Source organism: Rhineura floridana, chromosome 2 (assembly GCF_030035675.1).
Source record: "Rhineura floridana isolate rRhiFlo1 chromosome 2, rRhiFlo1.hap2, whole genome shotgun sequence".
Taxonomy (NCBI): domain Eukaryota; kingdom Metazoa; phylum Chordata; class Lepidosauria; order Squamata; family Rhineuridae; genus Rhineura; species Rhineura floridana.
In genome coordinates, this window is record NC_084481.1 from 229,638,664 (window position 1) to 229,782,842 (window position 144,179).

Consider the following 144,179-nt stretch of genomic DNA (forward strand, 5'->3'; position numbering starts at 1 on the left):
AAACAGAAGAGAGTAGAAAAAGAGGAAGGCCAAACAAAAGATGGATTGATTCCATAAAGGAAGTCACAGACCTGAACTTGCAAGATCTGAATGGGGTGGTTCATGACAGATGCTATTGGAGGTCACTGATTCATAGGGTCACCATAAGTCGTCTGTTTGAAGGCACATAACAACAACAAGAACAAATTAAACCAGAACTATCACTACAAGCTAAAATGATGAAACTGAGGTTATCATACTTTGGACACATAATGAGAAGACATGATTCACTAGAAAAGACCATAATGCTGGGAAAAACAGAAGGGAGTAGAAAAAGAGGAAGGCCAAACAAGAGATGGATTGATTCCATCAAGGAAGCCACAGACCTGAACTTACAAGAGCTGAACAGGGTGGTTCATGACAGATGCTCTTGGAGGTCGTATGAGATAAAGCTTGACCAAATGGCATAAAATTTGTTTCTAGCTTGTTCATTCCCCCTTAAGCATAACATAGGGGTCAATTTTTCCACAACTGTTATATTCCATATTTGTGTGGTCCATTCCTTCATTAAATTAGCATCCGGGGACCTCCAATGTTTAGTGTTAGTCAGTCTAGCAACTTCAATCTTTAAAAGACAGTGTTTCAGTTTCAGAGTCAAAAATAGAAAGAAGAGCAATTTTGGGGTGAGGTGACAGTGTCTGGTTAATGATTAGTTCAATTTCTTGAAGTATAAAGTGGTATACAAGTTAAATAAAGAAATGATCCCTCCATACAAAAACAAATCCCTCCTCACAGAAAACTAGTATGTGAGGGAGAAGGATTCTGCCCTAGCTTTGTTCCTGTGATGTTACTACTCTACCTGGAAGGATTTCCCCCTCCAAATATAGAATAGCATTTAATTATGTACACCATAGACACAGTTTAGAGTGCTGCTGCATCCCAGACCTAGGTTTACCCTCCTCAATGAGAACAAGGCCCTGCTGACGTCACACCCCTGGCTTTGCAGTGCCAAAGAATGCTTTTGAAGCCACCTTGAGTTAGAGAGAGAATATCTGTGGAAAAAACTGCCTTGAGCAGTTCTTTAAGTTAATTATCACTTCTTTGGGTACCCTGAATGGCTGTTCAATGACAGTGTCAGCGAGTGGAAAGAAGCAAATTACTTTAATTATGGAGTAATTGCACAGAGTGATGGTAATTAAATCTTGATCAGTTTAAGTGAGTGAATTAATTGCTCCAACTTGGAATGCAAATCACAGCGAGAGGAGTTGTTTTGTAGTTTAATTAACACCAGCCACTAAATTCTTATCATATCTAAAATGCAGCCTATTAATGAGTTTGAATCTGGGCTCACCTTGATAGGAGCTAGGGACAAGTTTCGTGCTGTGAAAGGTAGGCGGGCTGGGTGAAAGCGATGAGAATTTAATATTCTTGTCAGTGGTGGAGATATTCGTTGCCCGCTCCACTTTGCCTTGCGGTGGAATGTGCAAACAGAAGCATTTTCATACAATTAGCTTCTGGACCCCTTTCTGTTCATCATCCCCTGATATGCTACACAGTACCCACTTTCAATTTTGTCAATTTCCCACCCCTGTTTTTTTTTTTAATAATGTTATTTAATTTTTGTAAATTGTATTGCCTTCACTGATGCATTTTTATACTTGTAATAATAATAATAATAATAATAATAATAATAATAATAATAATAATAATAATAATAATAATAAAATAAATTTTATGTTTGCAACATGATTCCCTTCCCCCCTTTTAACACACCTCCGTAACCAAAGCCGACCCCATTTTCTGATTTGTGTCTTTCAATTCCTGGAACTTTATGCCATCACAATAAGGACAACAAATTAGATGTTGGTGGCGGGAACTCCTGTTAAGGTTGAGGATCATAGGATGTTGCTTTACGCTGAGACAAGACTGCTGGCCCATTTAGCTCAGTATTGTCTACACTGACTGGCAGTGGCTATAAGGAGTTTCAGACAAGGGTCCTTCCCAGCCCTACTTGGGGATTGAATCTGGGAGCTTTTGCATACATTTTTGCAATTTGCATACAGTGTGGTGTAGTGGTTAAGGTGTTCGACTAGGGCCTGGGAGACCAGGGTTCGAATCCTCACACAGCCATGAAGCTCACTGGGTGACCTTGGGCCAGTCACTGCCTCTCAGCCTCAGAGGAAGGCAATGGTAAACTCCCTCTGAATACTTTAAGCTTCAATCTCTCTTGAAAACCCTATTCATAGGGTAGCCATAAGCCGGGATCGACTTGAAGGCAGTCCATTTCCATTTTCTGCCACTGATCTATGGCCCTTTCCCTAAATTTGTGGTTTCTATGCAAATATTCTTTGCCAGGCTGCTCTAGGACTCCCCAAAGGTGGAGTAAAATGGGGGAGCAATTTAAAGGGGAGCAATGAAAATGGAGAGTTTTTAAAACAATTCTCACACCTGTTAATCTGCTCCAGCTTTAATAACTTATGTCATTGCAAGTTTTATGCTGCTTTGATATATTTTACCATTGCTCTGTTTTATCAGTTGCACCTTTAATTTGTTTTTATTCTCATGGAAACTGCCCTTCAGAACCTGGTTACAGAGAAGGATATTAAGGTGGGTTTTAGTGGCAAGACACTGCTTCTACTGGGGCAGCCAAAGCTGCTGAATGACTTTTTATGGAGTCAGGCCAATGGGTCATCTAGCCCTGCTGTGAGGAACCTCTGGCCCTCCAGATGTTGCTGAACTACAAGTCCCATCATCCTTGGTTATTGGCTACGCTCACGAGGACTGATGGGAGTCAGGGCTGGCACCAGATTGCAGCTGGTCCTTGAGGGCGGCGGCGGCAAGGCGTCAGCATGTTAATGTGCTGTGTGCGCATGCCTGCCATCACCCAAGATGGTAAGCATGTGCACATAGCGCGCTGACACAACAAAGTGGGAAGTGGTGTGGCCAGTCCGCACCAGCGGTGGGAGGGGATGTTGCCTGGAGCTACACCTGCCCAGCCCCAGCAGCAGGGCCCCCTATCAGCTGCAGGGGCCCTCAAACAGTGCCCATCCTGGCCACCTGCTGGCCCCGGGCCTGATGGGAGTTGTAGTTCAGCAACATCTGGAGGGTCAAAGGTTCCCTGCCCCTGATCTAGTTCACCACTGTCTGTGCCAGATTTCTCCAGCCTGTTGCCCTCCAAATGTTTTGGACAACTCCCATCAGCCAGCAGGTTGAGGTTTACTTGGACTGACAGCAGCTCTCCAGGGTCCCTGGCAGACTTCCCTTTCAATGAGAACAATGGTCAAGCATTTTGTTTCCACCGGGGGACAGCCAATTGCCTTTGGAAGCCCACAAACAGGGCATGTTTCCCCTCCCCTGCAGCAACTGGTATTCAGAGGCAGACTGACATTCCTTTTAGTTTAGAATCCAGAGGTTTTAAAGCATGTGTCCTACTTAGTGTGCCATGCGTCCTCCCCCCCCCAGAACTAAATTGGACAGAAATAGTTAAAATGCAACTTTTAAAGATACAGAAGACCTCTTGGTTGCCAAGAGGTCTTCTGTATCTTTAAATCGGGGGAAGGGGGAATTCCACCTTGTGGTTTTTCCCATTACAGAGTTGCAAGAACACCTGCACTTGGCTGACTTTCTCTTCTCCTAAAGATACAGGATCAGTCTCAGGCCCTGAACCTGGCAACCCTAGTTGGGACAGCTGGGTTTGCTATAAAACTCCTCACACAGAGCAAGAGCGCTGTGAGGAAGGATTTCACTTACCGAGGGGGGGGGCTGTTTGCCATCAGGGGATGGCTGTGTCTCTCCGCCTGTCTTGCGCCACCCTCCAGCCTTCATTATTTATTTATTATTCCATTTAAATCCCACCTTTCCTCCAAGGAGCTCAATGTACCATGCATGGTTCTCTTCCCTTTCCATTATGTCTTCCCAACAACCCTGTGAGGTAGGTTAGGGAGCTGCTTCCAGAAGAAGAAGAGAGCCAGTGTGGAGTAGTGGTTAGAGTGTCGGCGGACTGGGATCTGAGCCAAAGTTCAAACGCCTGCTTGGCCATGAAGCTCACTGGGTGACCTTGGGCCAGTCGCTATCTCTCAGCCTAACCTACCTCACAGGGTTGTTGTGAGGATAAAAGCGGGAGGGCAAGAACCATGGTTGTATGCCACCTTGAGCTCCTTGGAGGAACAAAAATGTAATAAATAAATAAATAAGAACTCTGAGGGAGCTTTCTGGCCTTTGTGGTCGAAGCATAAAAGGTTTAGGGTAGGGGACAGTTGATAGGTACTAATGTCATCACTTCGGGGTTACTTTTGGATGTGAAGTTCTTGGAAATTTTCACTTGACCTATTGGTGAGTTTTATGCTCACCTAGAAGTTTGATGTACGTTAAATGAGCTGTTAATTGTTGATATATATTTTTTTCAGTTTTGTTGATCCAGCTCTGGACAGGTGCCCTGCTGATCTAGGCCTCTCACTGCACAGCCCCCCCCCCGGCCTCTGATTTAGTTTGTGCAGTGGCCTCTGGTGATGCCCCCCTCTCCATCCCCTGCCCACTCAGGGTTGGCAGAAGAAGATGGCATAGGAGGGCCATAGCTGAGGGGTAGAACATCTGTTTTGCATGCTGAACCAGGTTCAGTCCCCAACATTTCAAGATAGGACTGGGAAAGATTCTCTCTCTGACTCTGGAGAGTCACTCCCAGTCTCTCTAAGCTGGGGGTTCCCACACTGTGGACCACCCATGGTCTGTGAGCTTCATTCAGGTGCCCCGTGACATATCCACATTAGAGATTCATATTGATGTTTCATTGTATTTTTAATTGCTCCTTGTGTTTCTTATATTGCACCATATTGTATTGCAATCGCAATTCTGTGGAATTATATATCAGAACTAAAAGAAGCAATGAAAACACAGTCATACAGCATCTAGCACCGCACGTTACAGTTGCTACTGCAGGCAGACAAATGATTGCCCGCCGAGACCCTCAGCAAAACCCGTCCGTTGGCAAAAATGTTTGGGAAGCACTGCTCTAGGCAGCATTGAGCTGGATGGTCCAATGGTCTGAGCAATATAAGGCAGCTTCCGTTAAGGGGGGGCTGGGTCAGTGGTAGAGTACCTGCTTTGCATGCAGAAGGTCCCAAGTCTGGCGTCTCCAGTCAGGGCTGGAGAGAACCCTCCCTGAAACCCCAGAGAGTTGCTGCTAGTCAGTGTGGACAATACTGAGCTACAGAGACCAATGGTACGATTCGGCATAAGGCAGGTGGCTTCCTGTGTTCAGGGGAGATGCAAAGACTGATGAGTACCAGTTCCCATTCAAAAGAAGACAACGGATGCACCCATATATTCATAGCACAAAACTGGCCAAGACGTCAACCTGCACCGGAACAGATTTCATCCTCCTGAGAGTGCCCGTGTTTGGGGGTGGACGAGTGGGGGCAAGCATCTGGACACTCACAGAGCCCCTTTCCTTTTTTATCTCTCCATCTTTGGGAGATTTGGGTAGCTTACTTTTTATTTTAGTCTCTTCCGACACATTTCTGCAAAGCGGCTTTGGCCTGAGTGCTTCTTAGTCTCCTTTTCTGTTTCTATTTAAACATATAAAAATGTTTTTAAAAGCACACTGAGATGGAGGAGGGGGTGGGGGCTGTCTAAGAGCAAATATGAGACATGCCACATTCACTTCTTGTTTACCCCGCAGCTCAGCGGCACCATAAATGTGGTAGATTAAGATTTCCACTAAACTGTGTGTGTGTGTGTGTGGGGGGGGTGTTATTCTTTTTTTAAAAAAATCTTCTCAAAGTGCAGACTCTATTAGTTCACAACCTTATGTTTTAGTCAGGAGAAAGTGGCTTTGCACCCCATGAAATGTGTTAATGCACAGATAGAAGCCCTTTTATCTTTTTGCTTTTGCCGGTTCCAATCAGTAGAATGGATTATGTTTTTAATAATCTGACATTAGTATTAAAAGTGATATTTAAAGCATTAGTTTCTGTAACTGGCACAGGGCGTAGAGGGCTGTGATTTTCCTTCTCCTATTTGGTGACAAAACATGTGTTTACGAAACAGTGCATTAGCAAGAAGTAGCCAAATGCATGTGGAGATCAGCAGAGACTAGATTACGCTCTGAACATCGCTTCCCTTCCACCCCCACCCCCCAATTAGTGGCGGAAGAAAGATTTGAGAGCCATTATGAAACTAATGATGGGAAAATGGGTTAAAGAGCATGTGTGTAACTGGTGGCCAGGGTAATGCCAGCTGTTGGGATGCTGAGGATGTCAAGAATGCCTGATTTCTAAAATGGCTTTGAGGCAAAGAATTGTGGGGGAAGACATCTTGTCTGAGATGGGACCTCTGAGAGGCATGACTTTGCAGTTCTCACAGCTGAAGGTAGTTAATTAGACCCAAGCAAGAACACCTGCTTATCAGTGGAGACTGGTATTCAAGGCCGCCTAGCCTGGGAAGGTTGGGGAGTGTGTGACTGTTAGGCACAAAAACTCCAGAAATATTTCATCGGCTGAGAGCCTCCTGATTGGCTAATTAATTCCTGGCTTTTGCTGGGCATTTTCCATAAGAATAGGATTCAGAGCTTAGGTCAGCCTTTCCCAACTTTTGGGTCCTCAGATGTGGCTGGACTACAACTCCCATCAACACCAGCCTGCATGACCAATGATCAGGAATTATGGGAACTGTAGTCCAGCCACATCTTGGGACCCAAAGGCTGGGAAATGCTGCCTTAGGTCTTTGTTCCTCAATGTACCCTATGGTTGCTGATGCTACCTGGGTGGGGGTTCCATCTTCCATCCTCTATCCAGGCTACACATCTCTGGGGAAATGTGGAACCATGAAGGTATTTTTCTGTTTACTTCTTTGTATGTATAGACTAGGCTAGACAGTTTCGTTATTTTGTTTTGTGACTGTAACTCTCCTAGCCCTCAGGGGTGTGGGTTTTAAGGAACCATTTTGCTGCTGTAATTGTGCACTTATATTTCATTTAATAAAGCTACTTTTTCTTTATCAGTGTTCATTGCAGGAGGGGGTTTGGCTCTGAATCCAGTACCTTGGCCAATTAACCACGGACTACCACCATATATTTGGATATTTTGCCTAAGGCTCCAAGACAAGGAGTGCACCTTTGGCTCTTGTCAATTGGAATCCTTGGCAGGTCTATTTCTGGCACTTTGGGTTTCCCCCCGGCCCAGAGTGGGTGACCAGATTAAGGGGTGGTGGCAGTCTGCCTACCTTACAGGGTTGTTGTTGGTTTACTCAGCCCTAGTAAGGGGAGGCATGGGTTTGTGCCTTGCCAGGATCAATCGCCATGGGGCTGGGAATTGAGTCCTGGGACTGAACCAGGAGCAGTTCATGACAGAGGAGAGCTGAACTTTGGCTCAGGTACAGGACACTTCAGGGCCAGGACCTAAATGTGGCCCTCCAGTGTGTGTGTGTGTGCGTGTGTGTGGAAACTAGGGATGGGCGAGAAATTTGATTCAGTTCACATTCAAAGCTGAATCTATCATATTCACACTTTCTGAAACAACATGAGACACGAAGCACAGCCATCCTTCGAAATTCGCACGCGTCCACATTTCGCAATGCAGTTCCCCAACCAAATAATGTTTGCAAAAATACATAGATTAGGGGAAAGTGTGCATAAAAATGAATATATTAGTGAACATACAAAATGCATTATATTAGGATAATTATGTTAGGTATGGAAGCTGCAGCTGGTGCAAAATGTGGTGGCGAGACTGCTCACTGGGGCAGGGTATCGCCAACATGTCACCCCACTGCTGAAAGAATTGCACTGGCTACCTATTAGCTTCCAGACGAAGTTCAAGGTTCTAGTTTTGGTGTACAAAGCCCTGTACAGCTTGGGACCAGGATACCTGAAAGACCGTCTTACCCCTTACATACCCAGTCGATCACTGTGCTCTGCAGGTGAGGGCCTCCTGCAGATACCATCTTATCAGGAGGTCCGTTCTGCACAACATAGGAAACAGACCTTTAGTGTGGCAGCACCAACCCTGTGGAATTCCCTCCCCTTAAATATTAGACAGGCGCCATCTCTGTTATCTTTTCAGCGCCTACGGAAGACTTTCCTCTTTCAACAAGCCTTTTAAGTTGAGACCTTATCCCAGTCTGTGTCTGTGCTGGAATTGCTCTCTAAGAGGTTTCTTAACCTTTTTTTTAAAAGGTGTTTTTAAAGCTTTTTTTTAAAAAAAAGCTTTTAAAGATGTTTTGTTTTAATATATTTTAAAATCTGCTTTTATGATGTTTAAAAGTGTTTTTAGTGCTTTTGTCTGCCATGCTGGGAGGAAGGGCAGGATAGAAATCAAATAATAATAAATAAATAAATAATTGACAAAATTGTGTACATTAGTCAAAACTGCATATAAAAATGTGTTTATTAGAAGAAATTCACACTGAAATGCTGAAGAATTTCCATGAGGATTTTTTTTTTAATCCCACACACAAATTGCTGCAGAAATGTGGAGAATTGAATTGAAGATTGGAAAAATAAGAAACTGAGAGAACTGAAATTGACAGGTTCTTCCATCCCTAGCAGAAACTAGCCTACTGTGCAAAGATAAAATTCACATTAATTGCATCGCCCACTTTTACCGCTGCCCCAGCCCACCTGTGTCCCCCAAAAGGATCTCCAGAAGGGGCAAGTGGCCCTTGAGCTGAAAAAGGTTTCTCAGCCCTGCTTTAGCTGCTAAAGGTAAACAGCGTTTATCTAGCTGGAATTCCAGCAAAAAATGACCTGTACAGAGATGATCCCACCATTAGCAGTGTGACATGACCTGATTTGGGGGGAGATGGCAGGGGAGCCATTAGAGGGCAGGAGGTTGTCAATTACTGAGTTAATGTTATATTTTTAACCACCATGGAAGGTGCCATTTGGATCTTCTGCTTGTGACACCAAAATATCTTGGGTCATCTAATGGGGAATTTTATATATACATAAATGTATAGCTAATGGGGAATTCTTTATATATAAACAATAAGCAAAATATATTCTTTTATAAAGCTACAAAGGTTTATAATATTTTAATAGTTTAGCAGCAAGCCGGAAAAAAACCCTTTTCTCTTAGGAACTGACTTCCCTGACTATGCTGGTTGTTTGGAACTACTTGTACTCAAAACAATTGATAACACTGTGCTGAATATCTCGGTACCTCTAAGACATAGAAAGAATTGCAGAATAGCTAAAATGCTTAGCTCATTAGCTGGAGTGCTTAGCTCACTGTGAAAATGTACTTTCATGTGAAGTACTGAACATTGCCAAATTCATTAGAACACCAAATTCACTAGAACATGATGCAGAAAGTACAAAGTACCTGTGCAAATGCCTGTGTAATACTGTCATGTCTATGTCATTCTGATGTGTTAAATCCTGATTGGTAGATGCTAAAGTCTTTGTCCTGAAATGTATAAAAACCCCAGGCAAACAGTGCCATAGTGCAGTTCTCCACTCACTCAGAGGGAGACTGACCAAGTGTACACTTGTCATCCAATAAAGGCCTACCTTTTTGCTGCAAGCCTGTGTCTTCAAACTTTTTATTCAAGGACCCCCAGCAAAAGATCCCAATGAAGAAATACAAAATTCTCCAACAATCTTTGGTTTTGTTGTGCTGAAAAGATGTTATTATTTAGAATACTTATATTCCCTCTGTTTCATGTTTTCCAAGCTTAATCATAGCTGATATAAATCAACTGCTCACAGGGTCAGAACATTGCCATGATGTTACTCTGCTGCTGGAAAGATTGCACTCGCAGCCCACTAGCTGCCAGTCTGAGGCCACATCAGCACCATACATTTAAAGCGCTATTATGCCACTTTAAACAGTCATGGAAAGTGCAAATTTGATGGGCTTGCCTTTGAATTTGTACTGAATTGGATTTGTCACACTTGTTACCCCTAGGGGTGGAAAAATCTGTCAATTTCGGATCTCTCAGTTCCTCGCTTTTCCAATGTTAAATTCATTCCTCTACATTTCTGCAGCCATCTGCGATTTTTTTTAAAAAATCCTCATGAAAATTCTCCACCATTTTAGTGCAAATTTCTCAAAATAAACACATTTTTGCAAACAATTTCTCATCATATCGTGCTTTTTGCATGTTATTTTCACTCATATGTTCATTTTTTTGCACACTTTCCCCTAATATATGCATTTTTGTAAATATTGGTTAGTTGGCGAACTGCATTCCAAAATTCTAATACATGCGAATTTTGAAGGATGTTTTGGTTCTCATATTGTTTTGGAAAGTGCGAATTTGATAAATTCTGTTTGAAATGTGAACTGAATTGAAATTCTCACCCATCCCTAATCACCCGCCACAGAAATAATTACTACAATTCAAACAGATATACGGTAACTCTCACCAGGGTCGAGGGAAGACTGTGACCTGTGTGCCTTCGTAACCCCTATGGGTTATTGGTTTGGTCCAGTGGGTGGAGAAACCTTAAGGAAGGATCGTACTTGGGAGTTTGAGACTAGCAAACATGAGGGCTGAAGACAAAAGGAGCTGTTATTGCCAGGGAGTAAGGATTAGGCCCTTGTCACCTTGAATTAGGTAATGGGGTAATTTTAAATTATGTGTGTAAAAGGGAATGGAAGAGTAAATTCTTTCTTTTTTTTGGTGGCTTTATGTATTTGAATTCATTTCATGTTTTATTTAGGGCTTTAAGATTGTGTATGGGAAACTTCTGAACTTTCTCTCCTGGACCTTCTACAAGCAACTTCTTCATTGATACCTTGCTGGATGCATAGGACTTTGGGGATTATTATGTTATGAAGACATATGATATATTCTGTTGGCATATACTGTGTTATGTTCTTTTCAATTATTACTTAATATAAAAAAAACCATTTTGTAATTGTGTTTGCAGTATTCATTTCAAAGAGCCCCATAGGACCCAAGAAAGAGGTACACCTTCACTGTCCGCTCTCCAAGTGATGCAAACTTCAAAGCCCCTACAGCAGGTGTGGGGAACCTTTGGCCCTCCAGATGTTGCTGAACTACAGTCCCCATCAGCCCCAGCAAGCATGGCCAATGGCTAGGGAAGATGGGAGTTGCAGCTGTGCAATGTCTGAAGGCCCACAGGTTTGCTATACCTCTCCTGCAGATTCCCTTCTGAAGGTTCTTTATCTTTAGACTGGGCAACTCTTCAAACAGAGGACACCTTCAAATGTGTCCTCTGTAAAGCAGGACACATGGCTGTTAATATCTTTTTGTCTTACGATCAGCCTGTTAGTTGTCTTAATGGCTGCCTGCCTCTCCCCTCACCCCCACACCCCACTTCCAAAGTACAGCCTTTTGAGTGTTTTCCTATTAACCTTATCACCTGATGGGCAAAAGAAAAGGTTTAACGGAAGCTTAGGCCTAATTGGATGGCATTTCTGTGTTTTCTTATGTAAAACTGGTTCTGGTCCACTGTTTTTATTTATTTGCAATAACTGTGCTCATTGGAGTTTGTAATGACAATGCCATGGGTGACGAGAATTTGCTCTAAGTATTATTCTCTCTCCTTTATCTCTTGCCTCTCCTCTAAACTACGCCTCTCAGGAGAAAAGCTGCAACAGAGCCCAGCAGGAAAGACACCTTGCTGAGAACACACAGCTTCGGCTGGTTTTGGAGATTCCTGCTCCAGCTGTGTTTGAAATTGCTTTACAAATATCTTGTTTATTCCCCCCCCCATCTCTCTCTTTCCACCTTGTGTTCTTGCTAACATGGTGCAAGAAAAAAGACTGAAGAAGAGAGAGTTTGGCATCATACGGTGGCAAAGACAGATGCCATGAATTGGGAGGTCCATCATTTGAGTCTTGCTGGTGTTGCTAATATTTATTTATTTAAATTTAAATCCCACCCTTCCTCTCGAAGGAGCCCAGGGAGGCGAGGATAACAAAACAATTTAACAACAAAAAGAAAAGCATTCTGAAAGACAGTTTAAAGCACGCTAAAACACAGTTACAGTCTAAAAACATTTTTACATCTGCTGATCTCCAGGTTGCTAGGAACAGTCCTCTGCTATCTTTCTAACTTTCTAAGGGCTAAGCTAGACTTCACATCCAGCACCCAGTATCAACATTCCCATATTATAGCTTAAGAGGTACAATAGACGATAGTTTGGATCCAGATTGCTAGGATTGCATCTAGGGATGGGTGGATCTGTCACATTTGGTCTCTCTTCGTTTCTCCTTTTTCCAGTTTTAAATTCAGTTCACCACATTTCCATATCAGTTTGTGATTTTTTCCTAGCAAAAAGTCCTAGCAAAAATTTATTTCAGTATGTGTTTCTCCAAATATACACAGTCTGCATGCAATTTTCCCTAATATACTTCATTTTTGCAAGCGGTTTTTCCTAACAATGTATTTCTTGTATGTTATTTTCACGTCTGTGCTTGAATTTCTTTTAAACATGTTTTTAGTTTTAATATGTTTTAAAGTTTGTTTTTTAGATGTTTTACTGTTTTTGTTTGCTGCCCTGGGCTCTTTCTGGGAGGAAGAGCTGGATAACAACAACAACAACAAACAATAATAAAAAAGTCTGGTATGTTTCAAGATTTATTCTTTTTCAAGAGATACATGTTTATAGTTCAGTCTAGGCAGCTGCAGAAATCCCCAACTCCATTTCAATACAAATAACAGAGTCTTGTGCCATCTTAAAGACTAACAAATTTAGTATGGCCTAAACTTTCGTCGACCACATTCCATTTTATCAAATGCACGATGCGTTATCCCGATGTGCTGCAAATACAGGTACACGTGGTTTGGTGCAAGGGGAGAGGAGTGGATTGCAATCCGCAAAAGCTTAGGCCATACTAAACTTGTTCGTCTTTAAGGTGCCAGACGACTCTGCATTCATTTTGCTGCAAGAGATTAACGTAGCTTCCCCTCTGGGAAGCATTTCAAGATAATGACTGAAAATATTTGTACAGTGAGGGGAGAGGCATTAGAACCAATTTCCTGGGGGTTGTTTATAAGGACTGCATGGTTTGAAAAAGAGTCAGCCTTCAAACATGTCACAAATACAAAATTGATTATGATGACTTTAGTATTATTAATATTTTCCTTCAGGAGAAGCAAAAGGCCTGACCTTCCCCTAAACCAAGGATGGGTGAATCGATCAATTTTGGTCTGTCAGTTTCTCGTTTTACCAGTCTTATATCCATTTTACATTTCCACATCAATTTGCTAAAAAAAAAAAGTTCTCGTGAAAATTCATCAGCATTTCAGTGTGATCGCCCCCCAATAAACACGTTTGTATGCAATTTTGCTTTATATACACATTGTTGAAAAGGAATTTCTTCAAATTTCAAAGAAAGGTGTTGTTTCAGTTCTTGTGCTGATTTGGAAAGTGTGAATTAGGAAAGTTTATCTTTAAACATGAACTGAACTGAACTGAACTTCTTTTCCAACCCTACCCTAGAGAAGGGATGTTTTTCATCAGCAATCTCCAGTTCCATTTCACTGACTCTCCACTAGAGTATGCTCAAGTGCCACATGTTCTAGAATTACAGTGCAAGGTGAGTTTAGTAACTTAAAGGCTAATCTCAGGACCAATGGTTGACACAGGGGGGAAAAGTCGCTTCCAGTTTTGTCTTAGTCTTTTTTTAAAAAAAGATACCTCTATTTAATTATAGAAAATTACCAAAAACATTAATCCATACCTAAAAAGTAAAATATTTTAATTGAATCAAATAAAAATAATTCTTAAAACAAAATAAAGTTATCAGTACATCCCATTTTTAAAATCTATTAAATGAAGAAGCAGCCTTCACTGGTTTGGTACCCTCCAGTTGTTTTGGACTACAACTCCCATCAGCCCCAACCAGCATGACTGTATGATGCTGTGGCTGATGGGAGTTGTAGTTCAAAAACGTCTGGATGGCACCAGGTTGCTGAAGGCTGATGTAGTGCAATACACATTTACAAACCCAATTCCAACAGACAGTAATACAATATCTTCATAACATTGTCAAACTTTGATCACAAATAATGTCCTATGGGAACTTTCCCTTCCAATTCATCGTAAACAAGGACAAATCTTTTCTGAACCAGCTGAATTGCATTTATGCTACCCATTTTAATTTGAATCATTACTAACATCTCATTCAAGACCAGGCAAGGTGAGGCAAGGTGGTGCGGTAGCAGCAGTAGCTGCCTGGGCAAATGGCAAGCCAGTAAGCTGTCTAGATGGGGCAGTGAGGAGCATTCTGGGAGTTGCCTGGGGGTTGGGGGCATTCTGTGAGTTGTCTAGAGTGGGGATGGGTGTTTTGTGAGTTGCTTGGGGATTGCAGGGCCTATTGGGAGTTGTCTGGGGGTGAGGGCGATTTTAGGATTGCCTGGGGGTTGAGGGATTATTTGGGGCATTGCCTGTGCATTGGGGGGCATTTTGTGAGTTGGTTGCCAGGTCCAGCCTCCAAAAGGTCTTCTGTATCTTTAAAAGTTGTGCAGGGCGGAGAATTCTACCTTGTGGTTTTTCCCATTACAGTGTTGCAAGAACACCTGCACTTGGCTGATTTTCTCTTCTCCTAAAGATTCAGGATCAGTCTCAGGCCATGAACCTGGCAACCCTACTAAGGGTGGAGGGCGTTTGAGAGTTGCCTGTATATATGTGTTTGCAAGTCAGTCAGTCAGTCAGTCAGTCAGTCAGTTTCTCTCTCTCTCTCTCTCTCTCTCTCTCTCTGTGTGTGTGTGTGTGTGTGTGTGTGTGTGTGTTTGGAGAGTTGGAGAGTGGGGTTGGCGTGCAAAGCGAGCAGGGGTAAATCCCCTAGTTTTGGTATATTTTTAATAGGTGCATTTTAAATTTGATTTAACGTGTGTTTAAAATTGCAGAAGCCATCCTGGGAATTATATTGAGGAGCCACACATAAATCCCTGAAATAAATAAAAATAAAACAAAACAAGGACCCATTTAGTATCATCTTTAGCCATGCCTCCTTTCTCTCTTTTTTTTTTTTAAAAAAAAATTGGATTGTTTTAATTAAATTATAACTCCAAATCTAGGACAAATGTTACTATGGCTATGTACACACCACCATACATTTAAAGCACATTATCTTCCCTGAAGAATCCTGGGAACCGTAGTTTGTTAAGGGTGCTGGGAATTGTAGCTATGTGAGAGGTAAGCTACAGTTCCCAGGATTCTTTGAGGGAAATTATGAGCTTTAAATGTATTGTGTATATGTACCCTGTACTTTAACCAGATCAGTGATGTAGATTTTCTGGAAAATTTTCCTATGAGTAGTAGAACTAGGCTAATTTGCATAGGGTAATCTGCATAAGAAAATTTTCTGAGGCTGTACAGAGTGATCTAATGTAGCATATTTATTTTACTTGTGTTTTGTAAACAAAGCTAAAAACTTTGGGTTGTACTCAACTAAGTCCTACTCAGAGTAGACCCAGTATAATTAACGAACCTAAGTCAATTAAGTCTATTAATTTTAATGGAACTACTCTGAGTAGAAGTAGCATTGAATACTATCCTTTAAGACAGCCAATCTTGCCTGATATTGTATTTGCAATTGGCATGCATTCATTGTTACTAATAAACTTATGGAGACAGAAACATTTTGGCGGAAAAACAAAGCGCTAGGGCTAGAAAATGTTCCATTTTGAAAAACATTCTGCTCCACAACACTGCCCCAGACCACAAAGAAAATGGTACCCAAACAATGGCAAACAATTTTTTGTGGAAAACTTCTAATGTTGACAGCTTATGGAGGAACATCAGCACCTCTAACAGTAGTTTGACCTGCAAACGTTAGCAGACAACCACATTCATCCCCAGGCCATCCTATTCATTCCTATATTAAAGGCACAGCTAAAAGAGGTGGTTGAAAAGTTGGCAACCTTATGTCACTTCTGTGCAACTGCTAATCCTTACACCAGAGTGCCTTAGCTGACCTGCTCACTTTCACAGCACCACCGTATGTTAGGGCATGTACGTACAGATCGTGTGATAAAGTGCATGCGGTGCTTGATGCAAGCACCATTTTGCACTTGCACATTACGCCATCCCCCTGTCATCCCTGTGCCACACTATTTGTTGATCCAAAGTGCATTCTGCTGGGATGACTATAACTGGTTTTGCGCCAAAATGCACTTCTCAAGTGCTTGCTGAATACACGTGTACACAAAGAGCACTTTCTCTTTCCAGTCGCGGGTGGCCTACTGGCATTACAGGGCTGTGCCACTCCCCCTCCCCATGTTTCACTTGTCTAGGAGTGAAATAGACAAAACAGGAAGCAGTACAGCAATTTAGCCGCCTCTCTGCACCGAACTATATACCCGTATATTATATCAACACACCAGTTTCCAGCCCCTCTCTTTTGAAAGACTGTGAAAGATAAATAAATAAAGTTTGTGAAAACGCTAATTGAGGGAAGGGGAGTTTGACAACACACCCACCTGTGTGAACATGGATAGTAGGTGCTACTTTAGATGACATTATCGTACAAAGGTGTGTATAACTGTAAATCTCTATGTACACAAGTGCACTGTGCATTTCAACGCCTATGTGTGTGCAGCCTTTGTGAAATTGGGTGCACATTTGCATGAGGAGTTCAGATCTCTTGGAACAGGGATCTGTGTTTTACTTTTGCTGTCCTAAGCACCCTGTGCACCCCTGGCGTTATATAAATAATCACACACCCAGACCTCTTGACCGGAGGGAGGAGGGGCTGCTGCCTTAGAGGATCCATCTTTGTCCACCTGCTCAGAATTTGATACACAACATTTCAATCAGGCCACCCCTTAATCTCTCACTCCCCCGCCGCTTTAAAATTAAATGAATGCAAGCCTAATTTCCCAAACATCTCTGCTTAGATTTTAATCCACATGACTGTTTTATCATCCCAGTTACGCTCAGCTATCTCCCCCCCTCCGCCATTTGTATTAAAAACCCTTTCTTTAATCTCCTCCAGTACTCCAGGTACAGCGTCATGAGTCTTTCCTTGCAATCCCATGATGATTTCTACAGATTTGTGCTCTGTTCTTCTATCACTACTTCCCTGTACTCACAATTGTTTTCTTAACTACTATCACATGGAATCATAGAATAGTAAAGTTGGAAGGGACCTATAAGGCCATCAAGTCCAACCCCCAGCTCAATTCAGGAATCCAAATCAAAGCATTCCCGACAGGTGACTGTCCAGCTGCCTTGTGAATGCCTCCAGTGTTGGAGAGCCCACTATCTCTCTAGGTCATTGGTTCCATTGTTGTATGGCTCTAACAGTTATGAAGTTTTTCTTGATGTTCAGTTGAAATCTGGCTTCCTGCAACTTGAGCCCATTATTCTGTGTCCTGCACTCTGGGACGATTGAGAAGAGATCCCGGCCCTCCTCTGTGTGACAACCTTTCATGCACTTGAAAAGTGCTATCCTATCTCCCCTCAGTCTTCTCTTCTCCAGGCTAAACATGCCCAGTTCTTCCAGTCTCTCCTCATAGGGCTTTGTTTCCAGTCCCCTGATCATCCTCACTGCCCTTGTCTGAACCTGTTCCAGTGTGTCTGCATCCTTCTCGAAGTGTGGAGACCAGAACTGGATGCAGTACTCAAGATGAGGCCTAACCAGTGCTGAATAGAGGGGAACTAATACTTCACACATATGTCAAACTACTGTTTTAAAACATTCTTTACTGCAATCTTCAATTGTGTGTGTGTGTGTTTTCCTGGACATCTCTTCTTTGGTATATAAGCTTCTCCACAATGGAGATTCATAGCTCAAATGTTGGTGGAGCAGTGAATCCTCTCCCGGTTTTAGTATGAACTTTCAAGGAGCTGTCAAGGATGCTCTGAACTTTGGACAGCTCCTTGAAAGTTCAGACTAAAACCGGAGAGGATTCTGGGCTTGTTCACACGGCGACTTACTGTGAGATTGGTGCTACTTACATCCCCGTTTAATTTGCCTGGTTCACATGACGTTGCAGGCAATTAGCAGCTATCACACAGTTTTCCCGTATCAACCCAATCCAATTTTAATGCGAAAAGGAAAGGAAAAAAAGTCTCAAGTTTGCTGTGCTCCTCCATGTAGGTTCTTTGCCTCAATGCCCCATTGCGAGCTCCGTCTCTCTCTGCCCCCCGCAAAAGCTGCCTTTCGCTCACTCCCCCCTCTATTCAGCTTCATACAGTTTCGTATCAATTGCACCCCCATGCTCTCAGGCTTCAGCTGGAGAGGCCTGCAATTGACAAGAAACAATGAAAATGACAAAAAGCCCCTTCCCCTTCTCCATTAGCAATATCCCTACTCTGGAGGGAGAAAGCATGTAAAATTAGGGGCGGGGCCACAAGGAAACAGTGATACTAAACCTTTCCAGAGGAACGCCTACTTGTGTGAATGGAAAACAGTAAATTTGAAGGTAGGAAGTGTGAACCTTGCAAATTTGTCGCAATGGCAAAAGCTGTGTCTTTACAGTGAAGTTCAACTCCTGTGTGAATGAGCCCTTCCTGTCCCACTGACATCAGAGCCACCAATTTTCACTGCCTGCCCCCCCGTCACCTATGTAGTCTTATGTCTGAAGACATAGGAATTTAGGTTAGACACACTCGGGCTGTGTAGACACCCTACATTGAAAGCACATCCCCCCCTCTAGAATCCTGGGAAAGGTAGTTTGCTAAGGATGCTGGTAATTTTAGTTTGGTGAGGAGGTAAACTACGGTTCACAGAATTCCTTGGGAGAAGCAATGTGCTCTAAATGTATGGTGTGCATGCAGACACACACACTCACACACAGAGTCCCCCCTCAAATTCTACATATTTCTCACATGTATATATGGGCTTTCTTCTGAGGAAAGAGCAGGCGTTTAACTGCACAACAACCTTGTAAGGCAGGTCAAAAAGGTGACTTGGTTAAGGACATGCAGCAGAATATGGACTTCTACCTGCATTCCTCACATTTAAAGCTGTGGCCCTGATCCAGTTATAGTTAGCTGCAAGGCTATACTCACCCACTCAGGAGTAAGCCCCATTAAACTCAATGGGCCTTACTTCCAATTAAATACGCATACGATTCAGCAGAAGCTGGTCCATTAGGGTGAATGGGACACTGCCCCACTAACTTCAGTTTGTCCTCAACCAGCTCCCACCTGCCTGACCAGTCCAGGGGGTGGGTAGCCCTGGCTGTCAGCCACCTCCTCCTCCTAAGACTCAATGATTCCCTCATAGAACTCAGCAGGGAAAACTAGAATTTGTTGGCTCCGCCTACTGTTGGCCTCCCTCCCTTTATTTGTTTATTTATTTATAATAGGATTTATAACGTGCTTTTCCGCTCCAAAGGGGGGGGATGTGCAAAGCAGCTATCCAGCATAAAAAATAAGCCAGTAATATGAACACCAAAAAAAGCACCAAAGAGCTATGAAACAACTGGAGAGCCAGGCTGACAAAGGCAGGGGGTTGGGAAACCAAAGTAGCAGTAAAGCCAAACTCTTGCTAGAAAAGTTTTCACTCACAAAGAGGGAGACAACCTAATTGTAACCATAATAAACAGAGGAGATGAACTGATTTAAGTGAAGACATGCTATTCTACTGCAATTACAGTAGGGCCCTGCTTTTTGGTGTTCCGCTAATATGGCACCAGCGGGGCGATCAGCTGTAGTGCGGGGAGCTTCAGGGGCCAAGCGCTGCCAAGCGGCTGGAGCTCCCCATGCTACAGCTGATCACTGTCAGCTGGAGCGCAGTGGCTGGAGCTCCCCGTGCTATAACTGATCACGTACTCCAGCTGAGTGGGGAGCTCCAAGCACTGCACTCCAGCCGACAGATATCAGTTGTAGCGTGCCATCAGCTGTCCTGTACAGCTGATTGTGCCGGAGCAGCAGCAGGCTTTGGGCTATGTCCCACTTTCCGGCAATTTTCGCTTTTTGGTGGGGGTCTGGAATGTTACCTGCCGTATGAGTGGAGCCCTGTGTGGTTTTTTTCCTTTATACATTTCTTCTGTATTGTGATGGCTATTTTGGCTATAAATAAGACTGACTGATAAAAGCAGGGAGGGAAGGAAAAGAAGGGGACAGTGGGTGTGCACTTTCAAAGCTTGTTAATTCTCTCTGAAGATGTCCTAACTGTATTTAAAAGACACCCCCTCTCCAAGCAAACATTCACAGGTCAGAGGTTGTTTGCGCTGAGAAGTCCCATTAGATCTGCTCGTGGGTGCATCCAGCCTTGATGAATGTGCACCAAATTCAGTGTTCCACATTCTGATGTAGCATAGTTGCAAAAAGTGCAATTCCCTATTTCAAATTGCGACTCTGCCATGAATTCTAAGATGGCCTCAGGCAGGCCGCTCTCTTGGCCTAATTCCTCCCATCTGCGAAATGGGTATAATAATACTGACTTAATTTTTGCAGACCTGGTGAAAGGATTACAACTACTCCAACCAGACCAGAAGTAGCCAATGTGGTGCCCTCCAGATGTTGTTGGACTTAATTCCCATCAGCCCCAGCCAGCATGGCCGATAGTCAGCAAGGATGGGAGTTGTAGTTCAGCAACACCTGGAGGGCAACACATGGGTTATCTCTAAACTAGATAGCACATCGGAAGTGCTTTGAGAAATTTGAAATGCTCAGTAATATTACTTGGGGAGGAGAGTATTTTCTTTATTTGGGAGCAATCTAACTTACATTTACCCTGGGCTTAGGGGAGCTGGATGCAACAGTTCTCTACCTGAGCCAGCTCAGCTGGGCTATGCTGGCGACCGGTGTAAGTGAAGCTGGCATAAGCCAATGTAAGTCCCCAAAAAGGGGCGTTCCAGGGTGTGTGTTGGGGGAGGGGTCAAGGTGAGGGGACTTGGGCCATATCCATCTCATGTTCGGAGTGCTTCTGCAGGTCCCAATTCAGGCAAAAGTTACACCAGGAAAAAGGTCGGTCTAAGAAAATTATTATTATTATTATTATTATTATTATTATTATTATTATTATTATTATATCCCGCCCTTCCTCGCAGCAAGTCAACAGAGAGGGCTTACTCCTGGTAGGGGTATTTGGGACAGCAAGCTTTTACTTTCTGGTCCCTGCGTGCAGCTCCCGGCTGAGCCCATGTTCAGCCAACCAAGAGGCTCCTGAACGGCAATAGGAGATGGCAGAACTTTACACCGGCTTCTCTTGCTCTGGCACAACTTACGCCAGCTTCCCTTGAGTTGGACTGCTCTGCCCCTTTCCTTCTCGTGCAACTCACTCCGGCCAATTGAGGAAGCTGATACGCAGTAGGTTCAGGGCAAGAAAAGTAAATGCTGCCAGGGGCAGTAATGTTGTATCACATTCAGAAGTGCAGGCTCTCTTCATGTTAGTCACAGCTACACCACACCCTTTTTGCTGCTGGGTTGAGAATGACATCCTTGTTAATGTCTTTTCCCACAACACCCTAAGTCCCTTGGAGCCAATAAGCAGGAAAGGGAAGAGTGTTGGCTACTGAGAAGAGTCTTCTCAGTGGCTGACTTACCTCCTTTCACTCTGAAGTTTTCAGATGTCAAACAGGGCTTTTTTTGGGGGGGGGTTGCTGCAAGAGAGGAACAGGGCGATCCCTCTGGAAATGCCATCATCCAGGCACACTTACCAGGAGACTGTGATTGGCCGCAGCAGGAATTGGGCCAAAGAGACCAGCTGTTCTGGGTGGGCACAGAAGGGGCAAAGTGAGTTCCTAGGTGGGCTCCTGGGTTTTGGGGGGGTGATTTCCCCCCCCCCTTGGTGCTGCCCCTGGCACGTACACGGGTGTTGATGCATGTACACGCATTTACAGTTTTTTTCTGCAGGAATCCCCGGGGTAATACCTGTCCACAGTCCATGAGGTCCGGGTTGTTGCCTAATTAAAGTGTTCTCAGTGGAAGGTGCAGAGAGGAAAGACTGCCCTCCTTCCAGGGATCCGGCTTCACAAAATGGGACCTCAAGAAATCTGCATGAAAACAAACACGGCTTTTCGTCTTTGTCCCGCAAGAAACGTTCTCTTAGCGATCTTATCTCTCTCCAATTTCCAGAGTCCACTTGTGCCTGTAGTACCGACGCCCACCAGGCGGGGGAGCGCAGCGCCGTAGCCGGGCGTAACCTTCGCGGCACTCCGGCTTCCCTCTCCCCCTCCCTTGAGAAGTGGAACACGCCGGCGTTACCCCCGCCCAGAACCCGGAAGCAGGGGCTGCAGCGGTGTGCGCATGCGTGCTGATGATCCATGGGGGCACTGAGCGGGGCTGGCGCGGTGGGCGCGGCGGTGGCGGCTTTGTACGTGGCGGGCCTGCCCCACTCCGCGCCCGGGGGAGATTCCGGTAATGTACCACGCCCCCTCCTTTCCGCGCGCAAGTGGCTCGCTCCCATGATGCAGTGCGGGCGCCCCCCCCAAATCTCCATGTATTTGCATATTCTAATTTATGTTAATATTGAGCCTCCATGGCACATGTGTGGGTCTTTTCCCTCGCCTGGCATCGCCAACTGGAGATTTGCTTTGTCTGGACAAAAGTGGATTTAATTCTTTTAAAAAAAATAAGTTAATTCTTGTGATGGTGCAAAGTTGCTATTATTATTACTACTACTACTATTAATAATAATTTTAAAAATATGTTTTGTTTTTTAATATATTTTAAAGTCTGTTTTTAAGTTTTAGAGTGCTTTTAGTTTTTGTTTGCTGCCCTGGGCTCCTACTGGGAGGAAGGGAAGGATATAATAATAATAATAATAATAGTAATAATAATAATAATAATAATAATAAATAAATAAATAAATAATGTGGATCAAGTATTGGATATGGATTTGGGAGACCCTGGCAGTTCAAATTCCCATGTAGCGCTTTTCTCTTTTTTTCTCAGCCTAGCCTACGTCACAGGGTTGTTAGGACGCAAATTGAATGACCCCATATAGTTGCCCTGAGGTTGGACTTAGAAACACACCTGTATCCCATTTCTCGGCAGTTGGCAGGCGTGAAAGAATTACTCCATTAAACAGCCTTGTTTTGAGCTGAGATGAACTGCACAGGGTGTAATGTGTGTCCCATTCCCATGATCATGCATATCATCGTTTGATGTTGCAGTTGTCATGTGTTGAACAGGCACGTGTGAAACGGATTTATTGTGCTGCCAAAGACTATAATAAGTTGACTCCCCTTTTTTGACTCTCCCCTTTTTGGGCAAGGTGATTGAGAGGGTAGTGGCTGATCAGCTCCAAGTTTTTCTGGATGAATCGGATTATCTAGACCCTTTTCAATTGGGATTCAGGCCCAGTCATGGGACAGAGACTGCCTTGGTCACCCTGCTTGATGACCTACGCCGGGCATCAGACAGGGGGAGTGCATCCCTGTTGGTGCCGCTGGACCTCTCAGTGGCCTTTGATACAATCGACCATGGTATCCTTCTGGGCCGTCTAGCTGGGATGCGATTGGGAGGCACTGTTTTACGGTGGCTCCAGTCCTACTTGATAGACAAGACCTAGAAAGTGGTGCTAGGAGACTACTGATCGTCCCCCTGGTCATTGGCCTATGGGGTACTGCAGGGTTCCATTCTGTCTCCCATGCTCTTTAACATTTATATGAAACCGCTGGGAGAGGTCATCCGGAGATTTGGAGTACAATGACATCAATATGCTGATGACACTTACCTCTGTATCTCCCTACCACCTGATTGCAGGGAGGGAGCGCTCATTCTAAACTGGTGCCTGGAGGCTGTGAAGGGCTGGATGTGGGCTAAGAAATGGAAACTTAATCCAGACAAAATGGAAGTGTTGCTAGTCAAGGGGAAAACTGCACCAGGGATAGGGTTGCAACCTATTCTGGATGTGGTTGCACTTCCCTTGAAGGAGCAGGTCTGCAGTTTGGGAGTCCTCCTGGATCCTGCCCTGCTGCTTGAATATCAGGTGGCTGGGGTAGCCAGGAGTGCTTTTGGCCAACTCAAACTGGTCTACCGGCTGCGCCCGTTCCTGGAAAGATGCAGGGAGCTGTAGTGCGCTCTGGGCTTGAAGTAACATCTGGGGGACCAGAAGTGTCCCCCCACGATGCAGAGGTATACTGCCTCTGCTCATGGAAGTTCAACACTCTTAACTACTATACCACACTGCTCCTTATTGATTTCAGTTGAAACAGATATCCATTTTCTCCCGACGTATGGCAGCAGTTGTTGCCTGGACCTGATTTAATATACTTTTTAATATGTTTTTAAAGCTTTTTTTTTTAATTTAAGATCTTCTTAAAACTTTTTAAAAAAATGTTTTTAAAAATGCTTTGTTTTAATATGTTCTTAAGGATGCTTTGTTTTAATATATTTTAAAGTCTGTTTTTATGATGTTTTAAAGCGTTTGTAGTGTTTTCGTTTGCTGCCCTGGGCTCCTACTGGGAGAAAGGGCGGGATATATATATAAATATATATATAAATATATATAAATGAAAGAAAGAAAGCCAGAAAGAAAGGAAGCCTAATTGTGGATCATGCTGTCAGACTGAACCTATTTCTGTGAAGGACTTCCGAAGGTTTTACTTTGGCCCCTAAATCTAACCATTGTTGCTAGTTGATGTGGAGCCTTGAAATTATGAAAATTCTAGTTTTGGGGATCTAGTAGTTCATGGACCACTTAGGGTCAGGCGGCAGCAGAAATACAGATTTGTGGTTCTAAATGAAAAAACCACACAAAAAACTTTGTGGTAGAAAAATGCTCTTTATGTAACAAGCATATCTGTTATGATTAATTTTACATATTTTAATTGTTTTTCAGTGTTTTAAATATGGTTTTATTTCATTTTTAATGGCGTTTTATCACTTTGTATTTCTTGCTCTGGACTCGTTTGGGAGAAAGGGTGGATTGTAAATCAAATTCGATTTCTTACCTGCCCTTCACCATAAGGTCTCATGGTGGGTTACAGCAATTTAAAAATAGATCATTAAAATCATATAAGACAAGTGACAATCAAGAGAATAAAGTGGGTCTTAATATTCCTTTTGGGAGGAAGGGTGGGATATAAATCTAATAAATAATACACACACATGCTCTCTCTCTCTCTCTCTCTCTCTCTCTCTCTCTCTCTCTCTCTCTCCACAGAGTAAAGAGATGTGTCTTTAGCATTGTTGCAGAGTAGTGAAATTAGGTATTTGAGCGTCTGAGTGAGCTTTGTGTATTTGAATCTTTGTTAAAGATGACACATTCCCTGGAATTAGTCAGACAGAGACTTTAAGCTTTAAAATAAGAAATAACTACTTTATTCTGGAAGTACATACTTGATAGGAAAGAGTTCTACATCTAGCTAATTAGCTAAGTTGGAGATGCAAACACTAAGCCTAGTGTTTGCCCTCATGCTTGGAGGAGAGGGAGAGACAGAGAGAATATGTCTGCTCTCCCTCTCAAGAGAAAGAAGGAAGAGGAAGGAGATGTGGTCAACATCCTCTGCATATCAGTCTAGCTGGAAGGGAGAGTCAGCAGGAGATCAAAGGATAGGTATTAGCCTAGCAATCAGGAGGTCTCCTCTCTAGGTACCCTTTTTAACCCCATGCAGCCCCAACCCACCAGTTGAACCACATATCCCAACAAGCATAGGATGAAAACTGCATAATGAAAATGCCAGTTGCATGTACTAATACTCCTGGGTGTCGGGCACTGGAGCCAATGGGGTGCCTTGTTTTTGAGGCTAGTGCTTAATTCAGATTTCCTAAAAGGCCCTGTCCTTTCCTAAGTAGTGTAAATAGATATGCCTAATACCATTTGATGTATCTGGAAGTATATCCTATCGATGTACTTTGAAGATGCAGCATGCCACCAAGTGATATATATTTGGGACGCAATACATTATTCCACTGCTGCATTTCCTGTTTTTTGTTTCCAAAAAGTGCAAAACTGATGAAAAATTCAAAACAGGGCTACTGATACATAATAAAATGAGGTCCAACATAATCATAACCCAGCATAGAAATCAAAAGGCTCTTGGGAATAGACAGCCACAGGTGGGTCTGGGTTAGGAGGGTACTCCTGTTTCAAAATGTTACTGTGGGGAGATGGAACAGGATTAGTAAATCAGTGATAGAAAGGCTGAGCTGCTGTTGAAATTATTGTTTCATTTCCTCCCCTCCCACGTACCATTCCCATGCCATACCAGTTTCAATCTAAAACATTATTATTATTATTATTATTATTATTATTATTATTACAACAAACACCTTCACTTATTTACTGGTAGAAATGTCGAAGGAAAAAACCACATATAACAAAAATATTTTGTGCAGCGACATCAGAGAGGAAAGAAAATATTCTTGGAAAATTCCATGCTGTTAAATCTCTATAGATTTACACTTTTATCCAGTCAAATTAATGCAAACCCCCCAATGCAAGAGTTTGGATTTTAAAAACTTGGGAGGAGTGTCATTCCCTAATAGTAATTATTGGTTTTACATTATTTTTTCACAGGGGAGCTGATCACAGCCGCCTATGAGCTTGGAGTAAGTATTAGTTTTATTGTTTAATCAATGCTCTCATTAACAGTTTTAGGAATTAAGGAAGTTTAATTAAGCATGGAGTCAAAGTAGATTAATTTATTTTCAAACCACAGTTTTTGCTAACTTATAAGTATGGCACGCGACAATTTACTCCCAAGTTTTAAATCCAATTACTAAATTATAAAGCAAGGGCTTTACTGTATATACAGTAGCTGGCTTATTATCATCCCAAATTTTGTATAAGCTGGGGAGAATAAAATAAATCGGGTTAACAATTTTAATAAGTTTTATTATTTAATAAAGTTTATTACAGCGTGTGATCCCGTTTAGGCGAGACCTTAGGACTGTCATTGCAGTGGTAATCCGACAGCAGTGTGGTCTTTCAACTCTCTAACCAATAAAACTGGTCAGAATCTGTTGTCTCTTTTTGTCATTATGTGCTTGTGTGTGTGTGTGTGTGTGTGTGTAGTATATGGCATATACATGGTATATATTATATGGTGTATATAATATATATATTATATGGCATATATATGGTATATATTATATGGTAATATGAGGGTTGCTCAAAGGCCAGGCTTCCATATATATATGTTAGCAGCTGATAAAGGTGGAAGCTGAAACGTTTTGTTAATACAATAAAAACCTCTGTTTGGTTAATCACAATTACGTTCATATATCTATATCTATCTATATCTATATCTATCTATCTATCTATCTATCTATCTATCTATCTATCTATCTATCTATCTATCTATCTATCTATCTATCTATCTATCTATCTATATGTGTGTGCGTGTGTGTGTGTGTGTGTGTGTGTTTATATAATAAAACATTACATATGTGCCTGGCCTTTTGAGTGACCCTAATATGTGTGTGGGGTAGTGGTTAAGGTTTTGGACTACAACCTGGGAGACCAGAGTTCGAATCCCCACACAGCCATGAAACTCCCTGGGTGACCTTGGGCCAGTCACTGCCTCTCAGCCTCATGCAAACCCTATTCATAGGGTCGCCATAAGTCGGAATCGACTTGAAGGCAGTACATTTACATTTAATATATGGTGAACCCAAACATCAGCTCTTTAAAGGACAATTATGAGGAGTGTCACTGCTTTTCTAAGTGCTGCATGATGTCTGGAACCAATCCACGAAGGCAAATATTTTTGCACACGAGGGAGGGAGGGGGAGAGAGAGAGAGAGAGAGAAGCTGCTTTGTAAGGGAGTGTTCTCCCACCTGGGTGGTTCATTAGCTGACTAATAAGGGAGTTATTTCTCAATTAGACAGCCATTGTGTGACATTTTAATGCAAATGCCTCCTCTGTTTGTTTGTTCCTAGGTTGCTCACCCCCCAGGCTACCCTCTATTCACTCTTTTGGCTAAACTGGCAATTGAGCTGTTCCCCTTCGGTTCCGTTGCTTTCCGAGTGAATCTCCTCTGCGCTTTGCTTGGAGCCGCAGCAGCCCCGTTGTTCTTTTACACCGTTGTCAGGTAAAGTGGACAATGCTGGTCTTTTCTTACCTTTTCCACCCGGGAGATCTCCAGCTGCCTGGTAGGATCTTCAACTTTGGAAGGAGCCTCTTCCTAACACAAAGGCTTTGGCGGCATCAGTGGCCACTGCCCGGCCCAGGCTGTGCATACAAAACGTAACTAAGGCCACCTTTCGAATACCATGACAGTAGTTCTGTGTGAGCCTGATTGGAGGCTTCCCCCGCTCCCCCCCCCCCGCATTCCTGTTACAGCAATGGAAGCTTCCTTGTGGAATATCCCTAGGTTCCCTGCTTGGGGTTGTGGAACAAACCAGGGAGCTTGGGAAATGTTTTCAGAAACGGGAAGGATCTTCTCAGCATGGTAAAATGTGGCATGCAGATAGCACAGCTTTGCACTGGTCTCTTTTGTCACTCCCATCAGCTGTAAAACACAGCGTGGACCAGCATAGGTAGTAGACCCATTGCCTGGATTTGTTCAACCGATGGCATTGAGATGCACAAGGGGCGCTCCAGCACTGGGACCATTTCTGTATTTGTTTCATGGCAGCAGTAGCTCCAGATGGCAGATGTTCCTTTTGCAGGAGCAGAGCTGACTCTTCCTTTGGTATGAATGGGAGGAGCCTTTGCTGGCCAGTGGAGCTCCATAAGCAGCCTGAAACTAACTGCGGGATTGGGCTTTGCCAAGATTGTGTGTGTGTACTGGATGTGCATTGCCCCCTCCCCTCAATAAAACATAAAACGTTTCTATGTAAATATGCCTGAGGATTAAAGAATGAACATACTGTCTGGACAGAATGTCTGGGAGCACCAGCAATGATCTTAGGGACATGCAGCAGATGCAGTTATTATTCCTGTATCTCTTAATTTTCCCTATGAGTCCGGCCATCGCAGCGGGTTTTAGCTCCACCTATCGTGCGAAGGCAAGAATGTCTTTGAAGTCAAGACTAGGGGCGTCAGGCCCCTCCCACTCTCCAGTTCATTCTTGCCTTTCGTACGAACAAGATTGAGATCTATATAGCGTAGCGATTAGCTAAGTTCTTTTGGTGTTTGTTTGTGTGTTTGTTTGACAGGGCGCGGAGGTATTGTCTCTTGTGTGTCTCCAAGTGTCCTCCTTCCCTCCGTATTGTGTTTAACTGCGTTTAACTGTATCCGAAATTTGGGGAATTCTCTTGGGGAGCCTTTTTCCCTTGCCCGGGCAGTTTGTTTCCCCTTTTGGATTACTCCCCACCCCTAGGAGAGACCGCGGCTGCGGATCCTTCTCGTCCCTTCGCTTTTCCCTTTCTCTTGGGCTCTGCGCTTCCCCTGGGAACTTGCGGCTGCAATTCCCTTCTAGCGGCTTGTCTTGCTGGGCTGCCTTTTCTCCGCGCTCCGTGACGCTCTCGGAAGACCGCGGCTGCGGTTCTTCTGATCTCAGCGGGAGCTTGCGGCTGTGGCTCCCGCCGTTACCCCGTCACCCGTTTTAGCCTGCCCGGGTCCGTTCTCGCCCCACTGAAACCTGTGGCTGCGGCTATTTCATTAGTGCCTTTACCTGAGCTCTCCCTTTTACCTCAGCTCACCCTCACTACGTGGCTTTAATTTCCCACCGTGAAGGGCTTTGCAGACGGCGACGGCGGCTCCCTCTGCGGTGGCTGCCGCATTTCCCCTACTGCCTGTTCCCTCCTGGGGGTTTTTTAGAGCCGCTAGTGCGGTTTTCGGCCCCGCGGTTCCTCCTGCGAGACTGTGCTGGGCAGCCCTTCCCCAGTTCGCTTCCAGACGGCCGCCATTGCTCCTTCTCTCTCCGCCATTTTTTCCCGCTCTTTTTTCCGGGCGCCATTTTTTGAATTCAAATTTCCCGCCTTTTTTGTTACCCTTATTAACCATCGGATACCTCCCCTGCAGGCTATCTATCCGTATGTGTGTTGTATACGTGCTGCAGACAGACTTACACAGGGCTGACTTACACACAATTTTACTGTGGCTGTAATCCTAGTGGCTGGATTATATTATCAAGGCTGGAGCTCCAATCCTAGTGGGCTGGATTGTATTATCAAGGCTGGAGCTTTAATCCTAGTGGCTGGATTGTATTATCAAGGCTGGAGCTTTACTCTTAGTGGCTGACTTGTACTAAATCTGATTTATATTGGTATATCCTGCCCCCTCTGGGGCCGTGAACCAAGCCTGAAACCCAGCCTACAGCACTAATCTGAGTGTGCCAACTCTAAAACAGCCTATATTATATTAACGCTGATACCTCAGTGCATTCTGCCCCCTCTGTGGCAGTGCACTTCACCATCTGCCAGTGTATTCTACCCCCTCCGTGGTCGTACGCTGTGCCAGTTCGGGTCTTTACATCCTGCCCCCTCCGTGGCAGTGTACTGCACCCAAGTTAATATAAGATGGCAGAACAGCCAGCCATGTCGCCATCAACCCATATGGTGCCAGATCAGCCAGGCATGCCACAATCAGCCAAGCCACAACATCCTTACACGACTAAGACCAGACATGCCAAAGCACTGGCTAAGACAAAACATCTTTCCAGCCATAGTAAACCAAAGCGCCCACGTTATGTCTCTGTGCCAACCACCACCACAGCACAGGCACACATAAGCGATATTCTCCATTCCCCTGCTGCTGCCTCTGACGAGGAAGAGTTTGTTGGCTTTCCCGCTCAGTGTTCGCCTAACGAACCTCCCTCCGTTTTACCACCCCAAACATCTGTTCCAATAGTTCCTCAGGCACATACATCTGCCACATCCGGTCTGCAGCTGTCTCCTGATTTCCTCTCCCAACTTCAAGCCATGCTGGCATTTTTCACCCAAATGCAGTCACTACCACAAGTTCCTGCCATACCTCCACTCAACATGGACCAACGTGCGTGCCATGAAGCTCATTCTTCCTGTTCACCAGATCCCTTTGATGTAGCCAGAGGCAGATGTACGGACGAAGCCTCGTATGCGGAGGAGTCAACTTTCACTGACCATGTTGAAGGAGACGACTGGAGCGACTATTCAGATCATGAGGAGGATACATCGTATCGCTTGTTTAATACCTCAGACTATCAGCCGCTAGCACGCAGGGTAGTTAATACCCTTGGTCTCCAGACTGCGCCTTCAACTTCGTCCGCCCCAGCTATCAAAGGGGCCAAGGTCCTCAAATCCCCTGCACCTACTGAACACTACATCCCGGTGCCGGACCCAATTGCCAAATTAGCCTCTGAAGAATGGGCTCATCCACTCCAAGCTCGACGCTTCAAGAACCTGGCTGACAGGCTTTACGCCCTAGCTCCAGACTTTGCCACCAAGTTAGACGTCCCTGGCATAGATGAACCAATCGCTCGCCTCGTTTCACGATCTCTATTGCCCAGGGAAGGGGAATCCCACCTAAAGGACACTACCGAGTGACGAATAGACTTCGCCCTCCACAAGAACCACGAGGCCACTGCCCTATCCATGCATGCCTCCGCTTCTGCCTCCATTTTCTCCAGAGCATCTATGATGTGGCTGGATGACCTTCTAGAGGACGCTAACCCTGATCCTGTCGCCCTCAGAAGAGCGCTATTGAAATTGCGTAAAACAGCAGTTTTTGTGGCCGATGCCACTCTGGATGCTACTCAATCTGGGGCACGAGCCATGACGGCTCAAATAGTCGCTCGACGCACCCTCTGGCTTCGCCACTGGCAAGCTGATTCAGTGGCCAGATTGAACCTGTCCAGGGCTCCTTACTCCAGATCTCTACTCTTCGGCGAGGAAGCTCTAAAGGCAGCGCTGGTTGATCCAAAAGACGCCCACAAACCGGTTCTGGCCACAGTCAAGAACATCGACCACAGGCCTTTCAGGCGATTTCCTTCCTTCTGTTCTAACCAGCCCTTTTGAGGAACGCGGCCAGGAGGACGAGGCCGCGACTTCAGATCCTATGACCCCAACGCATTCAGGGGCTCCTGGAACCGACGATTCCAGGGCAGAGGTCAGTACCAAGGGCGCAGGGGCAACTCATCGTCCTCATATAAGGGAGGCCCTCGCCTACGCAAGTAGTATTAACGCCCTCCCCATAGGTGGCAGATTACTTAATTTTGAAGATCGATGGCTGCGCCTTACTACGGTCTCCTGGATCAGGGACCTTTTCAGTTATGGCTATACCATAGAGTTCTGGGCAACCCCATCAGACAGATTCCACCCGTCTCCTTGCCCAAGGGCACCAGCCAGGCACAACATCATGCAGACAGCTATACACCACCTCTTGGACATAGCGGCGATAGAGCCAGTTCCCACAACTGAGAGGTCGGAAGGAGTGTACTCCCTCCTATTTGCTGTGCCAAAACGAGATTTATCATGGAGGGCGGTATTGGACCTCAAGTTTGTCAACCGTTTTGTAACATATCGCAGGTTCAAAATGGAATCACTCCATTCCATTACGGAGAGTCTGCATGAAGGAGACTTCCTGGCTTCTATCGACCTTAAGGAAGCATATCTCCATGTGCCCATTTGCATAGCCCACAGAAAGTTTCTTCGGTTTGCTTTTGGCCACCAGCACTTTCAATATAGAGCGATGCCATTCGGCCTCTCCTCTGCTCCAAGAGTGTTTACCAAGGTGCTACTCATCCTAGTGGCTTACCTCCGGACCCAAGGGGTTCATCTCTACCCATATTTGGATGATTTACTAATACGGGCCAAGTCGGAGGAACTGGCTCATCATCATTTACTGATCACCCTCGATGTTTTGCAGGCCTACGGCTGGCTTGTCAACTTCGACAAAAGCCATCTCCAACCAACCCAACGCCTACTACATCTTGGGGCAATGTTGGACACCCTGCAGGCAATGGTCTTCTTGGCTCCAGATCGCATCACTGCCATCACAAGCATCACAAGGTCCCTGATGCAACAAACATCCGCAGACGTCATGCTTCTCGCCAGAGCGCTCGGGATGTTTATCTCTACAATCCACATTGTGCCCTGGGCTCGGGCTCACACTCGGCCCCTTCAGTGGACTCTGTTGCCTTTTCAAAAAGACATTGCCAGCTCCAACCATCGCAAAGTTCGTTTGAGCCCCGCTCTGCGCCTCTCCTTCCGCTGGTGGACCAAGGTTCAACACCTCTCCAAGGGCACGTCGTTCAGAGAACCCCGCAGAACCGTCGTGACCACAGACGCCAGCCTCATAGGTTGGGGAGCCCACTGCAACTCCCAGTATGTTCAGGGGGTTTGGCCCAACGCAGAGCGAGCTCGAAGCATCAACTGGCTGGAACTAAAGGCTGTCCACTTGGCTCTATGTCATTTTCAGTCTCTGTTCCCTTTGCATCATGTGCTCATTCGAACAGACAACACGTGTGTAAAATCACATTTGAACAGACAGGGGGGCACCAGGTCTCGTCCTCTGCAGGACTTAGCCTCCCTCATCTTTGTCTGGGCAGAACAACATCTACAATCCCTGAAAGCAGAACATCTCAGAGGGATTTGGAATGTGACAGCAGACTGGCTCAGCAGACAACAGGTCTTTCTGGGAGAATAGAAACTTCATCCAGCCATTTTCCATCGTCTCCAGTGTCGGTTCGGCGCCCTCTCAGTCGACCTGTTTGCTTCCAGTCGCAATTGCCAGCTTCCCAGGTACTTTGCCAGATACCTGGACTCAACAGCAGAAGCAGTGGATGCTCTGACAACACCGTGGCCAGACGGTCTATTGTACGCCTTTCCTCCCATACCATTGTTAGCCAAAACCTAGAGGAAGGCGCGAACCGAAAGGGCACAGCTGGTTCTGATAGCACCATTTTGGCCATGCCGACCGTGGTTCTCAGATCTTCTGGCAATGTCAATGATGGATCCTTGGACACTTCCAGTAAGGCCAGACCTTCTATCCCAGGGTCCAGTACTGCACCAGGACCCTACTTGGCTCAATCTCACAGCGTGGCGTTTGAACGGGGACATTTGAGGTCAGCTGGACTGTCTGACGCTGTGATTGATATTATTTTGGCCTCGAGAAGACCATCTACCACTCGTATTTATCAACATACCTGGGTGGCTTTCTCCAAGTGGTGTCAGTCCCACCACCATGATCCATCCCAGGCCAGTGTGCATCAGGTGCTCCAATTTCTCCATAGCGGCTTTATGATGGGACTTCAACCCAACACTCTACGTCGACATGCGTCCACTCTGTCGTCCATTCTCTCAGTGTCCTCTCCTGGAGATCATATTTCCTCACATCCGTTCATCAAACGTTTTTTGAGGGGAGTCGCCCTACGCTCTCCGGCTGTTGTCCATCGGTTCCCCTCATGGAGTTTGCCAAAAGTTCTGCAGGCTTTGCAACGCCCTCCGTTTGAACCCATCAGGACTGTGCCCCTACGTATGCTGTCCTTCAAGGTCTTGTTTCTGATCGCAATCACATCTGCCAGACGCGTTTCGGAGTTGGGCGCATTGTCTTCTGCTCGACACCTCTGCGTCTTCCATAAGGACTCTGTTGTGCTGAAGACTGATCCTTCCTTCCGTCCCAAGGTCGATTCAGTTTTTCATTGCAACCAGGACATTGCTTTGCCTTCCTTTTGCCCGAATCCTACCCATCCTCTCGAAAAGGCTTGGCATTCGTTAGATGTCCAGAGGGCTCTCAAGACCTACCTGTCTAGGACCCAAGAGATTCGACGAACGGAGTCTCTGTTTGTATCCTTTCATCCAAGGTCTATGGGGCATAAAGTTTCCAATCCTACTTTATCCCGTTGGTTAAGGGCATGTATTACTTTAGCATATGAGTCTCTGAAGCTGTCAGTTCCAGCTAGTATAACGGCTCATTCTACCAGGTCAGCTGCCACTTCGGCTGCTTTTGCCACTAATGCTCCTGTTGCCGATATTTGTAGGGCTGCAGTCTGGTCTACCCCACACTCGTTTATAAGGCATTATAAAATTGATCGTTATGCCTCTGCTGACGCATCTTTCGGCAGACGAGTGTTGCAACAGGTTCTTAATGAGGATTAACACGTGGGTGGTCCCTCCCTGTATGGGCTGCTGTGGTACATCCCGCTGTGATGGCCGGACTCATAGGGAAAATGGACCATTGGTCTCACCTGAAGGGTGATTTTCCTATGAGTACGGACATCACGACCCTCCCAGTTGGAGGATGACTATATATTTTCTAATGTATTATATGTTACTGTTACGCTATTATATTTAAATTTAAGAGTGAAGTCAAGACTTCTAGTTCTGTTATACCGCTATGTTGGAGTCATGTTACTATGCATGGTACTATTGTGTTATTTTCCTGCTGCCAGGCCGGTTGGCCTTGTTCTTGTATTTTTAGATATTTCTCCTTAGATTCGCCGCGAATGAACTGGAGAGTGGGAGGGGCCTGACGCCCCTAGTCTTGACTTCAAAGACATTCTTGCCTTCGCACGATAGGTGGAGCTAAAACCCGCTGTGATGTCTGTACTCATAGGAAAATCACCCTTCAGGTGAGACCAATGGTCCATTTTCAGTTTGTTTTCTGCCTCTTTTTCTCTTAAACATACCTCTTTCTCCTAGCCTTTTTGTGCATTGTAGACAACGTATCCTTAGTTGGAAAATGCCATTCATAAAATGCCTTCTAAAATAATATCTGCGACCAATGTAAATTAATTTTGATATATTCTGTGATTTGTTTTTTGAAAAGTAAAAACAACACCATATGCACAAGGAAATATCTCCATGATATACTAAAAGGCCTTCCCTTCCTTGGTTTAATATTGGAACTCTGCTTAAATGTTAATAACAATATAGAGACATTTGCACTCAGTGGGGCTGCTAAATTGTCAGTTCCTTCCCTGTGCTTGCTGCAAACTGTTAATTTATTCATCTGGCTACAGTTTATATAATTTCAATTTGTATTTGACCTTGGACTCTTTGTAAAAGTTAAAAAAAAACACTTGTACACACACAAACACCCTCCTTTAGTCTTTCAAAAGAGTGGCAACATTGTTCAGTCTCATTAACACACATTACTGATCAGGTTTATCTAACCAGAAGTAACAAAGTTTGTCATTATAGAAAGATGCGGATGGCTTTTTTTTTTTTTAAAGTTAACAATACATGCATCAACTGCACTGGCAAACTTTTGTTGTTGTTGTTATGTGCCTTCAAGTCGATTACGACGTATGGTGACCCTATGAATCAACGACCTCCAACAGCATCTGTCGTGAACCACCCTGTTCAGATCTTGTAAGTTCAGGTCTGTGGCTTCCTTGATGGAATCAATCCATCTCTTATTTGACCTTCCTCTTTTCTACTCCCTTCTGTTTTTCCCAGCATTATTGTCTTCTCTAGTGAATCATGTCTTCTCATGATGTGTCCAAAGTATGATAACCTCAGTTTCATCATTTTAGCTTCTAATGACAGTTCTGGTTTAATTTGTTCTAACACCCAATTATTTGTCTTTTTGCAGTCCATGGTATGCACAAAGCTCTCCAACACCACATTTCAAATGAGTTTATTTTTCTCCTATCCCCTTTTTTCACTGTCCAACTTTCACATCCATACATAGAGATCGGGAATACCATGGTCTGAATGATCCTGACTTTAGTGTTCAATGATACTTTTAATTTTAACTTTTAATTGCTAGCATTACAAAGGCAAGGCTTGTTGATGGGTTTTCTACCCTTGTATTTTTCTCCCGGCGTCCAGCAACCTGAAAAGTGTGCTGGCCAAAGAGATAGAGTTTAGATTTGCAGAAGTCGCAGTGCAAACAGGAGATCATCAGTTCTAAAGCGCTTGCTGCGTTTTGGGACATTTTCAAAGGTACCAGCTTGCAGGAACATGTGAGCAGCCCCCCCCCCTTTTTGCATTGCATTGCAAAATTCTCTGCTTTTGTGAAAAGAGGACCCAAGTGGGATGGCTTGATACTGCATTCGCTTTCCCTGCCTTTCATTATCCTGACACACATGTAGGATTGTAAGGAGGCAGCCATTTCTGTGTCATCCTGTGTTTGTCACAGTCAACGCTGTTTCCGTTCCTCTACAGCTTGGCTTCTGCTAAAACTTACCTTACTTGTCTTGCTGTCCACTATGTAATTAATTGTGTAATTAATTTCAGTGCAGTTCAATGGCAGGGAAACATAAAAAAGAATGTAGAAAATGAATGTAATAATTTATGTCACATTTGTGGACTGAAAAGAACAAACAATGGCAAACACCACTCATATTTGCTTGTGCGATTTCCGTTCCTCTTCTCAGACGAACATGCAAATTGTGGCCATTTCTGCTCCCATTTTCATTATCTGTGAGAATTCTCCAAAATCTCTACACGAATGTGAGAAAGCTATTTTGAATGATTCAGACCATCTTTTAGGCCAGCTTCTGCCAGCCTGGTGATGTCAAGATATTCTGGCTATTCTGGCTAGGGCTGATGGAAGTTACTGTTATTTCATTTATTACTGGCTATATTAAGAAAAAGAATCAAAGCAACTTAAGATAAAATACAAAGAGATAAAATCAATTAAAAACCAAAAATGTAACAGTGTACAATACAAAATTCCTAAATGCTCATCCAACGATAAGAGAGACAGGTCCTGCCTCACCCCACTAAAAGATGACCACTACAGTGGGGGTTCACTGAGCTGCCAAAGGTTTGGTTAAACAACAGTGCCTTTGCCTGGTGCTCAAACCTGGCAGTGATGATGGCAGGCGTATTTCCCTAGGGAGAGGACTCCAGAAATTGGAAGGAGGGGCGGAACCATTGAAAAGGCTTGTTCTCGCTATAGCCCAAAACATCTGGAGGACACAAAGTTGATGATGGCTATCTTAGGCCCTATTTTCCCACACATGTGGCAGTGTCGGAGACCGTGATTCTATGCAGCTGTGGTCCTTGCATATGGTCTGAAGGCACATGAGGCCACCACCTTGCTCAAGTTAAGCAGGTCTGGGTCTGGTCAGTGCCTGGAGAGGAGACTGCCTGGGAACCACATGTATGCCGCCTCAGGTTTCTATGATGAAAGAAAGGTGGGGTATAGATGTAAGAAATTAAATTAAATATTTAGGAACACCAACCATGTGGGTCTTTCCCAACTGATGGTCCTAAGGCTGGGAGTGGCCCTGTAAGATACACATTACCATGAGATAGGCTGGGTTGAGAGGGTGATAATAATAATGACAAGTGGGCCCTGCAGTAAAATGTTGCAGTGTGGTGTGCTCCCATTCAGAATACTTCATTCCATTCCCCTTCCTATTTATTTTCCTGTTTTTATTTTGTTTTTTATTATCAAATTGTGTTATAATTGACAATACAGTATTTTCAAGTGTTTGCAAAGTTGACTTTGCTTTTATCGTATTTTTAATGGTTTTACTATTAGTTTGTTTTTTGCTTATTGTAAACTCCTTTGATGTTTTTAAATGAAATATCGGTATACAAATATATGTATAAGTAAATAAACAAACAAAATTTAGTTGTAAGTTTGCCAACAGTCCGATAAGGTGAGTCAGTATCATCCTTATTGCAGATGGAGGGGCAAAGAGGGAGAGCTGAGTAGGGTGGGGGAGGTGCTTGGCTAAGCCCACCTATTGAGTTATGGCAGCAGTGGGATTCAAACTTGGGACTTCTTGATTTGTAGCTGCAGCATGTGTGTGAATATTGGGCCACAGTGGTAGAGTCCAAGGTCAGTCATATTGGTCATAACTATCTCCCCTCCTATCGTCAGCTGGGTGGGAAAACCCATTCGACTGGCCCCACCCACATGGTTTTGGCATTTGCATGTGCAATGTAGACATAGGATTGTACCACAGGGGGAGCAGCGCCCATATCTCTGTGGGTGCACGTGGAAAGAAAATTCTGTTTGATATGGGTAAAAAAAAATAGGGCTTATTTAATAATATAGAGAGGGCATTCTGCTTATAAGTAAGAGTAGCCTGGTTTGCACGTAACCTTAAGCCGTGGTTTATTAAGCTATGGTTTATTATTAAACCATGGCTTAATGTTATGTGTGAACCCTGCCCAGAGCTTAACTATGGTATGTTTACTGCTGACAAACCACAATGTGAAGCCATGTCTTGTTGTTGAATTATGACTTGGCCATTATGTGGAACCCAACCCCCTTCTTTAACCATGGTTTGTTTGGCCACATCACTCCTCACCAAGCTATACAAGGCAAGAGCAGCTGGTAAAGAAACCAAGCTTTGGAAAAGCAAGCCATAGTTTGTTTGATCGCCTTTTGGACAACTCGTGGTGAACTCGTGTTTTGTTAAACAAGCCATAGCGTAGCATTATGTGAGAAACAGCATCAAGGCAATTTTTAGGAAACCGTGTCATAGGGTTGTACCAAATTGATAAAGACAATTTCTCAGCTGTTTCACCCAGTCCCAAATCAGCTTTTTGTTTTGACTATAACTAGTCGCACTCTGGCAAGAGAATTTTCTGGGACTGGGGATTTGGTACATATTTTCTGTTTGGGTTAATTATCCTTGTTTTAATAGATAAACCAATTATTTTTCCAATTGAAACAAAATGTTAAAGTGTGTTCCTGTACAGGGGCTATTTTGAGGCTGTTTTAAATAAAGTGAGTTTTTTCCTCCACAACTCAGTACAGCTGGCAAATTATTTACTCTGATTGTACTTAACTGATGGCACCATCCCCATGGGCAGACTTTCAAAGGTGGCTCTTATTTAAAAACCCAACTAATTGTTATTAATCATTTCTATATTGCTTTTTAACGCTTAGGAGTGCTTTGACAATCCATATTTCATTCATCTTTGCAAAAACGCCCCTGTGAGTCGGGTCATTAATAATCCCGTTTTATGGATGTGGGACTGAGGCTGACTGATACCAGCTTGCCCCAGGATATTCAGTGAAAAATTTCATGGCTGGATAAGGCGTTGGGACCCAAGTCGTCTACGTCAAATGCCAACACTATAGCTTACCCATATTTATGGCTTTTCAGGACTTTTTTGGTTTGGGGGATGATATAAAACAGCACCACTTCCTTTGGGCAAATATTTTGAGACGAAACAGCAGGCTCCTTAATTTAATCAGGCACCTTTTATTTACTTTAAGTAAGATTTTAAGGAAAAGGAATGGTACAGGCGTTAAACCTCTCGTGTGTGAATACCGTCTGCAAATAGCGCGGTGGAGCAGGGGGACAGCCTGCAGCTTTTGATGCCCCTTATTACACACTTTCTTTTCTATCAAATAAGAATTAGCGTTCCTGGTGAATGTTAATTTGAAATCCAGACCTGTTCGGTGCTCCACCCAGCACTCCTGCCAAGCCTCGTTGAAACAGATGAAGCCTGATGTGGGAGAGAGAGTCTCGGTGGATGGCATTCGCTCCCTCTTAGGCTGTGATAAACGTTTTACATACTGAGTGCCTGTGGGGAGAACTGCCTTCAGTGCCTTATTTGCTTAAGTACACCTCTTTAATATTTTATGAATAGGGACTTTCCCTATCAGATAATTCATCCTTAACTAATTTTCAGTGTCGTTAAAGGAATAGGGTTCATAATGATACTAATAATAAAAAGGCCGAAAGCTTTTTGAAGGGAAATATATAAAAGCATAAACTCTCAGGGCAAAGAGTGCTCTTGTCATATCGGTTAGGAACAGCATTGAGCATGATGTTAGAGAAGAATAAATAATAAATGCTCCCAAGTACCATTAGTGGGGGCAGGGGGAAATCCCCTGTTCTATACATTTTATTTTAAATTAATCTCTAATGCGTTCCTGGTAATAGTGCTCTTTGTATGGATGGTCTGTTTATTCTAAACGTCACCAGATGGAAGCTTATGAAGGAATTACATTTGTGGGCAGGGATTTTTGTTGTCCTACAGCAGAAAGGGTGGGGGGAAATAAACAGGTAAATTGAAAATAAAATTACAATGGCAAGCTAATTTTGGAAGGCTTTTAAACATTTTTTTTTAGGGCATTGTTTCATGTCGCGGATGCCAAGCATTTGAAACTCTCTCTGTATTGGATGGAAAAGAGCAAAGTTGCCAAATGCGTCAGTCAGACATCTTAAGACCTTTTAAAAAATAGTCTTACAGGAACTTGCCAATAAAGGCGCCCCAGGTATCATGATGATTTCTGCTCATTTTGTTATTGAAGCTGTTACATGCAATCTGACTTTCAGCGCTCTTTTAACTTGCAAACGTTTTGGGGCAGGCATACTGCTTCGTTTCCAATCAGTGCATTTCCCTGCCAAGATCATATTATCCCACAAATGTTCTGAGGGTTTTCTTGGTCCTACTTTTGTTGCATTACAGTGCAAAAGTACCCTTTCAGATAGCAGTGCCATTGGAAAGCATCGCAGGACAGCTAATAAAGTGGAATGATGTGTGGACGGTCCAGTATAAATTCACCACTAATACAGTATTAGTAGGCCTTTTCAGTTGTGGCTCCCCATCTGTGGAATACGCTCCCCAGTGATGTCCACCTGGCACCTTCATTGACATGTTTTCAGTGCCAGGTAGAGACTTACGTTTTTCCCCAGGCATTTGATAGACTGAGATAATAGAATCATAGTATCGTGGAGTTGGAAGGGGCCTACAAGGCCATCGAGTCCAACCCCTGCTCAATGCAGGAATTAAGATTAGGTTGTTTGTTATTCGTATGCTGCTAAAGCTTCCTGTGGTTGTATGGGGGTGTTGCTGTTTTATTGTTATGTTCTGTAATATTATATATTTGTTTTTGTTTTTAACATTATTATATGTCACTTGGAGACCTTTGGGTATTTTGTTGTTATGTGCCTTCAAGTCGATTACGACTTATGGCGACCCTATGAATCAGTGACCTCCAAGAGCATCTGTCATGAGACACCCTGTTCAGGTCTTGTAAGTTCAGCTCTGTGGCTTCCTTTATGGAATCCATCCATCTCTTCTTTGGCCTTCCTCTTTTTCTACTCCCTTCTGTTTTCCCCAGCATTATTATCTTTTCTAGTGAATCATGTCTTCTCATGATGTGTCCAAAGTATAACCTCAGTTTCATCATTTTAGCTTCTAGTGACAGTTCTGGTTTAATTTGTTCTAACACCCAATTATTTGTCTTTTTTGCTGTCCATGGTATGTGCAAAGCTCTCCTCCAACTCCACATTTAAAACTAGTTGATTTTTCTCTTACCCGCTTTTTTGACTATCCAACTTTCACATCCATACATAGAGATCGGGAATACCACGGTCTGAATGATCCTGACTTTGGTGTTCAGTGATACATCTTTGCATTTGAGGACCTTTTCTAGTTCTCTCATAGCTGCCCTCCCCAGTCCTAGCCTTCTTCTGACTTCTTGAGTCTCCATTTTGGTTAATGACTGTGCCGAGGTATTGATAATCCGTGACAAGTTCAATGTCCTCATTGTCAACTTTAAAGTTACATAAATCTTCTGTTGCCATTACTTCAGTCTTTTTGATGTTGAGCTGTAGTTCCGCTTTTGTGCTTTTCTCTTTATCTTAACAAGCAACTAATAATAATAATAAATTCTGTCAATGACATGCTGCAAAATAGACCCACATAATAAAACAACCCCTCACCAGTCTGGAGGGGCCCTGTGGCAGTTTTAAAATGTGTCTCATACTTTGTCCCAAGCTCACTGTATCCAGAGGCCACCTCTGTAGTTTTGTAAATTGAGGACACCACTTTCTCCCCACGTTAAAGGTCTTGTGTTGTATACAAGAGAGAGGCATAGACTGAAACCTCCAGTGCTAAACATTTGTGTGGGCAGTTCTTACTAAAAGTGACAGAGGTGCACCATCCCAGCACTGTTTTCATGGAGTTGTCCTCTGTGATGTTATGCTGTCATGCAGTAGTTTTAGGCTATGCCCACCCTAAAGCACTGCCCCGGAGCTTTGTATGTTAACGTCACAAATGCTTAAATCTTTCTAATGTATTTTGAGACTTGGCTGTCAAATCTACCTTCACTTTTGCACGCATATTTTGATAAACTCTCTTAAAAAAAAAAAAAACCTTAAGGACACTCTAGAGAACATCCACAGGAATTATGAAAGTTCATTTGGGACAGCCCTTCATATTTTTTTTAAAAAAAGGGTCTGAAGAGGTTGCCTTCTTTTATTCTACTTGAATAGTAGTTAGATCATTTTAGACAGGTGGTCGTTAGAATTACAGAGTTCTAGATATGTCTCCAAACATGATATCAATCCCCTGTATTTACGTAGAGTAGAACAAACTTTTTAAAAGTCTTTTGGGTGGTGGGGTTCAGGGGGAAAAAAACCCTTCCATATTCCAACAGGCACTTACGAATGTATTCCTAATGCAAAAAGGCCATCTTTTTCTTTTCTTTTTTAAGATGGCAAATAATTAATGAAGTGCAAACCCTTTGGGAACAACACGGTTCAAGTGGCAAATCTGTTTTCTCGTCAAACAATGGGCACCCTTCAGAAAGGAGCAGACCATCTCTATGGTAATTTGGAGCCGAGAGCAGCCTATTGATTTGGTAGAAGAAGACATTATACAGTGTCAGTTGGGGTTGTTACAATTTCATTTGTTGTGTGACCCGAACTTAACCTTCTAAAAACCTTTTTCTTCCGTGTACATAAGCCCACCAGCCGGGTGCATTTTCAGTGCTGACAGCTGAGTACAGTAAAGAATTGCAGCTTGACTTGTTGTTGGTATTTTTGCCTGTAAGGTTTTGTGCGTGTTTTGTTTTTTAAACCAACCATCTATCTATCCCCCTCCCTTTCCTCTGTGTATACGCTATGTAAATCAATTCTTGTAACAGATTTTGATCCTTTGTCTAGCGTGTGTTTTGAGACATCTCCCAAGTTTTATGTTCGTATACAGGTCAAGATAGTTTCATTTTAATGCTTAATTTTTGATTCGTACAATAGCTTCATTCATTCCCACTTAAGAGGACATTGTTCTACATGCCGGATTAGTGTTAACTGAATTCTGACACTTTGTTCTTATAATCAGGGTTTGAATTCTGCCAGGTAGTTAGGACTCCCCCTATCCTTTTTTTCTTAAATGTATGAACAAAAAACCCCAGACACTGTCCAGTTTTTATCTATATTTCTTGCCTGAAATAGGTATTTTACACAAAAAAGCTTACCCTCTCCTCCATTTTTCTCACTTCAATTTCTGTGCAAGCACACTTGATATCAAAAGGGCACTTTTTAATTCTTGCAGTTGCTTAGTCTTAAAATGATCTGGCTCTTGAAGTCAGTTATTTGCTGTCCTTTAATGTTTTGGGTTTTTTTTAAAGCCAGTTTTGTTTTTTTGTTGTTGAAAAAATGCCCTTTATACAGAATTTGTTTTATGGATGGGTTGATCCTTCACTGCCATTTTTTTCTTTTGAGAAAAGGGATACATTTTCAGCACTTCCGAAATTACGTTGAAATGGTTGCTTATTAGAATCCGTACTTCATTCTCTTGCATATGATTTCTTCTAAGACACTTTTTTGCATGCTTTTTGTTAAGTAAGAATGGAGGTATGGGGCATTTGGTGGTATATATTTTAACAGTTGTGGAAACTGCACCATATTGCACATAGAGGAATAAAGGGGGGAACCCCCCTCAGCAATTTGCAGAGTTAGGATCTCATTCTTTCATAAATGCCCCTTCCTAAGGTTTTGCATCTACACTGGAATATTTGGCATTCTTTAAGGTGGGTGAAAAGAAAGACTATCTCATTGCTGCATTTTAGTATTAACTGCATGCAGGTTTAAAGCGGCATGATAGGGTGTGAGACTTTCAGCTTTGTTTTGTGCTTTTATTTAAAATAATGTAGGAGATGAGCATAAATGTATAGCGAAAATTAAATTTTTGCTTGTGTATGTGTGGGAAATTACTGTGAAATTCTATTTGTTACATTGAACAGACTTTTTGCTAGATGACAGTATATGGTGATAGGAAGGCTTTCCTGATCACCCCTAATTTTTAGTTTTTACTCCTGGCATGAGGAAATGCTTGAAGCGAAGCCCTATTGTGCTGCTCATTTAAAACAAAACAGAATCACAGGACAGTGAGAAGCCAAATTGATTCTCATATCTGTTCGTACCCACAGCTGAAGTCAGAGAGCAGCACTGATTTTTTTTTGCCGGAGTGAAAGGAATCTTAAATATGCCGTAGTGGGCAGATATGTGTGTGAGGGGTGATAGAAGGGGAAGGAACGACTCTCTCTCCAAAGTTAAACCGCAACTGTAGAAGTCATAAGGCAAATTTGGTTTTGAGGCACTGCCCTCCACAGTGTCCTTGGCTAGTAAAGGTTCTGCTCTGGTTGTGAATTTGCAATGCAAGTTCACTTCCAGACATTCGGTTTTCGAGTTTAAATGGGACGAGCTGACTCCCAGCTCGGTTAAGAGATTGGATTTATCCCCTCTCTCCCCATCCATTTCTTGATCTTTTATAAACTTGTGGCTAATTGAGGCATTATTTAGCTTTCTCGGTGATCCTTTTCAAAGGTTTGCAGGGTGTGTGTGTGTGTCTTTGTTGAACCATCCTGTTGTGACCCCTTCCATATCATGTGTTTGTGTCACTATATGGCCTGTTGAGGCTACTGTATCAAGCCCCCCCCCTCCAATCCTTACCTACCTACCATCAGGCAAATTAATTGATCAGATTTTCCACCTGCCTGGATGCCTTCTGTGTTTTCATATACAGTGCCCATCAGGAACAAATGGGAATCTTCTACTCTAAGCGCAGAGCTTACTCTTTTCAAACACTGTGTCTTTGACCATCATCCAATTCAGCAACGAGCAGAAAATTAAAACGCTGTACTGGGGAAAAAAAAAAGAGTATAGAATCTTCCAATTTAAAGTATATTTGGATACATTTCTTCCAGATTAGATTGTTGCCTTTGTCTGGCATTCTGAGAGGGCTCTTTATAATTTCAGAAGCAGCTAATACAGGTACTTAAGTAACAAGTAGCTTCTAAGTTTTAGCAAAGCAGGTATGTGGAATAAAAGACTATAGGAGGAAGCTCTTGTATTAATTTCCCTTTTAGGAGACTATCTACCATGACCCCTTGGCTAATTGAACTCTCTCTGTCTCTCTCTCACTCTCTCTCTCTCTCTCTCTCTCTCTCTCTCTCACACACACACACACACACACACACACACACAGATTTTTTTCTCATTTGCAGCAAAGTTGTATTGAATTAGACTTCATAGGGGCCTTAACCATTTTCTGTCATTTGCATTTGCTTAAAAAAGCCAGATAGTTTTTTAGGTTAGGCTCAAGGATCTGCGCTTCATTTTGGGAGGGGGATGGAAACGGAAAAATCAGGCCAACTCACCCCCTCCCATCCTTAATTTTTTTTAGAAAAATTTAAATGAAAGACTGAGGAGTCTTTCGTGACAGCTAGCCAGAGTTAAAATTAGTTCAAGGAAATGTTAATAAAGCGCTGCTAGCCTAATCCTCTTGATATCGCCAGGTATCCTCCTGTTCATGGGTTAATTGCTTTAAAAGCGAAGGCAGTATTCTGAACGGTGGGCAGCTTCACCTTTTCACAGCCATTCCCATTGAGTGACAACTAAATCCCATGTGTAAGATGAGGAAGAGCTCAATCTCCAATTGGGAGAAAATTTATGTAAACCGCAATCCCTTCAGAATGTGCGGAAGTCATAGACTTTCTTGATTTACTCTGCTTTTCCAAGAAAGCTCCATTGTTCCCATCCCTAAGTCCCATCAACCCTTTGTAGCAGAATATCACAGCCGCGGCAGATAGCTTGAAATATATAAATGCTATCATAGCTCTGATTAATAGCACCGCTTATGAGTCAGGTCTGATAACGGAGCTGCACTCCACTCAATTTCAGATACCGCTAATGGAATCTGTCTTTTGCAATTGTAATGTTAGAAGGTCTAATTTGCTATGGAGCTTGGATCTGTCACCAGTAGGGGATTGTGGGGTCAGAAGAGAGCTGGCAGGTTTTTGCCCTGAAGCTTGTATCTCTCACTTTGAAAGGAGCAGGCCCCTGCCTGTTAGTGAGCTGATAGGCCCCTCTGTGGGGTTTATGCCACTTCACACAATAGGCAAGGGCTTCCTAGCCGGGTTCCATAATTGTGAAGTGAACTCATATTTCCATAGCCCTCTGCTGTATAATTTCTAATAAGTGGGGTTTTTTTTAACAAACGTCAGATTATGAAAAGTTTCCTCAATTAAAAAAAACAAAACCTTATAAAACATTTACATTGCTAAATCTGTTTCCTGCTGAGTTTCTTCTTTTTTGTACCCTCTCCAACCCCACCCCACACCCTTAACTTTCCAATGCATCACGGGCATCCGGGCCCGACTTAAACTTCACCAGTTGAAGCCATAAAAAGTGCACTTTTCAAAAAAGTGGGTATATACAGATTTTTGAAAATGCATGACTCAGAAGGATAGATTGGGCCATAACGTCACCCTGGCCGTCTTAGTGGAGTGCCACCCCCTGCAGAGTTAGGAGAAACTTCAGATGACGTAGTTTTTATAACTTCTAGGGGAGTTTTTGAAATGGATTTCACTGTGAAGGGCTTTTTGATGGCACTGCTTTTATTTCATACCAGTGGCAGTTGGTGGCTCTGTGTCAGTGGGGCAGGGGGATCTGCTCTGGGTTTTAAACTGAACTCTCAAGGAGCTTTCCAAGCTGCTGAAGCCACTGTTAATGCCTGCCAGGGATGTCCCACAAGAGAGAAATCAAGGAAAAGTTACCTTCTTCAAGCAATACGACATGTGAGAAGGATCTTGGAATTGTTGTTGATCACAAGTTGAATATGAGCCAGCAGTGTGATTTGGCTTCCAAAAAAGCAAATGCTATATTAGGCTGCATTAACAGAAGTATAGTTTCCAAATCACCTGAAGTACTAGTTCCCCTCTATTCAGCTCTGGTTAGGCCTCATCTTGAATACTACGTCCAGTTCTGGTCTCCGCACTGCAAGAAGGATGCAGACAAACTGGAACAGGTTGAGAGGAGGGCAACAAGGATGATCAGGGGACTAGAAACCAAGCCCTATGAGGAGAGACTGAAAGAACTGGGCATGTTTAGCCTGGAGAAGAGAAGACTGAGGTGAGATATGATAGCACTCTTCAAGTACATGAAAGGTTGTCACACAGAGGAGGGCCGGGATCTCTTCTTGATCGTCCAAGAGTGCAGGACACGGAATAATGGGCTCAAGTTGCAGGAAGCCAGATTTCAACTGGACATCAGGAAAAACTTCCTAACTGTTAGAGCCCTACGACAGTGGAACCAATTACCTAGAGAGGTAGTGGGCTCTCCAACACTGGAGGCCTTCAAGAGGCAGCTGGACAGCCATCTGTCGGGAATGCTTTGATTTGGATTCCTGCATTGAGCAGGGGGTTGGACTTGATGGCCTTATAGGCCCCTTCCAACTCTACTGTGATTCTATTCTATTCATTCTGTACAACTATTTATTCCAAAACAAGGATGGTTCTTACCCTGCAAAATTTTGTCAGGTTATGTTGATAGAATTGTTGTTAGAGGGAGAGCCTGATCTGTTCTGAGTAGGGCTGGGACTCTGATTGGGTCTCCAGACATTCTCCTGCGTAACCCACCCACCTTCTTCCCAATTAAATGAATGGGACCTTGGCAACACCAGAGGTTCACAATTCCAATTCTTACCAGGTTTTGCTAGGACAAGTCGCTGGATCGTGTCCTTGTTCAGGTAAGCCATTGTCAGATAATGCATTAATTTATTAGGACCGCGACACACATCCACACTAAATTGCAAAAACACAGGGGTCACAATCCAGCACCAGGTTAAGCCCACTTAAGCCCACTGACTTCAACAGGCAGGTCTCTTCAGTATTGGATCACGGCCCAAGTTAGTAAACTTGTTGCTTTTGAAGGATGGGAGAATGCAATTGAATTCTAAACAGCTGTAATGTATTGCTATTTATAATGCTATTTATAATAATCTGACTTTTATCTGGGAAGTCTAGGGCCAGCCAAAATATTTTTTTTTAAAGGAATAAAACTAAACATTTTGAAGAACCAGCGTCCTATGTTCCTTTCCAGCCCTGGACCTGGGAATAATCATAGAATCATAGAGTTGGAAGGGGCCTTGTAGGCCATCGAGTCCAACCCCCTGCTCACAGCAGGAAATCCACAGCTAGAGCATCTCCCGCAGATAGCTGTCCAGCCTCTGCTTGAAGACATCCAGCGAAGGGGATCCCACCACCTCCCTAGGCAGTCGGTTCCATTGCCGAACTGCCCTTACTGTCAAGAAGTTCCTTCTAATGTCCAATCTGAATCTATGCTCCTGCAACTTAAAGCCATTAGACCTAGTCCTACCCTCTGGGGCAGCAGAGAACAAATCTGTACCCTCCTCTATGTGACAGCCCTTCAGGTACTTAAAGAGTGCAATCATGTCACCCCTCAGCCTTCTCTTCACCAGACTGAACATGCCAAGTTCCTTCAACCTTTCCTCATAAGACTTGTTCTCCATACCGGCTATCATCCTCGTCACCCTCTTCTGAACCCGCTCTAACTTGTCTATATCTTTCTTAAAATGAGGCGCCCAGAACTGAACGCAGTATTCCAGATGAGGCCTGACCAATGCAGAATATAGTGGGACTATTACTTCCCTCGACCTGGAAACTATAGCTCTGTTTATGCAGCCCAAAAATGCGTTTGCCTTTTTTGCCGCAGCATCACACTGCTGGGTCATGACTGCTAATGTCACTGGTCCCCCATACAGGGTTGTTGTAAGGATGCCTGACATATTTATTTTCTTACCTATATATCTTGCTTTTTCCCCCATCATGGAAACCAAGGTGGTGTACGTGTGGTTCTCATGCAACCTATTCAGGGACTGATCTGACTCAAACCTGTTTAGCTTCAGCAAGATGGCAGCCTCATGTGCCTTCATGCCATGCCCTGGGATTTAAAATGAGTGGGGCTGTTTTAGTGCAGGAATGGCCATCTGTTAGCCCAGGTGTGGGTATCTTGCGGCCCTCCGGATGTTGCTGAATTGCAGCTCCCATCATCCCTGGCCCTTGGCCAAGCATGCTAGGACTGATGTGTGTTGTAGTTCAGCATCATCTTTCCCAGTCTGCATCTGTATTTGAATTGTTTTTAGATGTTTTTATTATTTTATCACTTGTTTGCCACCCTGGGATCCTTTTGGGACAAAGAATGGAATATAAATTTGTTGTTGTTGTTGTAAAATAATTATGGACATGCATACTTTAATATTCGAATGGGATTGTTTTACAGTAATACCTCAGTTTACAAAGGAGATATGTCCCTGGACATTGCTTCTTTCACAGAGACTTTGGTACCAGAGGTAGGAATAACATGGAAAGAAAAGGGATAGGTTCTTACACCTGCTTATAGATGGTGGGGGCAGCTTCAATGGGGGCTTTAAAGGGTGCCTACCTAGCCCCCTCCTTCTCTGAATCATATTGGATCCTTCCCTCCCCAGCCCTGGGAGAAATCTCTTTAATGCAGAGCAAACATTCAGGCATGTCAGTTTCACCCTAGCAAAAAAGCAAAGACACAGGCTTGAAAGTTTATCCATAGCAAAGCAAAGGAAAGGTAGTAAGTTTCACTTTAAAAAAAAGCCTTCCTCAAAAGGAGCTTCCTTCCTGCAGGATTTGTTAATGCATTGCATATTTTAATTGTGCATTTTAATTATGGATGTTCTGTTTTAATGCTTGTGATTTTTATTTTTATACTTTTAAAGCACTTTTGGCATTAGGCATATGTATATATGTATTTGTGTGTATATAAAAATACAATACAATTAAAAAGCAAGCATGCCCCTGTATTTCCCATCCCAAATATGGAGATTGGCTAGCATCTGAGCATGCGCCAAAGTCCGTGACATTGAGCTTCCCCATCAGGTTTTTGTTGCACCTCTAGCGCTCGCTGTTGTGTAGACCAAGTCTTGCAGTGCTGTTGTAAGGAGGTGGGGGGAGGGACAGTATGATCCCGCAGCTGACTCTTAATTGGTTAAGTGAATGGCCTGGGCCAAATTTTGGCTGGTATATGGGGGCAGGGTTGTGGCGAAAAAGGACAGGCCATGGTTCAGTGGTAGAGGATCTATTTTACATCATCATCCACACTGTTTATTTGCATGCCGCCTTTCCATAACAATTTATGCACAAGGCGGCTCACAACGTGAGCAGAAAAAAAGTTACACAACTCACTGTAAGAAATAAATTCAAATGGTCAGTAAGATAACAAAAACATCATAAAAACATACAATAAATGGATACAGAAGCATAATCCCAATAACAGCAAAACAAAAAAAAGAACATCAGAAATTAAACTCTGAATGCTGAAGGTTCCAGGTTCAATCCCCAGCATCTCCAGATAGGAATGGGAGAAACCCTTGAGTCTGAAATCCTGGAGAGCCGCTGCCAATTAGTGCAGGCAGTACTGACTTAGATGGACCAATGGCCTGAATCGGTATAAGGTAGCTTGCTAAGTTCCATCTAAACGATGTTTCTAAAATGCAACCTTTATGAACACAACAATATAAGATGTCTGAACATCAAGCTACAATTCCCAGAGTGGCTTAACAGTCAACCCCTCTTCCCAGAGAACTCTGGGAATTGTCACTGTGAGGGGAACAGGGGTCTCCTAACAACTCTGAGCACCCTTGACAAACTACACATCTTGTGCATCTTGGGGTGAAACTCCTTTCTTTTCAGTCACATTTTTGGGAGTCAAGACAAAAACTCACCAGCGTTTCTCCTAGCTGGTGGCTGCCGTTCCAGAATGTTCCAGCATGCTGCCTGCTATATCTTTTCCTCATCAACAACAAGTCTCCTGAGTGGACTTTTTTTAATCCCAGTTAGTATCTGAATTGGATTTGAAATTCTTTTTATGTATGTGATTGTGTTAACTGTTTTTCAAACATCTGATGGTTTTGAATTGTTTTTATATGTGCAATTTATGTATGTTTTCACTATGTTTTGCTTTGAGATGCTTCATAGGAAGCGATTCATAAATGGGATCAATAACAATACTACTACCATCGTCTGGGTGAAGTTGAGGATGGTGCACACCGGTATACTATGAGCCTGCAGTGGTTAGAGTGTCAGGCTATGGTGTTGCTGGGGTTTCCCCAGGGCTTAATGCTTCACTGGAAAGCCAGTGTGGTGCAGTGGTTAGAGTGTTGGACTACAACCTGGGAGACCAGGGTTCGAATCCCCACACAGCCATGAAGCTCACTGGGTGACCTTGGGCCAGTCACTGCCTTTCAGCCTCAGAGGAAGGCAATGGTAAACCACCTTTGTATACCGCTTACCGTGAAAACCCTATTCATAGGGTCACCATAAGGCGGGATCAACTTGAAGGCAGTCCATTTCCATTTTTCCATGCGTCGCTACCCTCACCCCAAATCTTTAATAACTGACAAACTGCAAATGTTAATTGATATTTCATAGCGCATGGAAGGAGTTCCCTCACATGCCGCGCAAGAATGTATTGTGAGGGCAAAATTAGGTGAAACGTTAGTCAGTGCATGGGAAGGGCTTGAGCCAGATCGGGACTGCGGTTAGAGGACGTAAACCCTTTGCCCCCTCTGCAGACTTAATCCAAATCAAAGCTCTTGCACTGACGGTCCTGGTCCCTCTTCCAGGCCAGCTAGGAATTATTTTTTTAAAAATCACACAAGATATGAACAGCCATGGGTAGTATTCAGGCAGAGCTTGGAAAAGTTACTTTTTTGAACTACAACTCCCATCAGCCCCAGCCAACATGGCCACTGGATTGGGCTGATGGGAGTTGTAGTTCAAAAAAAGTAACTTTTCCAAGCTCTGCATTCAGGGTAGACTCATTGAAATTAATGAGCCTAAGTTAGCTGTGTCTGTTAACCTCACTGGGTCTGCTCTGAGTAGGACTACTATTGAATACCACCATTTTGCTTAGTTTGGCCCTCAGTCAGATTTTTGCTGAAAGTGGAGCTCCTTGGAAACTGACAAGAAAGTGATTTCCACATGTGTGAGAGAGAGCACCTCTGTGCAGGTACAGAGTCCTCGCTGTCTCTCTGAACTCTGACCTACGCATTCTCCTTTTCCCAAGCATTCCAGAGGTGAGCGACTGCAATGAAAAGCAGATTCAGAAGTTCATTTTAAGGCTTTCTTTCTTTCTGTTTAGCTTCCTTGTCTTGCACTGTGTGTGTGAGCAGAAAAGTGTATTTTGCTGGTGCTGTCGTTATGGGTTTCAGGGTGCTGGCACGGAAAGACAATGAAGGCGGCTTCTCTGTGTTGCGGGGGCAGCGTTGTTGGAGAAGAAGATACATTTTCTTGTTATCTGTATTCGCAGGCTTTCTGGCAAGCATGCTGCAGGAATCTTTGCTGTGGGGATGTTTTCGTTTTCTCGCCTAACATGGCAGTGGTCCATCACGGCAGAGGTTTTCAGCTTAAACAACCTTTTCGTGGGGCTCTTGATGGCTCTCTCCGTTCGCTTCCAGGAGGTGATGACCGCCAAAGAGAGATCAAAGGTAGCCCACTGGGGATCAAAAGGCATCGTCGCTATAAGTCCTCTCCCCACACACCCCAATTAACAGAGGCAACTTGTAGCTATGAGATCAGCCTTCTCCAACACGGTGCCATCCGGGTGTTTTGGACTACAATTCCCACCGGCACACGGCTATGCTAGAGGGCATCGGGTTGTGGAAGGTTGATCTTAGGCCGCAGGGCACGTGATAGTTTTAAGGTACTTGTGTGCTTAAACTTGGATCTGTCCCTGTAGAACGCAAGAAACTGTCTTGTACCAGGTCAGGCTCCTTGTTCATCTGGTCCAGTGCAATCTACTCTTGATAGGCAGTAGCTCATAAGAACCTCAGAGGAGCCCTGGTGGATCAGGCCAAAGGCCCATCTAGTCCAGCATCCTGTCGTCACAACGACCAGCCCCTGGGAAACCCACAAGGAGGACCTGAGTGCAACAGCTCTCTCCCTACTTGTGAGAACAGTCTTTCACCACACTTGCTACCTAACACTTTTACCAAAGCTGGAGATGGCCGAGAGACCTTTCACATTCACATGCTACATCCGTGACATGCCCTCTCCCTCTCCCTCTCTTTTTAAGGGGAAGAGCTACTTTGCATGCAGAAGGCAGAGCCGCCTCCAGAGGGTGGCCAGGTTGGGCCCCGGCCAAGAGCCTCTGCAGCCCAGAGGGGCCCCTGAAGGCTCCCTCTTTAGAGTAGGAGGGTGGCACTCCTGTTCTGTGATCTGAGGTGCTTCAAGTCCTGCAACGTGACCCTGCCGTGGATCGTGCAGAGGGAGCTCCCAGCCCCCCCAGAACAGACAGCGTGCACGTCAATAAGCCCACCCGTGCACCCCAGCTACCTCTCCCATCAGTGTGAATACTGTGCATGCGTGCCTGCCATCACCCAAGATGGTGGCGGGGACTTCTTTGAAGGGCTGATGCACCCCCCCCCCCCGGTTGATGGCAGGCATGCGTACTATGCGCACACATCGTTCACATAACATGAGAGGTAGGAGGGACATGTGGGCGGGCTTATTAGCCCCACACCGTGTGTATGGGTGTGTGTGTTGGGCTACTGAGCTATGGGCCTGGGGCGGGCTGGTGCCAAGGGCTCAGTCATGCTTGGTGTTGGCCCTGGTAGAAGTTCCCAGGTTCAGTCTCAGGCATCTACAGGTAGGCTTGGGAGAGACTCTCTGCCTGAAACCCAGGAGAGCCGCTGCCAGTCAGTGTAAACAATACAGAGTTAATGGACCAACAGTCTGATTCAGTATTAAGGCAGCTTCCTGAATTGGGCAGGGGGTTGAACTTGATGGCCTTGTAAGCCCCTTCCAACTCTACTATTCTATGGTTCTATGATTCTATGTTTAAATAACAAATGTGGTGCAAGAGTTGAGACACCAAACCCGCAGCCAGCAGTTGACCTCCCTGCGGTCTGAGAGAAGGGCACTTGAGGACATAAGAAGAACCCTGTTGGTTCAGACCAAAAGGGCCATATAGACTAGAATCGTATTTCCCATGATTTCCCAGGGAAAGCAGCAGTCCTCTTCCCATTTAACCTCATTCACTGGTTATTGAAAGCTGCCAGGACTAGATTTCTGAGATCCTACAGATCTTTATAGAGAGCCAGTGTGGTATAGTGGTTACAGTGTTGGACTACGACCTGGGAGACCAGAGTTTGAATCCCCACACAACCACAAAGCTCACTGGGTGACCTTGGGCCAGTCACTGCCTCTTGGCTTCAGAGGAAGGCAATGGTAAAACCACCTCTGAATACCACTTACCATGAAAACCCTATTCATAGCGTCTCCATAAGTTGGAATCGACTTGAAGGCAGTCCATTTCCATTTTACAGATCTTTATGCTGCTGCCCAGTTTCTTTAAGATCTGGATGCTTTTTCCATCCCCACTGCAGTCTTGCCTGTGAATTCAGTGCAGGATCTCACCCCTCCCAAAGTGAGAATCATGTCATTATGCCAGGGTGGACCTTTGTATGGAAAATATTTTGGTTTTTAATGGTCCCCAGGGCGATCTACAAAAAAGTTAAAATTTCAATGCAACAAAATAATAACATGAAACTACAGAATCAAAATTTGTGCCTCAGCTTAAAACCCCACTCTAAAAGCACAAGAGCATAAAACAGCAAAGGCCTAGCGTCTTCAAGTGGCACTGAAAAGACCATAGAGAAAGCACGAGGTGAGGCTGTCTGGGGAGGCTTTTCTGTGACCAAGATGCCACCACTGAGAAGGCCCTCTCGTTTGGCGATGGTAGTGCACAGGTCAGGGTCTCCAAAGAGGATCTTAATGTTGTATGCCACTTAAGGTAGGGTTCTGGGGGAAGTGGCTTTTGAGTGATGTTATTAATGAAATAAATAAGTAATCTGTTGTTAGCGTATCGGTTCCCATGAGGTTTCAGGGAGATCAGTGCCTTCCTCAGCTTCACTCCTAAGCTGCAAAATGGGAATTGTGCGTGAAAATTAGATTCTAAATGTCAAATTAGTGAATCCAGTCCGGGTCCATGCATAACATGCCAATTCTGGCCCGTGCATCAACCTTCATTTGATACCTCGCTCTGGTTCTGTTTGCTCAGTAGCAACCCAGTGGAACAAAGACAAATTCCAAATTATAACTGAAACGAATACACCGCTTTATTAAAGGTGTGAAGTTCATAAGAATTAGATTTTGTAATGGAAAAACCATGATACAGTCATAAATGATGGGACAAAATTAAACAACTGAAAGTTACACTTGCAACGTTTTCATGAAGTTCATGGTACTTTAGGAGTCATAGAAAGCAAAATGAAGAAAATGCTTTGACATTATAGCAACTTAAGGCAACTTGGAAAATATATTAAAGTGATGTGATATATATTTGTGTACAAGCTAATTAATTAAAACAATACAAATGTGAACTAGCGGAACTCATTTCCTCCTAAACTCGCTCCAGCTGCTTGTATATTTTTACTCTTAGGTTTCCTAGAGCGTTAGAATAAAGACACGGTTACCTATGAGTGGGTAGGCCTGAAGCCTTCACCTTGGCAAAGCATGCGAAAGCAGGCCAGAGTAGAGCAGACTGCAGCAAGAAAAGAAGAAAAAGTAATCCAATATGCAGACCATGAATTTCCATAATCTGTCTGGGAGGGGGATGAAATGAGTACCTGAGACCCTTGCATCAGTGATTCTCCATGCAGCGTTCTTTCGCATAGTGTCAGCTCAACACACGTACCTTATATTTTCACTTAGATATTGTTTTGGCTATCCAGCAGCTTCGTACCAGCTTCTTAACAGAAGCTGTCTCTGGCTGCTGAAAGTGCAACGTTAACACAAAATTGCAAGCAGCCTTCAGCCCAAAATGACACACAGCACATGCCCTCCTCCGGGTACCGACTCATAGAGAGGCTCGGAGGATGACGACAAGATCTAGGGCCTTCTCAGTGGTGGCCCCTGAACTATGGAATAGTCTCCCTGACGAGGTGTGCCTGGCGCCAACATTGCTTTCTTTTCGGCGCCAGGTTAAAACTTACCTCTTTTCACAGGCATTTTAATACATTTTAATATATTTTAGTATATTTATAACACTCTGGTATACTAAATTAATTGTGTAATATGTTTTAGCTTTTGGGTATTTCTGTTATGTGTGCGGTAGTGATTACGTGGTTTTATCATATTGTATTTTATATTCATGTTGTTCACCGCCCAGAGAGCCGTTGGCTGTGGGCGGTATAGAAACTGAATAAAATAAATAAATAAAATTGGCCTCCATCTTAATTCGTCATGGCTTCACTCTGGCTGCTCTATTCTGTGCATCTACTTCTAACCTATAATGCCATAAGTAAATGGATAGGGCCCAGCAATGACCTGGTTAACAGTGTGAACTACCTCACAGGGTTGTTGTGCGAGAGCAAAACAAATGATAAAAGCTAATTTAAGAGAGCCACTGTTTGAAGTTCATTACCCCTCCTCTTTGCAGATCTGTAAAGTAGGCGCCTTCTGCTGTGGACTGAGCTTGTGCAACCAACACACTATTGTGGTCTACGTGGTCTGCATCGTGCTGTGGGTTTTCTCTCGCTTGTTCAGGGAGGGGGTGAGTATCTGCGAATACCGTTTGAAAAGGACACTCGGCAGCTGGGAGAGTCCAGAGCTGAGTATAGCCAGGCCCTTGTAAGCCGCCTGCCCTGCTCCACTCCTAAAATGGAATGATTAATTAATTTATTATTTATTTATTTAAATTATTTCCATCCCGCCCTCTACCCTACAAGAGGGCACTCAGGGAGGCTACAATAAAATCTCACACATATGTAATAAAATACACAGTAAAAACACAAAACATTACAGTAAATTAAAATGCATAAAGTACTATTAAAATACATAAAATGCATTATGATAGCACTTAGGCATGCAGAAAGGGGCAAGCAGAGAGTAGGAATAAATGGACAGTTCTCCCAATGGAGGGCTGTAGAAAGTGGAGTCCCTCAAGGATCGGTATTGGGACCTGTACTTTTCAACTTGTTCATTAATGACCTAGAATTAGGAGTGAGCAGTGAAGTAGCCAAGTTTGCTGATGACACTAAATTGTTCAGGGTTGTTAAAACAAAAAGGGATTGCGAAGAGCTCCAAAATGACCTCTCCAAACTGAGTGAATGGGCAGAAAAATGGCAAATGCAATTCAATATAAACAAGTGTAAAATTATGCATATTGGAGCAAAAAATCTTAATTTCACATATACGCTCATGGGGTCTGAACGGGCGGTGACCGACCAGGAGAGAGACCTCGGGGTTGTAGTGGACAGCACGATGAAAATGTCGACCCAGTGTGCGGCAGCTGTGAAAAAGGCAAATTCCATGCTAGCGATAATTAGGAAAGGTATTGAAAATAAAACAGCCAATATCATAATGCCATTGTATAAATCTATGGTGCGGCCGCATTTGGAATACTGTGTACAGTTCTGGTCGCCTCATCTCAAAAAGGATATTATAGAATTGGAAAAGGTTCAGAAGAGGGCAACCAGAATGATCAAGGGGATGGAGCGACTCCCTTACGAGGAAAGGTTGCAGCATTTGGGGCTTTTTAGTTTAGAGAAAAGGCGGGTCAGAGGAGACATGATAGAAGTGTATAAAATTATGCATGGCATTGAGAAAGTGGATATAGAAAAGTTCTTCTCCCTCTCTCATAATACTAGAACTCGTGGACATTCAAAGAAGCTGAATGTTGGAAGATTCAGGACAGACAAAAGGAAGTACTTCTTTACTCAGCGCATAGTTAAACTATGGAATTTGCTCCCACAAGATGCAGTAATCGCCACCAGCTTGGACGGCTTTAAAAGAAGATTAGACAAATTCATGGAGGACAGGGCTATCAATGGCTACTAGCCATGATGGCTGTGCTCTGCCACCCTAGTCAGAGGCAGCATGCTTCTGAAAACCAGTTGCCAGAAGCCTCAGGAGGGGAGAGTGTTCTTGCACTCGGGTCCTGCTTGCGGGCTTCCCCCAGGCACCTGGTTGGCCACTGTGAGAACAGGATGCTGGACTAGATGGGCCACTGGCCTGATCCAGCAGGCTCTTCTTATGTTCTTATGTTCTTAAGGCTAGCCACCCAAAGTAGGGGGAGATTTTAATAGCTCATGGGGGGTGGGCAGCTTGGAGGGCCGAGTATTTCAGGCCTGCCTTTAGGTCTGCAGAGCCCTCCAGAGAGTTTCATGAGCAAAAAATAGATAGGTCTCAGCTTCCAAGGAGTTTACAATCTATTTATTATTATTTATTAAATTTATATCCCACCCTTCCTCCCAGAAGGAGCCCAGGGTAGCAAGCAAAACACACTGATACCATCTTATCAGGAGGTTCGTTCTGCACAATATAGGAAACGGACCTTTAGTGTGGCAGCACCTACCCTGTGGAATTCCCTCCCTTTGAATATTGCATCTCTGCTATCTTTTTGGCACCTACTAAAGACCTTCCTCTATCAACAAGCCTTTTAGGTAGAGACCTTATCCTTGTCTGCATCTTTGCTGGAATTGCTTTTTAAGATGTTTTTAAATATTTTTTTAAAAATATGTTGTTAAAGATGTTTTGTTTTAATATATTTTAAAGTTTGTTTTTATGATGTTTTAAAGTGTTTCTAGTGCTTTTGTTTGCCACCCTGGGCTCCTACTGGAAGGAAGGGCGGGATATAAATCAATCAATCAAACAAACAAACTACAGTTCCCAGGATTCTTTGGGAGAAGCCATGACTGTTTAAAGTGGCACGATGCAGCTTTAAATGTATATTGCAGATGGGCCCAAGGCAGTTTGCTGCAGCTTTCAGGTCCTTCCTATATATGTATTTTGTTCACATCAGTCTGCTAAAAGCAGTGGCGGCTGGTGGCTCCTTGGACAGCTCCTTGGACTAAAACCTGGAGTAGATTCCACTGCCCCACTGACATGGAGGCACCAGCCGCCAGTGCCTGAAAGTCCAGAAATGTGTGTGTGTGTTTATTTAAGGAAAAATAATATACTGTTCATTGATGCTACTCCACAACCAAGACCCAGGTAACTTGGATTCCCAGAATCCAGGGACAGCAGGGGAGAATTATTAACCCTAAAACCCACGTATGTCTCATATCATAGTATCGTGTCTAATTAGAAATAGCACATCTACTGGAACATTGTAGGAATCATCCAGTCCAGATTTGAGGTATACTTCCCACTTTAGACACTGTCCTCTCTGTCAGAATTCGCTCCCACAAGAGGTGGTGATGGACACTAACTTGGGTGGCTTTCAAAGAAAATTAGACAGATTGTGGCAGATAAGGCTAGCAATGGCTGGTAGCCACAGTGGCTATGTTGGAGACAACTGATGATGAGTATGCCCCTGAATGCCAGCTGCTGGGCATTGCTGGTGGGATGACTGCTCTTGTGCTCAGGTCCTGCTTGCACCTTTTGAAGACTTTCCTCTTTCAACAAGCCTTTTAGGTTGAGACCTATCTCAGTCTGCGTCTGTGTTAGAATTGCTTTTAATATGTTTTCTTTAATAATATGTTTGTAACCCTTTTTTTAAAAAAAAGATGTTTTTAAAGCTTTAAAAAATGTTTTTAATGTTGTTTTAATGTATTTTAAGGTCTTTTTATGATGTTTTAAAGTGTTTTTAGCATATCTGTTTGCCGCCCTGGGCTCCTGCTGGGAGGAAGGGCGGGATATAAATCAAATAATAAATAAATAAATAAATAAAGCTCTCTCAAACATATTAAAACAGACTTTAAAATATATTGAAACAAAGCATCTTTTTAAAAAAAAAAAAGCGTTAAAACATCTTGAAAAGCAATTCCAGCGCACAGACTGTAGAATCTAGAATGGGATGCTTGCTATGTAGGCTGCATACACACTAATCCTATTTACATTTACAAAAACGTAAATTTAAGAACGTCTAGTCCAGCATCCGGTTCTCATAGTTGCCAACCAGATGCCCCAATGGGAAATCCACATGCAGGACCTGAGCGCAAAGAGCACCTCTCCCCTCCTGCAGTTTCCAGCAACTGGCATTTGGAAGCACACTGGCCTGTGGAGGCAGAGCATAGCCATCATGGCTAGTAGCCATTGATAGTCTTGCCCTCCATGAAGTTTTTCTCAGCCCGGAATCATTCTTGCTTGTCCTCAACATGCTGATTTCAATCTAGATTGATAGTAGATCCTGCCATTCACAAGGGTGAGAGTGGTTACTTGATGTGCATTTGAAAAGCCTCGCTTTAAGTTACCCACAACTTTCCCTCCCTGCGCACCTGCCCCAGGTGAACAAAGAAAGGTGATTGTGATCTTAGTATACACCCATCCACAACGTCATTGGACAGGTATGGATACACCCCTGCCCCATTGCCAGGACCGCCTACATCTGTTTTCATCTTCTTTCCAGTGAACACACTGTGGGGTAATGCAGAGTCAATCTGCAATGAACTTTTATTTTTGGAATGAAAGCAGTTTCTCAAGGAGCATTCTTCATGGGCGAAAAATAATGCGGTAGGTCTAGATTATGTGTGGACTACATAGAAAAGTACTCAGGTCTGCATGGATTCTAAAATAAAAGGCCATGTGTGCTCAGGCATCGTTAAGGTGCAATTTTTAAAAACCAGAAGGAGAGCCAATGACATTGCTGTGCGCCTTCTCTCTTTTCATGTCTAAAAACTCCACCTTAAATATAGTGGGCTTTGTGCCTCAGTTGCGGCTTCGTTTGCCCTGCCAGTTCGCTTTGTTTGATCTCGCTCTTAACCACTTTTCATTTTACAGCCCTTCTTGTGGTTGCCCTTGTAACAAATTCTGTTTCGGGAGGGTGCTGTTGCTCCCTTTTCTAAATAGGCAATTGAGGCTAAGAGAAGGTGGTTAATGAGTCCATGTGCAAAGGAAGGATGGGAACCAGCTCCCAAGTCTCAGCCTCTCCCTTCCCCAAAGTTGTGTTTTCGATGCAACTAGTGTTGGTTGTTTTGTGGTTTGGCCACAATAGCAGCAGTAATTTACCCTTTTGCTCAGGCTTTTAGCTTTCAGTGGCCCTTTCATATTAGCAGATCCTGCACAGGATCATAAGAACATAAGAAGAGCCTGCTGGATCAGGCCAGTGGCCCATCTAGTCCAGCATCCTGTTCTCACAGTGGCCAACCAGGTGCCTGGGGGAAGCCCGCAAGCAGGACCCGAGTGCAAGAACACTCTCCCCTCCTGAGGCTTCCGGCAACTGGTTTTCAGAAGCATGCTGCCTCTGACTAGGGTGGCAGAGCACAGCCATCACGGCTAGTAGCCATTGATAGCCCTGTCCTCCATGAATTTGTCTAATCTTCTTTTAAAGCCGTCCAAGCTGGTGGCCATTACTGCATCTTGTGGGAGCAAATTCCATAGTTTAACTATGCCTTGAGTAAAGAAGTACTTCCTTTTGTCTGTCCTGAATCTTCCAACAGAAGACTACAGGCTGGATAATGGGTGTGGTGACTTTCCACTGTTTGCAAATGGGAGAAGATAGCTACTTTTGTTTTCTTTCCCTGCAGGGATGCAAGCCAGATTCCTCTGGTTATGCGCAAACTGAGCTGGAATGTGGGTGTGAAGAAGTTGCTCTTTGGGGATGTGTCTTTTTTATTTTTTTGAAGCTCCAAATGATGACAGTACAAATTCTGCTGCAAATTATTATTATTATTATTATTATTATTATTATTATTATTATTATTTCCAGAAGGGTAGGTGTGTTAGTGCGTTGCACCAAAAGCAACAAAGACTCTTAAAGCCTAACCATTTTTTTTACTACAGCATAAGCTTTCATGGACTAGAGCTCACTTCATTGGCTGTACGGAGTGTGATCCTCAGTTGTCAAACAAACAAATGAAGAGATAAATACACACACACAAATGTAAAGGCTTTTTTTTAAGCTTGGAGTGAATGAAGGAATTTCCAAGGGAAATTTATTTATTTATCTATAAAAGCATTTACGTACTGCCCTCTCGCAAAACATCAGGGCGGTATACAGCAACGTGAAAAAGTTTGAAAGCAATACAAAAGAATCATTAAAAATGACTGGCTACCCAAGAGACATTTTAAACAGCTGCATAGGCCACTCAGCATAAAAAAAGTCAAAAGTGAGGATACCTGCCAAATCCCTGCAGGAAGAGTGTTCCACAGCGTAGGACAGACAACACTAAACGCACGACTTCTGGTTGAAGCCAGTCAGGCCTCTCTGTAACTTCAGCATAAAATTGTGGAATTGCAAATCATCAAAAAGTTCAATTCTGTTCATTTAGGCCTGGACTGAGACTATGGTTTCCTGCCCACTACAGGTGTTTTATTTCATTTCATTTATTTATTTATAAAATTTATATCCTGCCCTTCATCACAAGCAATCTGAGGGCAGGCCGCATTCAAATAAAAGCGATATAAACATATAGTCCAACTTCAATAAAATAATAAAACCATCTCATACCTAATTTTCTCATCAATTTTCTAACCAATCATTTTGTATACATCTCAGCTCTAATTGAATTGCTGCAGGCTTTTACTTTTTTTGCATTCCATTGCTATTTAGCTCCTACCTTTACATTTCCCCCCCTTTACGCCCATGTAAAGTCACACTTCATGCATCTGGTGAACTGGGCTGTATTCTCCAAAACCCTATGCCATGATCAACCAGGTTTGGGAAACTTTTGGCCCTCCAGATATTGCTGAACTACAACTCCCATTATCCCTGTGCACATCTGCTTTAAGGCATCGCAAAACATTGTTAATAACAAAAGATCAGCTAGACCAGATCGTGAGCCCATCTTTTTCAGCATTCTGTTCCCAACAGTCAGCCAGATGCTTCTAAGATGACAAGCTGAGAGTGAAGACAGTAGTCCTCCCTTTTGTTTCCTCCTAGCAACTGGTTTTCAGAGGTACATTGCCTCTGAACGTGGAGGTTCTGATTGCTAATAGCTGTTAAGTATCTTCCTTCATGAACTTGTCTAACTCCCTCCACCCCACCCCACCCTGGGAATATAAGAATCCTTCACATTTTGTCTTTCAGTTGTCCTAGTGGCTGCATTTGCCTGTCACAGTAAGCCACAGTTTACCAAGCTTTGGCTTAGCGGGATGTCTGAACCAGAGATTGTGGTTTGTTTTGCGCCAAACAAACCATGATCTCAAATGAAGGTTTGTTCTTTGTTTACTTATTGTAGTTTGAGCAAAAGAAATGACGATCCATGGGTCAGACGAAGCGCTAAGCCTTGGACTGTTCTTTGTTGCTTCCTCTTCCTAGTGGCAACGATCTATGCATTCATGGTGAATCATAGAATAGTAGAGTTGGAAGGGGCCTATAAGGCCTGCTCAATGCAGGAATCCAAACCAAAGCATTCCTGTCAGAATGCCTCTTGAATCCCTCCAGTGTCAGAGAGCCCACTACCTCTCTAGGTGACTGGTTCCATTGTTGTATGGCTCTAACAGTTGGGAAGTTTTTCCTGATGTCCAGTTGAAATCTGGCTTCTTGCAACTTGAGCCCATTATCCCGTGTCCTGCACTCTGGGACGATCGATAAGAGATCCTGGCCCTCCTCTATGTGGCAACCTTTCATGTACTTGAAGAGTGCTATCATATCTCCCCCTCAGTCTTCTTTTCTCCAGACTAAACATGTCCAAATCACTAACCACGGTTTACTGTAACATGAGAACAAAGCCATTGTCTTTGACTTTTAAACATATGCCTAGTTGCTTTTGAATCCCTCCATGCAGATGGGTCCTGACACTCCAAAGCTATGAAGATAAATATATGGGATCAGGCTACTGAATGAAGAACATATTTAAAAAACAAGCCTTACCTTTCTTTTTAAATTTTAATTTAATTACTGGGGAAGGGGGTTGCTGATGGAAAACCAGCCAACTTTTATCATTGCAAAGTGGTTTATCTCTGCTTTGCAGCATTCCCACCATCCAGGCCTGTCATGGCACAGTTTCAATGGCAAAAGATGCCACAAACATGATCTTTTGGGAACCTCTAATATTTTCTTCATGTTAAAAAAAATCATCCTGCCATGCAAAAGAGATCAGAGCCATGTCGTCTCCCCAAGTAATCCAAGGAAATTGTGTCGTTTTTAACATCGCCTTTTACAGGGGCTTAAAGCGCAAATTGAGAGATCACTTCTGTGTGTCAACATATATGCATATTTCTCCCCCACCCCCGATGTCTGATCATGAAGTTCCAGCACGATTCAACTGAAATAATCACTGTTGCATGATGTGACATGTTTTTGGTGCAGGAATTGACCCCAGGCTACATGCTGAAGTTGAGTTTCTGCTTCTTGGCTGGCTGCCTGCCTTATCTCTACCTGCCTGCCTCTTCCTACCTAAGCAAAGCGCGCTGGACCTGGGGAGACCAGACGACCCTTAAAGGATTTATGAGCCATCTTCTTAGGGAGGAATACGGAACGTTCAGTCTGGTAAACTGGACTCTCTCCTTAGAACAAGTTTTGTCTTATGTATTGAGTCTGTGTGGCAGTGAATCCTTTGGACATCCAGGTCGACATCCTAAAGGCAGACGAGGTTTAAAATTTGTATTTGTCCCTTGTGCTTCTTCTTTAGGATAGCTAAATCACTCGCTAGCCAGAGAAATAATTTAATCTCCTGTGTGCTGCTTAATCGCAGAGTTATTTTGTTGTGAAGGAAAAATGAGCAGGGAGATGTGTGTGTGGCACAGTTGTGTTCAGATGCTCTGCCCGGCTTATGTCAGCAGAACGGGCAGCCTGACTATATATCCCAGTCTGTGCCCAGGTTGAAATGTATGGGGGCATCATTGTAGTATGGCCAACTGGTATTCAGTATTACCAGTTTCAGAAAAGGTAGTGCATTAAGTTCAATAAATGAACAGCACCAACGGAAATGGCAAGGAGGAAAGGTTACAATAGGTGGGACATTTTAGCTTAGAGGTGAGTAAAGGGGCGTGGCGTGATAGAGGTGTATAAAGTTATGCATGGCATAACTTTCTCATAATTTGGGGATATCCAACGAAGCTGAATGTTGGAAGATTCAGGACAGACAAAAGAACGGACTTCTTCATGTAGGGCACAGTTCAGCTGTGGACTCCCACAAGAGGCAGGGAAAGGCCACCAACCTGGATGGCTTTGGTAGACAAATTCATGGAGGGTAAGGTCTCAGAGGTTACTAGCTGTATCGGCTGTGTTTTGCCTCTACATTAAGAGGCTGCTTGCCTCTGAAAACAAGTTGCTAGGAATCACAGCTGAGGAGCGAGCTCTGGCAGGCAGGTCTTGCTTGCAGGCTTCCCAGAAGAGGCGTTTGGTTGGCCACTGTGAGAACAGGATGCTGGACTAGATGGGCCACTAGCGTGAGCCAGCGGCAGGACTCTTCTTAGGTTCTTTGTGCAAACATTTTGCCCCGCTGTCATTCTGTCTGACTTAGCACTTTCCTGTTTTTCGGGAATGATGGCGCTTGACGATGTGCCGAGCAAAGTGTTTGTCTCTATTACTGTATGCAATTTATGGTGGATATGAAGCATGGTTGTCATGAACAACACTGGAGAAAAAAAATTAATCCATCTTAGTTGTCTTTATTGGATTTGGAGGGCTGTCAACCAAGTAAACATAACGTAGCTGATTGGTGGGAGTTTGCAAAAGTTTTATTGTAATAAACCTGTGGTGTATTGACAGTAATGAAATGCATTGTTACAAACTGTCCTTGTAGACCAGGGGTTCCCAAACTGTGGTCCATGGATCACTGGTGGTCCATGAGTTCCATTCAAGTGGGCCATTGCATGCCTGTAAAATACGGTTGAATATCATCTGGGACCTAGCACAGTGCATTCATAGAATCGTAGAGTTGGAAGGGGCCTGTAAGGCCATTGAGTCCAACCCTCTGCTTGATTCAGGAATCCAACTTAAAGCAAACCTGACAGGTGGTTGTCCAGCTGCCTCTTGAATGCCTCCAGTGTTGGGGAGCCCAACACCTCCCCAGGTCATTGGTTCCATTGTCATACTGCTCTAACAGGAAGTTTTTCTTAATGTTCAGTTGAAATCTGGCTTTCTGCAACTTGAGCACATTATTCTGGCCCTCCTCTGCGTGACAACCTTTCAAGTACTCGGTCTTCTTTTCTCCAGGCTAAATATGCCCAGTTCTTTCAGTCTCTCCTCATAAGGCCTTGTTTCCAGTTCCCTGATCATCCTCGTTGCCCTCCTCTGAACCCGTTCCAGTCTGTCTGCATCCTTCCTAAAGTGTGGTGTCCAGAAGTGGACACCTAACTAGTGCTGAATAGAGGGGAACCAATACGTCACGCGATTTGGAAACTATACTTCTGTTAATGCAGCCTAAAATAGCACTTGCCTTTTTTGCAGCCACATTGCACTGTTGCCTCATATTCAGCTTCTGATTAACAACAATCCCAAGATCTTTCTCGCATGTAGTATTGCTGAGCCAGGTATCCCCCATCTTATAACTGTGCATTTGGTTTCTTTTTCCTAGGTGTAGAACTTTGCACTTATCCCTGTTAAATTTCATTCTCTTGTTTTCAGCCCAATGCTCCAGCCTGTCAAGAATTATGTACTGCATTACAGACAGAAAAATCATGAAGTGGTCTGCCAAGGTCCTTAGGAATTTTCAAGTGGTCCATGGGGACAAAAACTTTGGGGAGCACCACTGTAGACTAACAGCAAACTCATTCTATGAGTGCAACTCTTTATGTAGGGGAAGGGCCTTAGCTCAGCTGCAGGGCGCCTGCTTTGTGTGCAGAAGGTCTCAGATGCAATCCCCAGAGTCGCCAAGTAAAATGGAAATGGCCTGCCTTCAAGTCGATCCCGACTTACGGCGACACTGTGAATAGGGATTTCATGGAAAGCCTTATTCAGAGGGGGTTTCCCATTGCCTCCCTCTGAGGCTAGTCCTCCCCAGCTGACTAGGGCCTGCTCAGCTTGCCCCAGCTGCACAAGCCAGCCCCTTCCTTGTCCACAACTGCCAGCTGGGGGCAACTGGGCTCCTTGGGACTCTGCAGCTTGCCCACGGCTGCACAGGTGGCAGGGCACGTAACCCCTGAGCCACTCCCTGTGGGGGTGATCTTTAGCTGGCCCTTGACACCCAGGAGACACGAGCGGGGATTTGAACTCACAGACTGTAGACTCCCAGCCAGGCTCTCCTCCCCACTGTGCTATACCACCTAGGGCTGCCTAAAATCCTGGAGAGTCTCTACCAGAGGACTCAGATTGCTCAGTGCTCAGAGGATGCTGAGTTGAATGTCGAGGGGAAATGGACTGGAACACTCTGCAAAACAGTTTGTCTGGCTGGATCCCTGAACAGGGCTGTAGCTCAGTGGCAGAGCGCCTGCCTTGCGTGCAGAAGGTCCCCGGTTCAATCCCCAGCATCTCCAGGTAGGGATGGGAAGGACTTCTGCCTGAAACCCTGGATAGCTGCTGCCAGTCAGTGTGGACGGTACTGAGCTAGATGGGCTGAGTGCCTATCTCTGTGTAAGGCAGCTTCCTGTGTTCATGCTGCAGCTTTCTGTTGCAGGTCGCACGGTTGCACTGGAGTATAACACAAGTCCTTGCTTAAGAACTACAGTTAATGCTGCAAACACTGCTTTCAGACATTATATTGTGGCAGAGGGACAGAGAACTGCTGCCTGCTGTTCTTTAGAAGCAAAGTAATGACCAAAGCCAATAAAAAGAAAATATCCCAGAGTTGCTTGTTCATGGGAATATGGGTAGTTATTGAAGGGTAAAAATCCTGGGGTGACCTCTGCAAGAAGAGGGCAGGAGCCAGTTGTGTTATTTATACAGTATAAACAACATTGAGTTTCTTCTTTTCTGTGCAGGTGAATTCAGAAAATGGATCCAGTATGACTGATGTATTGCTGTAAGTTAATGCAAGTTGTATCATATAATTTCTTTGTTGGTCAGGATAGGAGTGGGTTAGGGGTCTTGACAAAATCAGCGCCATCCTGTGTTGGCGTCCCCCTGTGATGGATATATCTGCTGGTAGCGGGCACCACCATTTTGATTTCCCATAATGCCCCCCGATGTAACATCACTCCAAGGCAGGGATGCTTGAGGATTTTGATCTTTGTAAATTCCGGTACAGCTGACCAGATCCGCACCTTTTATGCTTCCTGAATGTTCTGACATATCAAACTTATTAAAATATATTTAGAAATGCTTATTTTGTAAGAAATGCATAGTTTAAGAGAAAGTACTTTAAAAATAATTATTTAAATGCAATTTTTGAGTGGATTTTTAAAAGTTGCAAATTAATGCGGCAGTGGGATGGAATAGGCTGATAGGTGACATGTACACAGATTGGAAAGAGACTGATTCATTTATCCACTCCTTTGGGTGGAAACCCTTCCTGATGCTCATTGGAATGCCATAACTCAGAGGCAGAACATTTGCTTTGAATACAAGAGGTTCTAGGTTCAGTAGCTGAAGGGGACTATTCATGGCAATCTGGAGGTCACAGAAGAAGAAATGTTTTTAACTGTAATGGTGTTTTAGAAAGTTTTTAACTGTAACTGTTTTTTATAGAGTGTTTTTAACTGCAATTGGGTTTTAGAATGTTTTAAACCAGAGCTTGGAAAAGTTACTTTTTTGAACTATAACTCCCATCAGCCCCAGCCAGCATGGCCACTGGATTGGGCTGATGGGAGTTGTAGTTCAAAAAAGTAACTTTTCTGAGCTCTGTTTTAAACTGTTTTCAGAATGCTTTTCCTTTTCTTGTTAAACTGTTTTGTCAATATGCTTGCTGTCCTGGACTCCTTTTGGAGGAAGGATGGAATAAATTTAATTAATAAATAAATAATCCCCAGCAGTTCCAGGTAGAACTGTGAGAGAGCCCTGCATGAAACCCTGGAGAGCTGCTGTCAGTCAGTGTAGACAGTACTGAGACCAGTGGTCTGACTCGGTGTTAAGGCATATTCCTCTGTTCCTGGCCCAGGCAAAAGGTGTTCTTAAAGGGCAGGTGTTATCTGTGCACCCTGCAGGGGCCCTGCGAACTGCCTGAGGATCCTGTGCGCTGTCACCAGGCCTAGTGCTGCGTAAGATTTATCAGCCTAGTCTCCCTGATTGTCAGAATGGGGCATCATTACTTCCTTTCCATGATTCCTAATCCCTGTTTTTTTTCCTGATTTAATGGTTGTATTGCCATGATTTGTGATTTTCTTAGCTCAACAGATGCCATGACATCTGTTTGTAGCTGCTGCACAAATGATCTTCAGTGGCAGAATAATATTCATTCATTTGCTTGTTACTCTGTCTCTTGCACATTGATGTTTTCACAGTTTTCAAGTGACCCATATGAAGACAGAGCTTTCCCCCATTGTCCAAGCCCTCGCGATTGCAGCGTGCTTGGCTGCCGCAGCAAGGTAGCAGGCTTTGTTTTATGTTTACTCCCAGAGAAGTTGTGAACACCATTCTCCTCCACTGTGTGTTGCTAAAGCTTAGGCCATCACCATTTAATAACACTGCTTAACGTTTATAGCGTAACACTTATATAGCACTTTAGGACGTTCAGAGCATTTCATCTAACAATATTTTCTTGTAATCTTTAACAACAGGAGTGGGAAACCTGTGGCCTAGGGCCGCATGGAGGCTGCAGGTTGACTTGATTTGATTTGATTTTAATATTTCTACCCTGCCTTTCAGCCAAAAGGCTCTCGAGGCGGCTTACAAAAGAGCACCAATATAAAGATACACCAATAATACATCAGTAGAACAATACAAACCAATACAATTTGCAATATATTTCAAGGTTGTCACAAACTACCTCCCCCCTCTCTTTGGCAAAATAGGTATTATAGAGATTGGGCTACTTTGCAAGGCTAGCCACACTCTCTCAGTCCTATCCCCTGTAATATAAGTATAATAATTATGATTTTTATTTGCATTGGCATTAGCAGAGTCATTTTAAAATGTTTACATTAGAAGAAAATTACACATGACACTCCTGTATTTATTGCTACATTTTGTTTTTGAACTGACACACTGCTCCCAACCACAGTTACACTAAAGTCCTGGATGCCTGAATTGTTTTCTGTGGGACAACAGTCATTTCTCCACCAGGGAAGGTTGCATGCAGGTTGCAAGGAGGGAGGAAAATGGTGTGGCAGAGAAATAAAGGGTGGCCTCATCCACAGCAAGTGTGCAGCCCCTGGCATCAGTCTCTTAAAGCCCTATACGATTTCGGCCCAGTTTATCTGAAGGAGCGCCTCCAGCATCACCAATTATGCCGCCTGACAAGATCAGTCACACAAGACCTTCTCTCGGTTCCACCAACTAAAACAGCAAGGTTGGTACGGACCAGAGAGAGGGCATTTTCAGTTGTGGCCCCCACCCTCTGGAATTCCCTCCTGTTTGATCTTCGTCATGCCCCCTCCTTAATTGGTTTCCGCCGAGCCTTGAAGACCTGGCTATTCAGGCAGGCCTATGGGATTTCTGGGATGGGTTAGTTGTTAACGTGTTATTAACTGGAAGAGTGGGTTAGATGATGATGGTCTTATCTATTTTATATTGTATTTTATTGTATTGGTGTACGTCGCCTAGAGTGGCCGTTGGTTCGGCCAGATAGGCGACTCAGAAATAAAATTTTATTATCATTATTATTATTATTATTATCATTATCATCATCATCATCATCATCTACCCCTGAGGAAATATGGGCTCCACAGAAAAAAGATTGCCTGCCCCTCTACAACAACCCAATGTGGCATATCAGTAGGTTCACTGCACCACAGAAAAAGCTAGTGTGGTATAGTGTTTAGGATATGGGGCTACATTTATGGAAACCTGGTTCAGATCCCCACAGAGCACATTTGGTGACCTTGGGCCAGTTACTGTCTGTCAACCTACCTTACAGGGCTGTTGTGAGGACAAAAGGGGTGGGTGGGGTAAGCGTGTGCATTGCCCTGCGCTCCTTAAGGGATACAAAGTGCAATAAATCAATGTCTAGACTTCCTCAAAATCTTCTCAGATTGTAGGTCTGTGAGGTTTGTGAGGCATGGATTTAAAACGTAATCCAAAACCACTGGCCATGTAACCCTGGAGCTGGTCTCACAGCATGGTGGCATCAGGCCACATCCAGACCCAGTCACTACACTAGCCTGGAGCTGGTGCAGGGACTGGGTCCAATCTTTCTGCCTCCCCCCCTCTCTGCTGTAGCTGCCAAGAATAGCAGGACTGAAAATGCGGCAGTGACTCCGTCTCTCTGCAAAGCCTTGGTGGCGGCGGGGAGTTTGGAAAGTGCCTTTACTGTACCGATTATGTTCATCCTCCACCCTTGGAATCTTGGTTAAATGGCAGTTTTAATAATAAGATTAATAGTAATGATTTAAATAATAATTTTTTTATTATCTTCCTGTATTTGCTTGAACTCAGTTGCTGCTGATAGCAGTCATCGCTCCCTTTTCGTCTGGCTCCCTTTGTTGTTTAGAGCAGGGCTGTGGAGTCGGAAGCAATTTTGGGTGGAGTCAGAGTCAGTAGAAAGCCGGTTCCGACTCCAGCTCCAAAATAAAAACTTTCATAGGAATTTAGGAAAGTTTTCTTGTTCAGAAATTTTAATCAAATAAATATATTTTATGTTCTATCAATCTAGCCTGATGATTCATGTGGTGGTGATGATATTCCTTGTGCTACCATTTTACTACAGTAAATTTGTTATTACTAGTTAATATACATTTGCCATTTATGAAGGAGTCGGAGTCGAACGGTAGAAAAATGGAGGCGTACCGACTCCACAGCCCTGGTTTAGAGCCATATTGCTAGTGTACTACGCATCTTATTAGTGGAATGTGCTGCATATTCTCAATTTTTCGTTGAGAATGCAGCTTACCTATGTTTTTTTAATTTAATCACTCTTAACATATTTCCTCTCTCATTCTAGGCCAAAGGTGGAAAAGTCTCATCTGGTCTGGCTGTTTACTTCAATGCTCTTTGCCTACTCATTTTTCTTCGCTTGGAGAGCAAATTTGGATATTTCAAAGCCTTTGTTTAAGGGAGTGGTACGTTTGCTTCTGGATAGTAGCCTTGCCTTCAGGATTACTATTTATGTTACATTTTTCATTTATTAAATAAAGTGTGGGTTTTTAAAATTTAAACAGATTTGCAAATTGCTGCATAAATGTAAAGAACTGAATTTAAGTCTGGGAAAAAATGAGTAACAGAGAAGCTGACATTTACAGATCTTTCCATCCCTACCCACAGGTCGAGCGATTCTGGATGCAAAGCAATGCAGTGGTCGCTGTTCTAGCTGGCCTCGGACTATCCTCACTTTTCTCTCTTGGTGAGGCTGTCATTGAAAATAGCCGATCGCTTCGCTGCCTGGAATGGCTTGTTGCTGCCCTTCTCGTTACAGGACAAATCTACTCCAATTATAGGTAACAGCAAGAAGGACGGCCGTGAATGTGGCTTTGCAGATTGTGCTTAAAAGTCCATTTAGTATTATGTTGATCTGTTTTAATATTTTTAGTTAGTAGCTGTTTTAATTGTTTTAAGCATGTTTTAATTACTTTTTTGTTTGATAATTATATTTTTTTGTGTAAACCGCTTAGAGATCTTTACATTCAAGCAGTATGTACATTTTCTTAAATCAAATAAAAACAAATTTTGCTTATATCCCACCCTTCCCCCAAGTAGCTCAGGGCAGTACACATGCTTCTCCCCTCTTTATTTAGCCTTATTTAGGGATGTAAAAAAGGCATCATTTTCCCTGTGTTTGTCGCACGCAGCCAAAACCTACTTTGTCTGTCCACTGTGGTGAAATTTTGTTACATATGCAGTTTCTGTAATGAATTATGTAAATTATGCTGTCGTTATGTTATTCCACCCCATTCATTTCAGTGCAAACGAAATCCAAAGCAAATGGGAAAACATAATCAATTGCATATCGTTTGTGGGCTGAAAGCAGCAAAGAATACTGATTGTATTTGGTGGATTGATTTCCGTTCTGAACACTGGGAACCTCTGGCTTTCCATATGCCCCTATGATTTAAGACCACAGCTCCCAACATGTTGTGCTAGGTGAGGCTGATAGGAATTGGAGTCCAACAGGTTTTGCATCCCTGATTTAGTTCAGTGCTTTCCTGCTTCCTTTTTCATGGGTTCATTTGTACCTGTGGCTCTGAATTCAGGTTCTGGAGCAGGTGTGGGGAACTGTGCCCCCCCCAGATGTTGCTGAGCTACTTGCTGGGGCTGATAGGATTTGCGGTTCAGCCACAGCTGGAGGGCCACAGGTTGTCCACTCCTGCTCTGGAGAGACTTGAGAATATCACCTTTCATGTTGTTACAGGAATCCACAGAGGAGAGAAAACAACTTACTACTGTGTTGGCGGTTTCTGTTGACTGATCATGATCCTGCATGTTGTGTTTGGTTTAAAACACATCGCAGGAATCAACACATTGAAACAGTCTTAGGCCCCATCTGCATTATATATTTAAGGTGGTGTCATATCACTTTAAACAGTCATGGCTTCCCCCAAAGAATCCTGGGGACTGTAGTTTGTTAAAGGTGGTGAGAATTGTGAGAGTAATTGGGAAATTCTTATATGAGAGCTGCAATTCCCTGAGTTCCCGGCAAAGAGTGATTGATTGTTAAGCCACTCTGGAAATTGTCACTCTGTATGGGGAATAGTGATCTCTTAACAACGCTCAGCACCCTTTACAAACTACAGTTCCTAGGATTCTTTGGGGGAAGCCATGGCTGTTTAAAGGGGTATCATAGTGCTTTAAATGTATAGTGCAGATGGAGCCTTAGGTGTTCAGTGGAAGATAGTTATACTTGTTTCAGTGAATCGTAGGAATAGATGATACTTCAGACGTCATCCAGCTTATTCTGTTGTGGTGATATGATTTTTTATTTGCTATTTAGATGAAGCTAGAGTTTTTTCCAAAAATTTATGCCAAGAACTAAGCGGTAGGGTTACCATATAGTTGTGCATTATCTTGTTATATCTTCATAGCACCTTAAGAAGGGAGGGGAAGCTGAGAGGTAACAACTTTTAAGGATTGCCTTGTTGGATTTGACCAAAGTCTGGGACTGGCTGCCATTTGGCTCTAACTTCTCCCAGAATTGTCTCCACAGCAGCTATTCTTTCTGGAAATTACGTAACTGGAAAGTTAAGGAAGTGTTCTTAGTTTTCCTCTGCCCTCCACATCCCTTTCTCCTTTTGCATTCCATCTTTTAGATGGCTAGCCTGAGGACAGGGCCTGTGTCATATTTGCACTGTGTGTAGAAAATTTTAGGTGCTTAATAAACAAGCTCTAGGCTGCCTGGTGGTATGTTGTCACTCTTGGAAGCATTTATAAACACCACAAATCCTGTGCGTAGCTTTCTTACTCCCAAAGACTGCTGTTTGTCTAGCTGAACTGCCTGGAGATGCGTATTTGAAATGTTGACTGATTTTTTTCCTTTTCTTCTTGATATCTGTTTTCGTACAGCATCTGTGACCAAAGCCACAACTATGTCGTTGACCAGTTTGCAAGGAATCTCTTGTCATCCATGCCTCCAGATGCCATCATCCTGCTAAGGGGAGACTTGCCGGGCAATTCTGTTCATTACCTTCATAACTGCGAGGGAGTGAGACCTGATATTACCTTGGTTGATCAAGAAGTAGGTTGAAAGTGAGCTCATGTAGTCTAATGACTGATCATTGAGTCTGATCTTGCTTCTGCTAGGAACTCGCTAGGTGGATTTAGGCAAGCCATTACTTCACAGTCCCTGTTGCTTGTTCGGTATTATCATTATTATCATTCATTTGTATAGTGCTCTTAGTGTGCATGGTCCTTTTCAGAGGGCATACAGGATGGCAGGTCCCTGCCCTGAGGAGCTGGCAGTCTACAAGTAATAAGAACCGAGGGAGCTGCCACCTGGTGGGTCAGACCGTTGATCTGTCAAGTTCAGTACTGTCTTTTTGAAAATGATTTTATGGAGTTTCCAATAACAATACAAAACAAAATATAATAACAAAAAATATATAAACAAAAACCACTTTTAGTATCTTGATCCAAAGTCAAACAAACATGTTAATAAAGTAAGAGAAAGAACAAATGGAAGAAATAATACTAAAATATATATAAAATACAGTATTTTAAAAATTTGCCTTGTAAAAAATCAATCTGTTCTTTACATTTTATTTCCCCACAAAATAATTTTTAGCATGCAATTTTTATTGAATTTCAACATTGTAAAATAAAAACAAGTTGTAGCAGTTACAAAATGTCAGTTACGTCGCTGAATTACGTTAAAAAGACCTCCCCCCACTCCATCCATAAAGCCTCACAAAATCATTCTGAGGCATCAGGTGGTTTCAGAGTCACTCAAATCTTAAAATCTGAAGACTATATAAATTACATAAGAAGAGTTCCACAAGCTTGCACACCCTGTTGGCATTTCTGGGGCCTTGGCATCTTTGCTGACGTATCTAATACAGTCAGACCAAACTAAATACATTGACTCTTTGATACGCTTCTATATAAATTAATCTTTTGGGTTAATTTTTCTGATAATACTAAGAACCAAACTTTGCTATACCAATATTCCAAATCTGCCTTTTCCAAGTACTTCTAATACCTCATTATAGTTAACCTAGCCAGTATCATACTTTGGACACATAATGAGAAGACATGATTCACTAGAGAAGACATGATTCACTAGAAAAGACGATAATGCTGGGAAAAACAGAAGGGAGTAGAAAAAGAGGAAGGCCAAACAAGAGATGGATTGATTCCGTCAAGGAAGCCACAGACCTGAACTTACAAGATCTGAACAGGGTGGTTCATGACAGATGCTCTTGGAGGTCACTGATTCATAGTGTCACCATAAGTCGTCTGTTTGAAGGCACATAACAAGAACAAGAACAAATTAAACCAGAACTATCACTAGAAGCTAAAATGATGAAACTGAGGTTATCATACTTTGGACACATCATGAGAAGACATGATTCACTAGAAAAGACAATAATGTTGGGGAAAACAGAAGAAAAAGAGGCAGGCCAAACAAGAGATGGAGTGATTTCATAAAGGAAGCCACAAATCTGAACTTACAAGATCTGAACAGGGTGGTTTATAACAGATGCTCTTTTGGAGGTCGCTGATTCATAGGGTCACCATAAGTCGTAGTCGGTCTGAAGGCACATAACAACAACAAAGCCGCTAATAATCAAAAGCTAATTAATTATTTGTTTTTGCAGTCAACATTTTGACAAATTTAGAATTGCCTATGGCTATGCTGATTGGCAGTGGCTCTCTAGGGTTTCAGATGGGTCTCTCCTAGCCCTTGCTAGAGATTGAGCCTCGGACTGTCTGCATGCAAAGCAAATACTCTATCCCTGAGCTTCAGATCCTTACACTAACAATCCGCAAAGGAGAGATGGTAGAGGATGTGGAGAGAAGTGGAGGCGTGGAAGAATAGGTGGGTATTTCTGTTACTGATTCGGATGTTGTGCCAAAGATTTTGTGGAAATTTTCACTTTGAAATCCCCATTGGTTTAATGAAAAACGTGGGCACCTTTTTAAATGTCATCTGTTGAAATCAGTATAACCTCAATGAGCTTAACTTTAGCTGGATCATGCCCCTTGGTTTACATTTCCTTGCATGTGCACATTTACTGAGATGCAATAATCACTGTATCTAGTGGGGCTTACCCTCAGGTAAACCTGCATAAGGAGGCGGCCTTAAGCCACAGTGCTAACCCCACTTACCTGGGAGTAAGCTCTGTTGAATTCAGTAGGAGTTACTTCTGAGTCGATGTGGTTAGGACTGCAGCGTTACTGTCAGGTTTTAGGTACGTTTGTTTACATTATGGGGAAAGGCCACAGGCAGTGTCTTTAATTTCACCTTGTCTTGCCTGCACTAGTTGATGACTCATCCCTGGTACTTACCAAAGATGTCAAAACATTTGCCTGGTGTCATCTTTCCTGGGAACCGATGGAATCCTGTGGAAGGGATATTATCTGATGGAACAACCACATTTAATCTGCATCGCTTTCTCAAAGTAAATAAACAGTAAGCATTCCTTTTCGCATAAAATCATGTCAAACTCATTCTCAAATTGCTTTATGTTAAGGGTGGCTAATCCCCAGTCTGGGGGCCTTATCAGGGTCCCCCATGCAAACTCCCTCTCCACCCCAAGAGCCACTGATTTTGATGGCAGCAGTAACAGGAAAAAGAAAAGTTAAAGCAGACACAATGCTGGGATGGGCGGAGAGAGGCATGCAGCCCAGCGCCATGGCAGGGATGCAAATCACCCCTTCCGCGGTCATAAGAACATAAGAAGAGCCTGCTGGATCAGGCCAGTGGCCCATCTAGTCCAGCATCCTGTTCTCACAGTGGCCAACCAGGTGCCTGATCATTTGATTGGAGGATAAGAGGGGAGAGGGCTTCCTGGATTGGCTGAGGAGGTGGCCGTGTGCCTGTATATGTGCAGTTGAGAATGTGTGTTGGCCACGGGCATGTTTTATTGTACATTTTAATCGTGGGCGCTCATTTTAATGTTTCGATAAAACTGTTTTGAATGTGTGCTTTAATTAGGTGTGGCTATAATTTTTTTTGTTATAATTGGTTTTATATGTGTGAACTGCTTTGGGGGCATTTTTGGCAATTAAATAAAATAATAATTCCACAACTCCAGTGTCCTGTTTGTATTAATGTATCTGTTTTGTCATGGCTTGCTTGCAACAGCAAAGAAACCTTTGTCTGCATTGGACTCCACGAAGACGACCCCACCTGGAAGAAAGGCTATTCCCTTTGGCCGTGGGGCTCTTGTGACAAGCTAGTGCCTTCGAATGCTCCCTTTGACCCCGGCGAGTGGATCGAGCGCACCAGGAATCTCTACAACTGGAGCGAGGAATATGGCAGGTGAGAGGTGCAGAATTGGTTGCAGTGTCTGAAAGTTTGCCAAGATGAATGAAGAACTTTGATGCAACTATGTCTGGCCTGGTGTAAGAGTTGCCCCGCACCTTTCGTTGGGATCGTTCCACTTGAGCCGTGATGTTGACCTCAGAAATGGGAGCATATCCACTACACCAGACTTCCTGAATCTGGGGCCCTCTAGATGTTTTGGACTATAATTCCTGTCAGCTCCAGCAAGCATGGCCAATAGTCAAGGATGATGGGAGCTGAAGTCCAACAACATCTGGAGGGCATAAGGTTGGGGAAGGCTGTGCTACATGCGTGAGCCCACTCATATACAGTTGTCAACCCTGTTGTTATTCAGGATAGGGCTTATCACTTCCATAGCCTTTCTCCCATAACCCGTTCGAGGGGGGGGGGGAGAAATGGATGTTATCACATAGATAAAACTCTAAAAGACATTTAATTTTTAAAAAGCAAGTTTCTAGCCCTTCTTGTTGTGTTTGCTTGAAATCTCTGAAGCTAGAGTGGTAGTTAAACAAGATTTCCAGTGCTGCTGGGGAACTTGATTGTTCTGCATTGCACTTTGCCCTTCCTCATCGAAATAAAAACAATGTTATGCAAAATAAGGCATGTTGTGCAGATTTGCTCAACTTCGCATAACTTATGGACATCACATAAGAACATTATTTTATTTATTTATTTATTTATTATTTCAATTTATATACCGCCCTTAGCAGAATAGCTCTCAGGGCGGTGAACAAACAAGATAAAATACAATATATCATAGTAAAAAATCACAAAAACATGTACAAACAAACAACAGAAAGCACAACAAAAACGAAATACAACACAAATTAAGAAGGATACTATTTATTATGAGAAGAGCCTGTTGGATCAGGCCAGTGGCCCATCTGGTTCAGCTTCCTGTTCTCACAGTGGCCAGCCAGATGCCTGTGGGAAGTCCACAAGCAGGACCTGAGCGCAACAGTGCTCTCCCCTCTGACAGTTTCAAGAAACTGGTACTTTCAGACTTGGTGGAAAGCAATTTGCTTGTCAATTTGTCTCAGGGAGGTATGCCCTTATTTTGATACATTGAGTTTCTCCCTGACCTAAAGCGTAGTGGCACCATTAATTTTGAACGCCCTTCCCAATGAAATAAGACAGGCGCACACGATTCTGATATTTCACCGCCTGCTGAAATATACTCTAAATATACTCTATATCCAGCAACCTGTTCTCACAGTGGCCAATCAGATGCCCCAATGGGAAGCCCACAAGGAGGACCTAAGTGCAAAATGCAGAACTCGGAATTTCATGAGTGCTGAATTCTAATTTTCGTTTAGCACAGAGTGCACATGGCCCTGTTTAATACTGATATATTATTATTAATATATGCTTAGTTCAAAGACCATTGCAGAACAGAACTAAATACAAAACATTAAGACATTAAATTACTTTCATACAATGTCAATAATCACAATTAAAATTAATAAATAAAATACATAACTAGTCTTAAAATAAATAGAACTTTACTTGTAAAACAGTTAAACATTGCAATAAGTGGAAATAAAATGATTCTAGCATTTGATATCAGGTCAGAGAGCATTTTATAATCTTGATCTCTAGATGACATTCTTGTGTCTGATCCAGTTTATCAGCTCCTGTGATCCCTTTTTAAGGTTTGATTCGTCCTCGTGGGAGTCAGTGGCAAATGAAGAGATGTGGCAAGCCAGGTGAGAGTTCCCCCCCCCGCCCAAATACGCCGCCTTTTCCTATCTGAATGGATTCTAAAGGGAAGTGAGGCGCCATGGTGGTCCACACAGGATTTCATTTTGGGAAGTGGTAGAGCATCTGGTGTGCATGCTAAAGGTCCCAGGTTCAATCCCTAGCGGCATCTCCAGGTAGGGCTGGGAGTGTCCCTGCCTGAAACATGGAGAGCCGCTGCCAGTCAGTGTAGACAGTACTAAGCTAGATAGACCAATAGTCTGACTCAGTAGAAGTTTGCTTCCTTTAAGACCAAGGGCTTTGGCTGAGGGGTAGAGTATCTGTTTTGCATGCAGACAGTCTTAGGTTCAATCCCTGGCCTCTCCGGATACAGCTGGGAGAGATCCCTGCTTGAAACCCTGGAGAGCCACTGCCCGACTGTGCAGATGAACCAAGGGCCTCATTCAGTATAAGACAGCTTCCTGTCTTCTTATGTTAATTGCACCACAAACTGAGCAGTAAACGGGAACACAATGAAGGCATGGGGGAAATCTAGGAAATATAATTTGTTGTGCAGCAGTTGGGTGGAAATAGGGGTCGTATGAACTCCGCCTTGCAAATAATCATTTAAAGCAACGTTCCCCAACCTGGTGCCTTCCAGTGTGGTGTAGTGGCTAAGGTGCTGGGACTACGACCTGGGAGACCAGGGTTCGAATCCCCACACAGCCATGAAGCTCACTGGGTGACCTTGGGCCAGTCACAGCCTCAGAGGGAGGCAATGGTAAAAACCCCTCTGAATACCGCTTACCATGAAAACCTTATTCATAGGGTTGCCATAAGTCGGGATCAACTTGAAGGCCTTCCAGATGTTTTGGACTACAGTTCCCATCAGCCCCAGCCAGTATGGCTAATGGTCAGGGATTGTGGAGGTTGTAGTCCTACACCATCAGGTTGGGGAAGGCTGCTTTAATGCATCCTTTGACTAACCCTAACCCTTTACTGCCATCCACAATATGTATTTTTGCATGCCTAGTTTCATATTTTATTCTCACCTGAGGCACCACTCAATTGGCCCTGCCATGTAGTTCCTCTGGCCAAATGTTCCCAAGCGTCTCTATTGCAGCGGAGGTTCATTGTCTCATTCCAAGGAAGACAGGCATGGCTGTAAGGTTTAAACTGGATCTTTACTTAATAGCATCAGCGATTACTGGCTACAGCAGAAGGCAAAGAGAAAAGGGGAAAGAGAAACTAAACTCACAACTCAGGAAAGCCACCCAGCTTCCTGGACCTAAATACATTAACCCTTTATTGACTTTCTCTCTCAGTAAAGTGGGTATTAATTAAAGACAGTTTATGGGCACCAGTTTGTGTTTGAAGAATCCTTACCATGACTGTAACATGCTTACATTTTCCTAGGATGAAAACGGCCTTCTTTATTTTTGACCTTGCGGAAACTGCTTGTGTGTCAGCGGATGTAAAAGCACAGCTTTATGCATATGCGTACAATGTAGGTACCTTTATATTCTTTGGGTTAAAAAAAAAAAAGCTCCATCCTTTTATTTCTTAGTTTGCATGATTGATTCCTACCCTGCGTTTTGATCACGATCTCCGAGGCAACCTATGTAAGACAGAGTATATTGCCATAAATCTCCTGTCTGGCAAAGGTTCTTTTAAACATGATCAGGTAAGCAATGAAAGTTGCTACCACCTGTGCTAATTAAGTTGCTTTATTTAGCTAAGGGATATATTTCAGCGCCACATAGACTTGACTCTACAGAGCAGATAATACTTCATCACTCAGTTACGGGGAGACTCCCTTCTCTTGAACATAACAGTAGCAGTTGCTGAGTCACACACTTCTCCTGCCTGATCTCTTAACGATGGTATGTGGAATAATGCTGGTACGTGGAGTCTCTCCTAACAATGGATTGCCAGCTCCCTTTATGCCCAGTGGGCTGTCTCCACTTCCCAGAGGCTGCCCTCCTGTGCAGGCAGTGAGGTTCGCATGTGTCCTCCTGACAGCCAGATGCTGTATGAGTCAGCCCATTCCCACACATCCTTATTTAGGCTTGCTGTGGACGCTCCTTTGCATTGCTCTTCCTGTCCTCTCTGTGACCTGGAGCCTCCAGCCTCTCCCAGTCTGTTCAGATTAGACTGCCTTTGTCCATCCTCTGTTGCATCATCCATTCTCTTATAGAACCAATAAGCATCTCCTTTTTACTGTGCATATGCTTACATACTATAGAAGCATATTATTAAACAGACCCTTATGTAGGCTTCAGATAGGGCGATAAAGGGACAATTGCTGGATTCCACATATCTCTAGAAAATACAGTTTCACTTGACAATACCTCAGGCGTGTCCCTCCAGTTCTCTCTTTCCACCTCCGGGACTCTCCCCAGGGCAAACCCTTCACTGGCCCCTGCTTCACCGCCTCCTTGAGTGTTTTTGCCTGGCAGGGATGTGCCCTTGAACTTTCCTAATGTCTCACGCTTGACTGGATAGAGAGGGCTGTGCAGGTGTGCGTAGAAACTAGCGTCCTGCAAAAGGTCCCATTCACATTCGTGGCTCCAACCCCTTTGCCCTCTGGCCCCACCCAGAAGGTTGGGTGGGCCCTGGAAGGTTGCCCAAAGGGGATGCAGCCCTTGGTCTGAAAAAGGTTCCCCTACCCCTGGTGTAAATTTAAAAAACAGCCACCCCACCCACAATTAATTTGGGGCTCCTTCTGTTGCTTCTGCTACAGTGCATTGTCCCCAAGGTGCTGCTGCCTGTTCCAACCTTCCAATTCTGAGTATCCCTCCCAGTTGTTGCTGTGTCCATCTCGTTCCCTCTGTCGGCTCCTGACCCTTGGATGGCCACCTGCCTGGCTGTGCTCCCCTGATTCCCTCCCCCCCCCAACTGCTGGATCCTTTCTCTGTCTCATGGCAGAGACGGCGGGGTTAGCTGGTGGCAGCTGTGTCCCAGGTGAAATGGTGAGTGAGGCAGTTGGAGGGCCAGTTATGGAAGCTTTTTATTTTCAGCCCCTCTCTCAAGGCGGCTCTTGGTGGTCCTCAGGTTCACAAATAAGAGCAGGGCACTTAGGGAGCTTCCTTATACTGAGTGAGACCCCGGAGGTTCATCTTGCTCAGTCTTGTCTGCATTGACTGGTAGCAACTCCCCAAGATTTCAGGCAGGGGACATTCCTAACCTACCTGGAGATGCTGAGGATTGAAGCTGAGACTTTCTGCATGCAAAGCTCTACTGCTGAGTTATGCTCCTCCCAGCCTTCTTGTCTGCACCCTGTGGGACTCGGTCAGGAGGATGCTTTTCTGCTGAGGAATCCAAGCAGCGCGATTCTCTCCGGTGAGTGCTGGTGGCTTTGTTTGGTTTCCTTTCCCCTTCCAAGGCGCGTTTGCAGATGGATAGTGTTTGCTAAATTTGGACCTCCACCTTTCCACCAAATGGTGCTCAAGGCAACTATCGGCAGTAATGCGGATATGTGAAATATAATAAAATGCAATAAAATAGCAATTATACAACATACATTCCAGTAAAATCCTCTAGCCACAGGTTCCATTGGTTATTTCGAATCAGATATTTCATTTATTTAAATGTATATAAACCGCACTGTCATAGAAAAATATATAACAAGATTAACACCTTGTCATTAAAACACAATATTACGGTAGCAACAGTAAAAACATTAAATAACATATTAATAAAAAATAGTTGGCTAAAAACATCACTTTCCAGAGGCCTGTCTGAACAATATAGCTTTTAAAAGACATCTGAAGGAAAGCAGGAATGACTGTAGCCGAACTTCTAGTGGCAAGGAGTTCCCCGGGGCAGGGCCTCCCACACTGGTAAAGGTCGGCCGAACCTGAGGGGGGTGGGGAGCCACCAGAAGTGACCCACCAGAAGATCTTGGTGATCGAGATGGAGTATAAGGAATCAAGTGGTCCTTAGGTATTTTGGGCCCAAGTTGTTTAGGGCTTTATGAATTAACACAAAAATCTTGAACCTGGCGCAGGAGCTCAGTTCATCTCAAGCTCAGTGGTAGAGTACCTGCTTTGCATGCAGAAGGTCCCAGGCTCAATCCTTGGCATCTCCAGGTAGGGCTGGGTGAGATTCCCTGTCTGAAACCCTGGGGTCAGAGAGCCGCTGCCAGTCATTCTAGGCAATACTGAGCCAGATGGACCAGTGGCCTGTACAAGGTGGCTACCTATGCACCTGGCAACAAGGATGATCAACAAGGATGATCAGGGGACTGGAAACAAAGCCCTGTGAGGAGAGACTGAAAGAACTGGGCCTGTTTAGCCCGGAGAAGAGAAGACTGAGGGGAGATATGATAGCATTGAAAGGTTGTCACACAGAGGAGGGCCGGGATCTCTTCTTGATTGTCCCAGAGTGCAGGACATAATGGGCTCAAGTTGCAGGAAGCCAGATTTTGAGTGAACATCAGGAAAAATTTCCTAACTGTTAGAGCCATATGACAGTGGAACCAATTACCTAGAGAGGTAGTGGGCTCTCCAACACTGAAGGCATTCAAGAGGCAGCTGGACAGCCATCTGTTGGGAATGGTTTGATTTGGATTCCTGCACTGAGCAGGGGGTTGGACTTGATGCCTTATAGGCCCCTTCCAACTCTACTATTCTATGATACCTATATTCCTAGGTTCACTTCTCTTTTCTCTGCTCGTTCGCTCCCCCAGATTTCTCTCCTGGATTTCTCTTTTCCTCTGTTTCACTCTTTTCTTCTCTCTGCTTGGCCAGTCTTCCTGTGACATCAGAGCAGCATAGCCAATCACTGTCAGGGGCTTTGCCACCTGCAGGCATGAAATCTCTTAGGCTGCATTCCTGTTCATACTTACCTGGCAGTAAGTCCCATTGAATTCAGTGGGACTTTCTTCTGCGTAGACATGCATCAGATTATGCTGTTAGTGTCTTACAAGAAGTTTTGAATCAATACGTGCATTCTTTCTTGGATGTTTTGTGTATCAAGCTTGACCTTTCCTTAAAAATACAACAGCAAGTGAGCATTTGTTGAAACCTTCAGAAAAATGAGGGCATAACATTAGAACACGTGACATTTCTACAGTTTTTCTGTGAACATTTTGGAAATGCCTTTGACACTGAGTTCTCCCCTGTTTTCCATAGCTTTACAAGGAAATTGTGAGCTCCCATGAACCTCACCCGGTGAACTGGCACAAGAACTACGCAATCGCTTGCGAGCGGATGTTGCATCTGCACCCAGAAAGGGCAGATGTAGAAGCGCTGCTCTCCGAAGCCATCAAACACTTCCTCCTTTACACAGAGAAAGCGGCAGATGATCCCCAGCAGGGCAGTATTTTGCAAGCCATAAAACATCTGAAGAAAGAACTTCAGGGGTTGAGAAAAATGAATAAAGGAGGAAAGAGGCAGCATGCATAGGGCTTCTTTGCGGTCCCCTCGCTTTTCAGCAAGGTACAAAGTGAAATCGAATGAGCTGACAGCAGCTCACGGAAATGAGCCCTTGGGGAAAGAATGAAAAATAAGATGAAAATAGAAGCTGAACAGTCTAGTGGGTGGAAATGAAGCCAGCATCTGTGTTGCTTCCTTGTGGTATTTTTTTGATTGGGAGAGAGGAGGCTAACGAAGAGGTAAAACGATTGAGGGTTTATTTATTTATTTACTTATTTAATTCAGCTTATATCCCGCCCGACTAGCAAACAGCTCTCTGGGCGGCAAACATAGAAACATATACAATAATAAAATTACAAGATCAATATAACAAATATAAAAGTACATCATCTAAAATACCAATTACAACATTTACATAAATAACTTAGATTAAAATGCCTCAGAGAAGAGAAAGGTTTTAACCTGGTGCCGAAAAGATAATAGTGTCGGCGCCAGGCGTACCTCCTCGGGGAGACTATTCCACAATTCGGGGGCCACCACTGAGAAGGCCCTAGATCTTGTTACTACCCTCCGGGCCTCCCTATGGGTCGGGACCCGGAGGAGGGCCTTCGTAGTAGACCGTAGTGTACAAGCCGGTTCATAACGGGAGAGGCGTTCCTGCAGGTATCGTGGTCCCGCGCCGTATAAGGCTTTATAGGTTAATACCAACACTTTGAATCTGGCCCGGTAGCATATTGGAAGCCAGTGCAGGCGAGCCAGAACAGGTGTTATATGCTCAGACCGCTTAGTTCTTGTTAGCAGTCTGGCCGCCGTATTTTGCACTAGCTGTGGCTATATCAAACAATGGGGAAAAAATATGTATGTGATGGAGAAAGTGGACAGGGAGACACTTTTCTCCCTCTAGTAGTCCTGGAACATGGTGCTGAATGAAGCATGGTGCCCATTCAGCTGTCAGTATTTTGCAGGAGAGATTCAGGTGCATACTGGGAAATTCAGGGTTGCTCAGTTAAAGTGCTCTGTAGAGCAACAAATCCCCTTTAAAGAAGAATCAGATTTTTTGCACTTAGGAAAGCTGTGGGGAAATGTGTTGGAAAGGCATGAATGAATGCTTAGCAGGAGGACGCGTAAATGCCACACCATCAAATCAGGACGAATGCGGGATGAATGTTCGTTGCATGACCTCCCCAACAACAAAATCAGCACAAATGCTCAGTAAAGGCAGGACTTCATCCCACCACCGCGTAAACTTTGTTCAAGCAAATCAGGATGAATGCGCAATAAATAGGCCGTCTAGAGGAGCCCAGTGTTGAGATTCAGGACAAAAATAAGTATGCCTGCACCACGGAATCCATTGTCACAAGATGGAGCTCTAGGAGAGCGTTGTTACGGAAGTAGAGCAAAGTGAGTTCCTTTCAAGCTGTTGATAAGAAGAAAAGAAAAAAGCTGGATCAGACCAAAGGCCTATCCAGTGGGAAGCCAGATGCCTCTGGGAAGCCCATGAGCTAGACACGAAGGATATAATAACTTTTCCGCTGTTGCTCCCCAGCGACTGATATTCAGTGGTATACTGCCTCTGAACATGGAGGTTGCATGTAGCCTTCTTGGCTGCTAGTCATCGATAGATCCATCCACTCTGGATTTGCTTCATCCCCTTTCCATTGGGAGTGGAGCTTGTGAAGGTGTTGTCTCTGAGTCCAGCCTCATGGAGTGTACACCGCAGGAGAGAACAGTGCTCTTGCGCTCAGGGCCTGCTTGCAGGCTTCCCATTGGAGCATCTGGTTGCCCACTGTGAGAACAGGATCCTAGACTAGGTGGGCCATTGGCAGGATCCAGCAAGGTTCTTCATATATTCTTACTACTGTTCTGGCAGCGGTGCCCCAAAGGTCCTCTACTGTCCCTAACCCAGCAGTGGTAGAGCATGCTTCTTCCACTAATTATTGCTATAGGGAAAAGTGCCAGTTTGCTTGCTTGTCTGGAAGCTCATGCTCCTTAATCCTCTGTATTTTGGGGACAAGATATAGATTGCTCAGTGGTGAAGGAAGCAAGCTTCTGAAAACTCATTGTATTACTTTACTTGATGCAGGGCTGAGCCTTTGATTTTCAACCATGTTCTGGAGCTGGGCACTGGCTTATCCTTCTGTATTACTCCTGAGACCAATGGCCAAACTATACGGAGTCACTTTAAAAGTCAAATTAAACATTCTCTGTATATGCTCTGCGGTAACAGCTGAAAGTTTGAAACATTAATCTGGTTTGAATGTAATGTTAAAACAATGGTTTAGCATTACATACAGAAGGCTTGTGCACTCCCACCACCCCTCTCCTCTTCCAGCATGACCGTGACGGTAGACTGGAAGCTTTTCCTTCCATTTTCAATTAACTGTGGTTTATTGTCATGCCCAAACCTGGGCAAACTGCGGTTAGTCTTAACTATGTGTTAGAAACAAGGCAGGATTGTATTCCGTTGTTTGAAAGGTGGTTTGTTTCTCTAAACCATAGTTAAGACTAGCCACAGTTTGTTTGGGTTTGGATATAATAAGTAGTAACCGAATTCAGTTGAAAACAGAAGTGAGTCTCATTTACTTAACATTAAACCATAGTTTAGTGTGATGTTAAAACATAGCCATTGAGTCAATAGAAGTTGATGGGAATTTCCCCGTCGCTTGAGTGCAGTCGCTTTGGGCTGCTCTGGAAAGGGACACTTTCTCCCTAAGGATCAGGTTCATAGTCCGTGGCTGCTATTAGACCCAGCCTATTCTCTGGAGTTAAACCTTTCACCAGATGAGGCAATGTGCTAGTTATAGCCTGTCCTGGACACAGATAGCCTTTTTGTTGTTATGTGCCTTCAGGTCGATTACAACTTATGGCGGCCCTATGAATCAGCGACCTCCAAGAGCATCTGTCATGAACCACCCTGTTCAGATCTTGTAAGTTCAGGTCTGTGGCTTCCTTTATGGAGTCAATCCATCTCTTGTTTGGTCTTCCTCTTTTTCTACTCCCTTCTGTTTTCCCCAGCATTATTGTCTTTTCTAGTGAATCATGTCTTCTCGTTATGTGTCCAAAGTATGATAACCTCAGTTTCATCATAACCAGAGTTATTATCTGATTGGATTATTGTAATAATCCAGAAGGGAAGGACCACAGGTCAGTGATAGAGCATTTGCTTTGCATGCAGAAGATCACTGATTCAATCCCTGGCATCCTCAGGTAGAGCTTGAAACGTCCCCTGTCTGAAAACCTGGAGAGCTGTTGCCAGTCAGTGTAGACAATACTGAGCTGGATGGACCAGTGGTCTGTCTCAGTAAAAGGCAGCTTCCTATGTTCTTATCGGGAATTCCCACCAAAAGCACCAAATTTATTATCCTTATTATGATGGTATAAAGCTCCAGAAACGCAGAAGGATCAGGTAGCAAGTGATCTGAAGACAACCCTGGATCCCCACTGCCAATCAGAAAAGGCAGTACTAGGCTAGTTGGGCAAATAGTTTAACTCAATATAAGGCAGCATAACTCAGTTTAACGCGCACTGAATGTGGGGCTGCCCACGATGGTTAGTAGAAAATTACAGCAAAGTTGAGGATAGTTCCGAAACTATGGTTAGTACAAAATAACAGCTGCTGGGTTTGGAAACTATGGTTGGTGCAAAATAACAAGGACCTGTACTTGGTCCCCACCTTTTCAGGGCCTAATTCAGGGTACTGGTTTTAAGCTTTAAAAGTTCTGTACAGCTTGGGACCAGCTTACTTTAGGGTCCGGCTTCTCTTGCATGAGGCTGTCTGATTACTAAGTCTCTCTTCAGAAGCCACTGTCAGAGTCTCTGTTCCTGCTAAGGTGAGACTGAGACAATGTTTCAGCAGCAGGTGAAGAAACTTTTGATGGTCCCAGGATGTTAAAGACATTGTAAGAGTTTTACATAGTTCTTACCAGCCTTCTGTTTTTACCTCTTCGTCAGTTTTACTATTTTCAATGCTGTTTTTATTTTTGTTTTTATGATATATTGTATGTATATATTGTATTGTTACCCATTCGGTTTTACCTGAAGAAGGGCATAGCCATGCATCAAATAAACAGATACATCCTCTGGTGTGCTGTCTGTGTTACGTTATGATCAGTGGGGGCAAGGAATGCTTTCTCAAAAGCCAAGGAGAATGCAACTATCTCACAACATTCATGCCAGGATGCAAAACCAGTAAGGGATGAAAGAATTTCCCTTCCCCTGGCCCATTTGCATTCTTGTTCCATGGATTTGTTCTGCTCTGAGCTCTGCTGTGCCCTCCTGTGGATTCAACTTGGAGAAATTCTAAATTGAATTCTGGAATTTGTCACATGGGCCCTGTCTGCACTATACATTTAAAGCGGCATTATATCACAGAGCTGCACTTCCCTGAGTGGTTTAACAATCAATCCCTAGCGGAGCTCTGCGAGGGGAATAGGAGTTTCATAACAACTCTCAGCATCCTTAACAATTGCACTGGCTACCTATTAGCTACCAGGCTAAGTTCAAGGTGCTGGTTTTGGTATACAAAGCCCTATACCGCTTGGGACCAGGATACCTGAAAGACCATATTATCCCTTATATACCCAGTCGATCTCTGCGCTCTGCAGGTGAGGGCCTCCTACAGATACCATCTTGTCAGGAGGTCCGTTCTACACAACATAGGAAGTGGACCTTTAATGTTGTGGCGCCTACCCTTTGGAATTCCCTTCCCTTAAATATTAGACAGGCGCCATCTCTGTTATCTTTTTGGTGTCTATTGAAGACCTTCCTCTTTCAACAAGCCTTTTAAGTTGAAAATTTATCCCAGTCTGCGTCTGTGTTGGAATTGCTTTTTAATATGTTTTTAAACCTTTTTCTTTTTAAAAATTTTTTTAAAAGGTGCTTTTAAAGCTTTTTGAGAAATGTTTTTAAAGGTGTTTTGTTTTAATATATTTTAAAGTTTGTTTTTATGATGTTTTAAAGTGTTTCTAGTGCTTTTGTTTGCCACCCTGGGCTCCTACTGGAAGGAAGGGCGGGATATAAATCAATCAATCAAACAAACAAGCAAACTACAGTTCCCAGGATTCTTTGGGAGAAGCCATGACTGTTTAAAGTGGCACGATGCAGCTTTAAATGTATATTGCAGATGGGCCCAAGGCAGTTTGCTGCAGCTTTCAGGTCCTTCCTATATATGTGTTTTGTTCACATCAGTCTGCTGAACTCCTTGGACAGCTTCTTGAACGTTTGGACTAAAACCTGGAATAGATTCCACTGCCCCACTGACATGGAGGCACCAGCCGCCAGTGCCTGAAAGTCCAGAAATGTGTGTGTGTGTTTATTTAAGGAAAAATAATACACTCTTCATTCATTGATGCTACTCCACAACCAAGACCCAGGTAACTCAGATTCCCGAAATCCAGGGAGAGCAGAGGAGACTTTTTAAACAACCCTAAAACCCAAGTATGTCTCATATCACAGTATCACATCCAATTAAAGATAGCACATCTACTGGAACTTCGCAGGAATCATCCAGTCCAGATTTGAGGTATACTTCCCACTTTAGACACTGTCCCTCTCTTTCAGAATTCGCTCCCACAAGAGGTGGTGATGGGCACTAACTTGGGTGGCTTTCAAAGAGAATTAGACACATTTGTGGCAGATAAGGCTAGCAATGGCTGGTAGCCATTATTTATTTATTTATTGTATTTATATACCGCACCATAGCTGAAGCTCTCTGGGCGGTTTACAGTAACTAAAAACATTAAAAACAAATATACAAATTTAAAACACATCTTTTAAAAACAATTTAAAACACGATTTAAAAATTAAGCAATTTAAAAAGACATGCTAAAATGCCTGGGAGAAGAGGAAAGTCTTGACCTGGTGCCGAAAAGTTAACAGTGTTGGCTCCAGGCGAACCTCATCAGAGAGATCATTCCATAATTTGGGGGCCACCACTGAGAGGGCCCTCTCCCTTGTTGCCAGACTCCCAGCTTCCCACGGAGTAGGCACCCGGAGGAGGGCGTTTGATGTGGAACATAGTGTACGGGTGGGTTTGTATCAGAAGAGGTGTCCCATCAGGTATTGTGGTCCCAAGCCGTGTAAGGCTTTATAGGTTAAAACCAACACCTTGAATTGAGCTCGGAAACATACAGGCAGCCAATGCAAGCGGGCCAGAATCAGTTTTATATGTTTGGACCGTCTGGTCCCTGTTACAAATCTGGCTGCTGCATTTTGCACAAGCTGCAGTTTGTGAACTGTCTTCAAAGGCAGCCCCACGTAGAGTGCATTGCAGTAATCTAACTTGGAGGTTACCAGAGCATGGACAACTGAAGCGAGGTTATCCCAGTGCTCCATGTTCTGGTAACTTCCAGGCTGAATTATTGCAATGCATGCTACATGGGGCTGCCCTTGAAGACGACTCGGAAACTTCAGCTGGTCCAAAAAGCAACAGCCAGGTTGCTGCATGGGGTCTCTTTTAGAACTTATATAACCCCTGATTTAAAACAGCTGCATTTGTTGCTGGTTTGTTTCTGGACACAATTCAAGGTGCTCATGGTAGTTTCAAAATCCTAAAATACTATACATGCTTTTGGGTGTTACGATCAGCAGAGGGGGCTCTTTTGGTAGTTCTGCCACCCTCAGAGGCTTGGGAGGAGGTGACCCTGGAGAGGGTCTTCTCTGTGGCGTCCCCTAAGTTATAGAACTCCCTTCCCACAGAGGGGCATCTAGCAACTTCACTGTACAGCTTTAGGTGAATGCTGAAGATGCACCTCTATACCCTGGTCTTTGACCCCTGAGATGTATATTTTTAGGACCCACCCTATTTTGTGTGTGTGTGCTGTTGTGATTTTAGGTTGTTGTTTTTAATGATATATTTTAAAGTCATTGTAATCCACCCTGGGACCTCTGGGTGAAAGGCAGGTAATACATTTATTATTTATTTAATTAATTTTTATCCTGCCCTTCCAGTAGGAGCCCAGATTGGCAAACAAAAACACTCTAAAAATCTTTAAAAACGACTTTAAAATGTATTAAAACAAAACTTTAAACATTTTTTTAAAAAAAACACCTTTAAAAACCTTTTAAAAACCAATTCCTACACAGACGCAGACTGGGATAAGGTCTCTACTTAAAAGGCTTGTTGAAAGAGGAAGGTCTTTAGTAGGTGCTAAAAAGATAACAGAGATGGCGCCTGTCTAATATTTAAGGGGAGGGAATTCCAAAGAGTAGGTGCCGCCACAGCAAAGGTCTGTTTCCCATGTTGTGCTGGAATTGGCGTCTTAACAACAGGCTAGGGAATGCAGATGTGCATTATACATGCTTCAAATCCCAGCACAAACAAAATGATACAAAATTTCAAATAAGTAACAAGATATTAAAAACCAAGGATATTTCCTATTGATGCCTGTTCGTCCTTTGCTGGATGTGTCCTGAAGAAATGGTTTAGAATATCTTTATATATTTATTTATTGTTTATTAAATTTATATCCCACCCTTCCTCCCAGGAGGAGCCCAGGGCAGCAAACAAAAACACTAAAAACACTCTAAAACATCTTTGCCATCCGTCTAACTATCCCATCAAGAAAAATGACTCCGCCCTTCTCACTTACTGAGTCATCCCCAGAATGCCTTTCAGTTTCACTCTTATCTCCTCTCTTTGATCATCATTAGCTTCCTTCTGTTCTGGAAATGCATCTAATTCATTATCTTGCCTCAGTATGTATATTCCTGACAAGGTTAGTTTCCCAAACCCCTCGCTGGATCGTCACCTTGTAGTGGTGAGTGGGCTTGCGTGTTCCAATGAACCCTGTGAGTGATGCCGTCGGGAGTCATGTACTCCCAGCAGGGTCACCCATGGTGGTAAGGTCAAGGGAGAGGAACCAGACAAAGAACAATCCAAGAATGTCCTCAACTTCAGAACAGGCAGAGGATAACAATGTGTACGTTACAACGGCTGTGAAGGCAGATGAAGGCTGCAGCAGATAAAAGACTTCCAATCATCATGGTATCCATGCCATTGGATCAAAGCCTTTTTCTGTCAAGATTGTGTGTTGATCGTTGTGCACCTATATCCCCACATAAAACAAATTCACACACAGGCATCTTCCATAACAAAAGTCCCATGGCGATTGGCGAATGGCGATGGGGGCAGGACTGTAAAATCCAGAGGCCCTTAGTCATGGACTGGTACATCGGCGGTGGATACAGATTCAGACAGATCCATTGTTAAAGACTTTATTTTGGAAGACAATCTTACTCGGTCACGACTGATCGCCAAGAAGAGTTTCCCAAAGCATCTTTACTAAAATAAGTCATCATTCACCACTGGCGATCACTCGTGACTGAGTAAGATTGTCTTCCAAGATGAAGTCTTTAACAGTGGGTCCGTAAGTGACTGTGGAGGCCAATTCTGGATCCACACAGCCTCTGACAGTGAGGACATAGGTTTCCAGATGGATTTGCTTGGAAGACGCCTGTGCGTGAATTTGTTTTATGTGGGGAGATCAGCATACGATGATCAACACACAGTCTTGACAGAAAAAGGTTTGATCCAATGGCATGGGATACCGCACCTCGCTGGGGAGGACATTTGGACTATAATTCCCATCAGCCCCAACCAGCAAAGGAGACCTCAATTTCCCCCACAGAGCTACAATTACCTGAGTAATTCAACAGTAAATCCCTCTTCTGGAAATTTTAGCTCTGTATTTAGTTATTTATTGTATTTATATACCACCCCATAGCCGAAGCTCTCTGGGCGGTTTACAATTATACAGCCACGAGAGTGGCTATATGCTATAGCCAGCGTGGATTTTTCACATTCCACAATGTTATATTGAAAATACCCCCCATGCCATTCTGATGCTTCCCATAAGCTCATTTCAAAATAAAACCTTACCAAACTTACAGTCCTGAGCTCAGAAACGCTTGCTTAACAGCCCTCTCAATTTTCATGCGATATACAAAACAGTCAGAGAGAATAGACAGTTCAAAGTGTAAAAAGAGAGAGAGAAACTCCAGAGCCGTTTTGGACTTTTTTCTCTTTCTCATAATCTGTTGAAATTAATTAAAAACCAGCCATGTTCACAGAGTACCTGTAATCCTAATACTGACCTTGCCCCATACTCTGACCTTCATCTTCTATAGTTTAAAAGTTAAAAATATCCCTGGCTAATTTTTAATTAATTTAAGAAATTTTGGCTTGAAGCCAATGATAAGGGTGGGCATGCTCAGTAAGAACCAACTGTCAGTGTTCTAAAAGCCTCACAGCTGCTGGGCTTGGCTAATCAGGGGGCCACACCCACACCAGACTGATTTCACTTGAGACATGGCTTCCCTCAAAGAATCATGGGAAGTGTAGTTTGTGAAGGATGCTGAGAGGAGACTCCTATTCCCCTGAGAGAATGGTTAACAGTCAGCCACTCTGACTGAAGGTCTGTGAGAGGAACAGGGCATCTCCTAGCAACTCTCAGCACCCTTCACTAACTACAGTTCCCAGGATTCTTTGAGAGAAGCCATGATTGGCTTTGAGCCATGGATTTGACAGAAGCCATGATAAATTGTTTTAAATTGTGTTTTAAATTGTTTTTAAAAGATGTGTTTTTAAATTTGTATTTTTGTTTTTAATGTTTTTAGTTATTGTAAACCACCCAGAGAGCTTCGGCTATGGGGCGGTATATAAATACATTAAATAAATAAATAAATAACGATTGTCCAAAGTGTAATAGAGGCCTGGTGTGAATGTGGCCAGGGACAGCTTTGTTTTAAATTTGGGTGCCAGGCCCGGCCTCCAAGAGGTCTTCTGTATCTTTGAAAGTTGTGCAGGGGGAAGGGAGAATTCCACCTTGTGGTTTTTCCCATTACAGGGTTGCAAGAACACCTGCACTTGGCTGGCATTCTCTTCTCCTAAAGATACAGGATCAGTCTCAGGCCCTGAACTGGCAACCCTATTGGGAGGCTACATGTGCCTTCTGTAGAATAAAAGGTGGGGGAAACACTGAAAAGCAACGATACTGTTCACAATGTTTTCCTTTTGGAAAGGAAAGGGACTTCCCTTCTGCCTAGTGCCCACCCACCCAATCTCCTCCCCTCCCCCCTCCCTGCCCCTCCCCCAGGTCAGTGTTGGACTATGACCTGGGAGACTAGGGTTTGAATCTCCACACAGCCATGAAACTCACTGGGTGACCTTGGGCCAGTCACTGCCTTTCAGCCTCAGAGGAAGGCAATGGTAAAACCACATCTGAATACCATTTACCATGAAAACGCTATTCAAAGGGTCACCATATGTCCGGTCAACTAAAAGCAGTCCATTTCCATTTTCAAACATGATTGCACAGAAATAAATCCCATTGGACTCAAAAAGTATGCAAATGACCAAACCCACCCTCCTCCTCCCTCCTATCCCCTCCCTCTTGCCCCTTCCTTCCTCCTTCCTTTGCCCCTCCCTCCCCACCCCCTCCCCTCCCCTTCTAATTCCCTCCTTCCCCTTCCCCCTCCTCCCCCTTCCCTTCCTCCTCCCAATGTTCAGTTTTACCTATCTTAATCATGATTGCACGGACGTAAATACCATTGAACTCTATAAGCATGCAAATGATCAAACCTGCCCTCCCCTCCCCCTTCCTGGCCCCCTCCAATCTGCTCCTTCCCCTTCCCCCTCCCTTTCCCTCTACCCTATGGCCAGTTTTACCTATCCTAATCATGATTGCATAGGAGTAAATCTGACTGAACTCAATAATCATACCTTCCTTTCTCCTCCTTACCCTTTCCTCCCCCTTCCTCCGCCCCTCCCCTCTTCCTTCTTCCTCCTCCCCTGCCTGCTTCAGCCCTCTGTCCCTCCCCCCTGTCAGTTTTACCCATCCTAAGCATGATTGCTGGGGAGTAAATCCCACTGAACTCAATAAACATGCAAATGATCACATCTGTCCTTCTCCCCTCCCGCCTGCTCCCATCCTCCTCCTCCCCTCTGCCTTTCCACCCCTCCCTCCTCCTTCTCCTCCCTTTCCCATCCCCTGTGGTCAGTTTCACCTATCCTAACCATGATCGCAGGGGAATAAATCCCATTGAACTCAATAAGCATGCAAATGATCAATCCATTCTCAGCAAACTTGCACAGGATCCCATTTCTTACCTCCCGGATTAAAAAGCAGGGAAATTCACTAATGGGCAAAAAACCTTGCGGTTTAAGAACGTATCTATAGCCCACAAATACTTCTATCAAACTTTAAAAAGCAGGGAAATTGGACAGCTATAGTGAATGCACCAGGTTGGTAACATGTGCCTCTGAGCAAATGGTGAGTGGTGGCAACACCTGCAATCAGCCCAAATAATAGAAAGAAGATATGTCCTGTGCTGATCTTCTTTTAGCAGGGAGGAAGCAACATTATTAAGACAGTTGATATAGTTCAGTTGGTCACTTTAAATATGTCTCATTTACATTGCAATTTTAGTGAAGTTTTCTATAGGAAATCATTTTCTTTTGCTTCTATTTCTATGAATATGTGAAGTACAACAACACTTTGCAAAATTTACACTAAAAAAACTCCAAATGTAATTGTGGAATAATGGCACTGACTTCTGCAGAATAGTCTCCAGTGGACCTCAGAAGTGTCTCAATTTGCACAAGATAAAACAGTGGGAGGTGAAATATATTCTAGCAAAATTCTAGGTGTGTTTTATGTTTTTAATTGATCGTGAACACCTTGCCTTAGATAAAGTGGTTTAAACGTAGCAGGCTGAAAACATGCATCCTCATCCTCTTTGCTAAAGTCATTGCTAAAGTAGCAACATATTGTAATCAGTCTGATTTTACATCGAACTGCAGTTTCAGATTCAACTGTTAATGCACCCAAAATAGAAATAGAACATAACCTCCAATTTGAAACACAAAAGACTGTGTTCACCATCATATGGCATTGACCAATAGAAAGACTTTGAAATTAATGAAAATGAATTTGACACAGATTTCTAGGATGAATAATGAGGGAAATAAAATTTTCTGGTTTAGATTCTCTGTAGAAACATTAGTAACACAGGAAAGAAGCAAAGTAAGAAGAACACCAACAAACATACAAAAATGTAATTCTCCATCTTTGGAGATGGCAGGTGTTGCCACCACTCGCCATATGCTCAGAGGCACATGTTACCAAATTCTTCCAAGGTACACAGCAAGTGGATTGGACTGTGAAAGACCAACCCAAATTGTGTTTGCATTTTGACAAATTTGTAGGGCAGTACACTATCTCAGAGAGGAGTTCAGGTCTCCTGCTCCCCTGGTGCATTCACTATAGCTGTCCAATTTCCCTGCTTTTTAAAGTTTGATAGAAATATCTGTGGGCTATAGGTACGTTCTTAAACTGCAAGATTCTTTGCCTGTTAGTGAATACAATAACTGTACAGTTCCCAGGATTCTTTGGGGGAAGCCATGACTGTTGAATGTGGCATAACAGTGCTGTAAATATACGGTGCAGATGTGGTTGAAGTCACCTTGCTTAAGCTAAGCAGGTCTGAGTGTAGCCAGGGCCTGGACGGGACTACTTGGGCACTGGTGGGGCCTCTTGGTACCTTGGTGAGCAGGTGGACAGGGCTCAGGAATGAAAGAATAGCTCCACCTCCTCTCTCTCACTCACACATGCCCCATATCAGTGGGGAAGTGGTCCCCCATAGGAAAGGAGCAGCGCCTCTTAAAGCAGGATTAGCAATTGTGCCAAATTCTTCCAGAAACGCCAGCTCTGTTTCGCAACCGTATCAACTGATCCCCAACCAGGATTGGTACCCTGTTGAAAGCAAAGCAGAGCTTCCTGTCCATCCGTCCGTCCATCCAGTGCTTTCGGAATGAGGTCTGCTAATTCCTTGCAGAGGCTGAACCGGTCTAAACTAGCAATGCTCGGAAGCATCCAACTGGCAGAAGTTTTAATTTTGATTGCCTTCTTGGCGTATCGGCCTGCCGAAGTTTATCAAACAAGCAGGGGCTGCACTGTTTGGTTAGTCTCAGTTGCACAAACCGGTTGCCAAGTAAACACATTTTTGTATTTTCCGAATTACTTTCCTATTTGTGTTTTACCTCCTTATTTGTTCTCTTTGCCGATCTGGTCCTTGTAATTAGCCGCCAATCCCAATGCCTACATGTTCAAAAGGAGCATTTGGGGAGGTGGGGAGGTTTTTCTGCTCACCCCCTCCCCACCTCTCCTTTCTCTCTCTTTCTTGTGTTTTTTTTTTTTAATTCCCCCCCTTAAAAAAATTCATGGGGGGGATTTAAAAGAATCTCTCCCCCACATGCACCCAACCCTTCACCTTGCTTATGAACTAAAAGGGAACAACGTTAAGAAATGCAAATAATGGCTCTTTATTTGATTATGACAGTTAATTAATAGCAACCTGTTTTAATGAATTAAGTCACTCACGGCCCTTCAGCACTTCGTAAGCAGTAGCCAGAATCTGTGGGGACTCTTTCCCCTTCCAATTGTATAGCTCCTAGACTCTGGAGCGCTGTATAGGCCCCTGTATAGAAATGTCTGCTTAATGAAGAGGGAGGGTTTAGAAGCTCGCTTGCATTGAAAGATCACTGGTGAGCTATTCAGGGGTAAAAAAAGGGCCCCCCCTTCCCTTTGCGAGGAGCAGTCACAGTTCCGCACCATTGTGCTAGCCGAGGTCCTTGATCAAAGGCCTCCTAGTGAACTCCACTGGGCTCCCTTTCAGACGACGGCCATAATTAAAACCACTAATTCTCTTTTAAAAGTGCTGCAGGATGCCATGTAGGCCTGTGTTTGGAGTGTCCTTTGTGATGTCATAAGCCGTTAAGGGCCGGGAGTGTTTTTTTAAAAAATATATTTTTTGGATGGGGGGGGTTGTGTGTGGGGAGCTTTTTGAGCGAGATGCCAGTCACCGAGGTGCTTTAAGACAAGGGTGCCTGTGAAGGCCTTGACAAGGTCTCTTGACTGCACAATTCTCAACCCTGAATTTGTCCTCCTTGTCAACTGCCAGGAAATAAATCTCAAAAGGGTTTGGGGTTTGGGGAGGGGGGAGAGGAAGAGGGTGATGGTGGCGGAGGTGTTGGCGTTGGTGGTGGGGAGCTGAAGTTTCGTTACGTGATCTTCTGGGCCTTTATTGGTTTTGATGTGACACCAAGGGAGACACTCTTGCCTTCTCATTCTCCATGATTTGAAGATGCCCGCTGGAGCCTGCAGGGTTCAGAGCAAGTCCTTTTGAAGAGCATCAATAGATGTAACAGTTCAGCTGTTAGGGAGACAAATGAACGAAAGAGGGCCCATTAAGACCTTTTTTTGGCTGTCTCAGTGCCTTTTGCCCTTTTATCACAGCCTTATTAGTCTCCTACTCATCTTGAACGGAGAGGGATGAATGGGAGTTGTTGAGTGCTAATTGGCAAAGACTTTTAATCATAGGCCAGGGACTTTCACTGACTTGAAAGTAACTTCTCCATGGGAAGGGATGGGGGGAAAAATCAGTCTTTTCCGCACTCTGTCTACAAAAGCATTATCGGAGAGAAAGAGAGTTTGTTAGGGCTTAGTACTATGTAAAAATACCAAGTTAAGCAACCGTTTGTTAGCCGTTAAAGGCGCATAGTTTTAAAAAGTGGTGATGTTGCTGCACGGCCTTAACTCAGATATCCCAGTGAGTTTCTTCAGACTTACTCCTGAGCAGGGATGGAAGGTTGTGTCAATTTTGGTTCTCTCAATGTCTCATGTTTCCAATCTTAAATTCAGTTCTCCACGTTTCTGCAGCAATCTGCATTTTTTTTTAAAAACCAACAACCCTCATGAAAATTCTTAACCATTTTAGCATGAATTTCTCCTAATATGCACATTTTGTATGCAGTTTTGACTAATGTGCACATATTTGCAAGCAATTCCTCCCAATGTAGTGCTTTTTTGTATGGTATTTTCACAAAGATACTCATTTTAATGCACACTTTCAGCTATTACATACAATTTTGTAAAATCTGGTTGGCTGGAGAACTGCACTGCAAACTTCGGATAAATGCAAATTTGGAAGGATGGCTGTGATTTGGTTCCCATCTTGTTTTGGAAAGTGTGGATTTGATTCAGCTTTGAATGTGAAAAGAATCAAATTTCTCTTCCATCTCTACTCCCGAAAAGGCATGTGGCCGATTGCCATTTTAGTACCCAACATTGTACCCTCTTCCTTTCAGCAGACAAAATTGACTGCCCTTCTGTTTTCTCATATAGAAATGGAACACAAGCCATGGAAACCAGCCATTTTTCACCAGGTCTTGCAGCTTGGCGTGTTCAACAGATGTATCCTCATTTCCCTCCTGCCAAAATGGCATGCACTTTTTTTTTGTACAGTCAAGAACCACAGACCTGTGCATTTGTTTTAGGATGCTGAACAAATCTGTTCCCTAAGTACTATTGCCATACTTTCCAGTGTTTAGTGTATATGTGTAAACCACTGAGAAAGTTGTTAGACCGTCTTACTGATTGGCTTTTGTCTAACAGAATATATTAAATCCTTGTATAGTATATAATATAAATGATGTATACTATCTATATAAAAAAGGAACTAGTCTCATCAGCTCTACAGATACTCTTTTTAAACTATTATGCAATGTATGTGGTTTACCCTATAAAACACTAACCTTTTACAACTGTTTTAAAAAAGACACCAACCATACTAAATTACATCGAAGAGCATAAATATAGATTATAATTTACAAAATGTCTTAACCGCTAATCCTTACTGTACAGTCCTATAATTCAGACAGTTAGGTCATATATCTCTATATAAAAATTTAAATTGAACTTTAATTTTACTGATCTATCTATTTAAGACATTTCTCAACTATTTACCTTGTTCAACCAAAGTAAAATCTTCTCCAGTGGCGTATGCAAAGCAAATCACTTGGTAGGCTAAAAGGATGTCTTAAGAGGAAAGTTTTCACCTGCCTGCTAGATCAAACCTTGGGTAGGTGGGACACCCGCCCCACCCCCCATGTCAGCATTCATAGAGACATTTCACTCTTTCACTCAAAAAGATGCATACATATTTTCTTGATCATCTCCCAGTACATGAGGAGCCCCGTAGTTCAGTGGGAGAGCACATCCTTTGCATGAATAAAGGTTCCAGGTTGTCAGTCCTTGGCATCTCCAACTGAAAGAGGAATCACAATGGGGCCAGACCCCATGCCAAGAACCACTTCTCAGGCAAAGCAAGGCATGCTTGAAACTCAATGGGCTAATGGGCCAACTCAGTATAAGGCAGCTTCATTCTGTCAATGAGCAGCAATCCTCTTTGTAGCTGTTGGGTTAATGTCCTCCCATTGCTTTCTGGGCAATGGAGGTGCATCTGAGATCCCTCTGGTATGGGCTGTGTCACGGAAGCCCAGCGGTCATCTTTCCTTTCTAGGGATGAGGCTGTTGCTCTTCCATTGGAGGAAAGGTTGGAAGGAGTGCTGTGCACCAATGGGTGCTGAGTGGTGGAAGAATCCAAAATGGCAGCTTAGTTTTTCAAAGGATGCTTCCGGCCGCTTTCATGGCGCACTAGATTTCTCCACCAGCACAGGGTGCTGGTGCTGGCGTGTCACGGTCCTACAGGCAGGCAGAGACTGACTCAGAGTCCTGGAGGGGAAGTGCTATAACAAAGAAAGTTCCTGCTAACATTCCAATCAGCTGAGACAAATGGGAAGCAAAGATTGCTGGAGTTCTTTTAGGTACATTTGGGAGTGCTTAGCGACTGATGCAGCTGGTGGATATTCACATGTACATTTTGTTGCGCCTGGAAACATGAATTGACTGCGGGGCTGTCTCAAGATATTTTGCTGCCTGAGATGAAGGATAGGATGGTGCCCCCCCCCCCGTACAGACTGGCAGTTGAGTTGTCTTTCAATGCTGGCATGAGATGGGCCCTGCTAGATATCACCCCAAGATGGAGGTGTGAAACTTGGAGGGAGAAATATAAATAATTTAACATAAGCAGACGATACCATACTACTAGCAGAAACCAGTAATGATTTGAAACGAATGCTGATGAAAGTTAAAGAGGAAAGTACAAAAGCAGGACTACAGCTGAACATCAAGAAGACTAAAGTAATGACAACAGAAGATTTATTTATTTATTTATTTATTTATTTATTAAATTTATATACCGCCCGACTAGCAATAGCTCTCTGTTACATTTATTTATGTAACTTTAAAGTCGAGAACAACGACATTGAACTTGTCAAGGATTATCAATACCTCGGCACAGTCATTAACCAGAATGGAGACAATAGTGAAGAAATCAGAAGAAGGTTAGGACTGGGGCCTGACCTCCAAGTGTATCTGCCATGAGCCGCCCTGTTCAGATCTTGTAAGTTCAGGTCTGTGGCTTCCTTTATGGAATCAATCCATCTCTTCTTTGGCCTTCCTCTTTTTCTACTCCCTTCTGTTTTTCCCAGCATTATTGTCTTTTCTAGGGAATCATGTCTTCTCATGATGTGTCCCAAGTATGATAACCTCAGTTTCATAATTTTAGCTTCTAGTGACAGTTCTGGTTTAATTTGTTCTAACACCCAATTATCTGTCTTTTTCGCAGTCCATGGTATCCACAAAGCTCTCCTCCAACACCACATTTCAAACGAGTTGATTTTTCTCTTATCCACTTTTTTCACTGTCCAACTTTCACATCCATATATAGAGATCGGGAATACCATGGTCTGAATGATCCTGACTTTAGTGTTCAGTGATACATCTTTGCATTTGAGGACCTTTTGTAGTTCTCTCATAGCTGCCATCGGATTATATACTTTAAAGCATTTAGATTTAAAGCATTTAAAGCACTTTAGCAGCAGTGGAGAATCCTGAGGACTGTGTTAAGGGTGCTGACCTCACACAGCTACAGTTCCCAGCAACCTTAGATGTGACCTAAAAGTCTGGGGAAGTTCCAACACCAGGTCTATGACCACCTTCTGCAGCTCAGGTGGCACCAAGGTGAGTTTCATTTCATTTCTAGTTTGTATACTGCCTTCCTGTAGTGCTGTCCTCAAGGCAGGCTACAGCCCATAGGAAGGAGAAAATATGCAACTGGAAACCAGTAGTGTAGTGGGAAATTCAGAGGTGCAGGGCCCCTTCATGATAGTCACAGCCACGCCCTCTCTGCCCCCCCCTTTTTGCTGCTGGGTCAGAAATGAGATCCTTGTTAATGCCTTCTCCCACAACAACAGGGACTAATCAGCATGAAAGGGGAGAATGTTAGCTACTGAGAGGAGTCTTCTCTGTGGCTGACTCACCTTCTTTCACTCTGAACGGCTCCAACTAACAGAAAAGGACAAGCAAGCATGTTAGAAGACACTTCTTTTTGGCTAACAGACTCCTTTCATGCTGCTTGGCTCGGAGGATGCTGGAGACATAGGGACACTGCTCCCCAAAAAGTAAGGCCCTATGAGACCCCGGACAACTACACTCCTGCTCGAAACACACTGCCAATTCCAAATATCACTAAAAACACAGGAACAAAATTTCCAAGAATCCATTTCACATGCAGTATTGTAACACAGTAACAAAATGCCAGCAAACAGTAAGACAAAAATTGCCGCCCATATGCTTTACAAGTTAAATAATGATAAACAGCCGAGTCAATGCCAGCAGAAATATGCCCAGAGCCCCAGTCCCTCCCTTGGGTCTCTAGATGTTGGATTTCAGAGAGTGGTGAAGGCAAGGCTGATGCCACTTTAGAGGCAGCACAGAGGAACTGAGCTGGGCAGGAGCCACAGTTGCTCCTTGACATTTGAACCCCTCTACCGTTCAGAGGGATGCAGCCTCTGAAAGGGGCATCACTGCTTCTGTGGGATAAAGGGCAGCCTTTAAAATAGGGCTGGGCAACATGTTCCAGCGGGAGGAGAGGTAGCCTTCCTGAGGTCATATGCCAGCAGGGGTGGGCGGGGCAAGGAGGCAAAAAGTGGGTGGAGCAATGGAAGAGGCTTAGTGTTTGTCTTGTGGGCTGCATTTCAGCCCTGCAGAAGTGCAAGGGTTCTGTAACTCCGCCTCCCCCCCCGTGTGCCTTTGCATCCTGGCAAGGAAGAAGCAAGTAGACTTCCCAGGCAGGGAAAAACACTCAAGGGAGCAGGACCAGAGAGGCTTGTGGCCTGGGAATGAGGTATGGCCTTGGAGGAGACCTGGGGGCCAGGTAGAGAGGCCTGGAGGGCCAGGTTCAACCCCTGGGTCTGAGGTTTCCAATCCCCTGCTTTAAAATAAAGTCCATGAGCCACTACACACAGAAGATCATGCTGAACTGGAGAGGTAGCAGTTCTCTCTTTGCAAGCAGGAGATCTGATGGAGGCTCGTCTAGTAGGGCAAGTGGGGCACTGCCCCACCATCCTCACTCTGCCTTCTGCCAGCCCCTCACCTGCCTGCCTTCTTTCTTGCAATCGGTCCAGGGGGTGGCCTTAACCTGTCAGCTTCCTCCTCCCAGGGTAGAGACACGCTTGTGATTTTGCAGGCTTCCGTGTGCCTCCAACTCAGTTTCCTGAACACAGGGACAGGTGACACCAGGCAAACTCCACCCCCTTTTACGCCAGTACCTCAGAATTTGCAGCTCCAGCATGCTTTACCTTGAAGTCAGCTTCACACAGACTTCAAAACTGATTGGCAGGGCCTGTTCTAAAGGGCGGCCAGGTGGAGCACTGGCTCGATGGCCCCTGGAGCTACAGGGGGCCCCTCAGCCGCCCCTCCGCTCCCCTTCCATGATCTGCGGGGGGCCCACACCCCCCACACCCCACTTACCTGTCTGCTGTCTTTTACCATTGCCCTTAACGAAGATGGAGGCTGTGGTTTTCCTAAGGTACTGAAGCCCCTGCCACCATCTTAGTTGATGGCAGAGATGCGCGCGTGTAGCACGCACATCTGCCATCAACAAAGATGGTGGCAGAGGCATCATCCCCTTAGGGAAACCGCGACCACCATCTTCATTAAGGGCAATGGTAAAAGACAGCAGACAGGTAGGTGGGGGGGCATGGGGGGGCTACATGTATGCGCATGCGTGCATATCTGCACAAACACGCCGGGCCCCAGGGCAAGCTGATGCTCAAGGGCCCCAGCATTCCTGGAGCCGGCCCTGCTGATTGGCCATCAACCCCGTTGCCGTTCCAGGTGCGTCCAATGAAAACGCTTTGCTGTAGGCTCAGGCAGACACAGTGATTGGCCCAGTGCTTTGCCGGGGGCGGTCCTAATCAGTAGTGGGGAAGCGAGATGTGTCCAGCCATGGGCTGAGTCATATCAAAATGCAGCCAGAGGGTCGAGTGCATCTGCAGCGTCAGTGCTGCCCTTGTAGAACTCAGCAGGGAGGAGGATGGGAATAAAGCTAGAATTAGTTGGCTCTGCCTGTCATTGGCTCTGGCTCCATCAATTATTGGCTCTGGCTCCGCCTGCTATTGGGATCCCTGCCTTCTGCCCTGCAGGCACCAGCCAACACTGAGGAGCTCTCTGGTTCATTCCCTGCTGTCTCCAGTTACAAAGATCTTGCATAGCAGAACTAGGAAGGGATCCCTGCTTGGACAATTTCTGCTGGGCTGGATGGACCAGAGGTCCAGTTGAACATAAGACTGCTTCATGTGCCCATTTATGAACATGTGGCTGTAGAATTTATTTGCCATGAACTGGGTCCAGAGTAAATTACTTGAAGTAACATTCCATCGAAAAGAATGGGGTGAGTCAGCCACAAATTAATTTCAGTCCCATTGATTTAATAGGACCTTGGTTGAAATAAGTTACAGCGTAATCCTTGCCATGTCTACTCAGAAGCAAGTCCTATTAAATTCATCGGGCCTTGCTCCAAAGGAAATAGGATTAGGATTGCAGCCTTAGTCTGGATCTAACTCCATATTTTCCCCAAATATTGTATATCCAAAGACAGGCATGGCTGGTGGCTCTGATGTCAGTGAATCTGCTCCAGGGATTAGTCCAAATTTTCAAGGTGCTGAGCACCTTGGAAGCTCTTTGCAAGTTCTGACTAAAACCTGGAGCAGATTCCACCGCCCCACTGACACGGAGCCAGCCACCCCCACTGTCCAAAGGCCAACTCGGAAATAACTGAAGATCATCATATGTGGACTGAACAGAATGTGAAAGTTTGGCTGAAACCACGGACTGTCATGCTAACCACACATTATCTTGTGTGCGCTGGCACCAGTCATTTTGACCCCTGCTGTAGCAGATGTGTGAAAATGCCTCATGAGATCCCATAATTCTTTCTCAAGTTAGATTTATTCTTTTTTTAAAATTTATTTATTTACTTATTTTTGTAATGTGCCGTCGGCAGTCTTCTGATAAGAGCACACATTTTAAGTGGCATTATGCTAAGTAATTATTTGTACCGTATGGGAAATTAAACAAATTTTGCACAGCCATGAAATTATTCCTGCCTTGTATTTACTTTGGTGACAGATTTTTGCATTTGGACAGGCTGAGTGACAAGGGAACAAGATGCAGAGACCACAAATAATAACCCTTCCCCCGCCCCCCGCAAAAAAAACCCCTACCCTAGGTAAGTCCTTGTAGCAAAATTATTTTGGCTGGATCAAATATTAAACCTGCTACTCCAAATTTCACGCTTTGTATTCCTAAAGCAGATGTAGGTGGAAGGTGCCAAAATCTGAGACAGTGTGGCCTGCGTTTGCGGCCTCTGTCCAGCAGAGGGCACACCAGAGAAGACTTGGGTGACTCTCTCAGCCAGAAGGGGACTGACAGGGGCAGCCTGGTAATTGTTTCCATCAAAATATGTAGCTGCATGCTTGTGCGTGCGTATTTACATTTTGGAATGTGATTCAGAATGCGGGCGTCAGATTTAAAACTTTGTTTCTCTTCGCCGACACGCTGGAGACGCCGTTTGAGCCGCGAGCGTCTCTGTTTACAGATGCAAGTTGCTAAATGGTTGGATTTAATTGTCACACTAGAATGAGTCCTTGCATTCCCCCCCTTCTTCTCCTGACTTATATTTTTAAAATGTAAAAAGAAAAGAAAAAAGCTCCGCCTTTTAAAGACTGAGGGTTTGGAGAAGAGAAGCAGAAATGTCAATTTCACTCCCCCGCCCCCCAGTTCCCTGCATTTGATAAAAAGCCCAGCTAGAGATACAAATAATGAACCTTGGCATTTTATTTATTTATTTATTTATTTATTAAATTTATATACCGCCCGACTAGCAATAGCTCTCTGGGCGGTGAACATAAAATTTGGTTGTTATTTATTTATTATTGCATTTATATCCCGCCTTTTGTCCAAGGAGCCAAGGGTGGTATGTACATGGTTCTCCCATTCCCCATTTTAACCTCACAACAACCCTGTGAGGTAGGTTAGACTGGGGGACTGCCTGGCCCAAAGTCACCCAGTGAGCTTCATGGCTGCGCAGGATCCAGCACTCTAGCCGCAATACCACACTAGCTCTTTAGAAAATAAATGTTTGGAATGTTCACTTCATCTACATTATCTCAGGAAATTATTATTATTATTATTATTATTAGTAGTAGTAGTAGTAGTAGTAGTAGTAGCAGCAGTAGCAGTAGGGGGGATCGTCACCATGTACTAGTGAGTGGGCTTCTGTGTTCCAATGAACCCTGTGAGCGATGCCGTCGGGAGTCATGTACTCGCAGCAGGGTCACCCGTGGCGGTAAGGTCAAGGGAGAGGAACCAGACAAAGAACGATCCAAGAAAGCCCACAATGGCAGAACAGGCGGAGGATCACAATGTGTACGTTACAACGGCTGTGAAGGCGGATGAAGGCTGCAGCAGATAAAAGACTTCCAATTGTTGTGGTATCCATGCCATTGGATCAAAGCCTTTTTCTGTCAAGATTGTGTGTTGATCGTCGTGCACCGATCTCCCCACATAAAACAAATTCATGCACAGGTGTCTTCCAACCAAATTATCTTGGAAGACAATCTTATTTGGCCACAAGCGATCGCCAATGAAATGAATGAATGAATGAATGAATGAATAATAATAATAATAATAATAATAATAATAATAATAATAAGTAGTAGTAGTAGTAGTAGTAGTACCCATCCTTCATCAGAAAGTCCCAACGTATGTGCATGTGTGTGTACAGCAATGTGAAATGCAACAAGAAAATGAGATAACAATAAGATAACAGCCCTGTATGGTTGGCTGGTATTAGCCTGAAGATAGTTTCTCCTCTGCAGAAAGACTACAGCTTGCTGTATGTACTTTTATCTTGATTTATACAGGTTTGGTATAATTCAAAATCCTGCCATTTCTACTGGCTTGGAGGCCACATGAAGACTATTAAGTACGGTCTTCTGAAACTGAGTTTCTCCGAAACCACTTCCAGTTCTTTTAAAAGCTGTTGAGTGTCTCTTATGATCCCCATATTACAGATGGGGTGGAGAAGACTGAGGCTGAGAGATGAAGACTACTAGTGAGTTCATGATGGAAATTAAATATGAATGAGGGGTGGTCCTCCTCATTCACTGTTTAGCCTCCGATGCCTTGTTCTTACTGAGATGGGAAGCCTGCGTATGGGCTCCTTCACTTCAGATGGCAGGCTGGGGCTCATGTGATTAAATGCACTAATTGGCAGCAAATCTCCAGGGTTTCAGATTTTCCCAGCCCTACCTGGAGATGCTGGTGACTGAACCTGGAACCTTCTGCATGCAAAGCAGATGTTCTCTGCTACTGAGCTACAGCCAATGGTGGCTGCTCGCTCTATGTCAGTGGGGCAGTGGAATCCACTCCAGGTTTGAGTCCAAACTTTCAAGTAGCTGTCCAAGGTGCTGCAGCTTGCTGTCATCAGGAGCGGTGCAGGATGCTGTCCTGTCCAGAAGTGCTGAAGTAAACTTATATTTTATCTTTTGTCTCAGGCAGCAAAATGTCTGGACTACAGGTCAGTATTTCCTTCTTCCCGGAGATGTCTGAAGCAGTTGGAGACAGGAATGGCAACTTTCGATTTCAGAAATGTAGGCTCCATCTATTTTGTGACCTGTGGAGAAGGGATGTCCCTGGGAGAATCCCAAGGGCCAGACAGCAAGGCCTTGAGGGCTGTATTTGATTCCTGGGCACGAAAGAAAGAAAACCCGTGCATAGACTTTGGGGGAGAGGGATTCTGTTTGATGTCATGGTGCTGACATCACAGGCACTCTCCAGTGTGTCACAGGGATGGTCTCATGAAATGATTTCACCCGTGTGATGGTAAAACCAGCTTTCCTCGCCACAGAAGGGGAGATGGAACAAAAGGCACACCTGCCCTCAGCAAATGATATGCCTCGATACGATACCACCTCAACACATGTGGAGGAAGGGTGTGTGTGTGTGTGTGTGTGTGTGTGTGTGTGTGAATCCTCTGGTCCTCCTGCCCCAACCCATCTCTCATGCCACTTTAATAGATAGCCTTGCCATTATTGTATTTATTGATGACTGATGGATGTTTTAAATGATGGTTTTATAGTTGTTTTTGTTTTATTTTGATATGTTGTACTCCGCCCTTGATTTATTCTTACGGAAGTGCGGGTTATAAATACATAAACAAAAATAAAATGAATGAATGACTTTTGTGTCGCATTCATTTTTCTCTTCTTTGAGTTCCTGGTTGAAAGAGGATTGCAGGCAGACCTTGGTGCCAACTCGCTTGAGACCCCCCTGCCCTCCTGGGGCATCCGACTCCCTTGCTGCCGCTGCAGACTGCAATGTGGTCACCGTCCTAGACCCCTGTCATCTGGTTCCAGTGCTGGGAGCCAGGGATCTCCTCTTAAGCACATGGAAACACCGCTGTTGTTTTTTTGGCTCCCTGCAAACGCCATGGATTGTCAAATCTCCTTCATTAATGCTCTCTCTTTTTTTTAATACCAAAGAAACCTTTAAACCTCTCAATCTCCCTTCAGCGAGCCAACATGTGCATCTTACATGCGCGGTGCGTATGCAGCTTGTGCTTAGTGACGATCCCAGATATAATTGGAAATTTAATAATGCTGCTAAAATATTTTGTGGTTTCAGCTTTTCCTCTCTAACTAGCAAGAAAAAAGGCCTTCCTGGTTTCACAGGCATCTTTCAACAACTTTAATTTCATTTGTAGATTCAGGATGGAAGTAGCATTTCCACTCGGTTGACTGCTGGGCTTGAAGAAGACAAAGCATTCATTGTTTGCAACATTGCAGGAGTGGTTTGATGATTCCCTCCCCCCCCTCCATCTCTCTCTCTTTCTTTTGGGTTGCACTTTCTAAAACCAGACATTAAGCCGTAGGTGGCATTCTTTATATCTGACGTTGAAGCACTTTTGTCAGGTGTTGAGTTGACAGATTTACCTTGAGCTCATTTTAGATGCAGGGAGCATTGAAAGAGAGAGAGAGACAGAACGTTCTAGTTGTAGACTGGTGAGCGTAGAGAAGAACGAGTATGGTTGAGGAATACTATCTGGGTAACTGCTGGTTTCTGCATGGAGTAATGGCAGACATTCAAGGGAAATTCATTGGCCAATCATAGCTCCAGGGGACAGTGGGCAACCAAAATGGCAGAGGCCACGTCCTTATTCTTGATGAATGAACTTTCCCAGATGGTTTTTCAGACTCCCCCTTCCTGTCTGGTGCATTTGACGTCCCTCTACCTGCAAATTCTGTAGTTTACACTTTGTGAAGAAGTGCTTCATTTTGTCTGCTCTCCTAACATCCAGCTTCATGGTAGAACTTGAGGCACTAGTATTCCTTCTTTTTGTCTGTCCTGAATCTGCAGCTGAGTTTCATTGGGTGACCCTCCAGATTCTGATACTCTGAGGAGGAGGAGCACCCTGCCAAAATCCCAGCAGGGTTTTCTCACAGTGGCCAACTAGATGCCTATAGGAAGCCCACAAGCAGCACGCTTGCCCCCCAAAGTGGTGGAGGAAATGGTCACATCGCCAGTATCGAAGCTGCTGCTGCTGTTGAATGAATGAAACATTGTTTAAAGCCAAAGACCATCACAAATGCAAGTCATTTTGACATTGGCAACAGACAGATAGATTATGGTGAATGTGCACAATGGCCGGTTATTATGCACATTAACTACTCAACTTACATTCCCTTTAACGAAAGTTGAGTGGTTAATGTACATAATAGCCAGCCATTGTGCACATTCACCAAGCCTCATGGATGTGCATATATCTGGTCATCATGCATCATCTCCAACAGGTGTTGGGGGATGTGCATATATATACACTTCCCAAGGCCTGTTAGAGATTATGTTTATTGACTGGGAAATCTGTACAATTCCCTCTTCATGGAAAGTCAGTGAGCACATTCTTGATAAGGCCTGGCAAATGTGCACAATGGCCAGTTACTACGCACATTAACCTCCCAACTTACATTCCCCTAATGGGTACAAAAGAAAACAGAAAAAATGATACTCCCTTCAGTGAAAATCACACATTACACCTCTACAATAAACGATGAAGGTATTAAAAATATGATAGCATCATTATTTATTTCATTTATGAAACTGCTTCCTACAAAGCATCTCGAAGCAATTTCACCATACAATAAAAACATTTTCAAAACAATTGCTTATATCAAAATAGTTGAAACAATTACACAGATAAAAACAAAGGTACAATAAACATCTCCGTCAGTCTCGTGTGTAATAGGAAGGCGATCCGAAGGGCAAGTACTGCCACACTAAAGGACCAGTTCCTACATCATGCAGAATGGGCCTCCTGATAGGATGGTGTCTGCAGGATGCCCTCTCGTGTAGAGTGCAGTGGCTGGCTGGGTATGTGGTAGGGATGGGCTAAAATTCCGTCCAATTCGGATTTGGAACCAAATTTTCCATTAATTTGTTTGTTCCCAATTGCCGAGGATTGGATTTTAATGTAGCGAATTTCCACGGCTATTTTTCAAAACAGATTTTTTTAAAAAAAAAATCCGCTTCTAAAACATTGATTATAAGAATGATAATTTATCGATATTTCCTTTTAAAATATCAATATTTCCTTCAAAATATTGCTATTTCCTTTTAAAATATTGATATTTTTTCCAAGTGGAAAAAAAACCCAGAGTGGGAAAAAAGAAGCAGTGACTAGCAGATACAGAACGAACTTGAATCAATGCCAATCTGTTAGGTCGACGGAATGCTTTCGAACCAGCACTGGCCAACGGATCCCACCCCTAGTATATAGGGGATGAGACAATTGTTTAAGGGCTGTAGCTTAGGGGAAGGGCTGTAACTCAGAGGTAGAGCATCTGCCTTGAGTGCAGAAGGCCCCAGGTTCAAACCTCAATGGCGCCTCCAGGTAGGACTAGGAGAGACTCCTGCCTGAAACCCTGGAGAGCTGCTGCCAGTCAGTGTAAACAATACTGAGCTAGGATCTGACTCAGTATAAGGCAGCTTTCTATGTTCCTATGTTTAGGTATCCTGGTCCCAAACTGTATGAGGCTTTGTACGCCAATTGTGGTTATGTGCCTCCAAGTCGATTATGACTTATGGCGACCCTATGAATCAGCAACCTCCAAGAGCATCTGTCATGAACCACCCTGTTCAGATCTTGTAAGTTCAGGTCTGTGGCTTCCTTTATGGAATCAATCCATCTCTTGTTTGGCCTTCCTCTTTTTCTACTCCCTTCTGTTTTTCCCACCATTATTGTCTTTTCTAGTGAATCATGTCTTCTCATTATGTGTCCAAAGTATGATAACCTTCATCATTTTAGCTTCTAATGATAGTTCTGGTTTAGTTTGTTCTGACACCCAATTATTTGTCTTTTATTATTTTCTATCAGCACCTTATTTATTTATTTTTTCTTTTTTATTTCTTACATTTATATCCCCCTTTTCTTCCATAAGAACATAAGAAGAGCCTGCTGGATCAGGCCAGTGGCCCATCTAGTCCAGCATCCTGTTCTCACAGTGGCCAACCAGGTGCCTGGGGGAAGCCCGCAAGCAGGACCCGAGTGCAAGAACACTCTCCCCTCCTGAGGCTTCCGGCAACTGGTTTTCAGAAGCATGCTGCCTCTGACTAGGGTGGCACAGCACAGCCATCACGGCTAGTAGCCATTGATAGCCCTGTCCTCCATGAATTTGTCTAATCTTCTTTTAAAGCCATCCAAGCTGGTGGCCATTACTGCATCTTGTGGGAGCAAGGAGCTCAAGGTGGCGTACATGGTCCTCCCCTCTCTACTGTATCCTCACAACAGCCCTGCGAGGAAGGTTAGGCTGGGAGGCAGTGACTGACCCAAGGACATCCAGCAAGCTTCATGCCCAAGTAGGGATTTGAACCCTGGTCTCCCAGGTCATAATCTAACCCTCTAACTATTGCACTGCACTATCTCAGAACACCACACCGGCTCAGGGTGAACGTAGCCTGGTAGCTCATTGGCAGCTAATTGGATTCAGCTGCTGGTTTGGTTAGCTTCTATCAGCCATCTGTGGGGAATGCTTTGATTTGGATTCCTGCATTGCACACGGGGTTGGACTTGATGGCCTTACAGGCCCCTTCCAACTCTACTATTCTATGATTCTATCTATGGACATGACAGTGTTAGAGATGGGGAAGGGCACTATCTTGCAATTTGCCGCAGGTGGCAATATGTCTTGCGTCTGCCCTATTATATGGCTTTTGGCTCTGCTCTGCTGAAAGGCTGTAATAGCCGGGGTGTGTGTGTGCACAGCTGTTCTTTGGAGTCTTCCCATCAGTCCAGGGATTTCTGGAGCTTGGAACCCTTGCAGTGGTGATGGTAGTGGTAAAAAGGGTGTTTCAGTTCACACCATGTCCCATCCAGAAAGGGCATCTCATTTTGTTGCTGCTGCCCGGGTTAAAAATATAATGCAGACAGACTGAGCCTCTCTAATGCCTGCCCTGCAGTGTAGAGAGGAGGATTGTTTCCTGCCTGTGCTTCCGTGATCTTCCTCTCCAGCACAACAGTTAAGTAGTTTTATGCCTAGCAGATTTAGCTCACTCCTCTGCACACGGACTGGTTTGGCACCTGGTTTTGAAAGGCCTGAGCTGCAAAGTTGTCATGGAACGATGTGCAGATCAAAGGGCAATAAAGAGCAATCCATACAAGGGCTGCTTGAAGATCCTTGAGTGGGGAAATGAGAGTGGATCTTTTGAGTGGGGAAATGAGAGTGGATCTTTGGGATTTAGCCTGCAAAGCTGTGATATTTTCACCTCTTGCAGGCTCATATTAAGGCTGCCTCTAAGTGTGTTTTGTTTGGCTAATGCCAGTGGCTTTTTCAAGCTATTAGGTACTTTGAACCAATTGCTGTCACTAATGGTGTGGGTGTGTTTCCTCTGCATTAATTGACTGATAAGGTCTTGGCTACAGAACAAGCCTATCGTAACCACAGAGAGAGAGAGAGAGAGAGAGAGAGAGAGAGAGAGATGCTGCTTCCTCATTCATTTCTTCTGGTGCTACTTCCTTTTCGAACCTCATTTACATGATCTGAAGCCATATCAGTGCACCCAATTTGAATAAAGGTGTAGGCTAAGAAGTGATTATCGTTCGCATGTCTCATGATATGACTGCATCCCCCACAGGGATGGGATCCATTGGCTAATGCCTGTTGGAAAACATTCCATCAACCCAACAGGCTGGTATTGATTCAAGTTTGTTCTTTGTCTGCTAGCCCTTGCTTTGAATGATCTTTTTTTTCTCTCGAAAAAAATATTAGTATTCATATCAAGATTTTTAAAGGAAATGGTTAATTTTAAAGGAAATGTCAACATTTTGAAAGGAAATATCAATAACTTGAAGGAAATGTTGATAAATGAAATATCAATACAATTATCTTTTTTTATATATTGATATTTTTAGAGGCTGGTTTTATTTTATTTTTTAATAGCTGCATAAAAATCCAGTCCACAATGATAGAGAATAAGCTAATTAATTGAAAATTTGGTACCAAATATCGGAGAGTTGCGATGCTGGGAACGGAGAGTACTGAGCGAGCTTATGTGTGTGTTTGAATCCTTGCTAAAGATTACACCTTCCCTGCAAATTAGTCAGACAGAGACTTTAAGCTTTAAAATAAGAAATAACTACTTTATTCTGAAAGTACATGCTTGATAGGAAAGAGTCCTATATCTAGCTAACTAGCTAAGTTGGAGCAGGAAACACTGAACCCAGTGCTTGCCCTCATGCTTTGGAGGAGAGGGAGAGACAAAGGAATATGTCTGCTCCCCTCTCAAGAGAAAAGAAGACTGGGAAGGAGGGAAGGAACTGGGATCAACATCCTCTGCATATCAGTCTAGCAGGAAGGGACAGCAGGAGATCAAAGGACAGGTATAGCCTAGCAACAAAGAGGTCTCCTCTCTAGCTACCCTTTTTAACCCCATGCAGCCTCAACCCAAGTTGGAGTTGAGCCCCATATATTCCAACACCAAATCTGAATTGGGTGGAATTCTAGCACAACGCCAATCTATCACCACCACCACTGGCACATCCCCCATATATTCTGTAAAGCAGCAGTAGTAATAGTTATTGTTGTTATTCCAACAAGTCTTCTTCTTCTTATTATTCCAACAAGCTTTTTAAAGTAGAGATCTTTCCCAGTCTGCCTCTGTATTGGAATTGCTTTCAGAAGTTTTAATTGTTTAAAAAGTTGCTTTGTGGTTTGTGTGTTTGTCATCCTGGCTTCCTTTGGGAGGGACGGTGGGATATAAATAAATAAATGCATTTTTTGTCACTTGCTACGTAAAATGTCTCAAAGTGACTTACAATTACACGTTTTTTTAAATGTTCACGGGGGGGGGGAATCTGGACCTGCATCGGGCTCCTGACCAACCATGACAAGAGGTGCACTCCCTTTGTAAGTAAAGAAGTGGATGTTTATTGTTGCAGACTCCCGGTACAAACTCAGCATCATGGGAAGAGTAGGATGCGCCCCGGGCGCTCTTAAAAGGCAAAGGGACAGCAACAACAAGTCCAGTTCAGGATCAAGGTCAAGGTTCAGGTGCTCGAGATAGGTAACAAGGGTTTCAAGACTGCATGGGAGCTGTCAAGCTGTTCCAATGAGGTTCCCCATCCATCCGCCAAGCTTTTAAGCAGAGGCGGAGAATGCCCAGCGACTCACGACAATTCCAGTCTCTGCAGGAATTCCTGACTGAAGGTGGGCGATCCACCTAGGGAAATGAGTCCACCTCTTTTCTCTTGATGTGTCTTCTCTCATAGGCAGTGGTGTAGTTGTCCAGGGTCTCGGGGGGAGGGTCTTAGACCCTTTACTTTTTTGGGAGCAGGGTCCCAGCAGCGTCCCTATGTCTCCAGCATCCTATGAGACAATCAGCACGAAAGGGGAGTGTGTTAGCCACTGCAAAGAGTCTTCTAACATGCTTCCTTGTCCTTTCCTGCTGATTGGAGCCAATCAGAGGGAAAAGAGGTGAGCCAGCCATTGAGAAGACTCTTCTCAGCAGCTAACACTCTCCCCGTTCATCCCTACTGGCTCCTAGGGATATCTGTTGTTGTGGGAGAACATGAAGGAACCCTGCACTTCTGAATTTGCCACTATACTACTGCTCACAGGGAGACATTATCAGATTTGCATCCAACCCCTCATCATCCTCAGGTGAGGAAACAGCCTCCACAATCTCTAACAACCCCCTTCCTCTGCAGGCGGGGGAGCGGCAGCCTCTGGGACTCCTGCCTCTTCAGTAGATCCAGGTGCATTCGAAGGTGGGGGGTGGACATCAAAAGGGCTCTGCTCTGTTGTCTCACCCCCCATTTCCTCCCCTTCGGAGTCTTCTTCCTCAAGTGCCCCTCTCCTGCTCTGAACCAGAGAGCTCAGAGGGGATCTGGATATCCTGCCTCTTGTTTCATTAGCAGCTGTCCAAAGGGCAAAGAAAACCTCCTGAGCTGGTCTGTTACCATCCCTGCACTGGGTTCCTAGCGACCGCATTGCTGGACAAGTGCCAGATGCCTACAAAGTCACTGTGACTCCCTGATTGACTCCACGGGAAACCTGCTTCCCACATCCTTATTAGTTCTTGTTGTTGTTGTTATGTGCCTTCAAGGCGATCACGACTTATGGCAACCCTATGAATCAGCGACCTTCAATAACATCTGTTATAAACCAACCTGTTCAGATCTTGTAAGTTCAGGTCTGTGGCTTCCTTGATGGAATCAATCCATCTCTTGTTTGGCCTTCCTCTTTTTCTACTTTCTATTTTTCATTATTTCCTTGCACAGGTCAAGGAGGCTTTCATGCTTCTTCCTCCACTGTCAGAGGCAGCGTGTCTTTGCATATCAGTTGCTGGAAATCACAGGTGGGGAGAGCTGCCCTTGCCACCAGGTCCTGCTTCTGGGCATTATTATTATTATTATTATTATTATTATTATTATTATTATTATTATTATTATTATTATTATTATTAGTTGTTGTTGTTGTTGTTGTTGTTGTTGTTGTTGCCCTGGGCTCCTGCTGGAAGGAACAGCGGGATATAAATCACATCATCATCATCATCATTTGATTTATATCCCACCCTTCCTCCCAGCAGGATCCCAGGGTGGCTTCCCATAGGGGCATCTGGTTGGCCATTGTGCGAACAGGATGCTGGACTGGATGCCCACCCCCCTTGACCTGACACAGCAGCCAGGCTCTTCTTGTGTACTGCAGCAAACCCCGAGGTTTTGCAGTTGAGAGGGTGGGCTTGATGCACAAGCTCCCCACCTTCAATTGCATTCATGCTCTTGTTGTCATCCCTGGCTGATACCTGAAAGACTGCCTCACCCCTTATACATCCAACGGCACACTTGCAGGTACCATCTAGGACCGGGGCCTTTAGTCATTGGCAGCTGATAGCGCCATGTCAGTGGGGTAGTGGAATCCACTCCGGGTTTTAGTTCAGACTTTCATGGAGCTGTCCAAGATACTTCAGCACTGTGTACAGCTCCTTGAAAGTTCAGACTAAAAACCAGAGTGGATTCCACAGCCCCACTGTCATGGATCCACCAGCCACCACTGCCTTTAGTGTGGTGGCCCCTACCCTTTGGAACTTCCTCCCATTGCATATGAGACAGGCACCACTGAAGACCTTCCTTTTTCAACAAACATTTAAGTGGAGATCTTTATTGTTTTTACTTGTGGAACCGATCATATTTTTTTTTTATTGGTGATGTTTTTATTGTCGGGATCTTTCATGGGAAGTGATTCATAAATGGAATCAAGCAAATTATTAAGGGGATCATACAAGGGGCCCTTTCTCTTTTCCGGATGTGGTCAGAGGTTTGCTGAAGCAAGGATCATGGTCAGGGCCTTAAGCATATCAGAACTGTTGGCAGACGGATTCACAAGCCTGGTTCTGGCATTTACCTGAACGTGTGAAGGCTCAAAACATGGACAGGGTACAAGGGTGAGTAGGCAAGTCCCATGGCATCACCAGATATGTAGGCTCCTCTTCAGAGCTCTTCACGTGTTAAGCCCAAAGTTCTGAAGAAGGATTATAAGTGTGTTCAGTTAAACGTGCTTGGAACCCTCCCAGTAATCGGGAATTGTGTCTCATCAGGGTTCCTGCTTGTGTGTTTGTGTGGGGAAGTTTCTAATGGAGGGCTCCCCCAGATGCTGTTTTTATTTTACATGATGATTTGTGTTCATGATGGTATTGGGGCGGTTATATGTGATCCAACTTTCAATACTGTTTGCAAAAGTTTTGGGGCAGACCTGCTGCTTCATTTCCGACCAGTGCATGCCCTGGAGCTTCCTGCTGCATCTGTGGGATCCTTTATACCACAAATGTTCCACTTTATGTTTTGTCCTGACTTCGTTGCACTATAGTGCAAGAGTGCCCTTCCAGATGGCAATGATGTGATCTCCTTGGGGGAGCATTGCAGAGCAACTAATAAAGCGGAATGAGGTGTGGAAGGTCCAGTAAAAATCTACCACAAATGCACTATGACACATTGTGGAATAAACCCACAACACACACACACACACAAAGAGAGTGAGTGAGAGAGAGAGAGTCTGGAGGCACTCTGTCTTCAACATAATGTGTTTAGAAATCCTCTTCATACTATTTATTTATTTATTTATTTAATTAAAATATTTCTATCCCACCCTTCTACCCTGTAATAGGGCACTCAGGGCGGCTTACAAAAATAGAATCAAACACGTACATAATAAAATTGTAAACAATAAAATCACGAAACATTAAAATAAATTAAAATGCATAAAATACAACACACACATTATATATATATATATATATATATATATATATATATATGACAGTTTTGAAAGCAACAAACAGAACTTCACTCAAGCTTGATCTGGATCCCTATAAGGATTCCGTTAATCACCTAAAAGTATATATGAACGTAATTGTGATTAACCAAACAGAGCTTTTTATTGTATTAACAAAACGTTTCAGCTTCCGCCTTCATCAGCTGCCAACATACAAATGCTGTTACCAAGGTGGCAGTTAAAGAGCTTTGAGGATGGAATGCTCAGAGGGGCTTCATTTGCAGAAGCGAAGTACTGGTGGTACTGTCCTCCAGGTTCAGGCCATGTGGTGCCAATGTGTCCAGAGAGTATATCCAATATATATATATATATATATATATAGGGAGTGGTACTAAAGGGGACTACAAGGGTAAAATTTAACGCAGAAGGCATAAAATCAGTGTTAGGCTCTACCAGTTCTGTGCTTAATGCATAGAGCTCTGTTGAGGAGCCCACGAGCCTGCAGGTGTTGGGGATGGAGCTTGCATTCCTGCTGCCGCCACCACCTACCTTTTGTGTGTTCTCAGGTTTGTGTCCGGATAGGGCTAGAGTCCCAACAGCCATAAGGCCTACAGGTGCTCTTCTTCCACCTGGAAAACAAGCAACAAAAACATAGGAATCTGCCTTATACCAGTTGGCCCATCTAGCTCAGTATTGTCCACACTGACTGGCAGCAGCTCTGAGTCCTATCTGGACATGCCAGCAATTGAAGCTGGGACCTTCTGCATGCAAAGCAGACGCTCTACCACGGAGCTACTGCCCTTCTCTTGCCTAGAAGCAGTGGAGAGCGGTGGGTCCAATGTCAGCAGGGAAGCGAATCTGCTCCGGGTTTTAGTACAAACTTTCAGAGAGCTGCCAGCCCCTTGAAAATTCGGACTAAAACCCAGAGCGGATTCACCGTCTCACTGACATCGGAACCACGAGTCTACCTTGCCTAGAAGGATCTTTTATATTTGCCTGTGTGTGTGTTTGTGTGTATGTGTGCTAAAGAAGACAAAGGTGGGCTCTGGAGAAATAGTTCTGGTCCTGCAATGCCAGCTATTCACAGCAACGGTGCAATATCTGATCAAAGACCACAAGAGTGGAGAATTCAACACAGGGGCCTCATTTCCCCCCTTTGCTTTTTGACATTATCATTGTTTTGTTTTGTTTTCCCCCAAAGAAATATTTTAACTCCGAAGTTCACCTGCTAATCCTTAATACACCAGAATCAATAGGATGGGATTTTGCAGTTCTCATTATTGTTCTGTATTGTTCTTGCCAATCATGCTGTATTAATATTTATAAATGCTAGGGAAGTCATATATATATATGAAATATATAGGAACAGAAATGGGGGGGGGGGCTTCATTTCTACAGTGAATCACTGTCTCCAATTTAGTTGATTGCCTTTTTGGACAACAACAACAAGAAGAAATGATTTGCTAAGCAATCCAGTTGATGCCGGGGTGGGGGTTGTTGCTCTGTGAATGTGTGTGGGGGGGCTGAGTTTGTGTATGCATCTAATGCTATACAGCCTAGGTCCAGGCTATTTGTCAGACCGTATCTCCCTATATGAGCCTGCCCGGGCCCTGAGATCTTCAGGAGAGGCCCTTCTCTCAGTCCCAACACCTTCGCAAGTGCGATTGGTGGGGACGCGAGATAGGGCCTTCTCGGTGGCTGCTCCTAGGTTCTGGAACTCCCTTCCTAGGGAGGCACGAATGGCCCCCTTCTTGCCATCCTTCCATCGGCAAGTAAAGACTTTTTTATTCCGACAGGCTTTGGGGATAGAAGGTGTTTAGGATTGGGCTCTACAAGGTTTGTTTTATTGTTTTATGCTATTATTTGTATTATTTTAAATTGTTTTTTAGTATTTTAAGTGCCTGTTTCATGGTTTTAAGGTTGTGTATAGTTTAATTGTATTTTAATTGTATGTTTTTGTATGCTTTTAACTACATGTAGTTTTATTTGTAAGCCGCCCTGAGTTCCAGTTTGGAAAAAGGGCGGGGTAAAAATAAAGTTTCATTCATTCATTCATAATGCTTCATAGGCTTCACTGTGATATTATGTGTCTCTGTGCTTCACTGTGTCTCCTATGACCTGTAGCCCAGTTATGGTGGCTGTTTAAAGCCCTAAATGGCTTAGGTCCCAAATATCTGAAAAACCGCCTCCTTCCCTACTAGGGTTGCCAGGCTCAGGGCCTGGGAATGATTCTGTATCTTTAAGAGAAGAGAAAATTCAGCCAAGTGCAGGTTTTCTTGCAACACTGTAATGGGAAAAACCACAAGGTGGAATTCTCCCTTCCCCCTGCACAACTTTTAAAGATACAGAAGACCTCTTGGTTGCCAGGCCTGGCCTCCAAGGTTTAAAAGCATATTAAAAAGCAATTCCAACACAACAGCAGACTGGGATAAGGTCTTAGCTTAAAAGGTGAGTTAATTTTACCCTAATTAAACATTACCCTTGCTCCCAAACTTATTTGGGAGTGGCTCTGAGGCAGGGCGGGTGATCCCTGGGGACATACGAAGCGGTCTTGTACTGAGACTGCTGGTCTATCTAGCTCAGTACTGTTTACACCCTCCAAGGTTTCAGACAGGGAGTCTCTCCCAGCCTGACCTGAGATGCCATTGGGGATTGAACCTGTGACCTTCTGCATGCAAGGCAGATGCTCTACCACTGAGCTACATTCCTTCCCCAAAGTCTACACCGGGGTAACCAACCTGGCACCCTCCTGATGTTGCTGTACAACTCCCAACATCCATGGCCATTGGACATGTTGGCTGTGGGCTGATGGGAGTTGTAATCCAACAACATATGGAGGGCACCAGTATTGGCTGCCCCTGGCCTAGACTCTCCTTGAGAATATGCGCCATGCATGCCCAGCAAACAATGGTGCCCATCTCTATGTACTGTATGTAAAAATCCGAAGAAATCTTGCTCTGTTTTATTGATTTTGGCTTGCATTACCCACCCTGAGCCTTTGGGAAGGGAGGGCTATGAATCCAAACAAATAAATCCTGAGCCACCTAAGCCTGTGTGGAACGATGGCCTCTTTATGAATATCTGGAAAATGACCAAGTCCTTTCAATTGCGGCTACGTCTGCAAATAAATAATAATTAGAAAAGAGATTGCGTTTCTGCCACAGGAACCTTAGCAATACATTCAAGAAAGAGAATACCTGAATAGTTCAAGCAATAACACATGAGACGGGCTTCGTTTTACGGTTTTGTCGCCACCACAGGGGCTGTTAATCTGAAATGATTTTATCCGGAGGAAAATGGAGTTTACCAATGGCTTTGGCCCAAAGCCCACGCTAGCAAACGCCACTCCTCCTTTGGAGGGTGAAACAGCCGTGTGTGTGTGTGGGGAGACATTAACTGCCCAAGTGAGTTTTCTTCTCTTCTGTCAACACATTTTCTGTGTTGTCCCTTTTTAAGAGGGAAAATTACATAAAACAAATAAAATCTAAAGAAACCCTTGATGTCCAAACTTATTTGTTTGGCACAGGGCGGCGGCATCGACAAGGTGGTGTTTTCTTTTCAAAGCCTTGTGCTTTTCTCCCCTGGATCTGCACAGGTTGAACTTTTCTGCTCACTGAATCAGAAAACTGGGTAATCAAATCTGAAGTCTTGCCCTCCAGCACTAACCAATACCTGATACTTTAAACACGCTCACTTCCCAATAAAGTATCCAGAGATGAGGTCTCTCAGTGGGGGAATCAGTTTACCCCCTGAAGCAAGGGGGGTTGATTGCCTTCATTATCTGACCCTGGCGAGCGGCAAACATTGTTCCTGACCACCAATTAATCCAGTCATTATTTCAAACCAAATCATCATGTTTTGTCCTGAAAATGGAGTTGTATTGGCTTACAAGGTGGAGATACTATGGCTAAAAAGGGAAACATCACTTTTTATTTTATGAATATCTACATCTTTGGGGGGTGGCGGCGGTGGGGGGGAAGAATTCGCCATGCTGGAATTTTGCAGCTATTGAACTGCTATTAAACATGTAAACAACATGATTTAAAAAAAAAAAGTTCCCTTGCTTAAAAAAGCTACTTTGGAAACAGTGGAGCATTTCTAATATTTAACAGCACTGTCTGTTTTGTAGACACAGATTTCTTTTGGACAAAGCAGGTTTTGAAAAGTTAACAATGAAGGGTTGGTGCACAGGCAAGTGACCTCCATGATACCTCCTGACCTCATTGCTATTGTTAAGTGCACCCCAATCTCCAAGTGGTGAAAGATTTCAGGGGTGCCAGCACATGCCTCAGGTTTGGTTTCCTTGGAATGAAGGTCACCGGAGATGGTGGCCACTGTGAGAACAGGATGCTGGACTAGCCGGTCCATTGGCCTGATCTCCTTACGTGATACATTCTTATGTGATACATGGTTTTATTTACTCATATGTTAAGGCTGAGTATAACATGGAAGGGCTCACAGCATTAATGCTCCAACAGATCTTGCTCCCCCATTAGGTTTCTATCCCCTAACCCCCAGCCATAGCTTTGGCTTCACCACAGAGGACAAAACAGGCCTCTCTGTGCATTCCTAGGCCCAGCTCCAGACAAGACTGGGCCATCAGGACTATTGTTCTCTGACACTCACCGATGACATCACTTCCAGCCAGGGGAGGCGTTGAAGGCCTGCCCACTTCTAGGAGCATCTCCAGCTAGTAGCTTCTGTGGCAACCAGTCTCCTGTACTCTTTAGTCATGCAAAGAGATACTTAACAGACTTGACTGGAGCCATTAACAAAGAGACTGGTCTGACCACTTCACCACCTTCTCTTTCTAAAGAATCCTATCTTACAAGTATAACGCTTGGCGGGGACCCCAAGGTGAAATCCAGACCGACCCCCAATCCTGTAACACTATAATAAAAATACTATTATTTAAAAATCAATTTAGAAGACAATTAAAGGAAAAATAGGAGGGAGAGTGGAACTAATAGAGATTCTTTAATAGGATCCAAGCAGAGTGATAATTCCCAGAGTTCCCTGGGGAGAGGGTTTGATTGTTAACCCTCTCTTGGAATTGTAGCTCTGTGAGGGGAATAGGGGTCTCCTAACAAGTCTCAGCACCCTTAGCAAACTACAGTTCCCAGAAATCTTTGGGCAGAAGCCATGACTGTTTGAAGTGGAATGATAAATGTAGAGTGCAGGTGGGGCCCCAGCTGATGTCAGTTTCTGGTTCCTTGTTGTTGTTATGTGCCTTCAAGATGAGTACGACTTATGGCGACCCTGTGAATCAGTGACCTCCAACAGCTTCTGTCATGAACCACCCTGTTCAGATCTTGTAAGTTCAGGTCTGTGGCCTCCTTTATGGAATCAATCCATCTCTTGTTTGGCCTTCCTCTTTTTCTACTCCCTCCTGTTTTCCCCAGCATTATTGTCTTTTCTAGTGAATCAGGTCTTCTCATGATGTGTCCAAAGTATGATAACCTCAGTTTCATCATTTTAGCTTCTAGTGACAGTTCTGGTTTAATTTGCTCTAACACCCAATTATTTATCTTTGTCACGGTCCATGGTATCCGCAAAGCTCTCCTCCAACACCACATTTCAAACGAGTTGGTATCCGCTTTTTTCACTGTCCAACTTTCACATCCATACATAGAGATTGGGAATACCATGGTCTGAATGATCCTGACTTTGGTGTTCAGTGATACATCTTTGCATTTGAGGACCTTTTCTAGTTCTCTCATAGCTGCCCTCCCCAGTCCTAGCCTTCTTCTGATTCCTGGTTCTTTATGCAGATCAAAATTGTATTCAGTTATGTGCCTCTAGGTTATACCCCATGCTTCTGGGAGGAAGGGCAGGATATAAATTTAATAAATAATAAATTTGCTGCCTTGCCCCTTCATTCTGGTCTTTACGTTGAGATAGTTTAGCCCTTAGCCAAAACCACCTGGTTCCCCAGTGCAAAATGTTATTTTTATACAAAAAAGGCATTTGGAGGAGGCAAAATGATTTGCTTTCTTCCTTTCTTTCTTTTCTTTTTTTTTTAAATCATGGTATTTTCATCTTGGCTACATAGATGGTCAGTGCACTCATTGTGAGGCACCTTGAGTTCTACCGAACTGTAAGTCAGGCTAGAAACCTGGATGGTAGGGATGGGTGAGAATTTTAATTCAGTTCACATTTCAAGCAGAATTGATCAAATTCACAATTTCCGAAACAATATGAGAACCGAAACACAGCCACCCTTCGAAATTCAGATTTATTAGAATCTTGGGATGCAGTTCGCCAACTAAACAAGATTTACAAAAATGCATATATTAGAGGAAAGTGCGCATAAAAATGAATACGTGAGTGAAAATAACATACCAAAAGGCACGAAATGATGAGAAATGGCTTGCAAAAATGTGTACATTAGTTAAAACTGCTTACAAAAATGTGTTTATTAGGAGAAATTTGCACTAAAATGCTGGAGAATTTTCATGAGGATTTTAAAAAAAAATGCAGATCACTGTAGAAATGTAGAGAACTGAATTTAACATTGGAAAAATGAGAAACTGAGGGAACTGAAACAGACAGATCTTTCCATCCCTACTGGATGGAGAAAGAAATAAATAGCAAATAAAACCGGTGCTGAAAGGGTAGTAGGAGCAGCCCCTCCCCTCTCGCTTGGCTGAGTCTCTCATGGTTGAGGACACACCGAAGGTCACCGGGGTTAGACAGCAATAACAGCAGGGATGGCAGAGCTAAGGAATGGGGAGGGTAAGATACAAGAGTGGCGAAGAATAGAAGCCTCCAGCCCTTTTCATCTCTCTCCATTGAGAAAATGATGCTCTGGGTGGGGCGACTCCTCTTCCCGCTTCCCCTGCTGCCCATCAAGTGTCCCTCCCGCCCCGACAACCTATTCATAAAAGGAGAGTGAAGGGGAAACAGAGAGCTTGTATTCCCCGCTGGCCCTGGTAATGAGAGGGGCGTGTCCAAGGCAGAGAGCCGGTCTCAGATGTCCCAGGGATGAGCTCAGGGATGTGAGCATCTGGCTTCGTGGCTGGAGAGAGGAGGGCTGGAGGATGTGAAGCTGGGAAGGCCAAGGAAGATGGGTGGTTTTTCAATTTCCTGGAAGCAGCAGTCTCCCTTTTATAGAATTCTGTGCTTCAGGCCTACACAAATGGTTACCCGCCTGCCAATCCGAACGTGGCCCATCAGGTTCACTCAAAAAAACCAAGGAGCATGCAATAGAAAAGACAAAAAAAAGAAAGAGAGAGAGAGAGAGAGAGAGAGAGAGAGCTCATCTTAAGATGCTAAGGAGGGGTGCATTTTTTATTTCAGCTACAAACAGGTCTCCCTCAGAGGCTTTTCAACAAAGGAGGGAATAACAATTAATAAACCATTTAAAAAACTTATACAAACCTTAAAACACAATTTCAAACATGTTCACATTTTAAGCGCATTTAAGTTTAGGAAGGGCCTCAGCATAGCGGTAGAGCACAAAAACCTTAAAACAGTCTCAAAAGCCACATGCTTGTGAAATGCTCATTGCCATCTTTCAGACAGAAATCTGCTGATCAATCTTTCTTTTTCCATATAAAAACATTGTAACGTACACATTTCCTTGCAGTGATTTCAAAACTGGATGTCTTTGAGGTGCTTATTAATTGTTGTCGTGTATGTGCGTGTAGAAAAGCCCTCAAGGAAGGCCTGTTTTTAACCTTTTTTAAAAAAAAGATGTTTTGAAAGCTTTTAAAAAATGTTTTTAAATTTGTTTTGTTTTAATATATTTTAAAGTCTGTTTTTATGATGTTTTGAAGTGTTTTTAGTGTTTTTGTTTGCTGCCTGAGCTCCTGCTGGGAGGAAAGGCGGGATATAAATCAAATAATAAATGAATGAATGAATAAGTCATGGTTTCACTTTGCACAGTATGTGTATCTGTGTGTGGGAGAGGCTGTTGCCTTCGTGTCTTGCTTGTGCGCTTCCTGAAGGCATCTGGTTGGCTTCTGTTAGAAATAGGATGCTGGATCAGGCAGTCTGTCCCACCAGGCCTCTTTGTCTGCCTATTCTTCATTCTTCCAGGAGGAAATGGATCCAAGAGTGTAATAAAGAACACAAGAAGAGCCTGTTGGTTCAGGCCAGTGGCCCATCATCTAAGCCAACATCCTGTCCTCACAGTGGCCAACAGGTTGCCCCAACAGGAAATCTGCAAGCAGGACCTGAATGCAAGAGTACTCTCCCCTCCTACGGTGTCCAGCAACTGCTATTCAGAAGCATACTGCTTCCGACATTAGAGGGAGAACATAGCCATTCTCCTCTGCGAGCTAGGCCTGCTCTGTCTCCTGTGTGTCCCCTTTCATAAAATGTGACAAATGTGCTGGTCTCTTCTTGAAGTACTAGAGAAAAGTGGCAGCTGCGCCCCAGAAGCACTGAGTTATATTTACCCTCCACATGTCAGTTGAACAACCGGAGTGGGTGTGCGTGTGTGTCTGAGAACAGCACTTTTCATCTCCCCCAATTAAAATTCATACCCTTTAACCTTCCGAGATCGCTATCATTAAGACTGATTCCACGAGATGCCTTGATATTCTCAATTATTTATTTGTATGCCTGGGAATCCCAAATAAACATTTGTGAAATTCATTTCGAAAAGCGTTAATGCTTGTGAAACCCGCGTGCCCCGAAGGGATTAGATACATTTCCATGTCAAATATTTGAAGCAGGAACACTTCTACGGAAACAGTGGGCTTTTTTCCCTCCTTGTGTTTTGATGCCTTTCATTTCCATAAACTAGATTACTTTCTGAAATTACTTTCACACAGAGAACAGTTTCTATTGAATTCCAGTCAGTGAGCTCCTGGGAGTGTGAGGTGAATAAAAATATCAGCGGGCCGAGAGTCACTTCCAAGATTCACATGCATTTGAGTTTTATGAAGAGGGCAGCACACGTTTCAGATTGATATCTTGAAGACAGTTCAAGATATACCAAGAAGACTGATTGTCTTAGAATAATTGCTAAACAGCTCCCTACTTTACTGGTCGCTCCCGCTCTCTCGTTCTGGTGCCTAGCTAATAAGGACTTGAACTGTTTGCTTAAGGAGAGATTTTGAAGGTACACAGAAGCTATTTCTCTGAGACTAAGAATCGCTGCTGGTAACTGGGAGAGGGTGCGGAGGCCTCATTGAAAGCCTGTCCCTTCCCCAGGAAACTGAGACCCCGTCTGCACTATACGGTTAAAGCAGTATCATACCACTTTAAACAGTCATGGCTTCTCCCAAAGAATCCTGGGAACTTTTAATTTCTTGAGAGTTCTTAGGAGAGACCCCAACCCCCCAACCTCGCAGAGCTACAATTCTCAGAGTGGTTTAACAGCTGATTAAGAATTGTAGCTCTGTGAGAGGAATAGATGTCCCCTAACAACTCTCAGTTGTATTCTGCAAATGGAGCCTGGTGCAGAGCTTGGAAAAGTTCCTTTTTTAAACTACAACTCCCATCAGCCCCAGCCAGCATGGCCACTGGATTGGGCTGAAGGGAGTTGTAGATCAAAAAAGGAACTTTTCCAAGCCCTGGGTCAGGTTGATAGGCTGGATGCGGGCCAATAAACTGAAGCCGAATCCTGACAAGAAAAAGGGGTTATGTGTTCCAAGTTCTCAAGTCCAAGAGGGGGGGAGATGGTGTATTCTTCTGGGCAGGGTTGTACTCCCTTGGAAGGAACGGGTCTGCAGTTTTGGGGCAACTCCTGGATCTAACGTTGTTACCAGCAGTTCAGGTAGCCTTGGATTCGAAGAGTGTTAATTTCCAGCCCCCTTTGGACAGAGATGACTTGGGCACTGTATTCCATTCCCTAGTCGCTTCCAGATTAGATTCACAGAATCACAGAATAGTAGAGTTCGAAGGGGCCTATAAGGCCATTGAGTCCAACCCTCTGCTGAATGTAGGAATCCAACTTAAAGCATACCTGACAGGTAGCTGTCCAGCTGCCTCTCGATTATCGCAGCATGCTCTATGTGGGGCTACCCTTGAAGACTACTGGGTAGGGATGGGTGAGAATTTTGGTTCAGTTCGCATTTCAAGCTGAATTAGTCAAATCCGCACTTTCTGAAACAATATGAACTGAAACACAGCCATCCCGCAAAATTAGCACTTATTCGATTTTTGTGATGCAGTCACCCAACCAAACTGTTTATAAAAACACGTATATTAGGGGAGAGTGTGCATAAAAATGAATATATGAGTGAAAATAACATGCATCGAGGCATTCTCTGATGAGAAATAGCTTGCAAAAATGTGATTGGTTAACACTCCCTAGAAAATGTGTTTATTAGGAGGAATTCGCACTAAAATGCTGAAGAATTTTCATGAGGATTTTTTTTAAAAAAAAAATCACAAATTGCTACAGAAATGTGGAGAACTGAATTTAAGACTGGAAAAATGAGAAACTGAGAGGAGCGAAACTGACAGATCTTTCCATCCCTACAACTCAGAAAGTTCAATTGGTCCAAAATGCAGCAACCAGATTACTTGTCAGGGTTCCATTTAGAGTTCATTTAACCCTCATTTTGAGACAGCTGCACTGGTTGCCCGTTTGTTACCAGGCCCAGTTCACATTGGTGTTTAAAGCCCTAACCAACTTAGGTCTCAAATATGTGGCTGTTTGTGTGTCAGCTGCAAAGGTGAGATCATTTCAGGTTACCAGTCTTTCATCTTTCCGGTGCAGTCAACTAGAGAAAGGGTTGAGTTGTGTCCCATCCTCCCCCAACACACAAATGTCATTTTCTGCCTGGCTTATAACCGATCAATTGATTCATTAACTGTTTAAGATTAATATTACAGCATCTCAAAAAAATAAATAATTTGGGGCCATTTAATTACACGTCTCAGCTCAGCAGCACCCCAGACAAGTGACTTGTTGTGGATAAAATCATTTGACCTCCCTGCCTGAATGACGGATGGATGTAGAATGCCCACAACAATGCTATCAGTACCAAACACAATGCTGATTAATTTCTGATTAATGCTTTCAGCCCAGAGTTTTCCTATTACCTCTCTTGCTCCTGACCACCCCCAATCTTTCCTTGCCTTCCCCCCCAACCATATTGAAGTTCAACTTACACAATGGTAGCTATGGGGCAAAGGCAGTAGTATAAAAAGGGAGGCATTTACCACTGCAGGATTGATGAGCGGTACACACTGAAACAACTACCTTTGAGAACTAGAGATTTAACCTGGTTCAGTAGATTCATTCTTGGCTCGTGTGAAATTAATATGGGATGGTGTTTATCCAATGGTATTTACCTGTATTCATTTAATTATTGCATCAGTTTATAAACCGCCTAACACTGTCATTTCTAAGCTGTGTATAAAGAGGCTGGAAAAGATAAAATCAGCTAAAATTAACTGTAAAATTAGAAAAGCTTTCTGAAACTGCCTATTGAAATAATAATAAAAAGTCTTCACCAAAGTTTAAGAAGAAGGGGCCCTGTCTGATCTAAGCTGGGAGAGAGTTCCACAGAGGTGGGCCCACAATACTAGATGCACAGTTCTGGGTAGAAATGACCATGCATCTCTGAGCCAGGGGGAACCCGTAACAGTGACTTCCTCAAAGACCTTGATGATCAGGCAAGGATATAAGGGATCTGGCAGTCCTTAAGGCATCCTGGACCCAAGTTGTTAAGGGCCTTGCAAATTAATACAAGAACCTTGAGCTTGGCCTGGCAGCATATGGGCAGCCAGTGCAAGCTTTTAAGCAGTGGTGTTATGCGCAGGCAGTAGTGTGTCCCCAACAATAGTCTAGCTGCAGCATTTTGCACCAGCTGGAGCTTCCAGACCAGTCCCAAAGGTAGCCCCACATTGTAGTAACTTAGTATGCAGGAGCACATGCAGTATGAGAAAGAAACATACAATCCCAAGAAGATTGCTATTTTGCAGTGTGTTTTATTGTGCGTACCTGTAACACAGGGGTGGGAAAAGTTGCCAGTGGATTGAAGGATTTGCATATGGCCCAATCCTAGAATTAATGTTAGAATTTCCAGCTAAATGTAAAATTATTTTGTTTATTTTGTTTATGCTGTGCTTTTCGTTGTTTGTTTGTATATGTTTTTGTATTTTTATTATGATATATTGTATTTTATTTTGTTTGTTCACCGCCCTGAGAGCTATTTCGCTAAGGGCGGTATATAAATTGAATAATAAATAAATAATAAATAAATAAATAAAAATTAACAAAGGGAAACAATTATGGAACAGAACAGTGGCAGTTGGGCAGGGGGAAATCCTCTCATCCTTAGAAAACACACTCGGATTTCATGCCAATCTCCCTGGTTAGGAAAGATTCCATTTCTAGCTTCAAGTCATTCTGATCTCTTAAAGCACAGGAGATGCAAACGTTGCACTGTACATGTGGTTTCCTTCTAGTTCTCGTGCCTTTAACTGTTGGTGGTGATTTATAAATGGAGACTTCCAGCTTCATTTTCTCTGATCTCCATCATGTCTGCCCAAACTGTCTGCCTTCACTCATATTTGATCTTTACCCCCCGTGGATGGCGTGCTCATATAACCTTCTGATAAAGAAGCACTTAATGGAAGAGGATGAAGTTGGCCTGCTCAACGCTGAGTGGAGCTCTAATTAAGAACGAAAATAAAAAAAACCAAAACAAGAAAAGGTGGCTGGTGCTTGTCGCTAATGATATGTTTGGCAAACTTGTTTAAAACAATGCAGCGTGTGTCCCTTCCCCCATATGCAAATTGGCAGTTTAGTGGTGTGTCTCCCGTCGAACAGCAATTAGACATAATTTGGACCTAAGATTTCAACATTTGTCTTTATGTCACCAAGTTTATGATTAAAAACCCTTCATGTTGATTCGGGGTGTGACTTAGATCCTTAAGCCTTCTGCAGGCAATCAAGCCATTCAGAAGCGCAGCGGCGTTGAGACACAGTGGATCAAAACATTGCAAACGTTCCATGGTTAGCCGCTTAACGGCCCAATCCTAGGCGTGCTGCACCAGACCATTAAAAAGAGAGAGAGAGAGAAGTGGGTTGGAGTGTGTCCTACACCACTGGAGGTGCAGGGTTCGAATGCCAACCTGTCCAATCTCAATGGGACCAGGAAACAATTAAAAAAATAAATAACACCTGCAGATTAGGAGGGCTACTGATAGCTTCATATGTATGATGGCTAAACTGAAACGATTTTGCTGCCCCAACCATGGGCTGTGAAAGTAAGCAGGGGGCATTCCAGCTATTAGGTCTGTGTCTGTGCTAGGGTTGCCAGGTTTCTGGCCTGAGACTGATCCTGTATCTTTAGGAGAAGAGAAAGTCAGCCCAGTGCAGGTGTTCTTGCAACTCTGTAATGGGAAAAACCACAAGGTGGAATTCTCCCTTCCCCCTGCACAACTTTTAAAGATACAGAAGACCTCTTGGAGGCTGGCCTGGCAACTAAGAGGTCTTCTGTATCTTTAAAAGTTGTGCAGGGGGGAGGGAGAATTCCACCTTGTGTTTTTTCTCATTACAGTCTTGCAAGAACACCTGCACTTGGCTGGCTTTCTCTTCTCTTAAAGATACAGGATCGGTCTCAGGCCAGGAACCTGGCAACCCTAGTCTGTGCCTATGTATGCAAACCTCACCAGTGCACCTCCAGGCTCCACTGCTGCTGGCCACCATCTTTAATTCCTAATGACAACAAATGGAAGAGTCCCGCTGGATCAGGCCAAAGGCCCAACTAGTCTATTCCCACAGTGGCCAACCATCTACCCCCTGGGAAGCCTCCAAGGAAGACATGATGAAGCCAAGACATGATGATGAGTACTTTTAATTTGTACACCACATTCCTACGTAGATGTGCCCAAAATGACTCACAACAGAACGGCAATGCCGCAACAGTGATACTTTGATTCATACATCAAAGTGCCATTACAAAGTGTCTAGTGTTCCAACTCATTTCAAAACATAATATGTGTTTTATTTTGTTTTTATTAAATAGGACTGATATGTCGCTTTAATCATGAAAACCTCTAAGTGGTGAATATACTGTAGCAATCTAAATAGTTCCTCTTGTTGCATTGATCCAAATGACATTCTGGGACAAGCAGGCCTCCAATGGCTGGAGCCACCAGGAGAAAAGAGCAAGATGAGAGCCTCTTCCAATGGCATCCCCATGTGCAACCTCCTCCTTTCTTCCAATTCCATGGAGGACTGATCATAGAATCAAAGAATCATAGAATAGTAGAGTTGGAAGGGACGTATAAGGCCATCAAGTCCAACTCCTTGCTCAATGCAGGAATCCAAATCAAAGCATTCCTGCCAGATGGCTGTCCAGCTGCCTCTTGAATGCCTCCAGTGTTGGAGAGCCCACTACCTCCCTAGGTCATTGGCTCTATTGTTGTACCGCTCTAACAGTTAGGAAGTTTTTCTTAATGTTCAGTCGAAATCTGGCTTCCTGCAACTTGAGCCCATTATTCCGTGTCCTGTACTCTGGGACAATTGAGAAGAGATCCCGGCCCTCCTCTGTGTTACAACCTTTCAAGAACTTGAAGAGTGCTATCATATCTCCCCTCAGTCTTCTCTTCTCCAGGCTACACATGCCCAATTCTTTCAGTCTCTCCTCATAGGGCTTTGTTTCCAGTCCCCTGATCATCCTCATAGCCCTCCTCTGAACCTGATGTTCACTCCTATGGGGAAAAGGTAAGACGCTCACTGTTAAAGTGAGGGGGGAATCTGCTCTTCACCCCAGAAACTGGGGAAGGGCCATAGCTCAGTGGCAGAGCATCTCTTTTGCATGCAGAAGGTCCTAGGCTGAATCCACAGCATTCCATGTCTGAAACTATGCTGCCAGTCAGTGTAAACAATATTGAGCTGGATGGGCCAATGGTCTGACTCAGCATAAGGCATCTTCCTTGGTTCCCATGGTTGCCTCAGTCAGGGATTCTGCTGGGGTACATGTGTGGACTTGATGGCCTTATAGGCCCCTTCCAACTCTACCATTCTATGATTCTGTGTGGGTATGCAATGTGCTATACCACCAGGAATGCTTACATTGACAGATGCTCTCAAAATTCTCATCTGACTTTCTTCATAGATTTTGACGGCTTAAATTACCCAGCCTTGTTTCTGGAGTGGAACCAATGCAGTTGGACATGGGTTCCCAAACTGTGGTCTGTGGACCACTAGTGGTCCATGAGCTTCATTCAAGTGATCTGCGGCATGTCTGTAAAATACAATTAAAAATCATAGAGGACCCAGCATAGCACATTCCTGCAGAAAAATCATGAAATGGTCCACAGAGATTTTAAAGTTGTCCAAAGAAAGTTTGGGGAACCACTGCAGTAGGGATTCTCATTTTAAAAAGCAACAACTTAATTTTTGGAAAGACAAATGTGCATGCAAAATTTGCTGCACTTTCGATTATTTTCTCTTGCTCTGCACCCTCCCCTTTCCCCCTCCCCACCCAATGTGTGATTGAAGAGCATCAAATATGGCAACAGGGCAATTGGGATGCCATCATGTGCCTAATCACATCAAGATTCTTTTGCAGTGGGCTGTTTCGCTGGTGCACAGGTGCACTCGTGCACCTTGATGATTTACTTAAAAAAAGCAAACATGATGTGATTGGGCATGACAGCCTTGCAAACAAGACCACAAAAGTTACTAGCCTGTCTTAAAAAAAACTAACATGGTAGAGGCAAATGGAACTGCACTGCCGTACTTGCCACAGAGGAGGAGTCCCTCTTCCACAGTCAGCATGAAGATGCAGGCTACTTTTTTTTTTTTTTTTAAAGGTCTTCTATCAAGTGGGCAGATGGACGAGGCTGATGCACTGTGCTGGCTGTAGAGGGAGAGATTTCCCTTCCTCTGAAGCTAGCACAGAAACCAGGCAGGCTAGTTCTGGTGGAGGAGGGATGGAGCCACCTGACAGTCTCCACTAGCCAGAGCTTGGGAAAGTTACTTTTTTGAACTACAACTCCCATAAGCCCAATCCAGTGGCCATGCTGGATGGGGCTGATGGGAGTTGCAGTTCAAAAAAGTAACTTTTCCAAGCTCTGCTCCCATCAGCCCAATCCAGTGGCCATGCTGGCTGGGGCTGATGGGAGTTGTAGTTTAAAAAAGGAATTTTTCCAAGCTCTGCACTAGCCCACTGTCTTGCCTGCGTGGAATTCCTGGATGCCTCCCGGATTGGTGTGTGTGGATCTGTCACTTTCAGTTTCTCTCAGTTTCTAATTTTTTCTAATCTTAAGTTTAGCTCTCCACATAACTTTGCATTTTTTTTAAAAAAAGTCATGAAAATTCATCAGTACTTTACTGTGTACACCTAATATACAAGCTTGAATGCAATTTCCCCTAATAAAATGTATTTTTGCTAATGGATTGTCATTCGCTGCCCTCATTTCAGTATGGATTCTAATGCACAATTGTGCGACTGGAGAACTGCATTGCAAAATTCAGAGAAGTGTGACTTTCAAAGGATGACTCTGTTTTGGTCTGCGTATTGTTTCAGAAAGTGTGAATTAGGCAGAGTTCTCTTGAAATGCAAACCGACCTGAATTTCTCCCCAATTCCTTCTTCAAGATAAGCTGTTAAATATGAGGGTTTGGGTACACCATGGTATCAAGTTGTCTCTTCCGTTATGTTTTACCGACATGCAGAAAACAGAATGCATGTGTGGATCCGTTTTACAACTACACAAAAAGAATCCTGATGCAATCATATGTACAATACTTTTTGGTTTTGCGGTGTTTGGTAACACAGACAAGGTGGGGGAAAGTTGCAAATGAACGGAAGGAACCGAACTGAGGCACACAAATTTTCTTCACTTCCAGCACTCATTTTGGGACTTCCCTTTGTTAAACCCAAATTCAGGAGATGGGGACATAGGGCTGGTTGCTATGCCAAAAATGTTCTCTTGGTTTTATATGTAAGTTGAATACCAGTTGCTGGGAATTGTAAGTGGGGGACAGTGCTGTTATGCACAGGTTCTGCATCTGGGCTTCCCCTATAGGCATCAGGTTGGCTGCTGTGAGAACAAGATTCTGCACTAGATGGGCTTTTGGCCTTATACAGCAGGGCTTTTACTATGTTCTTATGTGCAGCTCAAGAGCTCACATCTAAGTTCTGCTTGCAGCAATTTTAGATCTGAGCTATGTAGCAGCCCACCAAACTCTCTGTTGTCATACTGGATTAGACTCTTTGCTTCCCCTTCTCATACTCCTTTCAGGAGTGTGGGGAGAACACATTTTTAAAAACCAGTCTTCACCTCTCATAAACAAAACATGTGTGCTGAAGGGTGCTCAGCGGTTCTAAGGAGTAGATCATCCATATATGATTAAATGAGCCTGAGACAATCAAAACTGTATGACAGGTTCTATGGGTGCGTCCATTGCAAAATCAAGATTTTCAGGGATTTCATTTCATCTGAATTTCCCCATCAGGAGAATGAGAGCCAGTGTGGTGTAGTGGTTAGAGTGTTATACTATGACCTGGGAGACCAGGGTTCGAATCCCCACACAGGCATGAAGCTCACTGGGTGACCTTGGGCCAGTCACTAACTGTCAGCCTCAGAGGAAGGCAATGGTAAACCCTTTCTGAATACTGCTTACCCTGAAAACTCTATGCATAGGGTCACCATAAGCCAGGATCGACTTGAAGGCAGTCTATTTCCATTTCTCCCATTAGGCCATTTTTACTGAATGGTCTTTTTCATTTTCAGGCAACTGTAAATGCTTTTCGAGAGGCTTGCTTATGCTAATAATTTATAGCTGAACAATCAGCTTCCAATATTAGACCAAAGCATTAATAATTTCCAATCGCTGCATTCCAAACACCAAAATTAAATTAGGTATTGTTTAAAATAACAATGCCTCACATTTGTTTTAAATGAATTTAGTATCATTTCATTGTTTGGAGTGCAGAGGGTGGAAATATGACTCAGGCAAGAAGTGTCAATATCTGCCTCTATTAATTTTACTGGAGCAGTAGATAGAGTTACACGGACCGTTTCTCTGTGTGTTTGGTTAATATTTTTTGCAGGAAATTGGTGTTGGCTCCTTCTTAGGCAAACTGACGCTTGCTTCACAAAGGATGGTGCAGGGGGGGAAGAAATCAATTGAACAACTCAATAACCGGTCAACCTCAATCAGTGTTGGATTCACCCCTTAAGCTACAGAGACCACTGGAAGAGCTCTATTGACTACAAAATTAGGACCCAAGATATCCGACATTCTGCCTGAGAAAAGATCCATTCTCTGGCCTGTATAAATTAAGCAAGTGATGAGAAGCTATGGAAATCATATTTTCATAATTCCTTTCTACAGGTTTTTATGAAGTTGCATAGTTTTATTTGGGTTATGGAAGAAGTAGCCGAAGCACCCTGGACAGCTCCTTGAAAGTTTGAACTAAAATCCCGGAGCGGATTTCACTGTCCCACTGACATGGAGCCACCAGCCACCACTGAACTAGCCTGCTGTACAAAGGTAAAATTTATATCCATTGCTCCGCACACTTTTGCCAACAACCATGAACATTCTTTAGCATTTTAGTGCAAATTTCTCCTAATAAACACATTTTTCTATGCAGCTTTGATTAATGTACACATTTTGCAACAATGTCTCCTAATATAATGCATTTTTGCATGTTATTTTCACTAACATATACATTTTTATGCACATGTTCCCTGAATATGTGCATTGTTGTAAACCTTATTTAGTTGGAAAATGGTATCACAGAATTTGGATATGTGCATTGTGTGAAGGATGGCTGTGTTTCAGTTCCCATATTATTTTGGAAAGTGTGTATTTGATCAATTGGGCTTTAAATGCAAACTGAATCGAATTTCACCCTCATCCCTACAGCCTTAAGAGCTGGAATGCCATATCCTCCAACATGTCCAGGCTGAAAATAATGACAAACTTGCACTCTTAATTTGTAGCACTTCTTGCATCTGGGATCACTGCCTATCACACCTCTTCTTGCATCTGGGATCACTGCACACCATTCTTGCATCTGGGAACACTGCCTAAGCTTCTACTACACTGGTGAAGTTGCTCACAAGTGTACAGATTGCTGGCTGCTTCTGTGGGGGTGATCTGCTTCTGTGGGGGTGAACAAAGGGAATGCTTTGGATTCCTACATTGAGCAGGGGGTTGGACTTGATGGCCTTATAGGCCCCTTCCAACTCTATGATTTTATTATTCTATGACCAAGGGAGGGAGGAAATTCCTGTTCTTACCAGAAACAAATGGGAGGCAGCAGTGGTTATGGGGGAGGGGGTGCACCTTAGGAGGCAATGTGCAAGTGTGGGGTTGCTGACTGGTTGCCTATCCTGTTCAGGCATTGCATGTTAGTGAAGGTGTCTACCCAATCAGCAGCTGTGCTCTTGCAGGGAGCTGACTGATTGTGCTTGCAGGGAGCTGGCCTCCCCTCAGGTTGCTGGTAGTAAGAAAGGCAGTTTCCCTTGTCCCCTTAAGAACGTAAGAACAACTCTACAGGATCAGATCAAAGGCCTATTTAGTCCAGCATCCATTTTCTTACAGTGCCAACCACATGCTCACGGGAAGCCCACAATATCCCACTTCTGCCAGTGTTCCCCAACAACTGGTACTGAGAGGCATGCAGCCTCTGATTCTGCAGGTAATATAACAGCCATAGGAACCCAGGAAGCTGCCTTATACTGAGTCAGGACACTGGTCCATCTAGCCCAATATTGCCTACACTGACTGGCAGCGGCCCTCCAGGGTTTCAAGCAGAGAGTCTCTCCCAGCCCTACCTGGAGATGCTGGGCATTGAACCTGGGACTGACAGCCTTATCCTTCCTTGGTCACCCTGTTGCAGCAAACAGCTGAAGCACATCACTGGAATCATTGCTAATGCATCCTCCTGAGACTGTTCTCTGCCTGCTAGAGAGACTGATGGCCATGTTGCACCATTTGAAAGAGAGGAGCCGCTGGGCAAGAATCAGGGCAAGACAAAGTGGATTTTCTGTCTCTATCATGGATGATGGAAGTTAAATAACTTTTATGAATTTGGGCCCATGTTCAGCTGGGATTAGCAGGTGGAGGGGTAAGGTTATCTGTGAACCATCCAGCAATGGACCCATACCCAAGTATATGTATTTTTGTACACATTATTTGGCTGGAAAACAGCCCTGAAAAATTTGGAGATGTGAAAATTTGAAAAGATGCCTGTGTTTTGATCCTCATGTGATTTTGGAAAGTGCAAATTAGGTAGGTCCACCGAGAAGTGTAATTTGAAATGTGGTGTTGGAGGAGAGCTTTGTGCATACCATGGTCTGTGAAAAAGACAAATAATTGGGGGTTAGAACAAAGTAAACCAGAACTATCATTAGAAGCTAGAAAGATGAAACTGAGGTTATCATACTTTGGACACATCATGAGAAGACCTGATTCACTAGAAAAGACAATAATGCTGGGAAAAACAGAAGGGACTAGAAAAAGAGGAAGGCCAAACAAGAGATGGATTAATTCCATAAAGGAAGCCACAGACCTGAACTTACAAGATCTGAACAGGGTGGTTCATGACAGATGCTCTTGGAGGTCACTGATTCATAGGGTCGCCATAAGTCATAATTGACTTGAAGGCACATAACAGTAACAACTGATAAATGTGAACTGAATCAAAATCCTCCCCCATCCCTAATCCCGAAGGTAGCTTCTTCTGACTTAACTAGATTTGGTCTATATTCCTTTCCCCATCAGAGATAGCTTTCCTGTGACCATTTTACTATGTAAGGTGAAGACTAGGAATATCTTGGTTTGACTTGGAAAGTGTTTGGTTTGCTAAAGATTGGAGAAATGGATTGGACTGGAACGGGTGTTTGCATAATGTTTATGTAACCTAGTTCAGAGCAGAGAAGAGCAAAGATTCAAAATCCAAGGTCATATCAAGAATGGAGCATTCAAGTCATCTGACAAAAAGCAGGACGTGTTTGTGCAATGTTTATGTTTAGTTTGACTGTCAACGTGGGCCTCACCTATTAATCTTAAAGCAAACATTATACACAGTCCATGAAAACACTTCACAGATAAACTGAATTCTATTAGGGATTTCCCCTACACCCCACATCATGTTCAATTTTAATAAATAAATAAAATAACACATTAATTTGAATAGTCCTAGAGAGACTGGAAGTGTACAGTAATATACTGTGACATGCCTGCTGCTGTTAACTATGGGATAGCTGTCAGGTGCTTGAGACTGACTGCAGAGCACTTTAGAGCCCAACGTCTGAAGCTAGATATGGTGGTCAACCAGGGGCTTACTAATCCTCTCACTATATTGCTTGCCCAGGACTACAAAAAATGGGGCGGGGGCAGAATTGTCCAAGCCCCGTGAGGCTACCTTATCAGGCATGAGTGGTCCAGGCCTGATGGAGAGCAAATCTGACCTGTTTTTCAACATATTGTAGGTAATTTCTCCCGAAACTAATGGTAGAGTCCATGGTGCTTGATAAAAAAGGTTGGAATCAACAGAACCCAAATGCATTTTGACCTTAGTAAAACAAGTGAAAAATTGATGAGTGTTTTGTTTAAATATACTTTAAATTCATATTTTTTTAAAAAAATAATATTTTAACCATTACATTTTGTATTTGTGGGTAGTGTTCCTTTTGACTTTTTATGTCTGTAAATTCATCTTGGTTTTTATGCTAAACAGGGTTTATGTACATAGCACAGAGGCCCAAGGCCGAAACGTGTTTGGGTTCTGTCTGTACTTTGTGAGTTGTGAGTTCTATTGAGTTGTGAGTTATATTGTAGTTGGTTTTGTTCATATTTTGTAAGTTATGGCTGTCTGTATTGTTGATATTGTCTGTTTATTGCTTTTGAAACAAATAGTTATATATTGTTTGTTTTTAAAAGCCATTAGATTCCATATAAATTGTGTGTGTGTGTGTAGGTCAGTTTGCAGAGGCAATTTTTGATCCCAGTCTTTTTTTCTTTTTTTTTACAGCATTAACAGTATTTTTTTGTCCAGGCAGAATCCATGACACTTTGATTATGCTTTCTGGTCTTGTGAATGATTTAATACAATGGTTCCCAAACTCCCCCCAGGGGTGTAGTCATGCGGGGTCTCAGGGAGGTCTTAGAACCTTTACTTGCTTGGAAGCAGTGTCCCAACAGGATCCCTATGTTTCCAGCATCCTGGGAGCCAATCAGCATGAAAGGGGAGTGTGATGGCCACTGAGAAGAGTCTTCTAACTTGCTTCCTTGTCCTTTCCTGCTGATTGGAGGCAATCAGAGTGAAAGGAGGTGAGTTGGCCACTGAGAAGACTCTTGGCACCTAGGGAGTCTGTTGTTGTGGGAGAAGGCATTAACAAGGATCTCATTCTCAAGCCAGCAGCAAAAAAATCCCCTAACATGAAGGGACCTTGCACTTCTGAATTTGCCACTATACTACTGCCCCCCCCAGACCACTTGAAAATTGCTGAAGGTTTTGGTGGACTAATTAATGGTTTTTTCCTGCCTGTTGTAGCTATTGTAATGTGTTGGGCTAGATGCTGTATGATTTTTACTCTTTACTGCTTGTTTTATTTCTTGTAACTGTATTTTATTGTATTACAGTTTGCATTCCATGGAATTCAAATTATAAGTGTGTTTTATAGACATGCCCTGGATCACCGGACCACAGTTTGGGAACCCCCGGTTTAACACATGTGCAGATGTCACCCTGGGCTCCTGCTGTGAGGAAGGGTGGGATATAAATCAAATAATAATAATAATAATAATAATAATAAATCACTCAATCCTGTATTCATGCGTCACTCCTCTGCTATCAAGGTGTTGCCATCCTAGCACATATATCTTTCACCAATCATATTTTGACCTAACACTAGGCTATAGTTTAGTGCAGTGTTTCCTAAACTCTTTTTATTTTTTTGTTGCTGGACTACAGTTCCCATAATTCCTGACCATTGGCCATGCTGGCTGGGGCTGATGGGAGTTGTAGTCCAGCAACAAAAAAATAAAAAAAGTTTGGGAAACACTGGTTTAGTGGAATGTAAATGAGCTGTGGCCTCCTGTGCTCTGCTTTCCTTTTCCAGTGTGGCTGCAAGAAGATCAGAACCTTTCACTTCCATTTTCAACTAACTGCAGTTTGTGATTTTGTCCAAACCAAGAAAAAGCTAGCTGCAATTAGTTTAAGCAAAGGTTAATTTAAGGGTGGGGAACCTCCAGCCCATGGGGCACACTTGGACCACTAGGGGTTTTAATTTGGCCCACAAGGCTGTTTTTCCCAAACTATCCCCACCTGCCCCACACCTGATGCCATATATGGTGTCAAGTGTGGGCTAGGTTAAAGATGTGAAGGCCAGGGGGGGGGAGGAAAAATTGGGGGGAAGTTTCCTCCCATTTTTCCTGCATTTTCCCAGGGTTTTTCCCCCCAGAAAAAAGTTGGAAAAAACAAGGGGGAAAGGGAGAAGAAGAAAAAAAGTATTTTCCCTGATTTTTTCCAGGCCTTCTGTTGGTAGGCTGGCTACTAGCCTATAAACCTGAGAGACAGTCCACCCCAGTATTAAAACGACTTCAGTTTGGTTCACTTTGCAAAGACCTGATTGGAAAAGTAGCTGAAAGGGTTAAGTTTGACATCTCGCCTAAGAGGATGTCACCATTCATATGCACAGGCCATGGCCTTAGGGAATCCAAACAAAGTGATCCAAAGGTAATTGTAATAGTTTGGCCTTCAGGAGAGGAGCCCATTGTTCAAATCTAGATCTTATCAAGCTAGCTAAAGAGGGAATGCCACCACCTGCCTTCACAAAAGAAAAGCCAGTTACCCTGACCATACGACTCATAATAGGCATGGGAATTAAGGAAGGACACCTCTCTGATCCAGTCAGTGCTGGGTTCTCCTTTGAGGCTTTTGTCCAGACAGGTATAAAAACTGGACTCCTAGAGCCGTCTGGGCTTTCGGTTGTGGCTGCCCAGTTCCACTATGAAATCACCTGCTGAATCACTTCTGGGTTCTGGCTGCCAAGATGATCCACTCTGCTGAACATCACTCTGCCTGAAATCACCTGCTGAATCACGTAGCCAGCCAGAACCCAGGAGGGGTGTGTGACTCCCCTGCTTTTCCTTATCTCTGGGCCCCTGCCTGCTGAAACAGAGATCCCCACTGGCTGAAGCTGCCTCAAAAGCCCTTTTCAGGGCTCACCACTTGACCTGCTTTTCCCCTGGACCTTTGCTAGCCAAAGCAGAGATCCAAGAAGCCATTTTGGGACCTGCCTCCTCCTGCATTTGCTCTTTCCCTGCCTGTCCCAGGAGTTTCAATGTGCTGTAGCTCTACTTCCAGATTGCCCACCTGGGCTGGGAAAGGTCCATCTTGCTCTCTCTCCTGTCTCCTGGTGTCCTTGCCCTACAGACTGTAGCCTCCACACCTGCTGCCTCTGCCTATCTTTCACCGTGTGCATGTCTGCATTTCAGAGGCCAATTTCTGCTCCTCCCTGCCCAGCCGCGGACGACTGAGGCCTGGTCTGCAAAGTGAGCCCAGAGAGAGAGGAGGGGCAGGCTGGTGGGCCTCCCTCAGTTGTGCTGAACTCATCCCCCATCTCCTCTTATGCCTCCTGTGCTTGCGCCGTCATGTGTGCCTGGATGTTGAGTGTGTTAATTTAATTATGATCAAGTTTGTTTCGTTAATTCCCTTACACATAT

At 43.8% G+C, this 144,179-nt stretch overlaps 1 protein-coding gene across 4 annotated transcripts; it reads left to right on the top strand.

Moving 5' to 3' along the window:
- The first annotated feature begins 22,078 nt into the window (after positions 1-22,078).
- TMEM260 (transmembrane protein 260) lies at positions 22,079-89,580 on the top strand. 4 transcript variants are annotated; one of them, XM_061612473.1, is made up of 16 exons: positions 22,079-22,207; positions 26,316-26,347; positions 27,681-27,832; positions 52,961-53,138; positions 57,092-57,205; positions 64,847-65,026; positions 68,401-68,441; positions 69,859-69,942; positions 72,456-72,573; positions 72,776-72,948; positions 75,008-75,179; positions 77,425-77,573; positions 78,249-78,425; positions 80,102-80,155; positions 81,543-81,633; positions 85,262-89,580. In XM_061612473.1, exons 1-16 carry the CDS (start codon positions 22,114-22,116, stop codon positions 85,532-85,534), a joined length of 2,082 nt encoding a protein of 693 aa, XP_061468457.1. In that variant the 5' UTR covers positions 22,079-22,113; the 3' UTR covers positions 85,535-89,580. The 4 variants fall into 4 exon arrangements, with proteins under 4 accessions (XP_061468457.1, XP_061468458.1, XP_061468461.1 ...); XM_061612474.1 differs by lacking the exon at positions 64,847-65,026; XM_061612477.1 differs by lacking the exon at positions 26,316-26,347 and having other exon boundaries at positions 22,164-22,207.
- The last annotated feature ends 54,599 nt before the right edge of the window (positions 89,581-144,179 follow it).

Bases quoted from the DNA above. Each gene is read 5' to 3' on its own strand.
- TMEM260 (XM_061612473.1), top strand. From the start codon at position 22,114: ATGGGGGCACTGAGCGGGGCTGGCGCGGTGGGCGCGGCGGTGGCGGCT. The intron at 22,208-26,315 runs GTAATGTACCAC...ATTTTTTCACAG, and splicing joins CGCGCCCGGGGGAGATTCCG to GGGAGCTGATCACAGCCGCC. The intron at 53,139-57,091 runs GTAGCCCACTGG...TCCTCTTTGCAG, and splicing joins CCGCCAAAGAGAGATCAAAG to ATCTGTAAAGTAGGCGCCTT.